The 125,010-nt window shown below is 43.1% G+C and overlaps 3 protein-coding genes across 3 annotated transcripts; 2 read left to right on the top strand and 1 right to left on the bottom strand.

Moving 5' to 3' along the window:
* Positions 1–5,435: 5,435 nt before the first annotated feature.
* On the top strand, positions 5,436–61,811 carry LOC308080541 (cholecystokinin receptor-like; the record flags this gene model as incomplete). Its single annotated transcript, XM_080422437.1, has 5 exons — positions 5,436–5,598; positions 21,495–21,743; positions 47,909–48,173; positions 54,115–54,242; positions 54,624–61,811. The coding sequence occupies 5 exons, from the start codon at positions 5,436–5,438 to the stop codon at positions 55,205–55,207; spliced, it is 1,389 nt and encodes a 462-aa protein (XP_080278563.1). The 3' UTR covers positions 55,208–61,811.
* LOC308080941 (E3 ubiquitin-protein ligase TRIM35-like) lies at positions 39,424–41,193 on the top strand. The gene has a single exon (XM_080423056.1). The coding sequence runs from the start codon at positions 39,670–39,672 to the stop codon at positions 41,092–41,094; it is 1,425 nt and encodes a 474-aa protein (XP_080279182.1). The 5' UTR covers positions 39,424–39,669; the 3' UTR covers positions 41,095–41,193.
* A 57,163-nt stretch (positions 61,812–118,974) lies between the features above and the next one.
* Positions 118,975–120,783, bottom strand: LOC308080539 (CTP synthase 1-like; the record flags this gene model as incomplete). Its single annotated transcript, XM_080422435.1, has 1 exon — positions 118,975–120,783. The coding sequence occupies exon 1, from the start codon at positions 120,778–120,780 to the stop codon at positions 118,975–118,977; it is 1,806 nt and encodes a 601-aa protein (XP_080278561.1). The 5' UTR covers positions 120,781–120,783.
* Between the last annotated feature and the right edge of the window lie 4,227 nt (positions 120,784–125,010).

Here is a 125,010-nt window from a genome sequence, read left to right as displayed (position 1 = left end):
AAAAATGTATAAATACTAAGCCTTTACACAAACGCAAACCCAACAAATTAAAACTAATCTAAGGGTGCGGTCACACCAAACTTTAATTCTACCTATGCGGGGCGGATTCTGCCAATGCTTTTCAATGGGAACGGAGCAGTTTTTTCCCCCGGAAATCCTCGAATGGGAACAAATCGCTTCGTTCCCATTGAAAAGCATTGGCAGAATCCGCCTGCATAGGCAAAATCAAAGTTCGGTGTGATTGCACCCTGAAATTGAGAACACAAAATTAAATAAAAAAAATACTTTGGTGAAAAATATGCCCCTGGGGCATAAAGAAATTGAAAGTGGTTGATATAAGAAACGTGTTCCTAAAATACATAAATGAAAATTGTCAAGGCATTCTGTCAGGAAGGTGGCTCTGTAACGTTGATTTAATTTGTAGGTGAGCTTGGATTTTTGTCGTCTTTGGAATGGTTTCTTCTTTTTTGTTCAATGTTGTTCAATGTTAAGACCGTGTCAGTTTATCGTGTGGTAACCAAAAATGCCTTGACTCTTTTTTTTAGGACTTTTTTTTTTTAATTAGGCAATTTTTAATTGCATATAAAAATCAGTCTTCACTTGTGGTTCAACAAATAAGGCTTTTGAGTTACACATGCCGCTCACTTACTAAACATGGAACACAATATGTATTTATACAAATATTTTGAATTGTGAATAGTATGGCAACGATAAAATTGGTAAATTAAAGTGATTTTGTTTTATGGTACGAGGTTTTACAAGCCCCCAAATCACATTTATTTTATCAGAGTGGATCTAAATATATGAACATAAATCACATGAGTAACATGATTATTACGTTTTTGAAACAAACGTACAGTCTATGTACAGAAATGAGTAAAGCCTGCAACTTACACCTTAAATATATAATAACAGTTGTATCAGCAGTTAGTTCATGTTCTGCACAATGAAGCTGATATAGCATGTGACCCATAACCTTTAGCATAATAATAAGACAGATGTCCTACCTTCAGTGGTGTGACTTAAATCATCAAGCAAGATGAGAAAAACAAGAAACAGCTTAATTTTTAAACAGTTTCCCCTCATGATGACCAATAACTCTTAACTTTTTACAGTACTTCACCAGGTTGTTCTGTCAATTAAACAAAATGACACTAGGAAGTGGTGGTCTTTTATTGAACATGTGTAGGCCTACCTACTTGTGGGGAGCTGCAGAGGTGGACTTGCCCCCTGTACTTGAGTAAGAGTACAGATACTCCTGGTCAAATTGACTCCACTACAATAAAAGTAGCTCAGTAAAAATGTTACTCAAGTAAGAGTAAAAAAGTAATAGATTTTAGATTAAATTACTTAAGTATTCAAAAGTACATGCTTTGAAAAATACTTAAAGTACAATTAAAACATGGTTTTAAAAATGTAAAGTAAAAGTAGAAGTACATTTCTTAATTTTTATATGAATAAATTGCTGTAATGTTTTCACAATGAACTTGTAACTCTTGTTTCAGAGAAGTAACTCTGAAACCACCTGCACTGATGTGCTTGCTTGTAGAACCACTACGTTATACAAAGCCTGCAGAAACACCTATCAAAACATAAAAATTATGGCTAGTGTGAGAGTTTGGCCAATTGCATTTTAGGGAAGAAAAAAAAACAGCCAACCTAAAAATACTCAGTACTTTACAGCCTTCCTAGAAATGTACTTGAGTAAAAGTAAAATATTTGTCTTGGAAATGTACTCAAGTAAGAGTAATACGAATAAAAACAATCTAATACTGAAGTAAAGTGCAGATCCTCAGAATCTGTACTTAAGTAATGTACTCAAGTACATTTACTCCGTTACTGTCCACCACTGGTGAGCTGTGAATGTATTTCTTAATCTTTATTCACACCTGTGTATTTTGTTTTGTGTGCAGTTCATAGCCACAGAAAGGAAATAGGATATGAGTACGTACTTTCAGGTGAGGTGACACTAGTGAACAGGAAGTGTAGGCCTGAGGTATGCAGAGCAAAATATTTGATTAAGAGACATTTTTCTTTAAACCATGCACATCTGCTTTGGAATCCTTTTTCTCATTGGAGCCGCTTGATTTAATACAATATTAAATACTGGAATTTTATTTTTATGGTTTTCCTTTCATCTTTTAGATTCTTCAATAAATAAATACACACAGTGTATATTTTATTATTATTATTATTATTATTATTATTATTATTATTATTATTATTATTATTATTATTATTATTATTAAGGGTGAAGGACTTTTCCCCCCCTATAGGATTGAATTCAACACATTTCAACAACTTCCTTGTTAAGTCAATATTTTAGTCACAGGGTGTGGTGAAACCCATGTTGATGATGGTGATTAACCATGAGATTCAAAGCAATGCTCATTGCTCACTCAATATTTTTGTCCACGTGATATCAGAAAGTTCTACAAAGTTTAAGTGGGACTCAAACAGGATACTATTCATCCACATGACAGGATCTCTGTTGTTTTACAAAGGTTTATCCAGTGCTTTGCAACTCAGTACTATGATGCCAATGATTTTGACAGGAGACGCCTGTCCTGTTACTGAACAAACACTATAGCAATGATTATAGAGCTTTAACTTTTCAACAATACACTTTTTGTTTTAAGAAAAAAATATAATATACACTACAGTACCTTAAATACTATGTACTTAATCCATTGACCAAACACATTAAAGAGTTTACAGAGGTTATACATTATTATAAGTTTGAACTTATTGTTGCATTATGTCTTTATCGCACGCACGCACGCACGCACGCACGCACGCACGCACGCACGCACGCACGCACACACACACACACACACACACACACACACACACACACACACACACACACACACACACACACACACACACACACACACACACACACACACACACACACACACACACACACACACACACACACACACACACACACACACAAACGCAAGAGGGTCCCCCCCATGTAGTTTCAATTTTTGGATGCCATTTGATCCATGTTCAAACCCTGTCATACATCTATCCACCAGAGGTCAGTACAAAGCAGAGTTTAGAGAAAACCCAGAGATCAAGGGTGTTTTTGAGGCAGTAGGGATTAGGCTACCTCCTCTGCATTCCCTCCACGATTACTGCGATGTCTCTAATTATGTTGATGATATGATATTCAAGGAAGTCTTTATCCACTTTTTAAAAATGGCCACGAATGATCTCAGTACATTGAGAGTTTGTAGATCGACTATTTATTTTGCAACGCGACACCATTGTACGATAAAATATAAAATATGGCTTAAGTAGTTAAGCAATATCTCTTCATGTTTTGTCCTAATCACAGTTGTACACAGTTCATTTGGAGCAGGTGAGCTCCTCAGCATTTTGGGGCGCCACGATGATGTAATCACACTTGGCCCCCAGTAGCCTATAAAGCAAACAATAATATCAAATTCTGTTATCATTCTTTCATTTTTCTTCCTGAAACTTCTCAGGGTCTTTCTAGTCCATTGTCATTCCATTGTCATTCTCATGTCTTTGTGATCTCTGAGCCACCAGGCCTTTGTTCTTTTTGCTGACATGTGCATTATGCATACTCACGAGCTTCATGCTTTTAAGATATTACAGAGACGAGACCTGTCTCATCCATGACATGTTTGCAAGAGATACTGTGTGTGTGTGTGCGCGTGTGTGTGTGTGTGTGTGTGTGTGTGTGTGACAGAGAACACGCACGTTTGTGTGTGTGTGTGTGTGTGTGTGTGTGTGTGTGTGAATAATGGTTGATCACTGAGACCGGTGTGTGTGTGTGTGTGCGCGCGTGTGTGTAGATTGAGGATCAAAGCTTACAGGATGTTCCTTCAAAATGAGAGATGAAAGTACTAATGGTTTCAGATGAGAGAGACAGAGCACTTTGCTGCGCTTAGGCTGTGTGTGTGTGTGTGTGTGTGTGTGTGTGTGTGTGTGTGTGTGTGTGTGTGTGTGTGTGTGTGTGTGTGTGTGTGTGTGTGTGTGTGTGTGTGTGTGTGTGTGTGTGTGTGTGTGTGTGTGTGTGTGTGTGTGTGTGCGCGCGTTGCCTTGAGCCATATGATCCATGATCAGAAATCAGTATTACCCTCATTAGCCTTTAATCAGTAGAGTAGTAACCTTACAGCATTAACTGATTACCTATCTACACCCCTACAAAGACAGCTACTGTGTGTGTGTATATACTTTATGTGTGTGTGTATATATATACATATGTATATATATAAATATATATATAATATATACCACCCTGGCTTTTGTCTACTTTCTGTTCCATTGCATTCGCTGTCACTTATATTGGCTATGCGGCACAAACGTGATGTGAGTTTGGGTTGGCCAATCACGGGAGCCTATGCATACAATTTCCCGAATACACAATTTGTGCTTCTCCTCAGACCCACGGGCTGAAAAATGCAGATATTCATGATATTCGTGTTTTATCTTCCCCCGGTTCTCGGAAGCCGATGGTCCGTCTGAATTGAGTTCGGTCTCAAACTTGCCGTGTGCTGAATAGCCATTCAGCACACGGCAAGTTTGAGACCGAACGGTCGGACGCTTTCTGAGCTACGCACAGAGAGTTGGTAAATTACCTAGTATAGATAACACACATCATTTAGTGCTTTAGCGCGCATAATTTCTAATATCTGTTTAATCCTTTTCCAAAACAGAACCGAATAAGCTCAGTTAAAGACCGCATGGCGGCTAAAGCCAATTATAATGCAGTGTTGTGTCCTATAGGCTGCAGAATTAAGTTGTGCGCCATGACTATTAGCCTAGGCCTTCGTACTAAGTGATCGATAGCTGATCAACTGGCTGCAGGTTACATGCACATTAGATGCGTATCTCTCTCTCTATCTCTCTCTCTCTCTCATTTTCTCTCTAATCCTCTCAGTGAGTGAGTCTGTGGTGTTGCATGAGTGATTGTGACACACACACACACACGCGCGCACACGCACACGCACACGCACACGCACACGCACACAGACAGACAGAGGGATGGAGAGCATGAGAGAGAGAGAGAGGGAGGGAGGGAGGGAGAGAAAATGAGAGAGAGCGAGAGAGCGAGACTTGCCAAGTCCTGTCTCTCTCTCTTCTCACTTCAGTTCAGTTATCTCGTCAGCCTCAGCAGCCCACACTGCTTCCAGCTGGGGTGGGGTGGGGGGAGCCGGGCAAACACACTCCCTCTCTCTCTCTCTCTCTCCTTCTCTTTCATTCTCCCTGCATTCCTCCAGAGAAGGATTTTAACTGCAGAGCTATTTTGAAATGTGGGACTTTGGAATGGCATTAATCATTTATTACCCTTAATTGAACGTTTTTTCTTTTCCTTTAAAAGAAGGTTTTGCAGTAAGATGAGTATAGGCTAACAAGTTGTTTATTGTTGGTGTAAGTTGTATGATTTCTTGGGAGCTATGGCTTTGCAAACATCCAATTCCAGCGTGGTGGTGGGCGCATTCCTGGACTGTGTTCTGGACAAGGCGAACATCTCCTCTAATGCCAGCCTGGGAGAAGTCAATTCCACCACCTGTAGCAATGGATCTGGCAACCACAGATCTCCATCTGCACGGCAGAAAGGTAGTTACATTTCGCCTAACTCTAGGGCTGACTTGATTGATTGATTGATTGATTTATTGATTGATTGATTGAATACTTTATTAACAGTTTGCAAAAAATCACAGAAAGTACAGTTCCATACAAGGTCTGCTAAAAGGATTGAACCCAAGAAAGCACTATGGCTTGTTTCCATTGGGGTCCATGTGTATTCAATTAATCGATTATGACATTTTACCTGATGATTAATTATTTGTCACTCAAATAATTGCGATCACGATTTAATTGTGTTTCTGTCTTTGAACACTGGAATATATGAGTGAAAATTACATTTCTGTTCGGCTTTTAGGATTTGAGGTTGCACAGGGAGGATATGACAAATAATCTAAACATACAAAGAAATGATTGACATATTTTATAACTAAAAAAAAATAGCTGTTGTGAGCTTGTAGATCTGCTATTTCCACACATTTTTTTCAACATGGAAACGATTATGACGATTATGCAAAATAATTACGATTATCTCAAATTAATTGTGACAGGCCTAACTGAACTCCAACATTCTCTCCTAAACTATTCCTTATCAAGTGGCCTTACACAGCCGCTGACACAGCTGTCTTAATTAGTTAATTAGACCAGTTTAAAACAGAGTGGTTTTGGCCGGCTTAAAAAAGAACATATTTTCTATCGATTACTCACACCATGGAGACTTGAATTCATGGATATTTTTTGTTTTTTGACGCATTCCTAAGCCAATAATTTGACGACCGGCAGCGGTTCCGGTAGGAGACACAAGAGTCTCCTTTAACGAAATCCTAGATAATGCTGTCTATTGGCCAGTGGTGGAAAAAGTATTCAATATTTTTTACTTAAAGGGATATTTCTCAGGCTTTTGTCAGCCCCCCAGACAGTTTTTAAGTTGCTTGATTCAGTATTTAGATATTTGATATTCATTTTATCAGACACGCCCCCTTCCTATACAAACCCATTGTAACTTCAAACTCCATTTTAACCATGATAGATTCATCAGAAACATCCGTCCTTGGTTATGGTGACTGATATTTTCCTTCTAATACGTGAGGAGACCGTGTCTTTTTCAATTACTTTTTTCATATATTTTTAATATTTTTTGGGGAAAATGAAAACAATTGTAATACAATAAAATAAATGAAAAAACACGGCCCCCTCACGTATTAGGAGGGCAGGATGAGTCACCAGAACCAAGGACGGGTGTTTTTGAAGAATCTAACATGTTAAAAATGGAGTTTGAAGTTATAATGGGTTTGTATAGGAAGGGGGCGTGTTTGATAAAATGAATATCAAATATCTAAATACTGAATCAAGCAACTTAAAAACTGTCTGGGGGGCTCACAAAAGCCTGAGTAGACGATAAAATGACCAAATCTTTTTTTTGAAAGTGAAATATCCCTTTAATCTTAAAATGTTAATATATATATTTGATTGCTTTCATTAGGGCTATTATGATGTTATACACATAGGTCAACCACCCACTTCTTCCTTTAAATTATGCAGCATGGAGCTGACAGGTCCATGCATACAGGTTCTTCTGTGATCTATGATACCTATAGGCTATTGATTTGCATCGTGAATATGTTTGAACTATGTGAACTTTTGCCTTGTTAAAAAAAGATGATCTACATCTCTTGAGGCTATGCTGATTTCAATATTGATCTATTGGCTGATAGTCGTGTGTGTGTGTGTGTGTGTGTGTGTGTGTGTGTGTGTGTGTGTGTGTGTGTGTGTGTCTTACATTCATTTCACTGTTTAACATTCAACTTTAATGTCCAAAATAACATCAGTGCAATGAGACAGTATAACTTCATTGGGAATTTTATTATAATACAAATAGAACAATTTCTAAATGACCTCAAGTATCTTTTTCGGCATTATGTTCTGTAAAAAAAAGGTTAATGCCATATATGTCGATCTGTGATACTGTAAGTTGAAATTGCCTTATGGAATTCGCCTCATGGTCCGTTGCACTAAGTCTAGATTAGATGGTTTAAGTGGTTAAAAATGCTGCAGCTGTTCGAATATATACATTTTTCTTATTCTGGTTGTTGGACTTGATGTCAAAAGAGGCCCAGAAATGGACTCCATTCCACTGTGTGTCAAAACAATGGGATTGAAAGGAAAGGTTGCATACATACTGTATGCAGTCAGTGCTATGGCAACTAGCGGCTTAGACTCTTGACTGTTGCCTTCCATCAGTGGATTAGGAAATGAGGTCTACATGTGGGTGATGGTCCAGCTATTGCTCACTGCTGCTGCTGCTGCTGCGGTATAGAGGAATTCTCAAATCTTCCCTCACTAAATAATTCACAGGCATTCCCCCTTCACTCGTGCATTTCCTTTATTGACCTTATATGTGATACGTGTAGGTCTTCCACTGCACAGCATTGGCAGTGGACTCCGTGCTTCTTAGCAGTACCTTGAGGGCAATGAAATCATGCAGAGGAGAAATCAACCGGAGACCACAAACTATTACTGGTTCAACCTCTTTATTTGGCCTTTTCAGACATGTGTGGAATACACAGTACAATCCTTAACTTGAGAGTTTACAAATGTAATCAAATGGACCCATTTGCTTACATTTGTAAACTCAGAGTTACAAATGGACTAAATTAACTCTGGGGATTGTACTGCGTATGTGCATACTTATTTCCAAGTGCACACAAACAGATTCATCATTGTGCGCTTGCACACATGTCTCTCTCTCTCTCACACACACACACACACACACACACACACACACACACACACACACACACACACACACACACACACACACACACACACACACACACACACACACACACACACACACACACACACACACACACACACACACACACACTGCTTGGCAGCAGAATAATTCATTTTGTAGTTCTCTTTCTCACTTGAATCCCCAGTGGACCCATATGCTTATTTTTATTAGCTGATGTAGCCATGTTCCTTCAGGCCAGATAGTGTAAGTAAGCAAGTCCAGTGCTGCTGTGTTGCCATTACTGTATATGTCACTCATTATTCACTGGTGCCAAACAAGGGTGAGAAATGACTGTAGCACAGCACCAAGGTCCTTCAGTTGGTAGGGGACTGTTAAAAAGCTTTCGCACACCTGAATAGAACATCTCTGTGACAGCGGTGCTGCAGACTCCCAATTTTAAGCCGTTGTCTGAAGACTCACCTCTTCAGACTCCACCTCTCCCCCGGCCCCTAGCACTTCACTCTCCGTGTACCCCTTCCTGCTGCCTCGATTGACGATAGTGGCTGACCAAGATATGGCTACCATGCAGACATATCTTGGTCATTCGTTCTAATGTTTTTGTTACTCAGGCTTGTTTTTCTTCACCACAATGTAATTTAGATAGCATATTATTTAAACAGATGCTAGGCTCCACCTGGTATCCTATATAGTTTAAATGCACAGATAAGTATTTTGATAGTACAGTATATTGTTTAGACTGCATGCAACATTCTTGGTTTACCTGTGATCCTAGTTTCCTGAGGCACTACACTGTCTCTTTGCATACAATTTGCATTTTATGTATGTGATTACGTTGCTTATTGTAAGTCACTCTGGATAAGAGCATCTGCTAAATGCCAAAATTGTAATTGAAGGTGTGTGGCAAGGCACGAAATGAACAAAGAACAGTACAATACCCACACTGCCCGACTTGCATTGTACAATAGCAAAGTTTAATGAGAGAGACGCAACGTTTTGGTCACAAAAGACCTTCATCAGGCATGAATAATGGGCAATTTAAGTTTGTAGGGGACAAAACGTCAAATAAAAAGAAATATGGAGCTGGAGTGTCCTCTCCTCGGGGGACCTCAGTGCCACTGCTGCCATGGTTTATAGATGTTATAGTCTAATAATTATTGTAGCAATATGCTGCCGAGACTTTCTCATTAGTCCCACGCCTCTATAGTCCACGGATGGGAGATGAAGTCTTCAGTCCTTGATTGGCTGCCATGCAGCAGCACTCATCAGACTGATAGCTTTGTGTTGATCCGCTGAATTTAAGAGAATTGTTTTAGTTAACTTTAACACACTAATCTACCGTGGAACCATTTATTTCTATTTTAATGGAGATGTAATCATGTTCCATGTCTTCCACGCATCATTCCAAGTTCTATGTAATGTTCCATGTACCATTCTACAGTATATATTAAATGCTGATCATGCACTATTCCATGTTCCATGCACCATTCTATATTCAATGCATCATTCCATGTTGCATGTATCATTCCATGTTCCATGCGTCATTCCATGTTCCATGCATCCATGTTCCATTCATTGCCATGCGCTGATCTATAATAAACTAATGATAAAGTTTATCATAAATCATTAGCTTCATGCCACATTCCATATTTCATGTTTCATGTCACAGTCCATATGCTCCATCCCTACATGTTCCTCTCTATTATTGTACCTTCGGATAGGAATAGCTGTTGAGTTTATTGTCTGAGTGCTACAGTATGTGTGTGATTTGTTTCCTCCCCCTTGTACTGCTGTGCTCGCTACTGATTTTTGTTTATTTTACTGGTGGTCTAGGAGGACAGTGGTTTGGACCCCAGGGGTTAAGGGGTTTCCAGGGGGTCCCCAGCTAAATCAGCAGTAGTTTAATTTCAGTATAATTCACTTCAAATTATTACAATACAATAAATGTATGAGTGACTTAATAATGACAACAACTAATATTAGTTGTTATTTAACATGTTTCAAATATACAAATATATTTATCATGTAGCTATGACATTTAGAATTGATACATTTAAACTCTGTGCCACTCTTCACTCCAAGTTGCTCTGTGTGAGAGCATCAACACAGTGACTGAAATGTGAAAAAACATTGTCATCACTAACACTCATAATACTTAATCTAATGTGATATGTGACCGTCAGCAGAATCCTCACCATCTTTCATATACTGTACATCACATTACTATAATCACATTTGTCCTTAAAGTAGGAGTCAGCGAATTGAGGTAGCATTTGAACTACTGTATTAGCTGAAGCATTTATTGTTGGTCCACCACGCGAGCCCAAGCTGTTGCATACATGCTGATGCAGAGTGGCACTTCGCTGAGCTCACACTGTCAGGATAATCCAGAGCATTCATTTAACTTGGATTTTTTTTTACTGAGTGTGCGCCTGAGATGAGTTGTCCTGAAGCAGACCTCATAACCATTAAATGAAGCAGCTCGGTTCGCTCCTCAGAGACAAGCCACTGGCCTATAGGGCTCTGATGGAGACAGAGAGAGACAGAGAGAGTGAGAGACAGACAGACAGACAGAGAGAGAGACTTTCTACTGCAGTGAAGCTACAGTATGCAGCACACCATTATGATACTAGGACATGGCTTTATAATATTGAACCAATTTCTACCGTGAGGGGTTTTGTAGATGAAATTAGCGTGTTGTTTTCCCATGTGTGCGTGCATTTAACGACGCTGCTGTCACGGCACGATCAGAGTAATCAATCAGAGGTGGATTTATTACAAATTGGGGGACAAACACAAAGTGTACAGTGCATGCACATACAGTAACGCACGTTGTTGTCTATATTTGAGCAGACACACGTAAACGCATGCATTGATATATTCACATACAAACACGTTACAAATGGACTAAATTAACTCTGGGGATTGTACTGCGTATGTGTATGCTGATTTCCGGGTGCACTCACAGATTCATCCATGTGCACATGCACACACGTCACACTACAACACACACACACACACACACACACACACACACACACACACACACACACACACACACACACACACGCGCAGAATTAATTTTGTAGTTCTCTTTCTCACTTGAATCCCCAGTGGACTAGGCCTGTCCCCGACTAAGGATTTCTATAGTCGAATCTGATTGGCCAATAGTTGCCTATATAGTCGACTAATAGTCGACTAATCCAAAAAATATATATAGATTTAGATAATAAATAGATTTGTTTAATGATTTTTTTTGTGGTATGATTCGACTGCGATTGGCAGTCGAATCAGTCTGATTCGACTGCCAATCTCTCAGTCGAAGTCAGTCGACTTCAGGTCTCGTCTCTGTAATATCTTAAAAGCATGAAGCTCGTGACCCCCCCCCCCCTCCCCCCCCCTCATGGCGCACTCTGAGAGTTTGACGCCGCTAAACGAAACCGCTTGAGCCGTTTGCAATGCTCATTCAGCCATGCAAGGGCTCTATTGATCTGAAATGTCCTTCATAAGAGTCTGGGGAGAGGTGGCGTGTAGTGTATCCACAGCTGAGGAGGTGAAACTCATATTATTATTCTAATGTCGATGAAGAGGAAAAACTCTTTTGCTCAACATTTGATAAATATTGTGTTGGTTATGTTTTTTTTGTGGTGGGACGAACGAAACCACTGTACCTTGAGACTTTGTATCTGAATCCAGACCGGTGTGAGCTGGCTTAGATCTCTCACACAGTGTCTTTTGTTGAAACTTGCAGTGTCCTTTACCCTCCTCCTCCTTTCTTTATCTGCAATGACAGTGCTGTCTGGAATATCTGGGGTGAGTAGAGAGGATTCTTGGGCACCCATGGTGTACGAATGGTGTCCTGCCCATGAGGAGTTGAGCAATGAGCAGGACTGTAGGCATTAGCGAGTGGTGTAGCTCTATAGGACAACAGAGCCAGGTACGGAATGGATCCTTTAGCTTTCTTTAGCAGTGTTTTCCCTGTCTGGACGTGGCATTCCGCCAATCCGCCTCTCCATTACTTTGAGCCTCGAGCGAACCTAGGGCTGCTAGTGACGTGGCTGAACCCGTAGGCTGCTGCAAAGTCATTAAACTTGTTGACTGGAATAATTGGGACCATTGTGGCTGAGAATATTGATTTGAGATCACGTCCTCGGATCGTGTGGGAGTTGCAATCTCCACAAACCTTGAATAATAGTCCACTACTAGTCGGTAGTTGTCATGGTTGAGTGTGAATAAATCAGCACCTACTTTTTGCCATGGTCTCTCTGGGAGCTCACTGGACATCAATGGCTCCACAGGATTGGCACGTTGTTTGATGCCTGTTTTGAAAATTTTCACCAGCTCGTTTAATTGGCTGCTCAAGCCAGGCCACAGTCTCTCTGGCCCGCTCTCTGCACCTGGCATCCCCTGATGTCCCTCGTGTAGTGCATCTAGGACAGAGTCTGGAGCCCATGAGCAGCAGTCCATCTTGAGCAGTAAGTATGGCTCTATCTGGCCAGTATGCTTTCACTGGGCCTGTGATCTGGCTGCGTTCAGGTACCTACTTTATTATACAGATGTTTCGACCTAAGTAGGTCTTCTTAAGGGCATGTCATAACGAGAAATTAACCTCACAGTTCTCTCGCACGCACGCACACATGCACACAAGCACGCTCTTCCATTAAAAATCAATCAGTCGTATTTAAACATAACAGGAAAAAAAGAGATGGCAATGAAACTTTGAACTTGCTGTCAGCTGTAATCAATAATTAACTTGGAGTGACAGAGCCACAGAGGCCACGTGTGCTCTATTAGCCAATGGCAACCGATGTGGCCGATGTTTGGGCTCCAGGGGCGGTTCCAGGGACGGGCTCAGCCTAGCGTCGATCATATTTGTACAATGTCTCACAACTCAAGCAGGTAAAGTCTGTAATGGTGTTACTTTTTTCGCTCACTTTATGTGTAACTATTTGTTTACCTTTCTCTGATTAATTTGGCTATAACATCAGTGGTAGGCAGCTGCTGGCAGTGTAAAAACTACTGTCTGGATACACGTGATTGTTGACCCACTAGAACCCATGATATTTTCTAGTAAAGCTTACCAGAAGATCACTGCTACTTTGCATTCTCCCGACAAGTTTACATTTCTTGAAAGCACAACACAACAACACCCATTGCCATACCGGCTAACAGCCTGTAGATAACATCCGCATCCACCTGAAATGTCAGACATGTAAAATATGTTATCTGGTTCTTCAGTTCAAGGCACAAAACATCACACCAGGTGTGCTGTTTCTTATCTTCCACTCAACTGTGACACCTTGTATGGCATGTGGTTATTATGTTACTGTCAGAATTCCAAGCTTTCAGAAGCACCACAGCACAAGAGCGGTCTTCAATAATTACAGTACAGCCTTTAACTCCGCTTGCAGGTGTGGGCCCATTGTTTGCACATGAATGTAATTGTAGATAGCAGGTTGGACAGATTTTTCTTTTTCATTTATTTTGTAAATAATTGAGTCTACTTTCCTCTTTGTTTTGTTTTCAGACTTGATAGAGCAGTGGTTCTCAATATGGGGTCCAGGGACCTTATACCACGGGACCATGGGACCCATATGGTTCCATTTGATTCCATTTGTACACTCTCAGAGTTATGGGGGTCCTTGAAATTATAACGTTTGGGAACCACGATAGAAGACTGGAAGGGAAGATGTCTTTTTCTCTTGACTGCTTCAAACGGTCATCTCACTGCTGAAATTAGGATCAATCTCCTCCTCCTCTGCCCCTTCCTTGTGATTATGAATCATAATTAGTTCTATGCAGTTGGTTCGAATGATTACAACACCAATGCCCTACAAGTTTTCTAACTTAAGGATTGATGAAGCAAAGTATTTTTTTTACTGCTTCGAAGTAACACAATTTAACTTGCGTGCTTTGACAGGGTCTCAAGGGTAATTGAATATGCACTGGGCTTGTTTATATGCTGGAAACGGGCTCTTTCCAACTTTTATATTTAAAAAGGAAAGTGGAATCAATATTGGCATCTTGGGATTCCATTGCGGGAAGGACTAATTGAGTTGAATTGTGCTGACTGTAAGTGTACGTCCCCTCATTAAACTGATCAAATGCGATACGCGGTCTGCGTGTGCACACTGGACACTATGTTAAATAACTGTATGATTTTTTTTTAGCCACACTTTGGTACTATATATCACAGACTACACTTGTGTAGTCTACAAGCTCACAATGCACCACGATGCAACGCGTTGTGAGTTTGTAGATCAACTATTTTTGCCGCTCAACAGTATCGTAGATTGTACGACAAATTAGGAAACGGGCTCAACCACATGAACCCAAACGTCCCTATTCTGGGCATGTCATAAATGGTGTATATTCAGTGCAAATAGGTGAACATTCTGCAAAACAGCAGATCTACAAGTTCACAATGCATTGCAACTCAACATGATGTGCTTGTTGTAGATCAGCTATTTTCGCTATTTGACGTACAACGAAGTATAACGTTTTTAAGTGGTTAGGTAGTTAATTCAATAAAAGGAAACAACAAAAATATTATACATATCAAATTGTCATCGATATGTTTTACACAACTTTCCAATCTGTCAAATCTACAGTATATCTAAACTGTGTTGGTCACGTTAAAATCTATAATGTACAGTATGTGTTGATATGATGTGTATCACAACCAGTTATCCTACAAGTTAATGCTGAACAAGTCTCGAAAACAGTCACTGTCGTATCAGTCATTCAACAGAGAGTGTATTCCTCGTTCCTTGACAAAAATGCGTTCAAATGGACGAGGCTTTTCCGAGCACTATTGATTGGCTCGTTGCAGGCTACAAGACTTGTCATCACAGCCCCTAAACTATGTGGATGGATCTGGGGAATTAGTGAATTCAGCCACCGTTTGATTAGCTCTGACAATATGGAGGAAGTTGGCTGAAATCTTCTGTCCTGCTCCATGATCAGACACGGAGGGAATGGCAGTATTATGTGACTGGCAGCAGAACACCTTATCGTGTTGCAGAAATTCAAGACGCGAAGCAGAATTGACATGTTGTCTTGAGTATGTGCCCGCAGGGACATAGCAGCCCTCTATTAGTCTTTTAAATTAGAGTGCCAAGTTTACATAAACATGTCCCCAGTAAACAAATCAACAGAGATCATAATTTAGATAGTAGAGTCTCGTAATGAAAATAAGCTGTCAATCGCTTTAATTAAGCACGTTCAACCTGGCTTCCCTATTTTGGGCATGTCTTTATAGGTGATCTTTTGTAGACGCGTGGCACAATGTGTGCGGCATCACAATTCGTTGTGAGCTTGTAGATCTGCTACTTTCACTATTCGTAGTATGATAGTATACAGTATATAGGGCTTAAAGCTACACTATGTAACTTTTAGTTTGACCTGTCTTTCTGGTAGTGTATGTTTGCAGCACAATATTACTATAACTTCTGCAGTGGTTGCAGTTGGTCTCCCTGCTCTTCTATTGAGACATTTAGATCCTGTGGTCAGGTAGACCCACTACTGGTTGACAAGTGGTACTGCCTTGAGGTCAAATTGCAATGTATCCCCTGACCAAGCAGGTGTGCTCTGTTAGCTCTATTGTGTGTTAATTTAATTAAATAGCTAATATTAGTTGGGTATTAGGTCAGAATGTCAGCAATTGTGCAGGGGACCTGTGTTCAAGTGTTAGAGATATGAAAGTTACAGAGTGCAGTGTCACCAGAAACACCTTTATTTCAATACAATTACCACTTTTTTTCAAAGCAAAAGCTAATTTCTACCATTCGGTAATGTGTAAATGACAATAAAATATGCAGGAAAGAGTAAAAATCTATCAAGCTGTTTGTGTTGGGAGAAATTATATATATTTTTCCAGACTCATAGATTGTTTGTTTGTTTGCTTTGCTTTGGGGCTGACTGTTCTGAACTAGATAAATGGTCCTGTAGGATGACCTCGAGTTTGTATTGCCACTGTGCCATAGCCGGTTTCCTGTGTCCCCAGATGACATCGTTGAGTCAAGTGTGACCGTTCAACTAAAGAATATGACATGAGTGATGTGTAGTGAAGTATAAATTAGCCATTCTAAAAGTTCTCCCTAGTTTCCTATCTATTGGTTGAGCAGTTACACATTAACCTACAGGGTAAAGTGCTTCTGCTAAATTTCAGAAAATTTGTTTCTGACGTGAGTAAACTTTTCAGGGAGTGCTTATTTCAAGTGTCAGTGCTCTTCAGCTATCAGTGTCATAACGGAATATCCGGAGAATAATTCCAAGACACTTTGACTCTGAGGAAAAATATGATTGCCTCAACATTTATTGAGGCAAATGGCTAAATAACCTGACATTTAAATTAAGTTTCAAGATGTATTTATTTATTTTATTTTATTTCATTTCTTTAAGTAAAACAGTGAAATGAAGTGAACCAGGTCGCTAAGCTCTGATTAAAAACATAAATCAAATGCTGGCTCCCTTTGCTTTGAATTCAAATAACCTTCAATGGGGTTTTTTCCACCACCTACTATTTAATGACCCTTTTAACAATTTATGATTTTTTCAGGATATGAATTAACTATATAAGTCACACTGTTTTAGCTGGCCCAAAGGCGAGGTTCGTTGTTGGCCCCATGTCGTTTGTGGGAACTGGGTTTCAGCTGCCTGGATAGGGACAGGTTGCAACCAAGATCACTTGACTATAACCACAAGTTCCTTGTTAAAGACCACAATGGAAATAAGCTGTCTTGCTTTATTGTGTTTTATCCTTTTGACAGATATACAAATACATGTTTAAGTAAGCAATTAATCAAATCAATAAATCAGTGCTAACCCCACAGCAAAATCCTGAGTGTTAACACATTGATTGCCAAGAACGAGTTAACTCGTTTTTACTCGTTTTTAAAATCCATCACTTGATTGCCAAGATCGAGTTAACTCGTTTTTAAGATTTTTTTTTTCTTCAAAAAATAAATAAATAAAATAAAATATTTTTATTTTATTTTTTGTTTTTTTATTTGACCCAAAGACCAAGGAGATATGATTTTCAGTACTCAGTACAAAGGTGGTGGAGCACTAAAGTTCATGACTGTAATATAGCTCATATCTGATCTTACACACAGATTGTCACTTATTGAGCCAAGAAAGCAACAAGACAAGCTTGTTCTGAAGACACAATTAACCACTTAAACCATCTAGACGTAGTAAACTGGACCTGAGTTTGCTCTTTACTTGGACCGCTTTTTTACGTACTCTAGACCAGGGGTCTTCAACAGGGGGCATAAAAGTTTAATCTGCAACACATTTGTATACAATATGTAGTGGGGGTACCCTGCTTTCGTCCCTCTCTCAGCTAAGGGGTCCTTGGCCGTTGAAGACCCCTGCTCTAGACCAAATCTCTGAGTCAAAAATAGCCGATCTACAAGCAACACATTGCGACGCGTTGTGAGATTGTAGATCGGCTACTTTTGGCTAATGTTCCCCCCAGAATGTTGATGCTGGGGTTCATGTGGTTAAGAAACCTGGTTGCCAGTTGTGACACAATGTTTCAGCACCAAGGACAGCACTGTAAGTTGCGCTACATGCATCGATTGGCAAATGGTTCAGCGCTACCACTGATGGACAGCAACAGACCATGCACATTTTGACCATTCCTTTTTTTAAATACCCAAGAGAGCAAAGCAGAGCATCCGCCTGTCTCAGTCTCTATGTAGTCATTATGTTTGTAGTTAAGCCATTGTCAACGCCACAGATTCAGCAGTAAATGCCAAGAGATATAACGCACACACTGTACAGTGCAACGGTGGAATGACGAGCTACGTTGCAGTTGACAAATTAGTTGTGGTTTTGTAGAACAGTTTTTGTTACAGCCTAGTCAAAGAATACAATGATAAAACAGACACACAGTGTAAGCAATATAGACACATCAAGCAGGGTACAGCGACAGACGCAGCTGTGCATATCTTGATAAGATAAGCAACACAAGCTCGGATCGATTCCAGGATAAACTTAAATCCAATTATACATCCATTTTGCCATGTTTTATATTGTGTAAAATAAATGTTTTTCTTTTGGTTGGTATACCACCTTATGGGCCCCTATTGAGCCATGGGGCCTGGCGCTTTCACCCTTTGCCCTTGTGGTAGCCACTACTGAGCATATCGTATCTAACATAGTTTACCTCTAACATCGTGCATGCTCTATCTATCTGTGTATCTAACAGTGCAAGTAATCAAGTAATAATAAAAGGATTTTTATCTTGGCACCTACACCATGGACTTCCTTTACAAGTGAGCTGGACAGTCATTGGGCCTCATTCACTAAGATGTTTGTTCGTAAATGGTGTCTAAATAAAGTAAAGGTGTGTATTTTCTCTAAGCACAATCTGACGTGCGATTCACAAAACGGGGTGTAAATCTCTGATTATGTGCGGATCACAGGTGTTTCTCATTTTTGTCTGAAAGTCACGAGCGCGCTCCTGTGTAGATCATCCATGCCCCATTTAACACCAAAAGGCAACCGAAAAAATCTAACGTCAGACGGAAAACGTCATCACACTTCAAAATGGACAGATCTACAAGCTTATAACGTGGCGGTACGCACCCACTTGGCAAATTGTAGATCAGCGCAAGCGAGCTGCGAGTCCCTCATGCGACGGACCCACTGAATGTTAATGTAAATAGCCTACTCTCACGTGTAATGACAATAAGTAGTTAGTTTACAAAGTTTAACCTCACGCCCAAAGGCTAATAAAACTTGGAATGGATATTATATAAGCCCTTTCTACTTAACAATTGCTCACTCACCTTTGCGGAGGTAAAAAGATGATGCTGGAATCCGGCAATATTGATTTATTTTTATCAAAGCTTTATTGATTACTGAGTTGAATCTGTCCTTTGGACGAACCCTCCAATGTCCTCCATCGGAATTGGAAATGGAGTAATGGACACAGCTAGATTTCATCCATACTGTATCCTCTTCAGATGGTAAGACTGCGTTCGTGTGATGTGGTCAATATCATAAATTAATTGCATGACATTGGAGTTAGCGTGAAAAACCATTAAGCGAAACTGTGTCAACACTTGCACTGGCGTGTTTTGCAACGGCAAACACGCCGAGGGAACTAATAATTCAGCTCTAAATGCATCAACTGAAAAGAAATAAAAATCAGTTGAATTTGCTTGTCTATAATATGCATACAAGCATCGTTTGATATATTTTTCTTTTCTTTGTGTTTGACAAATATTGGGCACTTAAATATTTAATTTGAGGTTGGCACTTTTGTAATTGATTTTGTATGAAGAATAAGGAATTCTAATGACATACGCAAGCTTTGGTAAGTCTGCCTCCGAGCAGATGTGAGAAAGAGTGGACGTCCTTCAAAATTCACGGACAAAAAAAGATTGATGAATCAGACTCGTAACGTGAGAATTTGCGTAAATGCCGGTAAGTACAAAATATGGACGTAAATGAGCTTAGTGAATGAGGTCCATTGTCTTTTAATTATACGTATTGTAGCAAACACAGGGTACATCAAACAGTGCATACTTTATCAACACGGTTTATGAAATGATAGTTCCACTGCTGGCTGAGCCCGGTTGTAAAATCCTTCTATAAATGCATGAAATCTCTGTGTGCATGTGTATCTGTCCCTCGCGAAACTCGAGAGTTTACAGTGATTATAGAGCAGCTAAAGGGGTTGTAACAACGGCCCTTAGCTGTTATAAAATTACTGTAAACAACGTCCTCGTGGGGCTTACTGCTTTAGTACATCTAACACACTGCTGTTATGCAAAGTAAACTCATTACTTGAACTGTGTCTCTCATCTAAATGGACTTCTTCTGCATAGCACACACTTATGACCTTGGCCTCAAATTAGCATCACATTGCTCTTTGGCAATTCTTCTTTCCCATAATTGTCCGTTTTACATCCAAGTAACAATTAAATGGAAACCAATGAATTTAAATACCAGATGAAATCAGGGATGCACCTATCTTTGCACAGTCCATTGGATCAAAAGAAGTGAAAATCAAAGCACAATCGGAAGTTTAATCAAACAAAGGTTTGAGCTCAACATTGATCTCAACATTTCACATTTCACATTTAGCATTGAATATTCATTTAAAGTTGACTGGGGGTCCCACATGGCTCTATACTTAGTCTGATCCTTTTTTCCATCTACAACACAAATCTGTTTGCAGAGAATAGCTGATCTATAAGCTCCCAATGCATTGCAATTCGACATGTTGTGACTGAGCTTGTATATTGCCTATTTTCGCCCAATACTCGCCCCCAGAATAGGGACGGTGGGGTTCTGTGTGGATATGAAACAAATATAAATGTTGCATGTTGGTTGTAACCTGGTTAAATTTCCCCAGAAACGGGGTGCGAGTGTAAGGTGTTTTGGAGCCTCTCTTCTGCAGCCTGATGGTGCTGGAACCCATGCCGTTTTAGAGTTCACCTACATCACTCTTTTTAATCAGAGGGTATCAGTCTCAGCTCGATACTCGAGAGTATCTTGTCAGATACTCTCATCCTCAAACGCTGGAGCTCTGAAGGGTCAGTGTGAGAGAGCAGAGCATCCCTAAAGCCCTCGGGGTCTCCTGTCTCACATGCACCGTCTCCCTGTAATGTTTCTCATTTAATCTTTCTGTCTTGTAAGTAACAATTAGAAAGCAAAGTTATAGAAATCTGTAGTTTTGTTGGTCTTGTCAAGTGCAGATGCGATACTGTAATGTGAGAGCAGAATTATGATTCTCTGCGCATTCACTCAAGGTTGAGTCCAGTCTCCCAGGTCGATAACCATGCACGTTCTCTTCAGTTAATGTCCATATACAGTACAGTTCTCTTTCGTTCATATCCATACACTCATAGTACATTCTCTCGAGTTAATGTTCCTTTGATCTGTTCAGACTAATTCTTCTCTTCTTTACACACACACACACACACACACACACACACACACACACACACACACACACACACACACACACACACACACACACACACACACACACACACACACACACACACACACACTTCTCTCTCTCTCTCCATCTCTCTCCGTCTCTTTTTCTTTCAGAGTTGGACTCATTGTAGATCTTAAAGATCCACAATGAGCTAATGAAAAATGCATGAAAGCATGAATGAACATTAACCTCTATCTCCCTCTCTTGCAGATACGGGCTCAATTCGCATCCTGCTCTACTCTCTCATCTTCCTCCTCAGCGTGTTCGGAAACCTGCTGATCATCGTGGTGCTGATGCTGAACAAGCGCATGCGGACCGTCACCAACTCCTTCCTGCTCTCACTGGCCGTCAGTGACCTGATGATGGCTGTCTTCTGCATGCCATTCACCCTCATCCCCAGCATCCTGCAGGATTTCATCTTCGGAGCCGCCATGTGCAAGATCTTCACCTATTTCATGGGTAAGAAAAGAAGAACGTTTGGGGCTTCTCGATAGCCAAGTGGTTAGGGGGCGCAGGATGAACATGAGCAACACGAGCGCAAGATGGCCTGTTCAGCAAGTCCCTGGTTTGATTCCCTGCCGGCTGGAGCATTTGCTGTGTCATTCCCCTACTGTCTCTTCACGTTTCCTGTCTCTCTCCAGTGTCTCTATCAAAATATAGGCTAATAATAATTAATAAATACATTTCACAAGCCAAATAGGATTTTGTAGCTGTCGGCATCACAGTTACTTTTCAGGAAATGGAGAAGTTCTTGTTAATACTTTTCATTGGTTTATTATAAAACCCACAGACAGACTTAACAATTTTTCAACCTGACGTCCCTATTTTGGGCATGTTATTATGGGTGAAAACTTTCAAATATTTTCAAAATATTTCAAAACTTTTAGTAGTTTGGAAAAAAAAGCTTGTCTGTTTTCGCTTCTTTTGTGACACTGTCATGCGAGTACAAGTGTGTAACCCCTTTCCTCACTATAAAGGGCCAAAAGTCTCATATAATAAAAACAGGATCCTGTGTTCTCAGCTGTTGGTGTTGAACTGGCTGATTCACCTAGTTTACCAGTACTAATGCAGGCTTGAGTTGATAGCAACAGAATACTTATGGTGCAGTGCCTCCACTGGAGATTACTAACCCATAAACTATGAGCTTTCTTTGTATTCCCCAGAAAAATGTGAATAGTTAGTAACAGTACCAAAATTGACAACCTCAGAATAGTAACAATAAAGTGCTCAGGACCACCATATAAACGGAATAACAAACAAAGGGATTTATTCCGTTTCTGTTGTATGAGTGGATGTGTGTGGGTGTGTGTGTGTGTAATGTTTGACAGCAATAACTGTTTCAAAACAGTTGACAATAACCAAATTAAAGATTTAACAAACCTCTGCATATAAAGCCAATAACACTTATTAACCTTGAAATAACTTACCCTTCTTCAGGGATATACCAAACCAACACAAAAATAGTGTGTGTGTGTGTGTGTGTGTGTGTGTGTGTGTGTGTGTGTGTGTGTGTGTGTGTGTGTGTGTGTGGAGAGTTCACAATTCACAGCTCACTCAGAGCAAATGTTCAATAACACTAATACCAAGCGCTTGGATTTTGTAAAACGGTGGGGCCCATACGTTGGTGCACAAAATCAAAGAAGATAAGAGAATACAAAAACTCCTTAGCAACACGTTCAGTCAGTGTCAGATGACTCCTCCTCCTTTTACTCACGGCTCCCCGCGAGTCACGGCCAAGTTCACAAGGGCTCCAAGGGCTTGAATGAATGAGCAACACAGTATATTCCACAGGATATATTCCACCGCGGCAGCGTTGACGCGCGACCCGTCGGCGACTCCTCTTCTCCACCGGTTGTCCCGTTTAAGCCCCGGTTAACGTGAACGTCCCCGAAAAACAAACATGTAAACAAAACACCGGACCCGTCGATTCTTCCGAGACGAGACTGAACTGGAGAATAGTTTTTAGCGAGGCACTAGACTTACAAACAAAATAAGATAAGACAGAGAATAACTTGTGCCAATACTGTGAATGTCTTTCAGTTTACAAAACCCTCGTTTTCTTAAAGAAAGTGGCTCTTTCCCTCGCAAACCACAATCAGGATATTCACACTCTCCTTCTCTTTGGCGCGTTAGAAAACAAGGAAGTCTTTCCATATGCCAACCCCCTCGCACTGATGCCACATTGGCACAAAAACAGGCACCAGTAGGCAGGAAGTATTATTAGCAAAATAAAAGCTGAAGTTAACCAACGCTGCATTGCTGAGAGAAAATAAATAATAAACATATATGCCACATATTCATTTCCATTCATTTCCTATATTTAGCAGGGCTCTACATTCTCCCCCCACCAAATTTCAGCATGCCCCCATGCTGGCAACATGACATAGAACCAAAGTTAACCCCACGTAACTTAGATGACTGGTACATCAGTTTTTTTCTTTAATGCTTCCCTTGACATACACAACTTACATTTAGCAAAAGAGTTACACCACCAAGTATGACAACTAGTGTAGTGTTCAGGGAAATGTAGTGTGTGTGATGTGGGTAAGTGAACAATATGCGTCGTCACTACAGGCTCTATGCATGGCTCTCCTAGCTTTTCATACGTGAATCGTTCTGCTGGCTTCCTGTCTCTCTCTGATTTCCTTAATTTAGGTTCTGAGTTCACTATAGTAGGATCCGTTGCAGTGTTGGTACTTTCAATAGGGCATTCCTGTTCTACTTCCCTTTCTTCACCGGCATCTACTACCTCAGCACTATCTTCTATTAAAGCAGATAGATCTTCTGAACATTCTGAGACCCTGGGCACTTCTGGGGCAGATTTAGCAGCATCAGACTCTATCACCTCCGGGTCTGTCTGATCACATATTTCCAGAGTGTCAATGACCACGTCCTCTAAATAACACCCATACTCAGACTCTGAATCTGAAGAGTGCTCCAGGGGTACATTAATGGCGGAGTCAACTTTGTGATCATCCTGAGCTTGTCTCCTTTCCTTGGCCTTCCTGCGCCTGAACGTTCTTTTGGTGGGAGCAGGCTCTGGGTCAACTTCAGGACTTAATCTGACTCCTTGGCCCAAAGGCAGAATATGATTCCGGTGCATGACCTTGACAGGTCCTGACCCATCCACAGGCTTCAGACGATAGACCGGGAGATCAGATAATTGCCCCTCAACCACATACAGAGTTGGACTCCAACGATCAGCAAGCTTTTGTTTACCTTTCAGGCCGAGGTTTCGAAGGAGGACGTTATCCCCAGGATTCAAGCAATGGTACCGCACTCTCTGGTCATATCTCTCTTTGTTACCTTGGTTCATTTTAGCGGCAGTGGATTTAGCCAGCTGGTATGCTGCTTGGAGTTCTTTCTTCATCTTAGATATGTATTTCAGGTGAGAAGTCGTTGATGGTCCATCTGCTGACACTCCAAAACAAACATCCACAGGTAACCTGGCTTCCCTTCCGAACATGAGGAAGTATGGGGAATAGCCGGTAGCCTCATTTGGGGTGCAGTTATATGCATGTACAAGATGAGTGATATGCTGACTCCATTTGGACTTCTGACTGGGTTCAAGAGTTCCTAGCATGTTCAGAAGTGTTCTATTGAAACGTTCGGGTTGAGGATCACCTTGTGGGTGGTAGGGTGACGTCCTTGATTTCCTCACTCCTAACATGGTCAGCATCTCTTTCACCAACTTGCTTTCAAAATCACGACCTTGGTCGGAATGTATGCGAGTCGGAACCCCATAGTGAATGAAGTATTTTTCCCATAGGGTTCTTGCCACTGTTATGGCCGTTTGATCCTTTGTAGGGATTGCCTGTGCATACCTTGTGAAGTGGTCCGTTATTACCAGCACGTTGCACACATTGCGGGAGTCTGGTTCTATGGACAGGAAATCAATGCATACAAGATCCATGGGGCCTGAACTGTGGATATGTGAGAGTGGTGCAGCTCTTTGGGGCAGAGTCTTTCTCTTTATGCATCGTTCACATGTCTTACAGTACGCCTCTACATCAAGCTTCATGCGAGGCCAGAAAAATCTGTCACAAACTAGGGCATACGTCTTGTCGAACCCTAGATGTCCATTGCTATCATGCAGTGACTTGAGGACAATGCTGTGATATTGCTTGGGGAGCACCAACTGTCGCCGTATACGCTGGTCAGACTGCTTAACTGTTCTGTATAGCAGACCCTGATTAATCGACAATTTCCCCCAATCTCTTTTCAGCAGTGTAATATCTGGATGGTCTGTCGATATGTAACTGGCAGGTGCCTTCTGACTGACAGCTAGCCATACTTTGCCTAGGCAGGGGTCACCTTTCTGAGCAGCCTGAAGCTCAGCTGGGCTGAAAGTGGGCAGTTGATCAGCTGCTACTGCAGTAGTGTGACAAAAAACCTTTGGAATGGCAGACACACTAGCTCCCATCGGCTCAACCATGCAGGGATAGTGTCCAGTTCCGGTGTCAATGGACATGGTCTGGCAGAGAGCCCTTACCCCAGGAACTGGAATTTCCTGCCATTCGTCATCCGGTGACGCACTATCATGTGGACGTCGGGACAGAGAGTCGGCATCAATGTTCTGTCGACCTGGCCTGTATTTCAAACTGAAGGTGTAAGTAGACAAAGCCGAGAGCCAGCGGTGTCCAGTGGCATCCAGTTTAGCTGACGTCAGAATATAGGTCAGTGGGTTGTTGTCGGTTATGACTTGTACTGGAACTCCGTAGAGGTAGTCATGGAGTTTATCGACAACAGCCCACTTCAGTGCTAGAAACTCCAGTTTGTGTGCTGGATAGTTTTTCTCAGATGGCGACAGACTCCTGCTGATGAAAGCGACTGGGCGTAGACCATCACCATGTTCTTGGTATAAAACACCACCTAAGCCGTCCAAGCTGGCATCCACATGCAGAACATAAGGCTTCTGGGGATCTGCAAACAGCAACACAGGGGCCTTGGTAAGCCGAGTCTTGAGTTCTTGAAAAGCATGTTCACACTGCTCATTCCATCGGGAACCAAAAGGCTCAGAAGGTTTGAAGTAAGTCTTGTCGGGCGAATTCGCAGCCTTACTTCCCTTTGAGTGGGAGCTGGGAGGATACCCTTGAAGGAGTTCATTTAGTGGACGACAGAGCTTTGAGAAATCCTTCACGAAACGGCGATAGTAGCCGCAAAATCCAAGATACGATCTGAGCGCCGTCACAGTTTGAGGTCTTGGCCAGGTGGCAACAGCCTCAATCTTGGATGGATCTGTCGCTACTCCATTTTGCGACACAACATGTCCAACATAAGTGACAGAAGTCCTGCCAAACTGACACTTGTCAAGTGATAGCTTTAAGCCTTCTTCTTCCAACCGGTCAAGAACTTTGAGCAGCCGCTCCTCGTGTTCTTCGAGAGTTCGCCCAAACACAATTACGTCATCCAGATACACCAACACTTCCAGAAAGTTCATGTCACCGACTGTACGTTCCATGATTCTCTGGAATGTGGCAGGGGCTCCTGAAATTCCTTGGGGCATGCGCTCGAATTGGTAAAAGCCCAAAGGACAAATAAAAGCAGTCTTTTCCTTGTCTGACTCGCTCATGGGAATCTGATAGTACCCACTCCTCAGGTCAAGCACGGTAAACCATTTACTGCCGGACAGAGAATGGAGAGCATCTTCTATTCTGGGAACAGTGTACTGGTCTGGTATCGTTCGGAGGTTAAGAGTTCTGTAGTCAACGCACATTCGAACCTTCCCTGATTTCTTGCGTACAACCACGATTGGCGAGGCATAAGGACTTCGCGATTCAGAGATAATGCCATAGTTTTGGAGGTCATGCAAGTGCTTCCGCACATCCTCGAAGTCAGCAGGCGACAAGCGGCGTGACCTCTCTCTGAAAGGTCTGGCATCTTTCAGTCTTATCTCGTGCCTTGTGCTCTTAGAGCAGCCCACATCCCACTCATGGCAAGAGAAAACCTCTTTTCTCTCCATCATTCTTTCACAGAGACGTCTCTTTGCCTCCTTTGGCATAGTAGAGGTCCCAAAATCAAAGGACTCAGGGGTCAGCTCAACAGCATTTTCAGTGGTACTTTGCGCCATTGGCAGTGGAACAGAGGCTACCGGATAAATGTGGGCTAGGGGAGTTCCACGTTTCAGGAAAATTTCTCTTGATGACATGTTTTTAACAGTCACTGTAATGCGCCTACTGAACACGACCTCAGACGGGTGAACCTCAGGTCTCACCTGTAACTCTTCGGGAGAGGAAGTATCTTTAGGCTGATCAATAAGAGCAAGCTGGTCTGTGAACTCACCAGGGAACTTGGGGAGGCCAGTGACTTTAAACACCTGTCCCGGTTTTACTGTAATCGCCTTGCGTTGGGCAAACCACACCGTTCCATGCTTGTCTGTATCTTTTGGGGAAAGGTCAGTCTGTTTAATAGTCTTGTAGGCTTCTCGGAAAACAGGGTGTATGGCCAAAGTTTTTAGGAATTCTTCCCCTGCCTGTTTTCTGCAAGACTCGAACATTGTTCTCACCAGCTGAGTGTTGGTTCCCACCAATATGGCAATGTTTTCATTTGTCACTGGGTCAGGACAGACTAGAGCCAAGGTGTCAACTGTCTGTGGCACTCCGGTTACAGTTTCAGTAAATCTGAGTTGGACAGACAGGTAACCATCATAGGGGTACTTGTGAGTGCTTAAGCCCCATATTTCAAGTTGTTCGATCGGTTGGAGAGGTAAGTGTTTCAGGTAAGAGTCATAGAAACTACGATACAGGAGAGTCACTTGGGAACCACTGTCAATCAGGGCTCTTGTGTAAATTCCTTCTATCTGCACTGGTACATCAGATGAGGGGCCCACCAGACCTGAAGGTAACTGGTTTTGGCTTCCCCTCACTGGGGGCGAACATGTGGTGGAACGAACCTCATGTGGAGCCAAGGACCGTTCCTTTACCTGGCTCCGGGGAAGTTTCCCTGCTGCCGGGACCCTCTAATCAGCTTCTGAGTCACTTTCCGCAGATCCTCAGGTTGCTGACAGTTAGTTTTAGTGTGCCCATCTTCCCCACACTGGTAGCAAAAGATTCCTGGCTGTGGAGCTCTGGACGTTCTCACTCTGGATGGTGCATCCCGGGCAGCAACTTCTGGCATTTGAGTTACAGGCCCAGCCATCGCCATCGAACGCTCAGGGGTAGTAGGAGTTACTGGAGCGACGGTCAACAGTCGGGTTACTTGAGAAGATAATTCCTTCACTTCGTTTCTTAAACTGTTCAGCTCAGAGGTCACAGAAGTCTGGGTTACAGTGGCAGCAGCGACGGTAGCAGCAGTCTTCACACCTTCTCTGGCGCTGATCCAATTTTCTTCTTCTCGTACGTCACGCATCAGCTGTGAGAAGGAAGGGGGTTTCGCCAGAGTGTGGCTCAGCCTTATGCGCAGAGCGACCATGTCATGAGTTAGAGCACCCTTGACGAGCTGTTCTATCCGTGCTCGATTCATGTCTTCTGCCCTAATTCCTCCCTTTAGAAGAGTGCGGTGGAGAAGTTTGTCAAGTCGATACAGGAACGCAGAGAGTTTTTCCCCTTCATTCTGGTATGTGTGTCTGAAGGTGGCCAGAAGGTCTGCTCCACTTTCTGTAGTGCCATAGGCTGTGTCAAGAGCAGATAAATAATCAGTGGCTGTGGCATTGGGAATGCTGACCTTCAAGAATCGAACAATATCAGCAGCAGGCCCTTTTAAGCTCTCCACTATGCGCTGTCTCTTGGCAGCATCGTTGCACTGCCACTCACTGATCATTTGGGTAGCCTGCTCCATCCAGGCATCATATTCTTCCTCACCAGGGGATACAGGTTTCAATCCTGAAAACAATCTGAGCTTTCTGTAGCTAGGTCCGTCTGCAGAGACCTGGTTGCACTTGTCCACTAATTGGCCAATCGCATGTACTAAATCCATGTTCACATCTGCTTTTGGAGATTGGCTTTCTGATGCAATGGCCCGGAAATCTTCCATAGATTTACCTTCTGTTTGTAGTAGTGACAACAACTTTGCTCGGAAAGCGTCTTCCACAGGAGCAGTTTCTGTTGTTACAAGAGTTTCAACTACATGCACGGCCCAGGGTCCAGCTTCACCATCAATGCCTATTTCTGGAGGTACGGTAAGAGGGTCTAAATCTCTGCTAGCCTCCAGTAACAGGAACAGCTGGGTGCCAGTGGAGTCTCCGCGGCGGCCACAAATCTTAGGATTCCCAAAAATCTTTACTGTATCTAATACTTTAGTGATAGTCTCTTCCTTAACATCTATAGGTACCCTGCTCAGTAATAATGCACGAGAAGGGCTGACTTTTTCCTGTTGAATCCATTCAACAGCCTTAGAAAGATCCATTTTGTCTTTTTTTTTTTTTTTTTTTTTTTTTTTTTTTTAAATGGAAACAAAAAACATGTGCCTGTCTGGTAAATAGGTGAAGAAAATAATATATCTCAGCGGTGCCTCCAAAATGTAACCCCTTTCCTCACTATAAAGGGCCAAAAGTCTCATATAATAAAAACAGGATCCTGTGTTCTCAGCTGTTGGTGTTGAACTGGCTGATTCACCTAGTTTACCAGTACTAATGCAGGCTTGAGTTGATAGCAACAGAATACTTATGGTGCAGTGCCTCCACTGGAGATTACTAACCCATAAACTATGAGCTTTCTTTGTATTCCCCAGAAAAATGTGAATAGTTAGTAACAGTACCAAAATTGACAACCTCAGAATAGTAACAATAAAGTGCTCAGGACCACCATATAAACGGAATAACAAACAAAGGGATTTATTCCGTTTCTGTTGTATGAGTGGATGTGTGTGGGTGTGTGTGTGTGTAATGTTTGACAGCAATAACTGTTTCAAAACAGTTGACAATAACCAAATTAAAGATTTAACAAACCTCTGCATATAAAGCCAATAACACTTATTAACCTTGAAATAACTTACCCTTCTTCAGGGATATACCAAACCAACACAAAAATAGTGTGTGTGTGTGTGTGTGTGTGTGTGTGTGTGTGTGTGTGTGTGTGTGTGTGTGTGTGTGTGTGTGTGTGTGTGTGTGTGTGTGTGTGTGTGTGTGTGGAGAGTTCACAATTCACAGCTCACTCAGAGCAAATGTTCAATAACACTAATACCAAGCGCTTGGATTTTGTAAAACGGTGGGGCCCATACGTTGGTGCACAAAATCAAAGAAGATAAGAGAATACAAAAACTCCTTAGCAACACGTTCAGTCAGTGTCAGATGACTCCTCCTCCTTTTACTCACGGCTCCCCGCGAGTCACGGCCAAGTTCACAAGGGCTCCAAGGGCTTGAATGAATGAGCAACACAGTATATTCCACAGGATATATTCCACCGCGGCAGCGTTGACGCGCGACCCGTCGGCGACTCCTCTTCTCCACCGGTTGTCCCGTTTAAGCCCCGGTTAACGTGAACGTCCCCGAAAAACAAACATGTAAACAAAACACCGGACCCGTCGATTCTTCCGAGACGAGACTGAACTGGAGAATAGTTTTTAGCGAGGCACTAGACTTACAAACAAAATAAGATAAGACAGAGAATAACTTGTGCCAATACTGTGAATGTCTTTCAGTTTACAAAACCCTCGTTTTCTTAAAGAAAGTGGCTCTTTCCCTCGCAAACCACAATCAGGATATTCACACTCTCCTTCTCTTTGGCGCGTTAGAAAACAAGGAAGTCTTTCCATATGCCAACCCCCTCGCACTGATGCCACATTGGCACAAAAACAGGCACCAGTAGGCAGGAAGTATTATTAGCAAAATAAAAGCTGAAGTTAACCAACGCTGCATTGCTGAGAGAAAATAAATAATAAACATATATGCCACATATTCATTTCCATTCATTTCCTATATTTAGCAGGGCTCTACAAGTGTAATTGGGCATTCATTTATATTTGAACAACAAAAAACATACTGTAAGGGGCGGCAATGGCTCAGGAGATAGATCGGCCACTTGGGATGGTTCCCAGTTCGATCCCGGGGTCTCCCAGAGTTAGTGTCGAAGTGTCCTGGCTTGAGCAAGACGCTGAACCCCTAATTGCTCACTATGAGCAGGTTGGTGCCTTGCATGGTTGGTGTATGAATGGTGTGAATGGGTGAATGTAATGCACAATCATTGTAAAGTGCCTTGGATAAAGGCGCTATATAAATGCACCATTTACCATATAAATGCACCATATAAATGCACCATTTATAAAAAGATGGAATGTGGAGATTCAAGGTTTCTGCCAGACAGCGATGATTAAAAAATACAATCTCACAGTGATTGGATGGTAGCCTGGCAAAGTAGCCGACTGGGCCCCAGTCAAAACTGACATGTATTTTGGTTAGTGGCCAGTGTTTATTTCACACTCTGGGGATACATTTCTAGCAGGGGAGACCGGCAGCATATGGGGGACACAGGGAGAGCACTCTGGGGCAGGCAGGGTTACAGGAGCTTCTGGAGCCCATTATGTCATTGATGGGCACACATGAAATGTGCATTGCACGAAATAAACCGTGGCTCAAAAGCCCCACATCTATGCCGGCCAGGTTTTAATTATTGGTTTCTGCTGCAAAGTAACCTCAAGGGCTCTTTCTCCAGTGGCCACTGGCATCTGGGCCTGTCTGGCTTAAAGCCAGAAGTCTCCACTGTGTTTAGGATATTATGGACACATTCTGCCAGACCATGGCTTAGACCAGTGGGCTTATGGTTATTGATTACAAATGAAATGTGTCTTCTGCCCCCCAGAAAAAGCTTTGTCCAGTGTTTTGTTATCATTGATAAGATTTTTTTCTTTTTATGTATTTAGACAGTGAGCCAGAGTCTCCCTGTGTTTAGCATATTATGGACACATTCTGCCGGACCATGGCTGAGACCATTGCGCTGGCATAGTGGGCTTATGGATCACAAATTAAATATGTCTTCTACCTCCTAAAAAAAGCTTTGTCCAGTGTTCTGTTGTTATTTATTTATTTTTTAAATATTATTATTATATTTATTTTTAGACAGTGCAGGGAGACAGAAACCTGAGGGCAGAGAGGAGGGAATGGCATCTGGGACATTGCAATTTTCATGTTTGCTTCATTTCATCTACTGGTGCGTGTGCTTCTTGCTTTTGATTTTAACGGATGTTCACAGTATTAGACAGTGCCGTGACGAGAGACTGGAAAGACAGATAGTGGATGACCTTCAATGCAAGTCTTGAACTGAACTGAAACCCACAATGTCACAACGGGGTCTGTTTGTGACTGTGTGTAACATAGTAGTCCAGCCCGAAGACCAGAAGCCGAAAGCTTGATTTATATTTGGTTGTACACCAGTGCCACGTGCCGAAAATAGCAGATCTAGATCTACACGTTGCCGTGCAACTAAGTACAACAGGGCTTTATCGTCTCCCTTGGACAAGAGGAAGGGGGATTCGCCTCTAGATATTTGGTTTCCCATGTGTTTACGTTTATATTAAATGTAGGTAGAATGTCGAAGATAATGGATGAGAAAATAATGAAAAAGCAGTGCAGCTTAACAGACTGTGAAATCGAAACATTAGTTGAGGACGTAGCAAACGATGAACAATGTTATTTGGCAGCATAGTAGTGTCATATCAAACAAAAAGAAAAAAGGGAGTGGGAGAAATTGGCTCGTGTCTTGAATGTAATTACATTATGATGTTGGTTCAGTGCAATAAAAAAGCAGAACAGTGCCCATAAGGCAAGAGTCACAGACACTGTCTGGAGGAGGATAGGGGACTATCTCACATATCTCCACTGGACCAGCACAGCCTGTCAGTGGCATCGTCACCATCGTCCAGGGAGATGGCGATGCCGAGACGTTTAAAAAAAAAAAGTTTTGGCCCATTCATCCACACTGATTTGACACAAGCAGGGAAAGGGTGCTTTCTACCCAAGATAAATGTCTATTTCATGCTAATATATTGGGCAATAAAGTAGCAAATTCTTATCTGATCTAGAACAGAATACACCAATTTAAAACTTGATTAACATTTGTGTTGCTATGACATTATATTGGACTCAGAACACACACTATTAAAATTGTTACTGCATAATCTCTCCCTCTCTGTTGCCAAAACACACGTACTGCCTGAAAATGTGCATACACTACCTGCAGAGTATCTTTGCTCCTACATTATTTTATTGACTCTTGGTTCAATGAATAGTCCAACTATCATAATCAACATCACCATCATTACCATCACCGCCCTAGTATGTGTACAGCATGTGTGTGTAGGCCCTATGTGGGAGATCGACAGGGAAGTTGTGTGGTATGCTGCTTGACCTCCTTGCATTGTCTAATCCTTATCAAGTTGACTGTGGTGTTCCACAGGGTAGCATTTCAGGTCCTGTATAATTTTTTTTGTGTTAATGTCATGATTGACGCTTGTTTGTTATTTATGCATGCAGTTGATTCTACTCTCCTGATGTCACACAAACTGCAGTCCACTCTGGAGTGCTCTCTGAGTGCAGAATTGTCTATGGTTAAAACCTGTCTCACTGACAACATATGCGCAACATTTTAGCTATAACCTTCAGGTTATGAGATAGTAAACAATGTCAGTGTTGGCCAATTCTTGAGTGACTTTGACTTTGCCTGCTTGGTTTGAGAGTTTAACTACTCGTCAAAGTCAAGGAGCCAATTCAACAAACTCAAATGGCTTCCAGTGGAAAGTCACTTTGTCAACAGGTTGAAATTATCAACAAGTGCTTCTCAATGGAATAGCTTGGGCGCAGACATTTTATGTTTAAATATCTAACACAAACTTGGCTGTTGGAAAAGGTACCTGTGTGATTCCAGCCGTTTGTATTTATTTTAATGTATTATCTTATTTTATAAATCGTCATGTTTTGTTTTGGAAATTGGTTTTATTTGTATTTTAAAATATTTTTTTGGGGGGCTTTTCTTTCTTTTTTAATAGTACATTATACATAGTGGATATTGACATGAAACAGGGAGAGACAGGTGGGGAGTGACACGCAGAAAAGGTCATCGGGATCGGGATTTGAACCCGCAACACGCTGTCAGGCTGCATTAATGCCTAGAGTGGAATGTGCCTGGACCGCTAGGCCAGCAGGCACCCGGCTTTATTTATTTTCAATATGACTCCCAGACATGGTGGTTCATCATCGTTTTAGTTTATCAGTGAAAGGATTGAAAATAAGTCTCACCCCAAATAAATGGGTTATTTGCAATTCAATCAATCGCATTTGATACATGGCCCCTGAAGTCTAATGTCTTGGCCAACCAATAAGCCTGTGGCTGAGTGGTTTGACATTTTTACATCAAACCACTCAGCCACATGGGTATTGGTTGAAATAAAGGCTGAGTGGTAGATGCTTGGTTTCTGGGTTTGAATTCAGGTGGTTACAGCTGGTCAGTGTGCTTGCAGTAATATATACTGTATAATTGACTTTTGTCTCTCTGTTCTGTGGTACGAAAATTAACTGCTGACTTAAAACATTGTGAGATTGGCTCGAATGCCGTCATACTAAACCACATACAGTAAAGCTAGCTATATATATATATATATATATATATATATATATATATATATATATATATATATATTTATATTATATATACACACACACACACACACACACACACACACACACACACACACACACACACACACACACACACACACACACACACACACACACACACACACACACACACACGTGTACCAATATTTCGCTGCTTATGAGTGAGTGACAGATACGTATATACCCCTCTTGATTCTTGTATATCCCACAAGAGGTTTTGATTGAATGATTGTCTCAAGGACAGCGGGGCATAAAAAAAAACATCAAAGCAAGGCTGGGAAAGGCTTCTACCAACTCTGTTCCATCTGGAGGTCCAAGCAATACAGCCTTAAAACAAAGATGCTCCTGTACAACAGCGTTGTCAAGTCTGTTCTGCTGTTCAGAGAGCTGGCCGAGTGGTCAAAACAGACATGAGTCGAATGGAAGTGTTTCACAATGGATGCCTCTGATGAATACGCCAGATCTTTTGGCCTAACAAGGTCTCCAACAATGTACTGTACAAGAAAACAGGGAGCCGGAGCATCACCAAGGAGATTACACACCTTCCAGTCAGCTTCCCCCCCAGTCCCTAGTCAACTGCATCACTGAAATAAAAACCTGGATGACCACTAACCTTCTCAAACTAAACAGTTCAAAAACAGAGCTCATGGTTGTGGCTCCCAAGGCACTGCTTAAGAAAATTGGAGATGTTCTACTCCATGTCGATGGCAGCTCCTTATCTCCATCTCTGGAAGTCCGCAACCTTGGCATTATTCTGGACTCAACCCTCTCCTACCAGTCACACATCAAATCCATAACCAAATCGGCCTTCTTCCACCTCAAGAACATCTCTAGACTCCGTCCCTCACTCTCTGATTCTGTGGCTGAGACCCTCATTCATTCATTTGTAACCTCCCGTCTGGACTACTGCAATGGAGTCCTGTTTGGGCTCCCAAACAAATACCTGGATAGGCTCCAGTATGTCCAAAATTCAGCTGCCAGAGTTCTCACCCGCACCAAGCCTTGGCAGCACATCACCCCTACACGTAAACAACTGCACTGGCTTCCTGTTCAATTCCGCATCCACTACAAACTCCTCCTTCTCACCTACAAATGTCAAAATGCCCTTGCTCCACAGTACCTCTCAAGCCTACTCCATAAACCAAGCCGGTCACGGACCCTGCGGTCCACAGACTTGGACCTCCTTGCTGTCCCCAACGCAAACATGCGAACTTTCGGGGACAGAGCCTTCAGTGTGGCAGCCCCCACCCTGTGGAACTCCATCCCAATAGGGATTCGCCATGCTCCAACACTGGACTCTTTTAAAGCTGCCTTGAAAAGACACCTATTCTCTCAGGCTTATGGCATATAGTTGTTTTTTGTTTGTTTGTTCAGTTGTCAGTTGTCTGGATTTGTTCATTGTTCTTATGTAAAGCGTCCTTGGGTTTATGAAAGGCGCTATATAAATTCAAGCTATTATTATTATTATTATTACACACAGACATCTGAGATGGCAGGACTGCACCACAAAGGTTTCCTTGGCTTACGATGTGTACACCATCAGGCAAAAGAAAACCTGCGAGGCACAAAACCACCTGCCGCAGAACTGTGACACAAGATGACAGATGAACCTTCATGGGGAAATGGCGCAACATGCCGCCAGGGACCGAATGCAATGAGAGCGCTCATTGAAACCTTATGTCCCATAGGGCAGTGGTTCCCAAACTGGGGGTCGGGGTCCCCACATGATTTTGATGGGGTCCCCAGATGACAGTAAAGTGACAATGTAAGGACTTTTAATAAGAAACAAAAGAAAATAAATGAAATGAAAAGACCATTACGGCATCAAAAGTAATCAACCAACTGGTCAAACATTGGCCAAATTGTCAAATAATAGGCTATAAGAAAGAGGTAATAAAAAAATTAATAGCTGACAACGCTGTGAGCTTGTAGATCAGCTATCTTCACAATATTTATCTGTGGAACCGAGTCGAACTAAATGTAATGCCTCAACTCCAGTATTACATTTCCCACTTGCTACAATAAGACCTTTAAGACCTTTTTCCCCCCTACTGTCAGAACAGAAGTATCACGTTGGAACTCCTGGAACAATCACACACCTTCAGGAGTGTTACCCAACCATGCTGTCTCCAATCAAGCTGGGAGTCAAGGTGCCCATTGATCCCTGACGCCTATGTCTGCAGTATAAATTGGGCTTTAGTCAGTCTTTCTCCATTGTTCCATTGCTCATCTTTGTCTCGACTGTTTTCAGTCGACTGAAATTCACCTTCGACTCTGAATGGGCTGTACGTTGAATAGCCTGGATCCGCCGTCTCGTTAGGTCTCTCCAAAATAAAATATATTGGGCCGTATGGAGAAGATTGTATTTTCGCCTGCTGACTCTCCCCATTCCAATTCTCTTCTTCAATTACCAAGCTTTCTAAGCTGCAAGTGACACAGTTGGTAAGACCGTCTATAATGAGCTCTTCATGACAGATTTTTTATCATGTCACTTTGCTGTTATCTCACTCTTTTCAGCTGTGGGGAGTGTTTTGCCCGGCATGCCTGATGTGAAGCGATGCATCATCTACCTGCTTTCTGCTTTTGTGTTTTTTTCTCTCTTCGCCTTCTCGCCGGCTACAGGTCTGCGATATCAATACGGCCCAGACAGGACATGGCTACGAGCAACACCCTTCATCAAACAAAGCCAGTCGATAAAACAGAATCATTTAGGCTTTTCTTTCCCATTGATTTTGTGCCTGCCCTCAGCGAACTCATCGGTTAACACACGCACGCTTGTGAGCGCACACACACACACACACACACACACACACACACACACACCGCACACACACGCACATGCCCGCGCACGCGCACTTACACTTTGCCATTCATATCTTAAATCCTTCCTTCCATCTAAACACCCATCCATCTACCGCTTTCCATCCTTCTTCCCTTCCATCGGCCGATAAATCTCTCATTCATCCCTTCCTCCCACTCTCTATCCATGCATTCATTCATCCATCCTTATTCTCTCAATCCATCCATCCATCCATCCACCTCCCCTCTCTCCCTCAATTTACATACTTGTTTTCTTCTTCTGCAAAAACCTGGCCATGGAGGGCATCTGGCACTTATTTTTTCATAACACTGTAATTGCATTTGTAAGGGTTTGTATGCCTTCAGGCTACTTCCAGCCTCTGGCGGCATGCACGTCTCCGGAAGTGAATTATGTGGAAAGAGAACGTGGAAAGTAGTAAATCCTATCTGACTCCCAGGAGCCACAGCATAGATGAGTTTTCTCCTCTTTAAAAAAGCCCTCAACTCTAAAGCTCAGACCTCCGCCACTGCCTCATACCGGAGGTTGACTTTTGAGAATTGTCCTTCCTGGAAAGTCGGTTATTAACCGACATATTGTAGACGTTCATATTATGTTCATGTTTTAATGAAGAAGGAAAGGGATTAGTGGTACTCCTCCAAAGATGGAAGAAAACATGGCAGAAAACATAAGACGAGGACTTCGCTTAGTTGCCAGGTAATTGCCTTGACAGCTCCTTGTCCATACTCAAAACCTCTTTTACTATGAATCAAACCCTTGGATTTAAGTTTAAAGTCATGTTTACCTTGGCACAGTTGCAAAACTTTTCTGAAGGTTGCTGTAGAGTCAGTTATATAGTTGTTATATACATACGTTATACTTTCAAATACAACATTTATTATTATTATTATTTTTATTATTATTGTCTCCGCCGGAGGCGGAGAGTATGTTTTCGCTTCGTCCCGCCGTTTGTTCACCTCCCTCCTAGCCAAGTTAACATTGGTCAAGCTCCACGTGACACGTGTCAATATGTTGACACCAATGCCTTTGATTGGCTAGAGGGACGCATGACAAAATAAAATCCTATAAATAGGTGTGTCACTTCAAAAAGCCATTTATGTTTTTGAAGTGAGGTAAGACAGGCTCAATCAGTCTTGATTGGAACAGTACCTTCCAGTACAAATCACCCGTCCGTGCGTGTGTGTGTCCCTCTGAGAACACCTAACATTGGTCAAGCAAAGGCGCAGAAGGCCAAAGCTAAGAAAGCATACTCATCTACAACAGTAACACAGAAGAGGATTATAGAGTTGAATTGATCCCACAACAAGGCCGAAGTCAGAGAGGCAGGTGTTGTTTGCAAGGCATGTGGTTCTTTGTGACCACATCCTCTGCTCTCATGAGAGCAGAGGATGTTTCATACCTACCCACACGCACGAGAGCAGAGGATGTTTCATATCTACCCACACGCACAGCCGTTAACTTCACCTTGTCAAAACAAGATGGCGCCGACATGCACAGCGGTGAACTTCACCCTTCACCCCAAGAGAAAAGGTGAGGTGACACGTTTTAGTAGAGAAAGAGGAGAAACAAGAACATGACATGAGTGTGTGTGTGTGTGTGTGTGTGTGTGTGTGTGTGTGTGTATGTGGGCGTGTTAACTTTGCAACAGTTTTATGGTCTGTCAATGCTCCTCCTCTTGCCTGAGTCATCTGACATAAACCATGAAACAGGGAGGTTCTTATTCTTACATTCCTCACTGCCAACACGCTCTCTCACACATAGAGAGACGGATGATACGATAAACTTTCAGATCAAACCTACAACTTCCAGTAAGGAGGACAGACTGTCTTTCCACAGATACAGGAGGGAATACTGACCCAGACCACTAGAACCTGCTGCTGACTCTGTCAGCTGAATGGACTTTAACAACAACCACGATTCACAGTGAAAGTAAACTTCAGGGAACATTCTAGAGGAGAAAGTGTTACCACCACTGACTGATTTCCTGTATTGTGTGAGTGTTTGTAGCTTCACTCAGAGACTAAATGGCTTCCACGTCGTCTCTTCCAGAAGAGGATTTTTCCTGTCCTGTGTGTCATGACATCTTTAAAGATCCTGTTATCCTGCCATGTAGCCACAGCTTCTGTAAGGCTTGTCTGCAGGAATGGTGGAGACAGAAGGGAAAAAAGGAATGTCCAGTTTGTAAGGAAATACATTCAACAGATCGTCTACCCCGTAACCTGGCTCTGAAGAACCTGTGTGAGGCCTTCATACAGGAGAGACGGAGAGCTTCAAAACTTAAGAGAGCTTCATCAGGGTCTGAGGATCTCTGCAGTCTGCATGCTGAGAAACTCAAACTGTTCTGTCTGGAATGTCAACAGCCAGTGTGTGTTGTGTGTCGAGATTCTAAAAAACACACCAACCGCAGTTTCAGACCCATCGATGAAGCTGCTCTGGATCACAAGGAGGAAGTCCAGAAATTACTGAAACCTTTACAGGAGAAACTGATGGTCTTTAATCAAGTTCAAAAGAAAATTGACCGAACAGCGAAACACATTAAGGCCCAGGCCCGGTACACAGAGAGGCAGATTAAAGAAACGTTTAAGAAGCTTCATCGGTTTCTACATGAGGAAGAGGAGGCCAGCATCACTCCACTGAGGGAGGAAGAGCAGGAGAAGAGTCAGATGATAAAGGAGAAGATGGAGGGTCTGAACAGAGACATATTAACCCTTTCAAACAACATCAGAGCCATAGAGGAGGAACTGAGAGCTGAACACATCTCATTCCTGCAGAACTACAAGACCACAATGGAAAGAGTCCAGTTCACACTGCAGGACCCACAGCCGGTCTCTGGATCACTGATAGACGTGACCAAACACCTGGGCAACCTGACCTTCAGAGTCTGGAACAAGATGAAGGACATTGTCTCCTACACTCCTGTCATTCTGGACCCCAACACTGCTAGTCCAGAATACATCCTGTCTGATGATCTGACCAGTGTGAGACCTGGAGAAAGACAGAAGCTTCCTCACAACCCAGAGAGGTTTGACGAAGTTGGCTATGTCCTGGGTTCTGAGGGCTTTAACTCAGGGACTCGCAGCTGGGATGTTAAGGTTGGAGACAATGCAGACTGGATGCTGGGTGTGTTAGCAGAGTCTCACCAGAGGAGGGGAAACAGAGGGGGTCAATACTGGGGAATATGGTTAGAGGAAGGTAAATACGCAGCAGAGTCCTCATCAGGGTCAGACACTGATCTCTCATTGAAGCAGAAACCTCAGAGGATCAGAGTCCAGCTGGACTGGAATGAAGGAAAGCTGTCATTCTCTGATCCTGATACTAACACACACATACACACCTTCACACACACTTTCACTGACACACTCTTTCCATTCATTTGCACTGGTGATGATACTGTCCCTCCGAAGATATTACCAGGGAAGATCAGTGTAAATGTGGAACCACATAGTTAGACATGATGATGATGATGATGATGATGATGATAAGCCATTTAGAATGTTTATGGGGTAATATTACTCTGTTTAGAATATATATGATTGTGTTGTGGTCAATTACAGTCACATTAACAGGTGTTTCCTAAAGCAGTGGTTCTCAAACTTGTTATGATATTATATATATATATATATATATATATATTTTTTTTTTACATCACATTAAAACTGTGTTCATAAATAAGACTTGTTTAAATGATCATCTGACTCCTGAAGCACCCACCACCACGTACAGTATAAACAGTGAGGAGCCTATTGTGAGCGTGAACTGGAGGATGGGGGGCCCGTCCTGAATAGCCTGCATCAGGGCCCGCTGTTACTACATTTGATCTCCTGCTTCTTATCCTTGACTGTAATCTGGATTAAACCTTGATGTGAACTTCCTGCCTGATGGTTTCTGTGTTGTACTGTCACTATTTACGACAGTCCAGGTTATAGACTCTAGGCTATAAAATATATCATGAGTCAAACTAATTCACTTGATGTTATCCCTTTATAATGACTGATAATGACGTTATTTTAATTTTCATCAAACCAAGACATTATGGCAGGGCATTTAACTTTGATAAATAGCCTACATTTTGGTATTATTTATAATTCCAGTATATTCTGTATTCAGTTATGACTTATTCATTATCATGTTCTGATCTGCCTAGTGACAGTCAAGACTTTGGTGTCAACTTGGCCACAGTCATAACTTCATAATGTCACCCTTCAAAATAATGTATTAGCTGTTGAAAGAGAAAAGGATGATTCAACAACATTCAGTCAAAGGCCAAGTGACTAAAACAACTAACTGACTTACCAGAAAACACAGCAGAAATATATGAATATATCCTGTTGCTACTGTTAAAGTTCACTTTAAAAGAGTTGACATTATTTGTCTCTATATTGTACAGATCAGTTTTAATTGTCTTAAGATGAAAGGCAGAGTGACAAGACTAGTGATGATGTCACCAAGAGACACATACTGGAGCTGCTCCATAGATGGTTAATGGAACATTAGAACATAATAACAAATAATGGAACATTATTATGATATAATAATGAAACGTTAGAACACTATGACATCCATTCATGGTGATTTGTAACTAGCGGTAAGGCTAAGTAAATACATTCAAGCTAAACTCATGTGGATGTAATATTAACAATTCTATGAGTCACACAGTTCAGTGTCAAATGGACATCAGCTCATATAAAGTGTTATTGATTGATTGATTGATTGATTGACATTTTTATTAGGCAAAAGAATGTTAAACAACACAGTTACATTTATAATGCTTTTGTCTAAAAGGTCCGGCCAAAAAAGTCCTTGCGGACTTGTTTCCGTTGGGGTCCTTGAGTTAATTTCATAGACATATATAGTAGCAACCAAACAGTTCAAAAATCAACATGAAAATACAGATAATACAGAAAAAATACCACTATGTACAAAAAAAAAAAAAAAGCATTTAAAAAATATATGTACAAAAAAAGGGGGGGGGGTTATTGTTCTGATATCCAGTTTAGGGAGACTGTTTTGAGACACGATTCAATATCATTTGAATAGAACAATATAAATGTTTTAGTGTGTATTTTGCATGTAATCACGGCCCCCATATCAATATAACTGTGAGTGTAACATAGATTCAGATTCACTTTATTCTCACTTAGATGCACTGGTTAGGTACATACATGGACATGCAGGTTTACCTGCATGTCACTATTGACTCTATTATCAACCTAGAAAGCTGTACAAGAACAATGTGAGAGTTAAACAGTGTGAATGGTCATGTTTTTTTGTTTTTGTTTTTGTCTCCGCCGGAGGCGGAGAGTATGTTTTCGCTTCGTCCCGCCGTGTGTTCACCTCCCTCCTAGCCAAGCTAACATTGGTCAAGCTCCACGTGACACGTGTCAATATGTTGACACCAATGCCTTTGATTGGCTAGAGGGACGCATGACGAAATAAAATCCTATAAATAGGTGTGTCACTTCAAAAAGCTTTATGTTTTTGAAGTGAGGTAAGACAGGATCAATCAGTCTTGATTGGAACAGTACCTTCCAGTACAAATCACCCGACCGTGCGTGTGTGTGTCCCTCTGAGAACACCTAACATTGGTCAAGCAAAGGCGCAGAAGGCCAAAGCTAAGAAAGCATACTCATCTACAACAGTAACACAGAAGAGGACTATAGAGTTGAATTGATCCCACAACAAGGCCGAAGTCTTTATTTTTTATTTTTTATCCCGCGATTTTTGTAACCCATATTTTTCACCCGGTGAAATTGTTGTTTAACAAAACTTATTTTTTTCTTTTTTTCCCCCAAAATGTCAAATTGTCTTTAAACATAACATGAATCCATATCAAACAGATAAATGGAGGCACAATGCACAATAACATGGTGTGTTTATACATATTTTGTAGAGAATTTTTATTTTGCACCCCTACTGGGGCAGGTGCGTAGGAGCAGGCAATATAAAACACAATTTTATACATAAATATACAATATATGTGGTAGCCCCCCCCCTACCCTACGAGGTAGGGGGTCCCTGCTCCATCTACCCATCAGTTTGGGGGTCCCTGGCCTGAAAAGGTTGAAGACCCCTGCACTAGAGAAAACTGACATAGATCAAACACACCAATCAACTGCTGAAACTGTTCAAGACAATGAAGATGAAGAAGACAGACAAGCATTTGAACAAACCAGTCAATTACGACGACTCCCATATGACACATTGCTTCAAGAAGAACATTTTTTAGATGCAGACACTACATATTCAGTCGCCCCTGCAGAACACCAAAAACCACGCGCATTCTACCAAGACGACCCGTTCTACCAAGACGACCCGTGCTATTAAAATAGCACGGGTCTGCTGGCGGAGACTTGTGCTCCGAGGAGCACATTTTCTAGTTATTATTATTATTGTTTATCCGCTGGCAGGCGGACCACGGCCACGTCACTCTGACATAACCATAAACAAACCATGGCCACATCACTATGACAACATAACCATAAACAAACCACAGGGACCGGCGGTGCCTGCCGTCGAGTAGTTTGATATTCAGTTGTCCAGAACCACCGATCCAACCAATAAGCCCAAATATGGGCTTAAATGGGCATAAAAGGAACAAGGACTGACAGATAAAGAGATCTCCATATATGGGCACAAAAGAGACACAGACAGACAGGTACAATCAGAATCAGAATCAGAATCAGTTTTATTGTCACATCACAGGTTTACAAGGTAAAAAAGTGGGTGAAATTCTTTTTTGTACATCGTTCCCATCGCAACGTTAGTTTCCATAGAAAGAAGAGGGGGGGGGGGGAGAAGAAGAGGGTGGGGGGCAGGTGGGAAGGAGATCAAAACAAGAGAGCAACAGAAGGCCAGACAAGTTATCTACATATTTACAAATTACCTGAGATAATAAAAAAAACTAAAAAAAACTAAACTAAGGTGCCTGAGCATAGCAGCAATGTATTGTATACTGTGCATGTTATACTTATACTGTGCATGATAGACAATGGACGTTAAGGTGCTTAGAGGAAAAGGAGCACAATAAAAAAGACCCAAAAAAAGTCAGTGCGTTATACAAGGGATTAAGGTGCAAAAGGTCAGTGCGTGTCCACCTAGAGTGGACTGACCCTAGTATAATCCGCAAGTAGCTCCATGAGGGAGTGCAACAAAAAGTCATTTGTACCTGGTGTAGTCCACAGGTGTGTCCGAGGGGGGGCTAAAGTCCAAGTCATTGTCCCTGGTATAATCCACAGGTGTGTTCAGGAAGAGTACTCTGACAAAATGTCAGAGTATTCTATGACTCAGACATATTGGTCGGATTGGTGGTGCGACGTAGGTGTGAGGGCCGAACCTCTTGTTAAATAAAGTGTCTCACTTTAATGCAGAAAACTGCTCAGTGGGCTAAATAAGTAGTCCATAACTCTTTGGTCTTATGTGAAGACTTTCTGTTAACAGTTAACACCGTTGTATTGAGCAGACAGTCTTATCCAGATCAAATTACAAAGTGCAAAGTCGAAGTAAACACCATTATCTGGCAACTCCACAGCAATTAATTGAACTCTGAGACTCCTGTGTCCAGTCCAAAACTAATTAAATACATTTTAGGAAGAAAGTTTATAAAGCAAAGATGTGTGTGTGTGTGTGTGTGTGTGTGTGTGTGTGTGTGTGTGTGTGTGTGTGTGTGTGTGTGTGTGTGTGTGTGTGTGTGTGTGTGTGTGTGTGTGTGTGTGTGTGTGAGAGAATAGAATGGAGGTTTTTGGACTCTCTGGCCATCATACATTTTAGCCGCTCTTGAGAAATCATTACTGACAAGATATGTGCACTTCAACCTTGTCTTGATAATGGGCCCTTAATGGAAGTATATAGTGAAGTAATGCTACATACTGTTGCACACACAAATGCAATCCAGTGCATTAGCAGCAACACAGAGTTGCCCTTTCCCGTAAAGTAGCTTAAGGTTGTTTGTACTGAAGTAATGATTTAGTTGGAGCATGTTCAAATGTATAATAAATCTCATGATACTTTTTCATAGATTGTATATGTATGTTATGCTGTAGATTCTCTTATTTTTTTGGGTCCCTTTTAATGAAGGAGTCTTGGTGTGTGTTGAATGAGAATGAGAACGTTACATCACCTGAGCAAGTACACTATGTACTTGCACTATGCTATGCAGCAAACAGCCTTCATAGTGACTTGTGAAAAAAACATTAGTCTTATAATATTTCAAAAGGACTCAAGCGGTTATTTGTCTGAGAAACTCCACTGACCTTGTACTGTCTCACTGGCAAATTCTTATCTCAACACTGTGGCACAAAAGGGACATTTCTGAAGAACAACAAGGTTTTCTGATCAAAAAGAGCTGAAAGTCCCTGAGAGCTCACTGTGGATACATATAAAAATATGTACATATAAACTTAGGATTTAGACATTTTTCTTATCTTTTAACTAGCAGGAGACACCAGCCCGATCTGCACAGCGGCAATGATGATGAAGCCGTACCTTTCGCTTGGTATCACATATTGTAGTAGATTTGATATCGAAGAGTGTGACCATGCACGCTAAATCATAATGATTTCGCTCTGGTCACGTATAGCCTCTAACCGAGTGGATATGAAAGGAACAGAGATTTCATGTCTTAAATCCTCCAGAGCATGCACCGTGCGCTGCTGATTACGCTAGAAGATACACAGTGGAAATCTCCCTGCAGATGTTTATTTAATAGAGCTTCTGGAAATTGAGTTGCAGCATGTTCATCGTAGTATGCATGCATAAAACTGATTGCCTCAGTGGAGCCAGGAGGCACCTCCATGGTTTGGCTAGAAGATGCTTCTCCATCTCTGAGGAGCTGTTTTGTTTCTGTGAAGCAATGTGCTTTTGATAGTGAAATCGTGGGATTTACGTCGTTGATTCCCTGAGGGGAATGTGGGTCGGGGAGTGGGGTGATTATTGAGGAGAATCCCAGAGCGCGTCTGTTGCATATAGTATGCCCGTGGTGCACATGTAGCCTATATGTTTATTAATGCTATCGTCTCACCCTGGCTAACCCCCTTGCATTGTGTGCCTTTCTTTTACATATTCATGCATGCAAATACAGCCATATCCACCAAGGGATTTGAGTCAAAGGGAGCCCTGATGAAAGAGTGTGACCTTGGAAGAGATGGTTGAGGACATTTTTGACAGAAGTGTTAGAATGCCAATCAGTGGAGACAGTTTGTCAATGTGAAGAGACACTTAACTATAGATCTCCATTTATAGTCCTATATCTGCTCTCCGCTGTTCTCTTTTGGAGGGTTTCATAAAATGCGGAAGTTTACAGATACAGGTAGTATTACATTATCTATTTGAAGACATTGAGTCTGAGGGAGCTGAAGAACGCCCCCCTCACAAGTGAAAAACAGACATGTATATTGTATATTGTTGATGATTAACAAAACATGCTAATACATGAAGTTTATTTGGGTTATGTGGTATTGTCATTGTGGGCATCCTACTAATCGTCTTGTTAAGGCTGTGTGTACCAAAGGGCCACGGAAGAGAGAGGGGTGTATTTGGGAGGGTTTTGTTAGTTTGGGTTTTTGTTTAGTATTTCTTTAGTTGATTAGACATTTGTGTTGTCCTTGCTTACTGTCTGCTAAATGCCTAAATCGTTAATTGTATGGTTGGTGCTTAGTATAAGGGCTATCAACCCCATTCTGTCAAATACAATAATCAATCAATCAATCAATCCAAAAGGTTAAATAAGAGAAGGAGTGAATTTTTTAAAATGCATATTTTTCGTTTTCGTTTTAAATACATGTGGACGGGGCCTAAAGTGTTGAGGTACTACACACAACACAGGAGTGTGGAGCCAGATATAATGACAAACCCTGTACGTATGTGCTATTTGCACAGACTGGGTTGAGTCCATGGGTGCACACATTAAAGGAGTGGTTCACCCAAAAAATGACTTATTTTCTATCAATTGCACACCCCATGAAGCCTTGAATTCATGGATTTGTTTTTGTTTTTGTTGCATTCCTAAGCTAATAATTTGATTCCCGTCTCCTACCGACTAATGTATCCGGTAGGAGACACAAAGTAGATTCTTTGTGTCTCCTACCGGAAATACACACGGTCATCAAATTGTTGGCTTAGGAATGCGTCAAAAACACAAATAAATCCATGAATTCAAGGCTTCATGGGGCGTGCAATTGATATAAAATAAGTAATTTTTTGGGTGAACTCCTCCTTTAAGCTCTGTAACAATATTAGCTCTTCACCCGTCTTTTCTCTGCTCTGCAGGGATCTCTGTTAGCATATCCACCTTCAGCCTGGTGGCCATCGCCATCGAGAGGTACAGCGCCATCTGCAACCCGCTCAAGTCCCGCTCCTGGCAGACCCGCTCGCATGCCTACCGTGTGATCGCCGCCACCTGGGTGCTGTCACTGCTCATCATGGTCCCCTACCCGGTGTTCTACGTGATCAAGACCTCAGTCCGCAAGTCGGACAACACCACAATACACATGTGCCGCCCGGAATGGCCCAGTGTATGGGTAGAGCAGACCTGGTAGGACAAACCAATGTTCAGTGTTTGGGTTGTTGTTCTTTTCAAGCACACATGAATCATGAACCTCTCATTACAGAATGCTCGGGCCCTTGTCACAGCAGACATTTTGATGGGTAAACACAGTTGAAGGTATTGTGGGTGTGTTTGGCACACAGAAACACCAGAGAGAGAGAGAGAGAGAGAGAGAGAGAGAGAGAGAGAGAGAGAGAGAGAGAGAGAGAGAGAGAGAGAGAGAGAGAGAGAGAGAGAGAGAGAGAGAGAGAGAGAGAGAGAGAGAGAGAGAGAGAGAGAGAGAGAGAGAGAGAGAGAGAGAGAGAGAGAGAGAGAGAGAGAGAGAGACTACAGTCTTTGCAGTATAAATATCCCAGCTCTCATGGGTGTACCTCAGCCATCGTTTGCAATTTGTTCATGCAAAAACAACGATAACGGCTAACTGACATCTGTGGGACTTGTTTTCATTATATTTTTTCTCCTGGTCCCCCACATCTTCACAACAAGTCGGCGAATTTGCAAGCACATGCACCTCTGCTGAACTACAGGACTGAATCCCACCAGGAGCGCTCACTATCTCCAATGTTGCCTCTTTCGTTCATTCCCTAATGAAGTAACAGTAATGAGGGCAGTCAACTGTCTTATTTGAAAATATTGCCTCAGTTAAGCCAATAGTAAAATTGAGACAGATACAGAGAAAGGCACACATTCCTTTTTTAGGTATCCAGTTCAATATCAATCTCTCCTCTGTTGAGGCTTAATTGGACAGGAGAAAGAAGAAGAAGAGAAACAGACATAGCAGAGGTCACTGCATAGGATGATGGGGGCATTACCACTCTGAACCCATGAAGCTTAGCTGACACATTGAAACTTTGAAGACTTGAACTTTGAAAGAACTTGAGTTTGAAAGAACTCCTGATAAAGTCATTTTCATTATTCATTAATTAATATATCCATTTAATGCTAGGATGTAATTACTATTTTACTTTAACCTGAATGACAATGGAAATGACTTGAAAAAGGCCATAACAAACTCGGCAAAGCATAAAGCATGTATTTGCTAGTACTATAGCAGTTGTTGCACAAGTGATTGTCGGTATACAATAAGAGCTGCTTTGGTGTCAAATAAAATAAACACATCATGCAAACCAACCAGTCTGTAGCTCCCCTATACAGTGGCATGCTTGGGTGCTTCTGAAGATTAACATGCATGCACTGAGGCTCTCGTACTGTAAATCTGCACATAAACAATTTTTGAGGAGGGAAGCAATTAAAAAGAAGGTGGCGATCCAGAAGAACCGCGTTCGTGTTTCCCCGTGACAGCACTTTGTGGCTGAACACCCCTCTGAAGAATTCTCCCTTTGCACGGTGTCCATCAAAGTGACTGCGTGCGCAAGGGGAGGCCAGGAGGTGAAAGACTGCTTAATTAGTGCAGCCTTCACAGAGAGGAGATAAAGTTGGAGCTCAGATGTCTAAAAGTCAAGCCGTGTCACCGGGCACAGGTTCCCCTAGGTTTAATCCGTAGCTTTATTTTCAACCAGGATGATCCATACTTCACTGTGGGAGGTTGGAGGCGTATTACCGTATCTTGGATCTCTGCCAGATAAAAATCCTTCTCATCTGCCTCTCGCTGTAGTCATATGAATAATGCCACTAGATAGAGTAATCCCTATGAAGCAGCGCACACATTTAAAAGTGCAGTATAAGTGATCTGTCAAAACCTGGGTATGCAGTGGTAATTCTAATAGCTATAAGTATTCACTAGTAAAGCCTTCAAACAATACATCACTTTGGGTTGTTGTTTATTGCATACCACTTTATATGCATATATGCTATGTGCTTTGTTATATATAACAAAGCAAAAATAACAAGCAGATACACCTCACTGATTGACAAGAGGGGAGGAGAAAAGGCAGCAGATATTGAAGGTGATTGGAGTCAGGTGAGCAAGGGAGGAGTTATGAGATGGATTGGCGACAGGGGAGAGAGAAGGCCATATATTATCAGATGCTTTGGTACAAGGCGTTGACTTCCCTCCTGAACTAACATTCTTCCAACTCAGTTAAAGCACTGAATGGGTCACAACCTGGGTATGCAGTGTGAATTCTAATGGCCAATTTAATGATCTTTGGTGAGAATTGTAGAACTGTGCCTACGCATGATGCATGTTGCCATGGTCATGGTCACGTCGCCGTGAGTAACTGCTCCACAACACTTTTGATGTCAGCAAAAACTAAATATATATATAAATCAGGTGGAGATGTAGAAAGGGCCATTTCCGGTTGCTTTTGCATTTCACTTTGTGGAGCGGAAGTGCAGAGCAGTGAGCATGTTTGTGTTAAGTGTTTTTCTTTGATGGGGATTGGCCCAGTATTACTTCACCCCGATTCATGCAGACAGGCGCCGCATTCAGACAACAGCATGAATATTAATTGTAGCTATTCGTTGTCTGTCTCATGTATCCCACCCTGTTGGCCTATGAAAGGGAACCGACGAACCTGAGCGAAGCACCAGCATGTGTCCCTTTGTGGTCTGCTCGTACACCTTCCAATGGCCTTTTGTCGTTCACATTTGACACACTATCAAGCGGTTAACCGATAAAAAGATCAGACAGACTATCCAGAGACCGTCCCGAGGCTTGAAAGACGGTTGATAGATGGGGATTGGGACTTCAGAGGCGTGCCCGGCCGTGAAGGCATTAGAATATCACAGAATTAGTCAAAGCCGGCCTCGTTCCACTGGGCACTTACGTGCACTGACTGATGTTCAGCACAGATAGTGGTTAAGAGAGTTCTGTGATGAAGCCAAATGAAAAGCTACTTCTTCTAGCTGGGGGCATACAGAAGGTTTAATACCATCAAAGTCACACCTGGACAGTTCCTCTGCCACTCATGTCATTCAACAGAATTATAATCTCCCTCCATAGTTCTCTCTTTCTCTCTCTCTCTCCCTCTGTCCTTTTCACATGTGAATTCTGTTCAGTTCCGTTTCCTTTGTTGCTTTTGAAGTTTGAAAAAGTACAGACATTCATTCCCAGACCTTTCCCAAGGAATACTGTACATTTTTAGCAGAGGCGTTGTTCTAGGAAAAAGTAGAGCGTGGTTAAAAAGTGACCGCTTAAACCTTATTTAACAATAGTGAATGGCAAGTTGTGAGCTTGTAGATGCACTATTTGGGGGGGGGGGGAATTGGGGCATGTCATTCTTTAAGTTTTTAAGCCATTAAGACCTGAGGCCGATTCTACAAATGTCTTCTAAATTCTTACAGTTTTCTGAAAAACTTATGTTACTGTATCTGTGGTGCTCAAACATGTCAAGGACCCCCAAAATTATATGTATTTGGCCACCGACCCCCATCTCAAAATATTTTGCTCCAAGGACCCCCAGAAGCAAAGATTTGAGTTAAAAATGTTCGCTTTAAAAGAATATATATATTAAAAGATTTGCACAAATTGTCACTATTTTTCAAAAATAGCAGATCTACAAGCTCGTAGTGCGGCTCATAGTGTGGCACGAAGTGACACGCTATGAGCTTGTAGATCTGCTATTTTTGAATAGCCAAAGTATAAAATAATGCTTTTTATTTTATGACAGACACTTTCCCGGTTTAATGGGTTAATTAACTCAACAGAGTGAATACTTAATAGAGTAAATACATAAATAAACTCACCCACTGCCAGCGATTTTCGTGTTTTATAACCTTTTCAACTGGTCACAGAAAATTTAGATCCATTATGATCGATCGTCGGACCATGTGTAAACACAAACAGTATTAGTGGCCGTCCCCCAGAGGAAAAAACATTCACCCGTGAGGTGCCTTCTCTTGTTGCAGCACCACGAAAACAGCATCTCCCGTCAATAATGCACTTTCCCACCTCCCCAACTGGCCACAGAACATTAATATACATTATGATCGCTTGTCAGACCGTTGGTAAACACAAAGGGGATCACTGTTCGTCGTGCAGAGAAAAAATATATAACCGGCACTATGCCTTCCTTTGTTAGACCACGTTGAAACTACTGTCTCTCGCCGAATCCAGGGCAAAACAAGTCAACTCAAGATACAACTGTTTCCAGGGAACCAATAAACAGGAAGTGGACCTAGGCGGAAATCTTCGGATGACATTATTTCCGTATCCGTGTGAGTTAAAAGCGAAAGTGATCACTTGGGTGATAGAGAACAGCGCAATATTTTATAAACAATTAAAAAATAATCGTACAGGAATTCCCGTCCGTGGCAAAGAAAGCCTTGGCAATGAAAGAGTAAATGAATGTATGGTTGCAGACAAGAAAACACATGTGTATAACATGTGTTACATGTCACATGTTGATGGATGGGCATGGATAGAGATGTACTCAGTGCCAATCTAAATCTAAATCAGTTTAATCTGTAAAAACATTCAGCCAGGTGGAGAAAATATGCATGAAATAACTGAATTTTAGGTTAAATGTAGGGCGTGGCAATTGCTATCCCCTGGGACCCTGACCCCAAATGACGGCCCTGACTTATAGCCACGGGCACAATGTTCTCCAAATGCTCACCAGCAGTTATGTTCTGCATCTGATCACTTCTTTATTTAAAATAATGTTGACTGTGTTTGTAGTTTATTGAGTAGACACGATAATGAAGGGTGCAGTCAAAGACAGGGTAAAGATAAATGGTGACAAAGGTCATGAACCGGATTCAAACCTGGGGTATTCTCCTGTACCAACCTGGCAACCATCTATCAACCCCCAGTAGTAACCATGTTACCACCATATGGTACCAACTTGCAAACCACCCACTAGCAACCACTAGCTTGGCAACTGCCTTTAAGTTGCTTACCCATTTTCAAAAGTAACAGTTTTTATTTATTATCTATACATATTTTTTTCACCTCTTTTATTATTTCGTTCAAAAATATGAATCCAATATTTGAGTATTAAGAGAACAATGGTGGAGGACAGCGATAAAGAAAACCAATTTAATAAACTATGGAGCTCAATTTATGAGGCTCTGTAGATTAAGTGAAACCTTAAGGAACCTAGTTTTTGTGTGAGGAACTAAGTGTGTGATGAGAATCCAAATCTTTGCTGGACATTGACTTTTTGTTATTGAAGAAATTGTACCACTCTGCTCTCATTCTGTCATGGGATTTTTGTATATTTGTCATTATTTATACAGTAGTTTACACAGTCTGTAAACTTCACACATAGTAGTTCAATTATATGGTAGTCTAATTGCCCACTCTAGTGGGGTACGACTTTGAAAAATAAATATCAAACCGCTTCTCCATTTTGATTTGACTATGGTTGTAGAATGCTCATACTGTAGGTGAAAACATAAATGCAAATTGGATAACTGCATTTTCCTTTAAACTCAAATAACACATACAATATGTGGAAAATTATATTTCTGTCATGGAATCATACGTTCATTTTAAATGTTACATTATCATTTTAATATAGTCCCCTATCTTTAGCTTTTAGCTGCTAAATGTTTATTCCCTATCTATTCCTGACTGCTGTAATGGCCCAATCTCCCTCTTTGGGGAGGTTTTTATTTGATCTGCTAAATGAAAGTCTCCCTGGTCCCATCGCTCAGCACCCGCTTTAATAAATACAAGAAATGGGCTGCAGACACTTTGCCTCGCTCCAGCCACTGAATCGCTAGTCACACATTAAAACAGATCCCATGTTGAATGATGAAGTGAAACGAAATGGCTGTTCAGGCTGAGTGACAGGCTAGCTGACACTTAACATTCAGTATGCGGAAAAAGACCGTAGTGCCATGCTGAAGAACTTCATTCATGTTTGTGATTGGCATTCAGAGTTTTTTTTTGCGGAATTAGATTTTGCTATTCAACGATTCATTGGGCTCTGGCTGATGTCGTGTATATGTTATTGTCATGAAGGCTTTTCAGATGGATTTCACACACTTGTCTCCCTCCTGTATTTTGTGCGTCTCTCAGGTACATGTTGCTGTTGTTCACGCTGTTCTTCGTGCCTGGCGTGGTGATGATGGTAGCTTACGGCCTGATCTCCAGGGAGCTCTACAGAGGCATTCAGTTTGAACAAAGTCTCAACACGGCGACCACTGGTGAGATCCATCAGAAATTCCTTACAAATGGGACACCATTTAAAAGGGAAATGTGAACAGGCTTTCCAATGGTATAAAAGTTGTTACCAAGAAGCATTATTACAAGACATAATGTACCAAACACAAATTCCTGAACTTTTTGTTCGATGTTTATATATCTACAATAGCAGCAATAGCAATAACATTGTGTTCGTATAGACGCCCTGACAAAGCCGGATGCACCACGGTGGATTCGAACCCACAACCTCCGTGGTGGCGGGCTCTGTTTTCACCCGTCCTCTAATACTTTCCATTTTGTTTGTGTGTTTCATGCAACCAAACCCTACTCCCTTATCATAAACCACCACACATGCACACGCGCATCCTCTACGATCACAAAAGGGCTGAAGAACGGCGCCAGCAACAGTGTCGCCGGAGGCAACGACGACAGCGACGGCTGCTACGTCCAGGTGTCCAAGAGGACCCCGTCAGCCACGGAGCTCCGCACCCTCTCAGCCTCCACCTCCGCCTCGTCCTCCGCCCAGGCCAAGACGGAGCGCGCCCGCATCAACACGTCAGAGGCCAAGCTGCGGGCCAAGAAGCGCGTCGTACGCATGCTGATGGTGATCGTGGCGCTGTTCTTCGTCTGCTGGATGCCGCTGTACACGGCCAACACTTGGAAGGCCTTCGACCTCCACTCGGCACACCGCGCCCTCGGCGGTGCCCCCATCTCCTTCATCCAGCTGCTGGCCTACACCTCAGCCTGCGTCAACCCCATCATTTACTGCTTCATGAACACGCGCTTCCGCATGGCGCTGCTGACCACGTTCGCCTGCTGCTGCGGGGCGCGCCTCTGCCGCGGGGGTTTCTGCCGTGGCAGGAGGCAGGGGGAGGGAGGCGACGACTGCCTCACCGCCGCCTCCTCCATGGCCACGTCCATGTCCAAGTTCAGCTACACCACCGTCAGCACAGCCGGCCCCTGCTGACTCCGCTCTCGCGACCCGCTCTGACAGGCGTTATGCTCCTCCCCCCTTAACCGAAGCTGTTGGCTTTTTTTATCCATTTTCCATTCTTCATCTTGAAATGAGTCATGTACAGAGGAAGGTATTTAATGAAAGCCCTTTGTTTCAATTTAGCATAGTTTTAAATCCGCAGGGGGGATGGGATGTCGAAAGTTAAAATCAGACGACGTTCTCTTCTCCTGTTTGATTAGCAGCCTTTGTTTTGTCACAATAGGACATCAAGTGCCTGTGTTCTTTGTGTGACTTTGTTCAGTCGTGGCTCTTCACGCATTTGTAAGGCAGATTTGTGTAAACAGATAGTTGTGTGTGTGTGTGTGTGTGTGTGTGTGTGTGTGTGTGTGTGTAAATACCGTGTTTATGTACCTCTCACTGTCTGGAAGGAAACGTTCACCCATGAGGACATGTTATTGAACTGAAAGCTCTTAAGTACATGCCAGGAACGGTTGTCAAAAACTGAATGTATGCACTTTACCGTTTATTTAAACCTTCTTCTGGTGGTGACATTATATGGAATTTTTCTTAACCTGTCAAGCCTGATTTATACTTTGTTGTACGGCAGTGTCACATCCCAAAAATTACAAGCTTGTAAATGTGCTATTTTCAGCTCATGACACTGTCGTATGACCCATACATTAGGCTTTAGGTTTCTTATGCAACACTGAATAGGAAACCATGCCTTTTGGTCAAGATTTTGAATCCATGAAAACTGTGTCACCATTGTAATCCCTGAAAACGCAACGAGAAATTGAAAGTAATCATTCATTAATCATTTTATCCAATGCCTGCACAGAAACATGCTCTGAGTTGTGTAGCTCGCTGTGTACATAAGTGCCCTCTTAATTCTACAGCAAAGACTACAACCAAAGTAGTGATGACATGGAGCCTGCCTGAGACACAGATGCAAACGCTGTCACAAATCTTGCACGGTTTAATTGGAACCAGTCCAGTGCTCAGCCTTGCCCTTGAAGCCGCAGGCAGGCGGGGGGGATGACCTCTCTCTTCTTCTCTCTCTCTGTAACACTCCCTATGCTATGGGTGCAACAGTTAATTGAACTAATCAATTAAATTGATTATTTAAAATAATTCTAAGATGCGATACATTTTGAGCTTGTAGAGCGGTTAGTTTCACTGTTTTTGTGCAACACCGTTGTACGACAAAGTATAATAGTGTCAGACTAATCGATTTATTAATATATAATTATTTTTAAAGAAGATAATCGATCTTACTCCATACTCCACACAGGCGGGATGGATGCAACACAAATGTGTCTGTTATCATAACATGGAACAATATTGGAACAATATTATTGTTCCAGGAGGCTTTCCCTGTCTGGTCTGCATGGTCACAGTTAATCCAGCATTCAACAGTTAATCCAGTGTTTATTTGAGTCACGACTGTGGCAGTGTGCAGAGACCCCTGTGTGTCACCAGGTGTTTTGGTTTATCTCTGTCACCTGCTGCAGTGTATCCAATTACAGTGAGCATTAGACAATTATTTTTTCGCTTTTGCCTTACACTGCTCATGGCTTTGCCCTTGTACATAAAACTGATGACAAACAGCCCGAAGATTTTAATCCTCTCTGGGGAATTCAAAATGTAAAAGGGGCAGCTCACTAAAACAACTGTCCACAAATATCCTTTGATTTACGGTAAGGCTTTTGAGTGGATACATTATATGCTCCAGTAGTCTGCTGTACATAGAGCCTAAATCATACATATTGTTGTAGGCTACATAATGTCCTGACAGCAAAGCGCTGCTATGGCTTATCTATCGTTTTACATACACTGTCTGGTTTTGATTGAACATCACCGAACAGGCCCCCACCCTACCCCTTTGCTCCCCCCCCCCTCTCTCTCTCTCTCTTCCCTGGATGGTGGTTCAAAGCACATAAATTACATTGTCTGGGTGAGATATGCAGACATGAGCGTCCTCCCAGAACACTTAACAGGCAGCGATAGAGGTGTCAGACCATTTGGCACACGCACTGTACATACAAATAAAACAAATAGCGTAGCTTTTCTTGTTAACAGTGCACTGGTCTTGGCTGTTTACCACACTCTGTCGTATGATGGAGAAGATCAACTCTAGTGTGACTGTGCATTCTCTCTAGGTGTGCCTTTCATGTCAATCATGTTGATGACAAGGGAATGACCGTTTACCATTGTCTGTCTATCCCACTGGTTCTCAAAGTGGGGTCTGGTTGGTTACCCCCATGGGTCCATGAGGGGGTTCCAGGGGGTCCTCTATAGCATCAAAATCAGTTTAAACACTTCAACCCTATTTCATACTTAGACTATTCGAAAATAGTTCACAATATGTTGCATTACAACTTAAGATGTATTGTGAGCTTGTACATCTTCTATTTTCAAAAAGCATAAAAATAAGTCTTTGAAGGAAAAAAACATTAGGAAGAGAGAGATGTGAGAAAATGTGCTCCTCGGAGCACAAGTCTCCGCCAGTAGACCTGTGCTATTTTAATAGCACGGGTCGTCTTGGTAGAACGGGTCGTCTTGGTAGAATGCGCATGGTTTTTGGTGTTCTGCAGGGGCGTCTGAATATGTAGTGTCTGCATCTAAAAAAAAATCTTCTTGAAGCAATGTGTCATATGGGAGTCGTCGTAATTGACTGGTTTGTTCAAATGCTTGTCTGTCTTCTTCATCTTCATTGTCTTGAACAGTTTCAGCAGTTGATTGGTGTGTTTGATCTATGTCAGTTTTCTCTAGTGCTACATAATGTATTTGATCAAGGTGGCCAATTGTTACAGTATTAAGACTTCGGCCTTGTTGTGGGATCAATTCAACTCTATAGTCCTCTTCTGTGTTACTGTTGTAGATGAGTATGCTTTCTTAGCTTTGGCCTTTTGCGCCTTTGCTTGACCAATGTTAGGTGTTCTCAGAGGGACACACACACTGGAAGATACTGAAGGTACTGTTCCAATCAAGACTGATTGATCCTGTCTTACCTCACTTCAAAAGGCATAAATGGCCTTTTGAAGTGACACACCTATTTATAGGATTTTATTTCGTCATGCGTCCCTCTAGCCAATCAAAGGCATTGGTGTCAACATATTGACACGTGTCACGTGGAGCTTGACCAATGTTAGCTTGGCTAGGGGCCATGCTAACACACGGCGGGACGAAGCGAAAACATACTCTCCACCTCCGGCGGAGACAATAATGTTAAAATTGGCTTCAGGGAGGACCGGCCAGCCGGCCGGCCGGCAGGTGGGTGGGCAGACCACGTCGTCACACTCATGTCACTATGACTCAGCCATAATCATGAAAGGAGCTCCTAATGCAGCTAGCACCAAATATGGAGTGTGTTGTCTAACCTCAATGTATCCCCATGGCATCAGGCGCAAACTAATTAGTCAGCTCCATATATGGGCACAAAAGGGGGCATGCCCATATATGGGCATATACTGATGACATCAGCGATCGCCATATATGGGCATGAAAGGGACATGAACTGATAGATACAGAGATCTCCACATATGGGCATATTGGTCGGATCGGCGGTGTGATGTAGGTGTGAGGGCCGCGTAGCAGCCCGAACTCTAGATGTGAGGGGCGCCTAGCGGCCTGAACCTCTTAAGGCGGTTACACACCGGCGAATGTGCGAATATACGCAAAATTCGGACTCGTTCCGAATAATTAAAAGACGCTTTTTCGCTTCGCTTTTCCGCTTTTTCGCGCCATGTACGCTTGCATTGACTTTATAAGGTTTTAAAAAAAAGCGTATTATTCGCACGAAAAAATCACCCCGGTGTGTAAGGACCTTTAGTGTTGAAAATCTTAACAACACAAATCCAATGGGGGTCCTTGGCAGTACATCTTTTCAGATGGGGGCCCATGGTCAAATACACATCCATACATCAACTTATGAGTCCTTGACATGAAAATGTTTGAGAACCACTGGCAACCCGAACGGCGCTGTGTCACACCGCTGGGCATGGGCACTCGTATGTTTGTCACCTCACCGTTCAGAAACAGGGTTGTGCTCTGTGAGGTGCGCCTGCGTTTTTGTCAATGTTTTTAACATGTTTTCAATGTTTTAAATGCCATTTTCAATGTTAAATGGTCCACACTGTGCCCGAGGTATCACATTTCAATTGCCCCCACCAACTCCTCAAATATTGCAGTTTGGTCATGTGACACCTCAGGGTCTGAGAATGTGTTGGATTGTGTTGCTGATGCAGGATAGCTAGGCGTCGTTTCCATAACTTGGACTCATGTTGTGGACTCACTTAGTTAGGATTGATTTGCAATCTACTCACACCAACAGATCAGTTTACATCCGGACGTTTTGTGAACGCTCCAAAGCCCATACTCTTGGTCGACAGATGTACAGTGTACAGTACTGTATGTTGTCTGTTTGTGTGTACCCCAGGAAGACTAGAGGCTCATTCATGTGACTCTAATGGGGATCCTTTAATAAACATAAACAACAAAGGCTAAATGTTTGGAATAGGAATACATGTTTGTGTCATGAAGCTTTCAAACGCGTCCACATCCTCTGCCCAGTAAGTAGGAACCTCAGTTTAAAATAAGCAGGGTGACACATGAGCTATTTTCAATATAGCACAGAGAATTCACATTGTAATTCCAATCCCTCTGGTTGTGCGAAATCAAATTCGGAGCGTGACCCAAAACCAATGCCTGATGGAACTTCGGAGCCGGAGAAACGGTACCATTTATGCCGTCTGTCTGTCTCTTATCTCGGTAACCTTGAGCGTGATTCCCACTTGTGACCAAAACGAATCAACTAATATTGCATTTTAGTTCCGCTTTATGTATGGATTCAGTTTGAACTTATATGGGGATTGGGGAGTCACAGCACACAACATAAAAACCTTTTGCGCTAGTTAACCTTGTGTTAAGACCCATTGCCTCAGGCAGGTGTAGTGTCAAATCTGTATCTACCTGTACATGTACTCAACTCAAGCTTAACCAAAACAGACAAAAACGTTATTATGACATGTACTGATTTGTCTCTTTAGGAGGGCAAATCGTTTCCTCCTGGCTGTTAAAACCTTGTTGTACCCAGCAATCGACCACAAGGAATCTAACGTCCCTATTTTGTGGGAGAACATTCAGCAAAAAATAGCAGATCTACAAGCTCTGATCCAACGCGTTGTGACCATTATTAGATCGGCTATTTTTGCCATTTTATTGTATAGGGAAAAAGGATGGAATCAAATATAAAGGACCCTGGTCACTGAAGTATACAGTGTAGGATTTAAGCGGTTCAGTTTTTATGTGTTTACACGTGCGTAGGTCAAGTTAAGCTCTGGCCCCAATGCCCCATGTGTCCAGAGAGTTTCTGGGGTCATGTGGAGTAACGGTTTTCAAACTCATTCATGTCACATGCTCCCAAATTGACTTTTATTAAGTCATAGACCATCATTTCAAATTATTATCAAAATGTCATGACTGTACAAGTATACATGAGAAATAGATTCATAGTAGTGAAATATTGTTAGAACAGTAGTTCCATCACTTTTTGTATTGTAATAATTTAAAGTGAATTGAACTAGTTACATTAAACTACTCTCATATGGCTGGGGAACCCCCTCAAGGACCCCTCGGTGTCCCCACTTTGAAAACCACTAATATAGAGGCGAGACACTGTCATGCTGAAATTGTTCCTTCAGCAGTTATTAGCTTTGAAAACCCTTCGGAGATGGTGCGTTTGTGTCTGTGTGTACAGTATGTTTATTGTGTTTACCAAGACGGTGTCTAAGGCTGCTGAATTACTGATCGTGCTGCATTCAGGTGCCTGCTTGTGCTACATTGTAGTAATGTACAGTAACTAGTGAGTCTGTTATGCTGCTTATGCATAGTCTCGCCTTCCACAATTTTCAAACGCTTCCGTCATACAGTCTGGAGCACGGAAGCTATAAGGCGGATGTGAAGCCTCCTCTCCGTTTCGTCTTTATAGTTGAGCAAATGTATCCTAATATAAATCTAAATCATCAAAGCATAATATAGCTTGCTGCTTAGCAGAAATGGAAATTAAAAAATAAAATGTAAATAATATATTTCAAAATATATTTCCGTGAACGGAAATGACAAACATATGCCAGCTTCCTGCCTCGGATTTTGGGAGGCGTAGTTCCAGACTCTATATAACATTCGGAGATTGTGGAATAGTTGTCTGGCTACGCGAGACTATAGCTTATGCAGGACCATATTGTCACTGTCGGGCGGAAACCTTGTACGTATGTCCAAAGCCGTTACAGGAGATGGAAACAAGAACTGTGTTCCAGTGGATCAATAGTTATTTGTCACAAGCTCTTTTCAATACTTTATATTGGTTAAATATTTATAAAACCCACAGATCCTTTCAATCTGGCATCCCTATTTTGGGCATGTCGTTATAGGCAACATGTGTCTAAAACAATTTCAGAAATTGTGAAAATAGCAGATCTACAAGCACAACTACTTTTACGCAACATTGCCATACAACGAAGTATAAAAGGTCATTCATTACATAAAAGAAATGTGAAGATACAAGGTTTCTGCCGGACAGCTGTTTTAATGTCAGTGGGAGTTTTTAAATGTGAAACGTGTAATGCTCTGCTTTATCTACAACATTGCATTTATTATGTTGTTGTCTTGTGACTATTAAAGAAATAAAATGTTTACTAAGCAGAAGATATCAAGATGCTTGTGTGTTAGTGAGTGAGAGAGTGAGAGAGAGTGTGTCTTGAATGACTATGCTAAACTACTTCAAGTAATTAATACTTCACAATTATGAATTTTCCTGCATTCAAGGTAATGCACGTGCATAATGCACAACTCAACAAGCACAAATAAGGGAAAGAGTGTATGACAACAACACAACACTAAAACAATAGTTGAGCAACCTACCTTTCGTTTTGGAGTGTTTGATACTGAGTTTCAGCCTAATGTTTGTAATGATACATTTGCATAAAGTGTGATATACATAATTAGGGGGGCGGCGCTTGTGTTGTTGTGGAGGCTTGGCATTGCAGTTTTTGGGGGTGTGGCTTTTATGTGGGCGTGACCAGGGTTTTGATTTTGCCCTTTCTGCCGATCTACAAGCTCTCAACTTGTCGATCGGCTAGTTGAACTATTTTCAAATGTTTTTCAAAATAGAAAAATATGGCTAATAAGTTTAGGGATAAGGGGTAAGGCAAGATGGGGCCCTAGGCTCTAATGTAGCCTGCATCGCGGGTTCGAGTCCCGCTCCCGACGATCTTTACTGCATGTCTCTCCCCATCTCTCTCTCCGTTTCCTGTCCATCTCCACTTTCCCCTATAAATAAAAGCAGAAAAGCCCCAAACAATATCTAAAAAAATATTTAAAAAAGACACACACAGACACGGACGCAGACAATTTAAACTTTATCATAGATATATACACCCACAAACATCCTCATCACAATAGTTTTGCGCTCGCTTTCACTCAGCCATAATAATGCAGCAAGTTGTCAAGTCTCTCTTTCATTTGCTATCTCTCTGTGTACAATGTCTGTCAATGTGCTTTTAGTCAGGGGATATTAAAAAAAATAATAATAAATAATAATAAATTCCTTACCAAAAAAAATCTTCACCAATGTGTTTGTAAAGGTGTCTAGTAACACATCTCACAAAGACCGAAATGCAGTTTCCCTAGGAGAATTTGTGACAGCTCCTGAAAGTTGGGGTACCCACCATAACCTTATGCGGGAAAAAAAAAATCTAAATTTAATTCTGTTTTAAGTAGCATGTGAGGGGTCAAACTAGGGTGTTTTTATGATTCTGAATCCATTGCAAGCATTTGTTTTGCACCAAAACCACTCCTTGGGCTAAAAACGGCCATAGCCATCCTTTTCCAGGTATACTTTTTGTGTAAAAAGCCCATTGAGATTGGGCTGTTTTTAGCCCAAGGAGTGGTTTTGGTGCAAAACAAATGCTTGCAATGGATTCAGAATCATAAAAGCACCCTACTTTGCCCCCTCACATGCTACTTAAAACAGAATAAAATTTTGATTTTTTTCCCTGCATAAGGTTATGGTGGGTACCCCACCCAACTTTCAGCAGCTGTCAAAAATTCCCCTAGGGAAACTGCATTTCAGCCTTTGTGAGATGTGTTACTAGACACTTTTACAAAGACATTGGTGAAGATTTTTTTTGGTAAGGAATTTATTCCAAGATTGGAAAATGTTCTGCTAATATCCCCTGACTATTTGTGGGAAAGTTTTGTGAAAGCCTGCCCCTTCTCAAAAATAGTGAGGGAGCGGAGGGGAATATCACCAGGGGAATATCCCCATGAAACTTGAGAGATGAAAAGCCCCTCAGTACTTCAAACATAGTTTGAGTTTGAGGAGTCAAGCATGGAGGAGGCTACAGTGAACACTTGGAGCGTTGCAAGTGCAACAAGGGACCTGTGTAATGAGTAAATCTATTTGATGACCCCTTATTATTATATTGACTGGGCCAGTGGGGAGATATTAAGGTGACTCCACCAAACAGACTACTTCAGTCTACAACAGACTGCAACAGGTAATCTGTTGGCAAAAGTTGGCATTTAGTTCAGCACAAACTGTCGACCGATGTGCCCTGTAGCTTGTTTCCCTGTAAAGTCGCTTGTAAATATTCATAGTTGCTGGTTGCTTTTGTTTGGGCTTGTTTCTGAAGTGTTGTTGCTTATTTGGGCTAGCTTTCAAGATTCTTTTTGAAAATAGCTGATATAATAGGGCTCAAGTGGTGAAACCGATCGCTTCTTTTGGGCTTGTTTTCATAGACCTGGTCGCTTGTTTCACTCACAGAATCTGGCAACACCGAAGCCAGCTCGGACCAAACCTTTACCCCGCTCTCTCCCCCCTCTTCACTGCCCCACGGTTCTACCAGTCGGCCCAAGGACTGAACATGCTCGGTTTCTCTGAGTCGGGTCGAAAGAGGTCCGACCCGACGGAACGACGCCATCCGACAACAATATGTCGGCAGCAGATGCTTTCCAACGCTTCCTGGCAAAATCGTTGCGGTGGAGAGCTGCCTTTAGGCTTTTGGTCATCAGGCAGAAGCTCTGAGCCACAACTATGTCCATATAATCCACTGAATTCAAACACTGTTGGTTAATAGCTTGCTCAAAGTCTTAATCCTTTTCTACATGCTGTATCCTTTATTTGTTTTAAACTAAATTTCAGTTGAACAAAGCTGCACAATAGAACAAACACCATTCAAACACATACAACAGATTGAGGAGTCGAGCATGGAAGGCGGCTGAGTGAACACAGGGGGATTCATTACCATAGCAACAGGCCCTGCCACAAAGTTTAATCTGTTGTCTCTGAGCTGAGGACTGCGGAAATGCATTTTTTATTTACAAAAACAACCCCCTCCTTTTACCATTGCAGTGTAACCGGAAAGGGGCTTGTGAATATTTTACAAATTCGCAGTGGATACTGAACTTAACTGCTTTTCTTGCATATTAATGAGGGAGCATTAATATGCTGCTTATTGCAATATGTGTTTAATGTAATGCTCCCTCAGGGCAGCTACTGCATGCTTTCTCGACAACACATTTTTGGTTTGAAGCCACAGGTAAGCTTTATCCCAGAAATGTCTCAGGTGCTCCTTAGAACTTACAGTATGCATTTCACACGACTCGTAGAAATTTTGGGAAACCCTGCAATATATTACTATTGAAACAGAAACACATGTGACACCTTCACACGTGTTTAATGTTCAAACCTGCAGCCAAGCAAATCAAACGAATAATTAACAAAAACGCATCATACTGTGGGAAAGAAGACTTGAAACTAGCGATCAAAAACGTAAAGTCTTAATGAAAAGGTAAGGTAATAAAACAAAGTGTAAAGTCGGTTTGACTAAAGTAAAGTTGACTTCAATGGAATGACATTTATTTTGCAGCCGGAGGAGGGGAATCAACACCAGCTGCTGGGCCATTGATGAGAACAGCAGCATTTTCATTACTTCTGTATTGGCTTCGAAAGATTGCCACCTGGTTTAAAGGGTAACCGGAACACGCTCGCCCCCAGTGGTCCTTGTATTGTTGTATTTGTTTTTTTTACTGAGGTTAAGGTTAGGAATAAGTTCAGGATTAGGCATAGTTTTACTGAGGTTAAGTTTAGGTTTAGGCATAGTTTTACTGAGGTTACGTTTAGGAATAAGGTTAGTTTTAGGCATAGTTTTACTGAGGTTATGTTTAGGAATACGTGGTGGCAACCGTTCCGAGGTTTGCCGGATTAGCCCCGGGGCGAGCGTGTTTTGGGGCGAGCGTTCTTGTATTCGTTTGAAGTAGGGTAGCAACAGGATTCAAATTAATCCAGGTTTACTGTGAAAATGTAAACCCAAGTTTAAATGGTTTAAATGTAAACCTGCTTAATTTTAACCATTAAACCCTATACTTAGTTGACCATAATCCCCCAGGGCTCTATAGGCCTACTAGGCCCCCTCCTGTTTTCGCTCGACACTACTGTAAATATCTTTCCCGAATATATTTACAAGCTCACAACATGGCGTGCTGCAACGTTTAGTGAGGTTGTGAAGTATCGTTTCAAACATAAGTACGTCATTCCATATAAGATTTGATTTAATATTGTGTCACAGTATTAGGTGATTCTGAGTTCTGCAGTTAGCAGTGTTTGAAATTGAAAACCACTGGTGTCCTCCCCCATTCGTTGGGATGCGATCATCCATTTGCATTCCCACAGTACCCCAAGAGTTAAGCCTAGGTGTGGTGAGAAAATGGAATACATAAGTGGGGGTCCGTGAAAGTACAGAGACAACACCTCTTGATTTGATTGACAAAAGAAACTTGTGTTTACCGCTACAAGAGAAGTGTTTGTTCTATTGTAGGCATACTGTTTGAGGCTTGCTCCCCTGGAGTCCGGTGATGCTACCCCTGTCTTGAACTAATTATAATCCCTTTGTTCCTTCCTGGGTGTTGGCCGTAGACAGTGAATGCATATTGACAGAGGACAGAATGGCTACAGAAGAACTTTGAGTTTGGCGTTAACTCTGTCAAGTTGAGTAAGACTAGGTACACAATACTAAAAGCCTTTTAAATGAGTAGTTGAAATGATTAAAGTCTTGATAACTATGACCTGTGTTGTTAACAAAGAGAAACATCAGTTAAGGGAAGTGGTCAGTTTTAGAGGGACGGCTGGGTTCTATTTGACTCATTGTATTCTTAAACTGCTGTTTGCAGCTTAAGAGATGTTGAACAAGAATGACTAAACCAGCCTTTGTGTAATAGTAAAGTTTGACAATTGGAAATAAGACAAGTTGGCACACTGTAAGGACAATGCTAATGTGTTTAACAGGATGTTTGTGGGGGTCCGGCCACGACTCCTCAATATTCATGTATTCGATGTGTGATAGGCCCACTGGGATTAGGGGCTGGGCTTAGACACCTAGCCTCCTCCTCTTGTGGCCAAAGGTATACAGTATAAAATAATGTGTTTCACTTGTGATGCGGTGCTCTGCTAATCTGACCTGTACCTGGCAGCTTGCCTGTTGGGTGGAATAAAAATATGCCTGACTTCAAATCCTTGGACTGGACTTCCCTTCTTGTACCTTCTCCAGGAGACTGAATACAGCCACTCTCTCGACCAAGAATATACTTCAGTTGTAAATCGGCCAAATTTTGCCACATTTTCTAGAGGATGCTAGGGCTCAAGTGGCTAAAGCTTAATCCTTGGTGCAACAAACATTTTAAACTTGTGCACTCTTTGAGTTAGTTAACACTGAGAATTGTACAGCAGGGTCTGCATTTCTCCTGAATTATTAAAAAGTCTCTAGGATGCTCAGTTCTATCATCCAGCGATATAAACACGCCAAAAGTAATAACACACATACATAATGCACTTGTGATGCGGGTCAGGTATCGTGATCTTAACTATTCAACAGCCGAGGGACAGCGGGCCCTGCCTGCTTGTGATGCTGGCACTGCACTGTACTGCGGATGCCATTAGCCTTGTCTGTCATGGTCCGTTGTACACAGTGGTGGAAGAAGTACTTAGATTTAAATTGTTTTACTTTAGTAAAAGCTCACAGCATTTTGCACATTGTGAGCTTATACAGTAGATCAGCTATTTTGCCAGGTTTTAAAGCAGTGGTTCCCAAACTTTTTAGCTCGAGACCCAAAAGACAAAAAAAAAAAACATTCTCCCCGGGACCCTAACTAGTGAAACTAGCAGATCAACAAGCTCACAACACATTGCATCACAACGTGTCGTGAGCTTGTAGATCTGCTATTTTCACTACTTAAAAGTATTTTTTCCCTCTAATTAATGCTTCTTTTTTTTTAAACAAATTCGTATGGAATTATTTTGAAAAACGTTTGAATTAGTTTTTGAAAATCTTTTGAAATAATAATAATTAAAAACTAAATCTAGGAAACAAAAAATAAAGGGTTATTTACTCGCGATGCAACATCGCACCAAGTCACTTCTTTGCATTGACTTTGTATATACTCGTGCTACTTGAACAAAATATTCTTGCGATGGGAACGCACCTTTAGATGTAATGGAGTAGAGGTATAAATGATAGAAAAATGGAAATGTTCAAGTAAAGTAAAAATACCTCAAAATTGTACTTGTACTACAGTATGTGAGTAAATGTACTTAGTCACTTTCCACCAGTGGTTGTAGATGGCTGCAGGCCTCAGTGTTAGGGGGTGTGTGGTATACTCTCTGTCGCTGTGTCCATTTACTGCTGTTTCCACCAAACTGCAGTAAATGGACACAGCGACAGCGAGTATACCACAGGCAGGCCATTTGTCTTCCCCCTACATCTTAACAGGTGTTCCTAACCTATCCCTGCAGCCCCCTTCATCCCCTCAACCCCCACGTATGCAATTCTCTCTCTCCATGCCTCGTTGGTTCGCACTGAGCATACAAAATAGTGGGCCATTCTGGTAGCCCATGTGTTGGACACTGCATTGTGGGTTTGATTCTGGTACAGTATGTCATCTGTGTCAGCTCACTCCCTCTCCAGGCATTCATCATTGTCCTCTATAGGGTTGGGTTCCACTTCGGAACGGGTTACAGTAATGCAGACTATTCAGATTCAAATCTTTTCACCCCAAATCTGCTCTGCAAGCCTGCTCCATGCGTTTTAATCTTGAAATGTAATACGTTTCTAGAAGGCTGACAATGCACATTATCCTTACCAAGTGCACTAAATGTTGGACAGGTTCATGCAAAGAGAAATGTCTTTCACTCAACTTTAGAATTTATCCAAAATATTTGATTAACACATTCAGATTCAGATTCTATAAACTGATTCGCATTTAGATTCAGAACCCCTAACCCTACTGCCCTGTGCGGTAAAATACCCTAAAAATTCTCTTTAAAAAAAAGGTATATCCTACAGGAGAACACAATGGTGCCTCAATGATTTCACCTATTAGGCCCACTGCATATAATGGACTGCATGTGCCGCATACACAATGGCCCCCACTCTTTGAATAAGACAGATAAATGGATGATATGTGTCACACTTTTAATTAATGTCACCAATTTGCAAGGACTGCAGCACAACAACAGCCACATTATGGCTATTGTCAGCGTGACACATTGGTGAGGGGAACTTAGCATTGACGAGCAGTCAAGCAGCAATGAATACCCCCAAGCCAATGCACACATACCTGTCAGTGTGAGGTGTGGGGCTTAGACCAATCCACATACCTTTCAGTATAAGACCAAAGCATACTATACAGTACCTTTCAGTGCGAGATATGAGGCTATGAACAAGGCATATACTTTTCAGTGTGAGGTATCTATAGGGCTTTGACTAAATGGCCGCAGTGCTAATGGTGCAACATTATCTAAGATTAAATCAGTACTGTTTGGTATGATATGTATGGGTGCTGTCAGGTGTTTGGTATAATGTATGGGTATTACTGTAAGGTGAAGGCGCTTTCACAAAAGGTCATCTGTTGCCAGAAGACTTTTAATCTGCAATAGATCCCATTGGAGAGAGAGAGATAGAGAGAGAGAGAGAGAGGGAGAGAGAGAGAGAGAGAGAGAGAGAAAGCGCGAGCATGTGAGCGTACAGTCTTTGCAGTATAAATGTTTTCTCATGCCAATAAAGCTCATTTGAATTGAAATTGAAGAGAGAGAGAGACAGACAGACAGACAGACAGACAGACAGACAGACAGACAGACAGACAGACAGACAGACAATTATCAGCCTTGTCGGCAAACATGGTTGATGCCGTTGGTTTGGTCAAATTCCAGGGTGAGGAGACACTGGAGTTTATCTGGGTACAAATTAACCAAAACACAGCACAGAAAACATTGACCGTAGACTGCAATCAGCTGCGTAATGGTGAAGCCGGCAGCCAGCAGCACCTGCCAAGTTTTCATCCAACTCCCTTCCCAGTCCCACACTGTTGGTAAATCCCAGGAGGGCCTCTATTTATTTATTCAATTCAATGGCACAAGAACACACTTTGACTGTCGGTTTAAATTATTTATTGGGAATGAGAACGTGCGTCATTGTTGCTCCTTTCTGTACCGTACAAAGATAGATATGAATCCACTTGTACAAGCGCTTATCGATCCTTTGCATTACATTTTAAACTAGTCTACGTATTGGAGCGTTGCACTTACAAAAGGGTCATGTATAACAAGTGTCTTGCAAAAACACTACTGCTCAATAAATCTATTTGATATCTACTGTCCGCCCGTGTGTCAGTGTGTGTGTGTGTGTGTGTCTTTCTTTGCTTTGGCAATGTAAACGTATGTTTTCTCATGCCAATAAAGCCCATTGAATTGAATTGAATTGAATTGTGTGTGTCTTTCCGACTGTGACTAGCTAATCTCTGGCACCATTGGACCGATTGGCATGAAACTGTGCAGATTCTCATATTCCATCCTGATTGGCTAAGATTGGCTTCCAAAGTTTGCAGGAGTGGCTCGTTTTGAACAAAATGTCTGATTGCCGTGAAACATTGCTGGCCCACAATAACCTCCCCGCCTTGGCGGAGACCTGTGCTCCGAGGAGCACATTTTTCTAGTTTATGAACTGATTGTGCTTAAGCGTGTCCATATGTTCCATTGAATTAAAATACTTTTAATTCAATATTCAATTCAATAATTTTCTACATATCTCCCATACAGTATATATTAAATATACCTTCTATTGAGCACAGTGCACAGTAACACAAACAAGTGTGGTATTATGAAGTCAAATATTAACACAGTGGGTAAGAAGAACAGTAAATAGTTATGCTGGGTTTCCATACAGACAAAGACTTAACTGTGTTGTGTGTGTGATGTATTAGCATACGTTTATCCTGACAAGCAACTTTTTCCTCAGCTGAGCGTTGTCAGATAGTGTAGAAAGAGAAATAGATGCCGTTTGCTGTTTTGTCGTCTGCTTCTGGGTCCTCACCTGACACACCGTGAAAGAGGGATTTACAGATACAGTAGATGGATGGGATAGATAGCATAAATAATAGATGGACAGACAGACGATAGATTAAAGATGGTGCATTGCACCTTGTGAATAGCTCTGCCAGTGTTTCCGGCTTGGGTTTTGGCGTTGGCGTTGGTGGTGTCTGGACAGGAAATCTCTGAGACAGAATTGACAGCTTGCAGACCTTGGCAGGCGCTTTACATTGGTTTCCTGTACGTGTACAAGGTTGGAAGTGTGAAGAGGTGTCAGTATTATGCGTCAACATGCTCTGCTGTGGCACATCGCACCCCACCCACTACCATGTCGGTTCAAGACGTTAAGATGTTCACTGTGTATTGGAAGTACACTGAGGCCAAGCAGCAGAAGGCAGATGTAGACATAAGCCTGATTTTTACTTTGACGTACAATGATGCTGCAAAGCGAAAATAGCTGATCCACGAGCTCGCAACACATTGCATCCGTGACGTGTTGTGAGCCCGCACATCGGCTATTAACTGTATACGTGAGGCTGCTGTCTTGTGTGTGGCTTCTTTTAGAATAACACTCGAACCTCCCATGGTCATGCAGGTGGAGTGGGATACCCTCAGGCCATTTCCTATTTTAAGTAAGTAAGTCAGTCAGTGTGGCTTATTGTCGGTATCGGCCAAGAGCGAGTGTGTCTATCCCCTTTTGGTTGTGCTGGCTAGATTCCTGGGAGATTGCTGAGGTGGGGCACAACACCTACCATCAGCACCCAGTACTTCCCACTCGTCTTGCCGCACCCAAGCCGTGCTACTCATACGTTGAGTTGGCAGTGGCCAGGATCGAACCCAGAAAGTGCTCTACTGGGCTACCCTATTCTAATGTTTATCATCATTTTCAAACTGTCTTACCTTGTTGCAAAGAGTGAGAGACGTAAGAGCTCACATAAAGCTCTGATGAATTATAGAGAAGAAAATTATAATGTAACAAAAACTGGCATCTGTTGCTATGAAGGGCAAATAATCGAGACAGAGAGAGAGAGAGTGCTTGAAGTGAGGTAAGATAAAGGGAATGAAGTAATAAAGAAGGGAATGTGAGGGAAAGAAACACGTTTTTAATTTACTTTTTAATTATAGTTTTGCCCGCATAGGCAATTATTTCGTAAATTAAGGGTCACTCTCAAAAGCAAGATAGCTTGTATGTGAGTCTTTCACAATGCATGAAAAACTAACAACCAAAAAAAAAAATGAAAATATCAATCAATCAATCAATTAATCAATCAATAGGACACCCTTGTGGTTGAGCTCCTGGTGTCTATGGCAGTGACCGGCCATCCTCATTCCCCATTGGTATAGCTCCCCATACGATAAATGGGGGTTGGCATTGGCAATATGGTTGATTGTTACATCTCTGACAGTTAAACTGACACTCTGGATTTTTACAGAAGCATCTCTTCTCTGCCTCTCTCCTATTGTAAAAGCAGGATGTGTAGTAAGTGCCTTAAAGAACAGGACTGATATATCGCCAAATATCCTCCTGACTTAACGATCTCTTCATTTCTCTTGGTCCAACTTGCCAAGTCCCCATCTCTGGTTTCTCAAGCTAGAAGAGGGAAGACATTCGTCATACTTAGTAGTGACTTTTAATGACACTGGCAGCGTCCTGGCTTTTTACCGTATGGCTGCTGTTGTAGGTGAAGGAGAGCTCTTGTTTGATCTTGGGAATATGAAAACTGTGTGTGTGTGTGTGTGTGTGTGTGTGTGTGTGTGTGTGTGTGTGTGTGTGTGTGTGTGTGTGTGTGTGTGTGTGTGTGTGTGTGTGTGTGTGTGTGTCTCCTATATCTGAACAACATTTCATTTTATTTCCCACTTTCGGGTTCACATTTGGAGGCCCCGCTGGCATTGGCCTTAAGTCTGCACATTGTTTGGGTGCACCCATGGGCATGGACTAGTTTAAATGAAACAATAGAGAGCTTGAAGTCAGACTGTGAAATGGTAGCCCAATTGTTGAGAGGAATAACAATGTGAAAATATCCAACGAGAAATGAAGGCCTTGCAGCTTCAACTACAGGAAAGCAAAAAGAAATTGAGACTATAGTTCACAAAAATATAGCAACCAAGTATGACTTGCATGCTATTCTCCACAATACTGCACCAACACAAACTACTCTTGGCATGGTGCAAAGAAATCAACATAGAGGGTCAAATCCTCAGGTCACACTATGGACACAGCATAACTCTATAAAAATATATGTAAAAAAAACCAGACAGCTGTAGACAAGTACAGTACAAGAATGTCCATATCCAATGGCTTTAAGGCACATAGAAGCAAGTTATTTTCTTTCAGAAATTCAGTCTGCTGTAAAAAGAAAAATGAAAAGGAGCCGCCAGTTCATGTGGTTCATATTTGCTCCTCGGGTTTGCTTTCTTTCTGTTCTTTATTTGTCGCAGAGAGTTCACAGACATCGCTCAGCCCTGACCTCCATGACCCCTCCCTATTACAGTTAACTACAGACTGGAGCTGTGAGCGGGTAAAATGGAAAATGACCACTACAGCATGGTTCCTATGCTGTAGCTTCAACGTTTTAATGTACAAAACAATTCTCCCCACCCTAACCCTATAAGCACTGACAATACATCCACAAACAGTGGCAGGATTATCATCACCCTGTACTTGCCTGTATATTTATGTAACAGGTTCAATATTTCACTTAGCAAATAAAAAATAAATATAAAAAATAATAATAACATAGCTTATAAATGACAAAGTAAAATACTGGAGGAAAAGCATATCTGGAATGGGATGGGACTATAAGCTTGGACAAAATTAGCCAGCAGACAAACACTTTATACTGAACAGTAAAAGGACATTTTAAAACAACCAAAATTTTTATTAAAAGAATAGAAATAAAACAGAAAAATAAAATTACAATGCAGAAGATGACAAAAGATTCTCAATAAAGCAGAGGCAAACAGAAAGGATTCATATTCTGTGTGCGACCATGGCTGCGTTTTGGGGAGTGCAACGAGCACGCTGCATTTCAATTAGCACAACCTTGACTCATACTGGAAGAAATAGATCACAACCAAATTAGTAAGCCAGCGGGCAAACACTTTGTTCTGAACAGTAGGACATTTGAAAACAATAAAAATGTAAATTAAGAGAAGTAGAAATAAAATAAAATCTTCATAAACAAACAGCAAGGTTTTTTAGAACTAAGAGTTGTAGCACACTTGCAGTGTTCCAGAAGTTTGTTCCAGAAGTGAATGTCAGCTATTCAGAAACTATGAAAGCTTAAATGTTCACTTTCCACAAGCCTCCTTAATCTCTGCAGCACAGCTGTTAATGAGGGTGCAGAGCTTAATGTCGGACACCATACAGTACCTCCTCAGTCATCTTCAGCCTGTCACTGGCCCAGTCAGGTTTGGACTTCACAGCTTCCTCTGCCTTTTCATACACTTGTTCAGGGCCAGCCATCAGATCAGGGGTCAGATCTATCACCGTTTACACTGCAGATTTCCTCCAGATGACCTGGGTTTCATATCCTGGGCGGGGAAAGGGATTAGTAAAGTTATGGATTGGTATTATGATAAGGGTTTATTTTACAGTTTGATTAATTTGTAAAGAAACAAATGTTCCGTCAACAAATATTCCGTCAAAATGCTTTTTTGAAATAGTTTCAAGATAGAAGCTACACATCAACAGCAGTTAAACAGTTCCTATGTAAAATCTTCTTTGTCTAGCCTTGAGATGGCATTATTACATCATCTCCAGGGTCTTGAATGGCCATGTCTCAGCTTTATGCATTCATGTAGTTCATTCTAAAGAATCGTCGAACAACACAAAAGTGGCTTGGTCCAATGACTTTGATGGTGAAATCTCTGAAACTGACTGGAAGAGCGTTTGTTATACTCCTCAAACCCAGTCTATTAGCACCAGACTTAAATTGATTTAATTTAAATGGATCATTCGTACAAATATTACTCCCTCCCTGTTGCACCGCTTGGATAATAATAATCCTGATTCATGTATTAAATGCCTGCTTGACAAAAATCTGCCTGTTTGTCCTAGGATGTTTATTCATGGGTTACTTTCACCAGAGTTAAGACCATCAGATGCCGATAAAAAGATTGCATGGAATTGCATGGAAAAGTTCAGAGGTTCCTACAGTTGAACATTGGATTAAAACACTTTCCAACTGTATGGCCATGGAAAAAATATATAATTATGCAACGGGTAAAATACAGAGCTTTGTTGATAGGGAATATTTTGTTGAATTTCTCAAAGGTTGCCATGTAAGTCTGTAAGATGAGCACTTGAAAATATTTGTTTATATTTATGATTATTCAAAAGAGGTTTTGTCTTAGAATCGCAGGGTTACATATATTTTTTAATTATTTATCTTTACGCTTTCTTCAGCACATTAGCTCATTGCACACTCATTGTAACATACTAATGCATTCATGTGGTTCATTCATGGCTTCTTGGCCAACCATGTCTTGACAAAGTTTGACATATTGTAACAGTATTTATCCAATGGCGGCAAGATTAGGGTTGATTAAATAAGACCAGAAAAGATTTCCACTGGTTGTTCATTTAACTGTCTATGGATAAAACAAACATAGGCCTGATATAAAACAGAATATAAACACATTGTAAAAAGGAGGCTTAGCAGTCCAAAGCTTTGAGTTGTTTTTTTAACACATAAAACACAATTTCTTAGTTACACAAGAACATTTCGGTATGAGGCATACAAAACCGATGCAGGCTTTTGTGAAAATAGGGGAACAAACAGATACCAGCCAAAATAAACTTTCACTCTCTCGACAAGCCCTCTCAAATTGTATTCTCTCCACCAAATCAACACATTTGTCGATCACGGTGTGGAGCTCAATGCTGTCTGATCACCTTTTGAGTGGCCTTCAGTTGACTTTGGCCCAGTACATTTTGGACAGGATCCCTTCCTCTACAACAGCATTATACTTCCAGGAGAAATGTATCAGGAGGGACAGGTTGAGCTGAGTGGAGAAGATGAAAACAGAGGGAGACAAGAGTAGAAGAATGGGAAATGGACAAGAAACAGCCTAGGGCAAGAGATCAGAAGGCGTTAGTCCAAATTCACTCACTTACTGATTCTGTCTGTCTCTGTGTTTGTCTACCTGCTTTGTCCTTAGGGACATGATATAGCTTTATGCCATCCTTCAAGGCTCAACACTAACTTGCTCTGTTGTGGTACTGAATATAAATACTTAGGAGCAGAGGAAAATAATCCAGGTGCATGATTTACAAAATAATTACTATTTACGTATTCGGCAAGTGAACATAAAAAAAGAAAATGAAGTTTAAACTATATGGCTAGCATAAATCTAAAGTATTATTCTGCTACAGTGACATCACGCACTACGTACAAATAGGTGAAGGGAATCAACTTCACGTGCTTTTGTTGGAGGAGCAAAAGAAAAAACTTCTTGCATGCATTTATTATGCATTGGACTTGTCCAGCACCCCCAGCAAATGTTCTTCTTGATAAGGGCCACAGAGGCAGTGGACAGGGCTTATAAATAATACAAAATGCCTTTAGTCATCAGGGGGAAAATGGCAGGTGCTCGAATTAAATTGACACAGGATTTTTACAGTGGCAGAGTCTCTTTTCTGCCTCTCTCCACTGTTAAAAGCAGGATGTGTGGTTAATTAAGATCCTTAAAGACAAGGACTGATATCTACCTGACCTTACGCTATCTTCATTTCTCTTGGTCCATGCTTGCTAAGTCCCCAGCTGTGGATTCAGCGTCTTGGCGTTTCACTATATGGCACAAACACAACCTGCTGTTGGAGGTGAATGAGAGCTCTTGTTTGATCTTAGGAATATGAATATGAATGTGTGTGTGCGTGTGTGCGTGTGCGTGTGCGTGTGCGCGTGTGCGTGTGGGTGTGCGTGTGTGTGTGTGTTGTGGAGTCTCGCTATCGAACCGCCGGTCAGGTGAGGCAGGTGAACATTTCTACAGGGTTCAGCACCTCGGACAGCGTCGTCTCCTATAGGCCAGGGGCCTGTTCCTCGAAAGGTGAATTAAATAAGCCTGGCCTTAAGTCAAATCCAGGCTTGACAAAGTCGGGTCCGTATAGCCTGGTTTATTCGGTTCCTGGAAAGCCAAGCCAGGCTGAAAAGGAGCGACTTTGTCAAGCTAGACCTTGTCAAGCCAGGCTGTGTCGAGCCAGGATAATGAAGCCAGGCTTCACATATTTCTATAAAAGACCATGAAAGTCGATAGCAGAATCCTTGAACTTGACCAATCACGGAGTCCAAAACCAGAGCGGCGTTCTTCTCTGGCTGAACAGCAGCACTGCAGCAGCTCATGAAATCATACAAGGAAGTAAAATTTATAATAAGCAAGAAAGGAAACACGGCCGCAATAAATATAGATCCAGGGAGAAAGCGTGGCAAAGTATTGCCGACAAATTAAATGCACAAGTTGTCCAAAAATATGCAATTAATCTATATACAAATCCATAAATATATAATTCAGTTAGGCTTAAACATAAGGAGTTTAAGTGAATGTTGGAATTATAATTATAAACACTTAGAATAATTTTCTAATTTCTAATTTCTAAAATCGAAGATCTACAAGTGAAAAGCTTGCCTTTTGGCGGCCGGGGGTCCCCGGTCCACGGGGGTCAACGGACCCGGACCCCCGTTGACCCTCAACAGAGGTCTGGGGTATACGGGGTCCGGGGGTCCACGGGGGTCCGTAGGTCCATGGGGGTCCAGAGGTCCATGGGGGTCCGGAGGTACACAGGGGGCCGGGGGTACACGGGGTCCGGGGGTACACGGGGGTCCGGGGGTCCACGGGGGTCCAGAGGTACACAGGGGGCCGGGGGTACACGGGGGTCCGGGGGTCCACGGGGGTCCAGAGGTACACAGGGGGCCGGGGGTACACAGGGGTCCGGGGGTCCACAGGGGCGGGGGTCAACGGGGGCGGGGGTCCATGGGGGGCCGGGGACCCCCGGCCGCCATAAGACAAAAACATTTCGGGCTTGTAGATCTTCGATTTTCGCATAAGAATTGAATAAGTGTGGAAAAACTTGTTGGTTTATGATTGGAGTCATTGGACTAACAGCTATTTCACAAAACTTGAAGAACAAGGCACTGGGTTAAGTAAGCTTGGCTGTTAGCCTGCTCCTGACCAGGCTAACTTCACAGCTAAATTGCCATGGTAACTAAGCTAGGCTTGCTTCAATTCTCTTTTGAGGAATCGGATAAGGCTAAACTTAGCCAGGGTGAACTGGCTAAACTAATCTTCAAGATAATTCACCTTTTGAGGAACCGACTCAGCTCTAATCCTGGCTAAATTAAGCCAGGATAGGTGGTAAAGCCAGGCTTTAGCTCTAATTCACCTTTTGAGGAACAGGCCCCAGGTCATTGAGGGGAGGTATATTCCAAAGCTTGATGTGATGACATCTGTGCTCTTGACTAACCAGCTCAACAGCTGTGCTGAGTTGGTGTTCATCAGGCTTTAACTGTGAAAAGTACTCATTCTTTACTGGCTCTTCTTGGTGGAAGGACCTGCTTCGGGTGGTAAGCAATACACTCCTCATTCTACAACATGTTGCTGTTGTTATTAGATTCAAACCTAATGTTGTTTTCTCTTTTCTATTGTAGCCCCCAGTCCCGTTGAAGTGTAGAGGGAGTCTACATCCACTGGGGGAAAAGAATGCATCTCTATCTGATGGATCTTGGACAAACTTGAATGTTTTTGATGTAACGTGTGTGTGTGTGTGTGTGTGTGTGTGTGTGTGTGTGTGTGTGTGTGTGTGTGTGTGTGTGTGTGTGTGTGTGTGTGTGTGTGTGTGTGTGTGTGTGTGTGTTTGACAACAGATTCATATAGTGGTAGTCAGCTATGAGCGGTACTCAGCTATTTAGGTGTCTGAACCACAGTTGCTGACGATTGGACGATTGGTTCCCCCCATATGAGGGACAGTCCACCTCTCCAGGACTGTATTTTGGGGAATAAATAGAACACCCTAGCACATGGCGAGTCTGGACCTCAAAACAACTCTTTCTGTTAGGCAGTTATGAAAAGCCGTTCTGCCAATTCGGTGATTCATAGTCTCACTAATTGCTGTGTATCTTGCTGCATAGGGGCCTCTATAAGGGCCTATAACAGGGTCCTTCAGCTGTCCGAGTCCCTCCAAGATGTAATTAACTCCCTGTATATGACAAATTGTCCGCCTTTATCTAAACGTGGTGAAGCTTTCAGTTTTGCTACATTGCTCTCTCGGTGTTCACATATGGGAAACAGCGCCCTCTGGCGATGTACAGAAGCTTCACATTCACTCCCTCAGGGCCAAACCCTTTTTGGCCCAATGGGTCTTCCGTCGCTTTCCGGTAGCCCCCTTACCCGAGGGCATAAAAGGAGACCGGAACGCGGAAGTCATTCTCTTGGCTTCCTTCTGCCTACGATGAAGGAGCTTCTCACCTTTCTACAAGATCGAGGTCTGCGGGTTCTACTAACTCTGAAGCGACGGGTAGGATTCTCAGTCCATTGAGAGTTCCCCGGACCTCCTTCTCTCCCTCCTATCCCCGCCGTGCTTTTCCGGACGAGGAAAACACTGCTTTCTACGGACGTTAAACTAACCAGACTAGTTACCTTGGCCTAGCTAAAACAGCCTTAGCCTGGCCTCTAGCTAGCTCAGTGGCCTTGGCCTAGTCTAGCCTAGCCTAGCCACCTACGTCCTCTACGATGACTCGACGAGAGCTTAACACTACCGCCGATCGCCGCGACCGGCGAGCCAGCTTGGATATCCCCTCCCCCCCGGTGAGGACGCGACACCCGTTCCTGCTCACAGCCCCTGGATGAGTGGGACACACAGTCTACCATGACGCACGTGCCATCGTGGACCACCAGGCTCGGTTCTCGCCACCTTCCCTTGGGCTCCCCAGCCCTGGAAGAAGCCGCGACACACACATCAGCATACAGATCTGGCCGAATGTGCTTGCCTATGTGTTCCCTTTGTTTGTGTGACTCGAAATGTTTTTCCATGACAAAGTAAGTGTCTGTGTAAATTTAAAAAAGCAACTCGAGACCGGAGACGCCGCTATACCAGCGCTAGCTGAGATGCGACGCCTCACACAGGAGATCTTTCTCGACAAATACTCCACAGAATGGGCTGGTAGAGTACTCGGTTTGTGCGTCACCCACGGAAGGGCACGGTGGTTCACCACAGACCCGGCAGGTAGGTCCAGCTTGCTTTTCCCAGTCTTCCTCCGCCCCACCCGCTACCGACCAGAGGCGAGCAGCTTGACCAGAGGGACAGCGACGCCTCCCCGCTTTCCAAACCCCACCAAACCGGAGCTAGCGGCGACAGAAAACTGCGCCACTAGCCCCGAGTTACAAGACACACACACACAATTCATAGTACAGGATTACGTGAATGTGCATGCACTGGTGTCCCCTGCTTCTGTTGCAAATGTTTCTTATATGACAATACAGTGCTTGTGTAATAAAAAACAAAAAAGAATTGCAACCAAAAGCCCTGCCGTCGCAATCACATGTCATTGTAGAGAATTACGTGAATATGCATGCACAGTTGAATACACATGTCTTTGTAGAGAATTACGTGAATGTGTATGCACTGTTGAATGTGATTGTGTCCCCTGCTTATGTTGCGAATGTTGCTTATATGACAAAAAATGCTTGTAAACAACCAAAAAGATTGCAACCAAAAGTACCCAAAATGAGCCAGCGACCACTACAGACCCCCTGCGGGGGGTCCATGGTGGTCGCTGGACAGAACAAAGGCTTTATGGCGGGCCAAAATCGTCATTTTCTAAAGGGGTCACGCCAAAATTTTCCTTGGTCCATAAAAGAAAGTCACAAGGTAAAAATAAGCCAAATTGTCGTAAGGAAGGTGGGGGTAGCCAAAATGGCCGCCCCCCCTGCACAACACGTGTTGCCAATAAAGATGGCTGCCGCTGCTTGCAGACACGTGTTGCCGGCAACAATGGCGGCGCCCACGTGCGTGGCCAGTATTTCCAAAATGGCCGTGTACATGGGCCCGGAAGTAACACCAAGCACGGTTGTCAGGCCAACGAGTGCAGCCAAGATGGCGGCTCATGTACGCTCGACTAAAATAACAACCCCCCCAAATCCGTTGTCAATGCACATTGACACTGCAATTTTCCACCAGACCACCCATGTCCAACGAAGTACTGTTGTCACAAGCGAGTGGTCAAGCGGCGGTGACGTTACGAGAGGAGATCTCCTCTCTATTACGCAAGAATGCCGTAAGGGAAGTGTTACCAGGAAAAAAAAAAAAGAAAAGCCAAACATGGTTGCCGGGCCAACGAGTACAGCCAGGATGGCGGCTCGCGTACGCCCGACTTTAATAACAACCCCTCCAAATCCTTTGTCACTCCGCATCGAGCGATGCAAAGAATGCAACGCCGACCCCTGGGTGCTTCATATGAGAGCACAGGGGTACAGGCCGCAGTTTCCACAAAACCACCCATGTCCAACAGGGCCTTGTTGTCACACACGAGTGGACAGTATAATGATGTGTCGGTTATGATCGATCCTTTCACAAGAACTAGTGCTTGACGTGAACGAACGGACACTCTTCACTCTTTGGAACCGTTACGTTCACGATTTCGTTCATGCCCCCCCAGCACACCGCACACACGACAGGCGGACTGGTTAACTCCTCCTGCGACTGTGCATTGTGCAGTCATGTTAGTGGGATCAGGTGCACACGGTTGCATGCACATAGTAGCCCCTTACGCCCCACCGGGACCGGAAGCGCTACCGAACTTGAACGAATCATTTGAACGAATCGTTTGAACGAATCCTTGAACGAATCTTTGAACGAATCTTTGGTCATTGCCGTGAACGTGAATTAAATCGTTCGTTCACTGAAATGAACTGTTTGGCGGTTTGAACGATTCTTTGAACGAATCTTTTGAACAAATCATTGCCGTGAACGTGAATTAAATCGTTCGTTCACTGAAATGAACTGTTTGGCGGTACATACTGCTTTTTCCACCAGACCACCCATGGCCAACAGAGCACTGTTGTTACACGCTAGTGGTCAAGCGGCGGTGACGTTGCGAGAGGAGACTGCCTCCCTTTACGCAAGAACGCCGTAAGGACAGTGTCACCAGGAGAAAGCCGGCTCGTTTTCTACTCGAGATACTTCCTGGTCAAGAAGAAAGGGGGGGGGGGCTACGTCCTATCTTGGATCTAAGAGCTCACTAGATCTCAAGGACGCCCTTCTCCACATCCCTATCTACCCGCCGCACAGGAAAATCCTGCGCTTCGAGTTCGAGGGTCGTGTGTACAGGTACCTGGTCCTCTCGTTTGAAATGTCTTGAGTCCCAGGATGTTCATGAAATGCACTCAAGCGATAGCTCCTCTGAGACAGAGGGGAGTCCGCATCGCAACCTACATAGAACATTTGGTTGCTGAGTGCGGACTCGCGTTCTGGATGCATGTCATCACCATAGACTGGTGGTGTCGCACCTGACCTCCCCGGGATTCACACTGAACTTAGAGAAGTGCACGAAGTGTGTGCTCACCCAGTCCCATCACGCTACCTTATAGGTATCGCACTGGATGCGGTCTCTCTGGTTGGGCTCCCTCAGGTTTTTTGCCGTGTGACAGTGTCCGCGGCATGCATGCAGTCCCTCCAACAAGGGAAAGTAGCTTCTTTCCTGTCGGAGGGCGTCCCGGTAGGGAGGATCATCTCAAGAATGATGATCGCCACCGATGACAGCCTCACAGGGTGGGTCACCACCTTCGGGGGCCGGACGGCCATGGGTCTGTGGAACCGCAGCATGAGGACAGCATACATTAACTGCTTGGAGTTGATGGCAGTCCTTTTGGCGGTAAAACACTTTGAGCCCCACATCGGTGGACGTCACGTTCAGGTCAGGACGGACAATACCACGACCATGGCCTGTACCAACAAGCAAGGAGGTCCGAGATATCCTACCTTGAACAGTCTGGCACGGAGGTTTGATTTTGTGGTGCGACGCACACTTGGAATCAATCAGCGCCTCTCATGTACTTGGCCTTCTGAACAGGGGAACCGATCCTCTGTCCAGAGGCGAGACTTTTATTCAGATTGGTTTCCGCACCGGGGTCGCGGACCAGATCTGGACCTAGTTGCCGCGGAGGAGAACGCAGATTGCTCGCTGTTCCTCTCAATGAGAGAGCGGGCTCCGCTGGACCTGGACGCCCCGGCGCACGAATGGTCGTGGGGGCTGCCTTATGCGTGCCCTCCGCTGGAACTGATCCACCCCACTCCGGAACGGATCAGACTCCAAGGCTTGGTGGCGTTGCTGGTGGCTCCGGTACGGGGCTCCCGGAGGTCGGGGATAGCTCCCCTCCTCTAAAAAGCAACCTTGGAGGGAAAACTTGACTGCGACTGGTTTTCCACCTAGAATGGTGGCTACCAGTGGGGTATCGTTCAGGTTCGACTCGCTCAAATTAACTAGTTCCTTGCCGTGAATGTGAACGAGTTTGTTCTTTTTCTGGGACGGTTACGTTCACACTATAGTGCATGCCCCCATCCCCTCCCCCCGCGTATATGACGGGAGGTTGGGCTGTACGTGCGACGTAGAAAACAAAGACGCTCCCACGAGGGCGTTTTCACACTAGAGAGTGGAGCTGCTGAACGAGAACGTGAACGAGTCAATTGAACTATTCATTGCCGTGAACGTGGACAAAGTCGTTCGTTCGCTGAAATGACTGTTTTTCCACTACTAGCGGATACTATTTAGGCCGCTAGGGCACACTCCACTAGGTCTCTCTACGGGACAAAGTAGGGCGTGTGCGAGGAATGGTATCTGGGACGATCCCCGGCTGTGCATGGTTCCGCTCCAGGTTTCGGTAGCAGACGTCCTGATCTTCCTACAGGATAGGTATGATCTGGGAAACGTTTTCTCCACAATCGAAGGGTACCTGGCGGCTATCTCAGTGAGCCACGGTTGGCTTCGAGGGGAAAACCGCGTAAAACAGCCCCTTGTGGGCCAGTTCATGAAGTGCGCTGCGTGCACATCCTGTCTCAAGGTCCCTGTTCGCCGCGTTGGGACTTGGTCCTGGTGCTCGACTCACTCTCTCGTCCTCCTTTTGAGCCGTTGGAGACGGAGGAACCAAAGTTCCTCACGTTCAAGACGGTACTCCTGGTTGCGCTGTTGACAGCGGAACGGGTGAGCGATATTCGTGCCCTCTCGGTGACTCCAGAGTGCATGAGGTTCGCTGGAGGTGACGGTAGGGTTGTCTTCAAACCCAACCCGGCGTTTGTCCCCAAGACTACCTAGCAGTGGTTAAAGCCTACTGAGGTGGTGGCTTTTCACCTGCCTCCGGTTGCCCGGAGGTGGATCGGAGGCTGCACTGTCTCTGAACGTGAATTAAATCGTTCGTTCACTGAAATGAACTGTTTGGCGGTACATACTGCTTTTTCCACCAGACCACCCATGGCCAACAGAGCACTGTTGTTACACGCTAGTGGTCAAGCGGCGGTGACGTTGCGAGAGGAGACTGCCTCCCTTTACGCAAGAACGCCGTAAGGACAGTGTCACCAGGAGAAAGCCGGCTCGTTTTCTACTCGAGATACTTCCTGGTCAAGAAGAAAGGGGGGGGGGCTACGTCCTATCTTGGATCTAAGAGCTCACTAGATCTCAAGGACGCCCTTCTCCACATCCCTATCTACCCGCCGCACAGGAAAATCCTGCGCTTCGAGTTCGAGGGTCGTGTGTACAGGTACCTGGTCCTCTCGTTTGAAATGTCTTGAGTCCCAGGATGTTCATGAAATGCACTCAAGCGATAGCTCCTCTGAGACAGAGGGGAGTCCGCATCGCAACCTACATAGAACATTTGGTTGCTGAGTGCGGACTCGCGTTCTGGATGCATGTCATCACCATAGACTGGTGGTGTCGCACCTGACCTCCCCGGGATTCACACTGAACTTAGAGAAGTGCACGAAGTGTGTGCTCACCCAGTCCCATCACGCTACCTTATAGGTATCGCACTGGATGCGGTCTCTCTGGTTGGGCTCCCTCAGGTTTTTTGCCGTGTGACAGTGTCCGCGGCATGCATGCAGTCCCTCCAACAAGGGAAAGTAGCTTCTTTCCTGTCGGAGGGCGTCCCGGTAGGGAGGATCATCTCAAGAATGATGATCGCCACCGATGACAGCCTCACAGGGTGGGTCACCACCTTCGGGGGCCGGACGGCCATGGGTCTGTGGAACCGCAGCATGAGGACAGCATACATTAACTGCTTGGAGTTGATGGCAGTCCTTTTGGCGGTAAAACACTTTGAGCCCCACATCGGTGGACGTCACGTTCAGGTCAGGACGGACAATACCACGACCATGGCCTGTACCAACAAGCAAGGAGGTCCGAGATATCCTACCTTGAACAGTCTGGCACGGAGGTTTGATTTTGTGGTGCGACGCACACTTGGAATCAATCAGCGCCTCTCATGTACTTGGCCTTCTGAACAGGGGAACCGATCCTCTGTCCAGAGGCGAGACTTTTATTCAGATTGGTTTCCGCACCGGGGTCGCGGACCAGATCTGGACCTAGTTGCCGCGGAGGAGAACGCAGATTGCTCGCTGTTCCTCTCAATGAGAGAGCGGGCTCCGCTGGACCTGGACGCCCCGGCGCACGAATGGTCGTGGGGGCTGCCTTATGCGTGCCCTCCGCTGGAACTGATCCACCCCACTCCGGAACGGATCAGACTCCAAGGCTTGGTGGCGTTGCTGGTGGCTCCGGTACGGGGCTCCCGGAGGTCGGGGATAGCTCCCCTCCTCTAAAAAGCAACCTTGGCCCCTCCCGCTACGCAGGGATCTGCGACAGCAGGCGAAGGGCGAAACCTTTCATCCCAGACCCGCAGAAATGGAATTGTGGGTCTGGCCCGTGGAGGGAAAACTTGACTGCGACTGGTTTTCCACCTAGAATGGTGGCTACCAGTGGGGTATCGTTCAGGTTCGACTCGCTCAAATTAACTAGTTCCTTGCCGTGAATGTGAACGAGTTTGTTCTTTTTCTGGGACGGTTACGTTCACACTATAGTGCATGCCCCCATCCCCTCCCCCCGCGTATATGACGGGAGGTTGGGCTGTACGTGCGACGTAGAAAACAAAGACGCTCCCACGAGGGCGTTTTCACACTAGAGAGTGGAGCTGCTGAACGAGAACGTGAACGAGTCAATTGAACTATTCATTGCCGTGAACGTGGACAAAGTCGTTCGTTCGCTGAAATGACTGTTTTTCCACTACTAGCGGATACTATTTAGGCCGCTAGGGCACACTCCACTAGGTCTCTCTACGGGACAAAGTAGGGCGTGTGCGAGGAATGGTATCTGGGACGATCCCCGGCTGTGCATGGTTCCGCTCCAGGTTTCGGTAGCAGACGTCCTGATCTTCCTACAGGATAGGTATGATCTGGGAAACGTTTTCTCCACAATCGAAGGGTACCTGGCGGCTATCTCAGTGAGCCACGGTTGGCTTCGAGGGGAAAACCGCGTAAAACAGCCCCTTGTGGGCCAGTTCATGAAGTGCGCTGCGTGCACATCCTGTCTCAAGGTCCCTGTTCGCCGCGTTGGGACTTGGTCCTGGTGCTCGACTCACTCTCTCGTCCTCCTTTTGAGCCGTTGGAGACGGAGGAACCAAAGTTCCTCACGTTCAAGACGGTACTCCTGGTTGCGCTGTTGACAGCGGAACGGGTGAGCGATATTCGTGCCCTCTCGGTGACTCCAGAGTGCATGAGGTTCGCTGGAGGTGACGGTAGGGTTGTCTTCAAACCCAACCCGGCGTTTGTCCCCAAGACTACCTAGCAGTGGTTAAAGCCTACTGAGGTGGTGGCTTTTCACCTGCCTCCGGTTGCCCGGAGGTGGATCGGAGGCTGCACTGTCTCTGGCCAGTGAAGGCCCTGGGGGTGTATGTCCGAAGGACTGTGGCCCAGAACCGACCCAGCCGGTTGTTCGTTTCTCTGGGGCCCGGGTCACGGGGAAGGCGGTGGCTTAGTCAACGCCTTCCCGGTGGATTTTGGATGCTATTCGCCTGGCGTACACTAGTAGCGGAGCCCCAGTGCCTGACGGCCTGAGAGCGCACTCTACTAGGGGTGTGTCGACGTCCTGGGCCCTCTGCAGAGGTGTGTTTTTCAGGACGCCTACACGGCAGCAAGTTAGTCGTCTACCTCGACTTTCGCTGCTCTCTTTGGCCTGGACGTGGCAGCGCCCTCCATGGTGCACGCAGTCCTGGGCGTGGTTTCCACCTGACGGTGGGGTAGATGCATGGAACAGACGTAAGGTCGGTTCATGCCCTTGTGCCTCCTAGGGGGTGTTGACGTCCTGGGCCCTCTGCAGAGGCGGGTTTTTCAGGACGTCTACATGACAGCGTGTTGGTAGTCTCCTTGACTTTCGCTGTCTTTCTAGCCTGGACGTGACGGCGTCTTCCTTGGCGCTCGCAGTCCGGGGTGTGGCTTCCACCTGAAGGTGGGTAGGGGCATAGAACGGATGTAGGATCTGTTCATGCCCTTGTGCCTAGTATGTCATAGGCCGACGTCCGGGCCTTAGGTCAGTAAGGCGGACTTCGGTCTGTCAGGGCCCTCCACGAAGATGGACAGGCTGTGCCTGTCTTTTAGTTCTTAGGGCTGACAATGGTGTGTCAGGGCCCTACTTTCCTGATCCTTGCCTCAGACCCGGTGGGTCTGATGGCGCCTGGGTGCTGAGGGCCACGCCCCTGGCGCCCGGTACTGGGGCAGATATTGTGGTATCTCGATTTGTAGATACATTCCGGGGGTTTATATCTCCCATATTTGAACACCGAGAGAGCAATGTAGCAAAACTAAGGGTTACTTCCGTAACCCCGGTTTTGTAAATTGCGAACGAGGTGTTCACAAAAACACCCTTCTTTTTGCTTCACCGTAGGCAGAAGGAAGCTGGTGTATCAAGAGAATGACTTCCGCGTTCCGGTCTCCTTTTATGCCCTCGGGTAAGGGGGCTACCGGAAAGCGACGGAAGACCCATCGGGCCAAAAAGGGTTTGGCCCTGAGGGAGTGAATGTGAAGCTTCTGTACATCGCCAGAGGGCGCTGTTTCCCATATGTGAACACCTCGTTCGCAATTTACAAAACCGGGGTTACGGAAGTAACCCTTAGTTTTTGTGCAACACATATCTGGAACAAGTTCCCAGAAAACTGCCGGTCTTCTACAACAAAATTGTTTTTAAAACCAAAGACTTCTGAAACCCTCTCTCTCTCTCTCTCTCGCTCGCTCTCTCTCTCTCTCTCTCTCTCTCTCTCTCTCTCTCTCTCTCTCTCTCTCTCTCTCTCTCTCTCTCTCTCTCTCTCAATGTAATGAGTTTGCAATCTTCTTCAATCCTCGTGTTAATAGATCTGATCTGCTCTGTCTCTGCCCCCACATCAATGTACCTTCATGGGCACAATGAGAAATTTCTCACTTATTAACTCCAGTTATCTTGAGGGGGTGATACAGCAGCTTGGGTCTTCCTCTTGTTCATTTGGCCCGAGTCCCACAAAATTGTTCCAGCGTGTCTTCCACTGCCAATCAAATGATGTACTGAATACGCACTGTTAATGGTTCTCTACAGTCTTGTGTTTTCCCATTTCTCTCTCAAGTGTAGCTACTGTATTGTCACTTTATTGAAGAAGAGCAACCTCGATCCATTTGTGACCGGTAACTATGAGTTGAGATCTGTAACAACATTCACCTTTTAGCAACGCATTCTCACTCTCAAGCTGTCAAATGGCCGACGGGATGGAACCGGATGTGCCCATACGGCACTATTTGACCTTTTAAATGCAGGCTTAAGACAATGATCTTATCTCAGGTTTCTCTCTCCCCTCCTCTCTGCCTGCGTGCGTGCGTGCGTGTGTGTGTATGTGTGTGTGAGAGAGAGAGACACCTGTTAACCTGTGAAATGACAATAAAGCTGATTCTGATATACTATAAATAACATTTACCTGATTTAACTTGACTTAACCATGACAACGCATGCATGGTTTTCTTCAAGGTGTTAGTTTATTGACAGATTAATAGATAAACTATCTAATCAACATGTGCAAATATTAGCACTTGCCCATTTGTTCAGTCACAGGTTTGCGCTCATTTTCCTGTGCAAATGTTTATGTGGCTTCAGCTGCAGGGCGGAATGTTTTGCTGAAGGTGAAATATTATGCCTGAGTAAACAGCAGACATTTAAAGGTCATAATTTAAACGGATGATTTTCTTCTTCAACTTTTGTTCCACTCCACAGGTTGTGTCGTCGAAGCAGAACTTTAGGAACACAGTTATTTATCACTTAATCTGTCACCTCCATCAAGACTATTTTAAATAGTAAAAACCTTTGAAAGCACCATCCTCCAGACGGAGGACAGTTTATAATTAAACAACTTGTCACCCAATTCCAAGAGCCACTTGAGGCGATGCCAAGTGTGCATGCTGACTGCAATTAAATACGCATTGACTTTTGGGGCCAGCACTGCACTCTGTGAGAATTAATTCTCAACACTCAAGAAACTTTCTCACTGATCATCCAGTGCAGCTTACTGTAAATGAGAATAATAATAAGAGAGAATAACCTAAATTCAGGGATGAGTGGAAGGACCATACAGTAGGAGAGTTAATTCCAGTGAAAAACATCACTCTCTTTCTGGAAAACTTGCTGGATAAGTTATAGGATAATATTATTTTTGTTTGTTTTCAGACTCATAGCTTTGATGTGTAACCTTTTTAGCATATAGATGGCTGTTTTGATTTATAGTGTGATATTGTTTGCATAATCATAGGCTGGAGATGCAGCTGTGTTTAAGACTGTCTTGCCAAAATTAACGACAAATGGGCCTATTTTATCATTGATGTGGCCTCACTGGGTAAATATTTTCTTTCTTCGTTATAGTTTGCTCTATATATTCAAACTTTAGGCATGCTGTGGTTTGTGATATAATAACAATATTCTGTGTAATGCTATCCACAAGTTTCCTAGGGCATTATGGGCATCACTTCCTGTCGATTTGATCCCTGATACCTGATCAAATCGACAGGAAGTGATGCCCATAATGCCCTAGGTGCCTAGGAAACTTATGGATATGAGTTGGTATTTTACAGTACACACAGAGGCGATCAGATTGTTAAGTAACATTAGTTCCTGGTGGGTTATAAGCATGTTCTCTTAAATTGTATACTGGTAGCTTAGAACAGGGTTTTTCGACTGATTGTGAGCTTTCACTTTTTTACATTACTGAATGCATGGTCAGGGAGAACATGTAATCTTCACAGACCAGAAAACCCCTGCCTTAGAAGATATGTCTTTGTTCTGTAGTCATCTCCACCCCTACTTAGAATGGCCTTCGAATTCTGTACACAGACAATACTGTTTTCAGGCACACTGTCTTTTAACATTTGTTCTTTTACAAATATAGACACCCCTTACTGCATCTTTTCGAAGCTGGAATGTACATGAAAACTTGATGAAGAAGGCGGCAGTGGCTCAAGAGGTATACTGTAGCCTATAGGAGCGGAAGCTTGTGAAACGAAAGGTTCCCAGTTCTCTCCCTCAGAGTTAGAGTCGAAGTGTCCTTGAGCAAGAAACTTTGGATAAAGGCGAGATGACTGTGGCCAATATCAAAGAGCTTTATTACCAAACATCTGCAGATTTGTTCCTGTGTTGGTGTTAAGTTACGGTTTCCCAATTGTTTCGTTCTGTAGCTCTATGTTTAGTATTTAGTGTTAGGTCTTGTATTTCTGTTAGTCTGCTCCTCCCTGGGTGTTGTGCATCTTATTTTGTAGTAATGTTCTTGTGCCTTCCTGTCAACACTTCCTTCACCCCCTGATTGTCAACCAGTCACCTGTGTCCTGTTTGCCCCAGCCAGTCCTTGTGTTGATTGTACTTTGAGTTCACCTGTGTCTAGTTAGGTCCCTGTCTATATACCATCTGCTTCCTTATGTTCTTGTTAGTCTGTAAACTCTGTTAGGTGTTGTAGTCACTGTGTGTGACATGTTTTTGTCTGTTGCAGCAGTGTTGCATGCAGAGCCACACTGTTCTACTACTGATTCTTAATTTGCTTATGTAGCTGTGAGGGTTTTGTTTTATTTATTTTACCTTCTAATTGAACATCTCGTTGTATGCAATGTATTCATTGCCTACATTTATTTCCATTTTTTAAACGGAATTGAAGCATTTGTGCCAGCTCAACTTGGGCTCACTTTTTGGGTGTCACTTCACACATTGTATAACATCGGTCAACTGTCATTGAGTTGAGTAGCACTTAATTTATACCCTATTGTGTGAGGATGTTGCTTGCCAGAATTAAATGGGTCTACTGTATAAGCCAACAATGCATTTGCATCATTAAATGGCTAGTTTGTAGTTCTGTTTTTTTTTGGCAAGCAACATTGTGACTATAAAATGGAGCCGCTGGAGTCTGGCATTGATTCTCCGATACAATGACAAGGCCTTCTTTGTACCTGGGTTTGTTTTAAGTTAATATATTGTATTGTTAAATTATATCTTTTCTCCTTAAACAGAAAGTGCTGCATCCTAAAGGTGTGTTTACCACAATGAGTAGATTTTCATGAATGCCTTTTCATCCCTCAGCTCCAAAGAATGTCTTTTCACCTAGACACGAGACAGAGGCTCTGCTCTGAGAGACGCCTGGAAATGAATTAAACATTTCCAGGGGAAAACATTTTGAATTCAGACTTTCTAAAGCCCCCTGAATATATATCGGCTTTTCAATCCCTCTTTCTGTCTGTCTCCTTGTGCGTTTTCCTGTCTGTCTGCCTGCCTGTCTGTGAATGTCTAAATGTTTTACTCCTTTTCAGATCATCACAAGACAGCATCCCCAGATGGTAAGCACGCTAATCAGAATCAATATAAGTTGTTATTCTCCCGTCCAATTCCAAATAGTTGTAGATCTGGACTAGAACGATCATAAAAAACTGTTTTTGTGGTCTCTGAATATTATGGGCTTAGCTCAAGGCACAAAGGCATACTCTCCTCAGAGCTTGTAAGTGATTTACACCACAAAACACACCATTCAATCTCAACCTCCTGAGGGCTCAACTGATGCTTTGAAACTACCACGTCTCTGCCCTGCATGGACACAATTACAGTACATATCAGAGAAGTGGTCCTCGACTTTATTTTATCCTGGGGCATGAATTAAGCAATATTACACGAGAGGGTGTGCTTTACCGTCATTATTGGCACGCCAGTGATGCGGTCAGGAACGAGGCGGAGCAGAGTTCCGCAAGGATCACTGAAGTGCCAATAATGTCAATGTCAATATTACACCCTCGAGTGTAATATTGCGATTATACAACCGTTACCAACAAAACACATCCAAATGTATTCATATTGTGGGGCAATTCATAATAAAAATGTTTCGCTATTATCCGTTTCCCTGTAAAGAGAATAGTTTATTTGACTGAGACATTAAATAGTCCCTGTAGCAGCGCTCTGAGGCACAGTCTCATCAACACAGCTGATTCCAGTAGGCTATATGCTCCGTCGTACGACCGTGTCATGTGGCCAAAATAACTGATCTACAAGCTGACAACGCGTCGCGATGGTGACGCGTTGTGAACTTGTAGATCAGCTATTTTCGCCGTGCGATACCTTCGTACGATAAAGTAACATACACTGGACTGTTAACGAAATGGGAGTAATTTTACTTTAACACAGGAGGATATTTATACAGTATGGATGTTACCATTGAAATAAAGCACACTTTTTTCCAGTTATTCCTTTTATTATAGGATTTTAGGCGATTTGTGGCGGCGGTGGGTCAGGCTACTGTCTGTTTGTTTTCCTACCGTGGGACAGCGTGACGACATAGCACAGCTGTGCCATATATGGTCTAATCAGGTGCGGACTGCAGTGCGGAGTGATCTATTAATGTGATTAGGCCCGTGCTATCATGCTGGTTTGAAGCACGGCTAGATAGCTATTTCATCCAATCAGATTGCTTGGTCGGAACTACCTGTTGTATAATTTTGCATTGACAAGCCAAGCCAAGGATCAACACATTAAAGAGACCAGTAGTATCTTATTTCTATCGCAGATGGATTTTATCCGTGAGCACCTATCAGACTTACAGTACATCTTGCCAGCCACTGTGGAATCCTGACACCTGCTGTGGATGTCAAATGTCTGGCATGATAGAAAATATTAATCCCTTTGATCAGACTCGGGTTCTGCACCTTTAACGCCGACATCTTCCCACAGCCCCGAGACACCACCAGTGATGTGAACATCCTCTCCAATGTGTGTGCATGCATGCACGCGTGCGTGCGTGAGTGCATGTGTGCGTGGAGGATTTGTTGAGCAAACGTGTCAAGGAGGCCTTCGACCTGGCCCTCCTCTACTTTCTCTGTAAACTATGGAAAATCCACAGGAACCAGGGTCCTCCAAACTAACCTGACTGTGAAACAAACATCCTCAAGCACCAGATTTCACACTATAACAAGCCATGCTAAGAATGTTTTTCAAGGGCACTTCTGCTGCAGGAGTAGTATATCTTCTACAGTGGAGAGGAGGAACAGAAAATATACTGCAGTGTCACAAGGTCAAAACAGTGTTAATTTTGACAGCAAATTTTGATTTAGTTTAGTCATAGTCTTTTGAATAAAATGTCATTTTGTTTTAGTCATATTTTAGTCATCTGAAAAGTTTTAGTTTTAGTCTAGTTTTAGTCGACTAAATATAAGATTTTAGTCGACTAAATCTACAGTTGATTTTGACGTTTTTTATTTATTTTGGCCGGCCTTGATGGCGTCGTAACTCGTAATGGCAGATTTTACACTTGGTTGTTCTTTTAGTTCTAATGGATCTCTTCTCCACTAGTCCCTCCCTAACATTTTATTCTAGTTTTTATTTGTTGAAAAAATTGTCAATATATTTAGTCTTAGATTAAGTCATCATAGCTTAGTTTTTATTTTTATATATAACAGGAGTTTTTGTTGGCGCAGCAGCCATACCAGCAAAGGTCTAGATAGCCTTGGACTAATACGGAGGAATAAAAGACGCCACACACTTGCATGTAGTTCACATGACACTGACTGAATCTCACGAGTGAGCAAGCCGTGATCTCTTTATTAGCACCAGCTGTGTTAGTACAACCCCTACTGATTGTGATTGACAGATGACAATGATATGACGTCAGCATAAGAGCATTCAAGATAGTCATGGTTCACAACAGTTCAACACCCCCACTTGATCTTATTCTGACAAAACCTTTTGACATACATTTACAACTCTTTTTTTTTTTTCTTCTTTTCAATTTCATTTTAACCTTCAACACCAAAAATAAAACACATAAACTTTTCAATCATGACCTTTGTTACAGGTTTGGTTAACATATCAGCAACCATTTCTGTTGTTGGACAGTATTCGATAATAATGTTTCCATCACTAACTGCAGATCGAACAAAATGATATTTGATGTCAACATGTTTACACCTTTGACGACATACAGGATTCTTTGATAAAGCAATTGCCCCTTGGTTGTCCTCAAAGATTGTTACTGGTGCATAATCATTTCCATTGTCCATTCCTTTTAATAACTGCACAAGATAAAAACTTTCCTGTGTAGCAGCTGCCAATGCCATATATTCTGCTTCACATGTGGATAAAGCAACTGTAGGCTGTTTCTTAGACTTCCAGGAAATAACAGGTCCTGTCTGACATAGACTAAAACAGTACCCAGTTGTGCTCCGTCTGTCATTTTGATCTGCTGCCCAATCAGCATCACAATATGCAACAAGTTTTAGTTTTGAATCACTTCTCTTGTAACACAACTCCTGGTCTACAGTTCCCTTCAAGTATCTTAACACATGTTTTGCTGTTACCATATGCTGTTCTTTTGGTTCGGATAAGTGTTGAGACAACTTACTGACAATAAAACTTAGATCAGGTCTAGTACATGTCATTACATAGATCAAGCTGCCTACCACTTCACGATACCTCTTTTGATCAACAGATTCACCTTCATTGTCAAATTTTAGTTTATACTCACATGGAGTCGATCTTGCCTTGCAGTCAAACATGTCAAACCGTTGCAAAATTTTCATGATGTACCTTTTCTGGTTCATCTTTATTTCACCATCTGTCTGTGTGAAATCAATGCCTAGAAAGTTCTTAAGTTTGCCAAGATCTTTCATCTTAAATTTGGCTCCCAAAATTTCTTTTACATTTTTGATTGTTTGACTGTTGCTTCCTGCAATGATAAGATCATCAACCCAGATTATCAAAATAATCTGTTCACCTTTAGATGTTAGTTTATTGTAAACACAATGGTCAGCCGGATTTTGAATAAAACCATTTTCACTTAGAAAATCATGGAGCATTTTATTCCAATTCCGTCCTGATTGTTTCAGACCATACAGTGATTTGTTAAGTTTACAGACCAGTTTCTCCCCCTTCTCTGACTTAACCTCAAATCCTTCAGGTTGTTCCATATACAACTCGCAATCTATCGGAGCATGTAAATATGCTGTTTTAACATCCATTTGATGCAACTCTAAATCATGTTGTACTGCGATTTGCATTAAACTACGTACAGATGTCATATTTGCAGTTGGAGAAAAGGTTTCCTTATAATCAATACCAGAAATTTGACTATAGCCTTTTGCTACATACCTGGCTTTGCATGTTTTTACTGGGTTTTCTTTTACTGTGTAAACCCATCTGCCCCCCACTGCATGTTTACCTTCTGGCAGTGTGGTCAGAGTAAATGTGTCATTTTCTCTCAGTGAATCAATTTCCTCCTCCATAGCTTTAGCCCATAATTGAGAATTTGGTGATGCCATAGCCTCCTGCACTGTTTGGGGCACATCACAAATAACTCTGTAACAATAATCAAGGGTTAGCTCTTCTTGGTGATCAGATTTTACTTTACACTCATAATCCTTTAAATATTGAGGAGTTTTCCTTTCCCTTTGTGGATAAGATGTACTCTGGCTACTTTGGCCTTCACCTGTCTGAATGTTATCACAAATCTCAGTCTCATTTTCCTGTGACTCTTTTGGGATTACATTTGCCTTTACAATTTTTGGTAGGTGGTTTACAGCTCTCCTTATACTGAAATCTTCATCACATGTTTCCTGCTCTGTTTGAGTCTGACTCTCAATTACACTCTTGGTGATGAATTTGACCAACCTATTTTTGAGTACTTTTCCTGTGTCAGGATAAAAGACCAAATAAGCAGGGCTGTTCTTATCATACCCTACAAAAATACCCTTTTCACATCTTGAATCCAACTTTTTCTTGTCTTGCTTGTAAGCATAGCATGGGGACCCAAATGTTCTCATTTTTGAAAGATTAGGCTTCTTTCCTGTCAAAATATAGTATGGAGTCTGTCCTACACGTCTGTTGAAACACCTATTTCGAATGACAGCAGCAGTCATAACTGCATATGTCCACAACTCTTTTGGTAGGTTACTCTCAATTAGCATGCATCTTGCCATTTCAAATAATGTTCTCCAATTTCTCTCAGCTGTCCCATTCTGATGGGGTGAATAAGGAGCTGAGGTCTCATGTCTGATGGCATTCTTACTTAGCAATGATTGAAATTGACCAGAAGTATATTCTGTACCATTATCCGATCTAATGCATTTGATTTTGCCATAAGGTGAAACGTCAGCAATGTACTTCTCAGTAGCCTTGACTGTGTCACTCTTAGATTTCAAAAAATAAACAAAAACTGCTCCTGAATAGTCATCAGTAAAAGCTAATGTGTATCTGAACCCATCTTTAGCAGTAGGATCTATAGGTCCAGACAAATCTGTGTGTACAAGCTGCAGTGCAGCCTTTGCCCTTTCATCTGGCTCTCTGCTCCTGCTCTGAGCAAATTTACCTTTTGTGCACACTTCACATGTCAAATTAGATGTATCAGTTTTGCCTTTAATTGCCATACCCTCAGTGACATTTTGCAATTTTAACACATCTTCGTAGTTACAGTGACCTAGAATTTCGTGCCATGTTTTGATATCAAAACACCCATGACATTCATCAACATTCTCATCATTAACTGTGTTTAAATAAAACAATCTATCGTACACCTTAATGTCAAATGTCGTACCGTTCTCGTGAATGAGCTTGTTCTGTCCTTCTTTGAATATGACTGTGGCTCCCTTGGTTGTCGCTGCTTTGACCGAGAAAATGTCTTGGGGAAAGGATGGGACGTACAGCGCCCCCGTCAGCATCGTCTCCACCTCTCGACCCGTATTGTCTTTCAGCCAAACTTTTGCAGCACCTCTCTTCAGCGCTATGCCAGAGGCCCTCACTCCATCAGCCAACTCCAGGACATGTTTTCGTGGCTCGAAACTCTCGTCAAAGTCCTTGAATTTGTTCATATCGGTCACTATGTGCGATGTAGCACCGGTGTCGACCATAAGCCCCCTCTGCTTCAGTCCACCGCCCGGGTCGCTGTCCACCTGGCGTACCTTGAAGGCGAATGTGTGGTGGTGGTCGTCGTGGTCCTCTTCATCCATGGCCTGTTTCACGTTGTCTCGTCGTCCTCTCCGCCTGCAGTTTGCATCACTGTGCGTGGAACTCCTGCAAAAACTGCACCACTGTCTCTGTTGTTCCCTGTGACCAGCAGCCTGAGCCTTGCACTCACGGGCCTTATGGCCCTTCTGGCCGCAGCTATAACAGGACAGCAGCTTCACATTAAAGTCTTTGCCTCTTACTTTCATCACGCTGTCGTCAACTGAGCTTCCACTGAACTTCTCAGTGCTCTCGTAGCTCCTCAGCTTCGTCTTGAACTCGGCGAAGGTGATCTTCTCGTCACTTTGTGTAGTGTGGATGGAAAATGGCTTAAATGACTCTGGCAGCCCCTTCAGAATCATAGCTATCAATAAACCGTCACTCAAAATCTCTTCTGCATTTCTCAGTGCTGTGATGGCAGTCTCTGCTCGAATAATATAGTCTGTGATGCTCTCATTAGCAGATTTCTGGAGAGACGTAAGCTCTGTATACAAGCTGATCACACGCGGTTTTCCTTTACCTGCGTAGTGATCCCTCAGAATCTTCAACGCCTTTCTCCCATCATCCGCTGCATCTCTCATGATCAGAGACAGACTTTTATCGTCCAACAATTGAATAAGTTCAGCGTAGACTTCTTCATTTTTATCAACGTCTTCTGCGGCTCTTACCGCGGCCTCTTCTGCATCCTCTTCGTCCCCGCCGTTGTCAGGCTCGGGCGCTTTCAATATGGTGCTCTTCAGGCCTTGTAGACGCAGGTGGCCAAGAAACTTTGTTTCCCACAACTCGTAGTTTTTCTCATCCCCGTCAAAGCACAAACGATTCCATCGGCTTCCAAAATCCTTTCTGGGCCCATAACCTGTTGGCGCAGCAGCCATACCAGCAAAGGTCTAGATAGCCTTGGACTAATACGGAGGAATAAAAGACGCCACACACTTGCATGTAGTTCACATGACACTGACTGAATCTCACGAGTGAGCAAGCCGTGATCTCTTTATTAGCACCAGCTGTGTTAGTACAACCCCTACTGATTGTGATTGACAGATGACAATGATATGACGTCAGCATAAGAGCATTCAAGATAGTCATGGTTCACAACAGTTCAACAGTTTTCATGTACCGCAGGGTAAGACTGCAGCAGCAGTTAATAAATAGACGAACAAATGAATTAATATACTTTAACGTGCGGAATCCGAAACAGGCAGCGCTGTGATTCTGAATTTTGTTACGATTACGGTGATTAGTAGCCTATTAATATTGACACCACCTGGTCGTGTCGTGTAACTTTCCTGACGTTAAGCTGTGTATGTGTTCAACACACCCGGACCCGGTCTAAGTGCAGATTTCAGCTTGGGAAAAGCAGCCACCAACGGGTTTGGGTACGTGGTTCATAGTCACCATTGCGTTATCGTGGTATTCCTATTCTTGCTATTATGTTGCAAATGATTGTGTGTGTGCGCCTGTGCGGGCGAAATAACATTGACAGCTATGGCAGGTGACGAAAGTTTGCCAGACCTATGCCAGGCTAACAACGGTTGCTAAGCTGGCATTGGACAATCGCTTTTGGGGTGGGGTTTAGCGAAGGGTCCATTGTCATTTGCAACACTACAGAAAAGAATTAACATTATTACTGTACATCCTATTCTAGTGTGACGACCGGAGCGTCCGCTCGTCGGCACCCGACGTCTCCACGTGGTGTCCTTGATCAGCGTTTACCGTGCGCAGCGCCGAGCGCCCACCCGGCGTAGCGTTGGTGGGACGGGCAGACGCGCCAGCGGCCGAGTAGTGTGGCGCTGTCGTATAGAGCGTCGCAGTTCCCGCCCACTTCCTGTTTTTTTTGGTGCCGGAAGAAAAAACTCAATGCATTTTTCCATTGACATTTCCAAAAATATTTATATCTATTAATTTAAGCCTCGAATCAAGCCATCACGAGATGACATGAATCATGACCATAAAACGTTTTTTTCTGTGATTTTATTTTATTTTATATTTAATTATATGATATACTATATTTAATAAATACCCTTTGTTTTGCCGTTTTCAACAAAAAAAAAATCACAGAATCAAACGTTTATGGTCATGATTCATGTCATGTCATGATGGCTTGATTCGAGGCTTAAATTAATAGATATAAATATTTTTGGAAATGTCAATGGAAAAATGCATTGAGTTTTTTCTTCCGGCACCAAAAAAAACAGGAAGTGGGCGGGAACTGCGACGCTCTATATGACCCCCCCCCCCCATATATATTGCGAACCCCCCCTCGTATATGACCCCCTCCCCCCATTTATTGTAAACCCCCCTCCCTCCCACATATTTATATATAAACACATTGAATGAAGGAGCACAGATGTGAACTTATTTTGTGTCCTTTTTATTAAAATAGTAAAAGAAAGTTACAAATGCATAAAGCAATCACAATTGTACAAGGCAGGATGATGTACACAGTAACAAATCTGAGCTCAATCACTTTCCAAAAATTAGCTGCAGAGGATAAATCCTGTGCTGCAGGACAGATTATAATGATAATAGTGATGATGATGATGATGAATACTTTAATGTCAGACTGGTCTGACAGACTGTAGCAATATTTGCAACAAAAATTGAACAAGATCTATTATGGATTACCATAGGAGCTTTACAAGAGTCAGGTGGTGAACCCATCTGTTTTAGTCAAACCCAGGCTAAGCAGGAATAATGTATACTGTCATAATACAGAATATAGTTGCACATACGCAGGGTGTTGAATGAATCAAATTGAGCGCTCCCCTCTCCCTGACATGACCAGATTCATTCCTCACAAATCAACGCTATAAAATGGATTATTTACTCAAATACAAATGCAGAACATTGTATGAATCTGTAAGACTACCTACCGCTAACATAATTGGAAATATTGATTTAAATATTATGATTCAGAGCCAGTGTTGGGCAAGATACTCGGGAAGCCTAATAAGTTACTATTTACTTACTGTATTACTCCTTTAACCCCAGCATCCATATTCTGAGGGTAAGTCTAGAGGGGTTAAGTGGTTGAAAAGTAATAATATAATAATGCAACTTTCATTATTACTCAGTATCAAAAGTACTTCATGAAGTTACTCATTACATTACAGTACAGTACAACCTGTTTAGCCAGCTCATTGTAGAATTGAATTCACTGTATTGGAACAATAATAACATTCACATGGAGGAGTTACCAATAAGCCAAAGTGCAAACCTGATACGTATACAGTCTATATCTGAACTAATTACCGTTTTGGACATTACTGTGCACTACTCGTTATAGGGAAAGTAGTAATATTACGGTAATATGTTACTTAGTAATAGTTGTTCAGAACAAGAGACCTGTTTTACGAGAAGTTTGATACTTCTCTTGTCGGCAAAAGTGAAATTACAGTGGCACTTAATGGTGAGACCTACTGTACAGTGGGATCGCAGCATCCCATGTCATGTCAGTGTGTCAGCATGCTTATTTGCTTTTTATCCACATTTCCCAGGCTGCTGGGAAGATTTAAAATTGACCAGGACCCTAGATTTTCCAACAGACTTTATTACCAGCCCCTATGTACACAGTATGTTTCACCAAGTCTCATTACAAATCTAAAGGCACAAGGCTGACTATTGACTCAGAGATTATTATACCCTGATGTCTGTACTGTACAGACAGCTCATTAACCGCTTTACTTCCCCAGACACTGGTGCCGATGATTAGTAAATAGGCTTAACGTTGTTTTATACTTCTGTTTAGATATCTAGGAGCTCTCTGGCAATGCTGAACACCAATACTAATATGGACTAAAGATGATTTAGTGTTTCAATTCTCCAGGCTCCTATAAGACAGAAGGCACACATAGCAACTCTAAATATTGACTAGTGGTGTTGAACTAATCTTCACGCTAACGAACATATAAATCCTTGTGTGTGGCGTGGGAGTGTGTAGTTTATTCTTTAGCTGTTTTCTGGAGGGTGTTTGGAACGTGGAGAAGGTGTGAGTCTAGAATATCATATAGAAGTGTGCACACACACACACACACACACACACACACACACACACACACACACACACACACACACACACACACACACACACACACACACACACACACACACACACACACACACACACACACACACACACACAGCAACGATCCATCTTGTGACCACCATAGACGCAGCTGAGAGGATATGATTCACAAAAACTGCATCAGTCGTCTTGGAACAGACACATTCTGTTCTTCTACATGCAGCCCCAAGCCTCTTCCTCTCCCCCAGTTTCTCCCTATGCACATTTAACGCTGACCATTTTTCTTCTCTTCAGATTTAGTCAATAATGTGGCTGCCTTGTTTTGGCTGGCTGTTTTTGTTTTTTTCCCTTGTCACTACCCCTTTTTCCCATCCTCCCATGGCGAGGTAATCGGTCATCTGCACAGTCTTGGCAGATAGCATTGATTTGAAAAGACCAGTGGGCGTGTCTGAGTCTTTTTAAGACTAACTTAAGCGAACTTAAGCCAAAACCTGTATTTCCTCCACACGTGTATGTTTTTTTTTTTTTTGACCCAAAATAATTTCGCGACCCCACTGTCAGTCTCCCACGACCCCAAGTGGGGTCGCGACCCCAACTTTGGGAACCCCTGCAGTACAGAGCGTCTAATGCCGACCCAACTACTACTACTACTACTACTACTACTACAGTACTATTACTAAGACTAATTACTCGATTTCACTGGGGTAGCGTCGGCTCAATGTTAACCATGAGGTAGTTCTGCGTAGAGGTCAAATTCGTTCATGAGTTCCCTCCATGAGACATCCTCTGCAATATGGTGCAGCCTGGTGTAACACCCATCCAATGACTTCTCCTGGGCGTGAGCGTTTCTGCTCCATATACAGGAAGGATCCAACAGTGGAGATGAAGAGGTTGCATTCGATTTCCCCGATGAGCCCAGACTTCCACAAAGCACCTTCCAGGCGATTGCCCTTCTGGTCTTGAGGTCCTTCAAGGAGGATGAGGATGACTTTCAGGGTCTTCTTCACAGCTGTGTTGTCTGTGTTGAAGGCCAAGACCTTACTGCTCAGAGATGTTTGACATGAGGTTATCATCCACTACACTGTCTGTGTAGTGGAGGTCAAGTCAGTAACAGTGACAGCTGGTATACAGCTGACTCCTCCTGGGTGTCTGGGTGTAGCTGAGCTCCTCTTCATGTCGCGTGATGGCCTTCCTCAGTGCCTGGTCGGGTACAATAATGAAGAGCGAGTGAGGGTGTCACCCTGCACTACGTTGCCAGGGATATTGAAGGTGTCAGTCTCACCGTCAGGCTAGTTGACCTTGGCTCGAGTGTGCTCGTACTATCTGCTGATACCGTAGCAGGTCTAGCTTTTCAGAAATGCCACATACCATCAAAATGCTGAGCCAAAATATGAGAGGTTCCATTGCTGGATCATTAGTTGCAATTTTATTATGCCGCATTCAGCCCACAGTAATGCACAAACCTGCCGTCATTAATTTTTTATAAAGCAAGAGTGAAATTGCCTGTAATTGCTTGCTGAAATCTCATTTTCAATGTCAACTGTTACTCTGGCACACTCATTGTACAGATCAGGTCCATTCGTCAAATGCCTGCCAAGAACCTGCAAAGATATAACAAATTAGCAACTGTATTTTCTACTGAAATACGAGACAACTATAAGGCGTAATTTTGGAAATAATCGAATCCAATATGAGTTGTTTTTTTAATCATTTTACAAAGTATGAAACAATTAGATACAGTAAATCAAATCAAATGAACATTGTTAACCTTATACCTGATGTTAGGTCGTCTGTGCTCGTCTATGGCTGTTCACACAATGCATCGTGGGTATGGTACTGCCAGTTCAGGAGCCATTTTTCATGCGTGCTTCTGTAGAAGACAAGCCGTCTAGAAATGGGTCTGTCTGTGAGTCATTCCGGTGCTAATCTCGCAAACTGCTGGGCCGTTTACCGCCAAATGTCTGTATACACACTGCCAGTAGGCCAAGGAAGTGCCTCTACAGTAGATAGGCCTACCATCAGTGACTGGGATGTCGCAAGCTGGCCACATGATGTCCTGGATCGACATGGAAGTCACACCTTTATTAGCACAGTCTTCTTAAAAAAAATAAGAATTTTGAATGAGAAAAGAAGGGGGGTAAGGTCATGCAGTATAGTTCAATATCATTTCAGTAGTGAGAGAAGATGACACAGTGTCATCATTGTGTACATGTGTGCACACACATGAAGCCTGTAGCTGTTGTGGAGTATAACAGGCTGGACAAGCATGGTCAGAGACACTCACATACAGCCCCGGGCAGGAGAAAAATGCATCACAGCAAAATGCTCTGGGTCTGGACATTGTGCCTAACCATAATGTGATCATAGACCTGTTCATTTGTTCTTATTGACTGTTGTTTGTTCTTATTTAATCAAACAAGATGTAATTACACAAGATGTGCAATACATGTGTGTCACATGCATGCAGGGTACATGCAGGCACAATGAACTGTATATAGCATTGTGTATGTATAAGTTCTAAATGCTGCTGAGTATCAGCTACTGTTCGAGGTCCCTTCTAGCAGATTAGATGTGAAAATAAATGTATTCCTTCTGTATCAATAAGACGTTTAAACACTGGAGGATCTTAGTTTTTATTGAAGGGATTGGTGCAGATCTTTGCTTTTATTGATGTTTGTTTTTTCTGTTTGTCTAGGGGCTTTTAGGAACGGTGCTGTATGTTTATGTATTTATTTTTAATCTTTGAATGTTTTCTGTATGTCGAATGTTCGTCTTTTACTGCTGCAGCATGGGTGAAACCCCAAGCCAACTGTTTATTTTTAATCTTGAATCTTTGTACATTATGTATAGACATCATCATGTTTTAGAATGAAAATATGAAAGCAGGCAATAGTTTGTATCTACTGTGGACAGTGCTTGTGAAGGCATCCTTGTGTCTGTCCCTGCTACAATGCAATCCTTTTTTGTATAACTTTGGTACAGGGTCTCTCCCCTGGCCTGTAATGCCAGCTTTTCGATTTGCATTTGAATGCTTCTGTTTTCAAACTGCACAAGACCCCTGATCGCAGAAATTCATGAAAGCATAAAAGTTTCATGTGGTGCGGCGCTATGTCACCATCATTTCAGCCCGGATGAAAAATAGGATGGCTAGATGTGAACACAGGAGATTGTTTGAAAAAAAAAAAACTAAAATAAACACACACTCAAGACTGATGGAAGACGCCTGTGTCCACAGGGGAAAATGGGAGACTCCACAGTCATTGGCTATTCGACTAGTGTGTGTGTTTGTGAGCAAACCTTTGCTATGTGTGGGCATCTCTGTGTGTGTACACAGACATGCAATGGACTGGATAGACACCTTGGTGCATTGGTTCTCAAAGTGGGGTCCGTGGGGGGGTTCCAGGGGGTCCCCAGCAATATGTGTTAATATAGCATCACAATACAATAATTTCAACCACTTTAACCTTTCATACTTTGGCTATTCAAAAATAGCAGATATACAAGGTGCCGCGCTATGAACTTGTAGATCTGCTATTTTTTTTAAATTGTGTAACATTTGTGCAAATCTTTTGAATATATATATTTTCAAGCGAACATTTTTAACTCAAATCTTTGCTAGTGAGGGTCCCTGGAACAACATATTTGAGATGGGGGTCCGCGGCCAAATACATATAATTTTGGGGGTCCTTGACATGAAAAGGTTTGAGAACCACTGCCTTGGTGTATGGATGTATATAGCGCATGCATGCACACACACACACACACACACACACACACACAGTGCACAGGCATACTGTACAGATGCATATCAGGATGTGGAGAGCAGGTATACTTTACGCTTCCACTGACTGCCTCGACCGTGGGTGCTCAACTACAGTCAATATAAGTATTCAAAAAACACCAGAGAGAGTGGAAATAGCGGCACTTAAAGTAAGAAAGAATATATGCATTTATGCTATGTCTGGCTATTGCATTTCAGTTATGCCTTACAATCAACCTCACTGTGCAAAGGGTAAGCGCTTACCGCATAAGAACATTCACCAATACAACAAGACCTATACATTCACCGATACAAAAGACAACATTTAGCCACTAGATGTCACAATTTTACAAAACCTATAAGTCACCTAAATGTAGCCAGTTGCGCAAGGATAACGGCTATTAGTATAGAATGGATAAATTGACTGCTTTAGATACTAGGTTCAGTGGAGAGCTCAATGTGTAAAACCCAAAGAATCAGAAACAGACACAAAGGTTCACATTAAATATGTATTAGAACAGAACAATAGTTCAACATACAGAACGTTAAATGCATCTATAGAAAATAAAAAATGGGGGCCCTTTAAAGTCTGAAGTTCAGAGTGTCAGTGGATATTTCAGGGGGGGGTTTTCTCCTTTGGGGAGAGAATACAAGGGGAATGGAACCTTTCCTTTGTTCCTACCACACTGAGTGGAGGTGGGGAATTGGGCTCCAGAATCCAGGTCCAGTTGGGTCAGTTTGGGAGGCTCGCCATCAACATTGGATCGGATCTCCAGCCGGAAAAAACCTGACCTAAAGGCCAGGTGAAATAAAGTAATCAGTAATCTATAGTTGTACAACAGGGTTCAAGTTTCAACAAATTTCATGACTTTCATTAAATAATAAATTAGTGTCATTAAATAAGTCATTTTATCATGATTTATTAAATAATAAATTCACATGGAAAATAAAATACAAAATATACTTCAAAACATGAAGTCATAACACACTTAATCAAAATTAAACTCAAAATATTCTCAAGACAAGGCAAGTTCAGCCTTGTCGATCTGCCATTTTTGTAACTGCTAGCTCACTAGCATGTTTATCATGAGAATTCCAAGGCAGATGCAGTTCAAATGGCAGACAACATTTTAACACAACATTGTATCATAACCAAGCAACCAAACCATTGACACTGAACCAAGGTACTTTAACTCACTGTTGAGTATGAAACATAGGAGCATAAAGCAGCTACACAGCAGCACACCATGCTGCAAACAAACACTCAGGAGTGGAGGGAGTGGCAGGAAATGACACCAGGTGACCGGGACATTTATAGTGATCTGACTGATTGAATGATTGACAGGCTGATTGTCTGGTCACCTTGGTTGTCTGGTTAGTTACCTGGGTTACACTTCCCCCCCCCCCCCTGTTCTCATGTACGTCCCGTGACATGTAACTGGTTTGGTGTCAACTGGTTTTGAGCGATTGGTTACTTTGGCATGGTACAATGAGGAACACCTGGGCCTGCCAGGGCATACGTAAATGCAGTAGTTAAACCATGAAACAATGATTGAACTGCATCTAATACTGGTTGCCCAGGTTTTGAAACCAAATCGGTCGGGTGGTCTCCGGGTCCTAGTTGAACGCCTTACGGGAGCAAGGTTGTCACTATTTTCTGAGCCGGAGGAATCCGAGGTAAGTGGTAAATTGGGGGAATCGGTTACATCCATGGGTTCATCAACTGGGTTCTGCACTTCCAGGTAAGTTTGAACCTCCAGGGCTGTCTGCATTATCAGGTAAGTATAAATTTTCCGGGTCGTCAGTGACATCAGGTAAGTATGAACTTTCAGGGTCAGTGACATCAGGTAAGTTAGATAGGTTCAGAGGAAGATCCTCTGATACTACATCAGAGGTCCTCTGATACTACATCAGAGGATGTGTTCTGTGTGGTCTCCGTGGGTGTTGGATCCATAGCAGAAGGGTTTGGTATATCAAGCACTTTTGTGAATCTAGAAAGTTCAGAGATGGAAGATCCAGTGTACCAGTGAGATGGAATGATTTCATCATCTGATGGATCATCCGTATCGATATGATTGTCTGAATTTGGGAGAGGTTTTGGTTTGAGTAGCTGACAGAAGATATCACTAAGATTTTCAATTTGAAAAGAACACTCAACCCTGTAAATACTATTTTGGGGAAATTACCGTTAGAACTAACCCAAGAAATTGACAAATACATATACAGAATCCTTCGAACCGCAGCCCTTAAACAGGTAACAAGGAACTGGCTAACGCCTTCAAGTCCAAGGCCTAAAAAATGGAAAGAAACAGTACAGGAAATATGTGAAATGGAGAGAATAACGTTTCGAATTAGAAACAATGAGCCCGAGTTTAATAGAAGATGGAGTAAATGGACAAATTATGGGGCCGCTTGACTAAGTTGGGACAATGAGTGAGACCCAGCACCGACTCCACATCGGAAGTTCGGGCTGTGATATTTTACAAATTATATATATATAATATATCAATCAGTCACTCCTCACCAGTGCCTGCTACTCACTATTCATTCACAAACAGGTGAACGGTCGCATAGTTTGAACGGCACCAAACAACTCAGTCAGTAGTCAGTTAGATACGTAGCGTGTGTTATAGACTAGTTTTGTGCGTTTTTTAAACATTGTTCGTTTTTCCGTATATATATATATATATATATATATATATATATATATGGAAAAACAATGGAAAAACAATAAAAAATAAACCTATGAAAAAGGCAGTCAGATCGTTGAGAACTGACATAATAAAGACAGAGACAGCAAAATGTGTTGGCAACATAGAGGACACCCCCCCTGTTTTTGTTTTGATTTGTTAAGTTAGCATTATTAAATATCACTATCATTATTATTATTATTATTATAATTTAACTATCATTATTAAATATCACTAGTATTATTATTATAATTTAAAGTTGTACAATGCAAATTCACAACTAACGATTTTTAGCAACCTCTGCTGGTCACTACCGTCACTGCATACAATTTCCTTAGTCCTCGATTACCCAGAATTCCATTCGTTTTCACCGGAAGCCGGAAGCGTTTCAAAAAGCGATCTTTTAATTGTTTTATACTATCTACGGATCGTTTCTCTTAGCCAGTGGAGCATTAGTTACCATGAGCTGTGCTTTCTTTTTCTGTTCTTTTTCGATCTTCTAATCCTACATTCTCTTAAAATCAGCGTGAGGTTCATTTTTGTTATTAGCGCGATAGTTCCTGGCCAAACAGGAAACCGTTGCAGTAGTTCCTGGCCAAACAGGAAACCAGTGCATTTCCACCTCCGTTTTCCGGCCAGATGACGTCATTTCCCCGGGAAAGTCCCCCCAGTCCACGTTCAATATAAAATATATAAATAAAAGGCTTCCGGGGGTGAAATTCATGGAGTGGGTGTTGTGAAACCTTTGCCACTCACAAAAGATATACAATTTAACTTTAGTTTTGTTGAAAACGTTACCTAGTATGCCTTTAACTATCACTAGTATTATCATTATTATAATTTAACAGGTATTAATATTAGGATAACTTACATTGACTGATGTGTAATTACCTATTTATAGTTACTCTGATTATTGTATTTTTTGTTTTTTAACACTGGGTGTATAGATAGGGGAAAAAAAGAAAAAGAAAATGTTGCAAGAAAATAAGAAATGAAATGCAAACATCAAATGTAAACTTGAAAAAGATCCTGCAATAAAAGTATTTAAAAAAAAAAAGAATCCATCCATTCTAGACTAATAGCCGCTATCCTTGCGCCGTTACACAGACGAAACCTACTGCATTGACGATGGATTGGCTGCACTACTGCAAGGTGACGATATATGACCATCCTCTCCACAATTGAAACAGTACCAAGGCTTTGGTCCATTTGAAGATTGTGACACAGCAGTGGCAGCTCTAAACTTTGATGTGGGTTGCATCTTCTTTTGAGAAAGCAAGGTTGTTAACTGGCTTTGTAGCTTGTTCATTTGCTTCTGGAGATCGGCAATTGCACTGGAGGCATGTTCCGATGTCGCTCCACATGCACTGTGTTAACTCAAATTCACACGTTGCTTGGATGTACTGATATGTTTTCTAATACGATTTTCTTTTGCCAGCTGTCTGTCTTCCTCTGTGCGCAGCAAGAGCAATAGCTCTGAAAAGGGTGGAGGATTGTCTTTCTGCTGATCAAGCAGATTAGTGATTACCGCGTTCTCCAGGGATCCACGACAGAATTGTCGGATAAGATGTTTCTCTGATTCACTGGATTGAATTCCATCCCTTTTCACAACAGAGTTTAAGGTAATCGCTGTAGATAAGCAGAGAATTTTTCATGTCGATCCTGGTAGGTAGTTAAGAACTGAGCGAAAAGCTCCTCTCCATCCTGGACAGTGGCAAAGGCTGCATCAAGGATTTGTAAGTAGGTGACAGGACGAGCTTCAGATCCTAGCCCTTTAACCACATCAGCTGCAGGAGACAGCAAGCTCTCAAGGATTCGTCTGGTAACATGTAAGGCAGACATGCTAGGATCAGCAAGCCAATCTGTGAGCGCCATGTTTCATAGTCTGCTTCATTACTGGGTTTGGGACATTTCCCAGAGAAGGCACGGAGTCTCAGTGGGGACAATGAATGAGAACTGAAGTCCCCCTTCTTCAATATATGTTCCACCACAACTTTTAGTATGTCAGGGGGGTTTAAGTCATCTCCTGCTAGAGACACTGTTCTCCTTACACGTCTGGTGCCTCCAGTTTCTGTTTGTGGCTCATGCCGGTCAGGCACAGAGCTTTCCTGTTCAACTTTTCCCCTCCTCTTCTCCACCGGGTTCTCTCAGTTTTTTACTCATCTGCGTGAGCATATCTTTTAACACAACCTCAAAGCTTCTGCCACTAGAGGTGGCTACTTCTGCAATCTGTTTGAGGTAGTTCTCAGTGTGTGTGCCACCTACTGTAGCTGCGTACTCTTTTGCCAAGGAACTTATTAGATACACGACCCCTTCATCATCCATGCGATGTACCATTGGCAACAGGGGCTCTTAACGCTTCTAAAGTATCTTCATCTTTGAATTCAATCCGTACTGGTAGGGTCATCCACTGGAGTGACTTGTTCAATCGGCCCAGACTGTTTCAAACATTTAAAGAGGGTTTCATCTGTTTCTGCTGTGTTTTTGTCACCTCTGACAATCACAGATTTGGCTAACTTCACACCTGATTGTCTGATGAAATCCATCTCAACTTGAAAAAACAAACAAAAAAACAATTCAAACAATTCAATGGGTTTCACACTTATTGAGCTCCTAGCTGCCTCGCCATGCTGTAGCCAGTTGCGCAAGGATAACGGCTATTAGTATAGAATGGATAAATTGACTGCTTTAGATACTAGGTTCAGTGGAGAGCTCAATGTGTAAAACCCAAAGAATCAGACACAAAGGTTCAACTTAAATATGTATTAGAACAGAACAATAGTTCAACATACAGAACGTTAAATGCATCTATAAGGGAAAAAAAAATGGGGGCCCTTTAAAGTCTGAAGTTCAGAGTGTCAGTGGATCTTTCAGGGGGGGGGGGGGGGGGGGTTCTCCTTCGGGGAGAGAATACAAGGGGAATGGAACCTTTCCTTTGTTCCTACCACACTGAGTGGAGGTGGGGAATTGGGCTCCAGAATCCAGGTCCAGTTGGGTCAGTTTGGGAGGCTCGCCATCAACATTGGATCGGATCTCCAGCCGAATCAAAAAAACCTGACCTAAAAGGCAAGGTGAAATAAAGTAATCAGTAATCTATAGTTGTACAACAGGGTTCAAGTTTCAACAAATTATTATTTCATGACTTTCATTAAATAATAAATTAGTGTCATTATTTCATGATTCATTAAATAATTATAGTCATTTTATCATGATTTTCATTAAATAATAAATTCACATAAAATACAAAATATACTTCAAAAAGTCATAACACACCATTTTTGTAACTGCTAGCTCACTAGCATGTTTATCATGAGAATTCCAAGGCAGATGCAGTTCAAATGGCAGACAACATTTTAACACAACATTGTATCATAACCAAGCAACCAAACCATTGACACTGAACCAAGGTACTTTAACTCACCGTTGAGTAGGAAGCATAGGAGTATAAGGCAGCTACACAGCAGCACACCATGCTGCAAACAAACACTCAGGAGGGAGTGGCAGGAAATGACACGAGGTGACCGGGACATTTATAGTGATCTGACTGATTGAATGATTGACAGGCTGATTGTCTGGTCACCTGGTTACCTGGTTACCTTGGTTACCTGGGTTAGTTACTTGGGTTACATAAAGTATAAGGCAGCATAGGTCACAATGATGTTGTGTAAACAACATGATTGCTGCCTTGAAACATGAAGGCTGCCTTATGAGAATAATTTAGGGTAAAAACAATACCCAATTAAAACACAAGGGCAGGGATGCTGAATCACAGCTGATGGCCTAGCCCTATTGGTTAAGGCACATACCACATATAGGCCCTAATGCAGCCTGATAGCAGGCCGTGGGTTCGATTCCCGAGCCCGACGGCCTTTGCTGCGGGCCCTGTCTCTTTCTCGCTGTTTCCTGTCACTCTAGTCTACGCTGTACTATCCAAAAGAAAATATCTTAATAAAAAGGGTAAGGCCAAGGTTCATCGTCGACGAAGGGGAGCGCTTGTTTTCACTGCCCCCCAGGCAATTCTGTAGACCCAACGCTAGAGGGTAATGCAAGCCAGACATGAGCCCCACACCACACACGCACGCATGCACACGCGCACAAACGAGCACGCACACACGCACGCCCGCGCGCGCACACACACACACACACACACACACCCGCGAACAGCCTTATTCCATGCAGTTGAAGCACAAAGGGGCGAGGGGGCGGGGCTGGCGGGCTATGTTAGTGCAGTGAGTGGCAGTTGGGGCAAACCATAGAGGGGCAAACGCAGTCCCCACAACATCATTTACGATTCTGTGCCTATCGGTACATAACTCGGACGGCGCTTAGTCGACTAGCAGACCATCGGCCGGTCGTCGCGGGCACTCGCGCCTGGAGGCGCTCGGGCGCGACTCCTCGGCCTCAAGGTCTGCTGAGTCGGCGCGCCTCCGTCATGGACAATAACTATACTTTACTGGCGAAAAAAAGTCTGCGGTTGTTTGAAAAAGTAATGTCTCAAGCGGGAGTCAAACCCAGATTTACAGTAGTAGTGGATGGGGGAGTCCAATGATTATCGAAGTGCGCCACTGAAGCTTCCTGGTTGCTATGTTGTTGTTGTCGTTCTCGTCCTCGCATCAAAGCCCCGCCCGTAGCCCCGCGTCTAAAAACCCCAGGCAATTCTGTAGAATCAACGCTAGAGGGCAATGCAAGCCAGACATGAGCCCCACACCCAGGCACGGACTGGCACAGAAAATCGGCCCTGGCATTGTGTGTGTGTGTGTGTGTGTGTGTGTGTGTGTGTGTGTGTGTGTGTGTGTGTGTGTGTGTGTGTGTGTGTGTGTATACCCATTGTGTATATCTGTCTGTATCTTATGTCATCATGATTTGTGTGCATGGGGATCTCATCTTAAACAAGCTCAGTGCTTAATGAGTCTCCAAGTTTAGTAGACCTTGTCTTGTGAATTTGTACTTCCATGTACTGATGTTCTCATGTCTTACTAAATAAAGTACATCAATCAATCAATGTGTGTGTGTGTGTGTGTGTGTGTGTGTGTGTGTGTGTGTGTGTGTGTGTGTGTGTGTGTGTGTGTGTGCGCGCACACACACACACACACACACACGTGTGTAGGTACGTGTGTAGGTACACATGAGCGTAGGTACGTGTGTGCATGTGTGTACCACCTGGTGTGCACCACACTTTTACGCCAGCAGACATCATGTAAGCACATTTTTTCCCATTAGTGTGACAGCCACACTGCCTGTCTCACTCTGCAACCTCCCCTCTCTCATGGTACAACAACAAACCCCCTCCAGCCCAGCAACAACGTTGGGTAGAGGGGAAACCCCGTCCAGCAGCATTCGCTCTCGTACACACGTCGTTCTTGGAAGCTTAGAGACCATGCCATACGGGTGGGCTGTTGCGATAATGAAGCCCCTGGCATCAGGCCACGGATGCATTTAGGTGGAGTTGGAAGACAACTGCCAGTTTATTGAGCACTTTAACCCTGGCAACCCCAAAATAGCCGATCTACAAGCTCACAAAGCGTCGTATCAACTTGTACATTGGAGAACATCTACAACCTCTGGTTTAATTGAGGATTTTGTGTTGTACTATCATTGTACAACACAAAATCCTCAATTAAACAATGCAGTACATTAATCACAATAGATTACATTTGCTCTTTATGATGGTATTGGCCTGATGTCTGCATTGTGATGTTTTCTGTTTGTATATATTAAAAAAATAATCTTGTGTTTGGTGTTTCCTGTCTTAGTTGTGTCTTTTGTTTTTTGGCACAGGTGTGATACAGTACAATGATCAAACAAGTGATGACACCTTGAACCTTCATTATACTGTCACATTCACTGATTGCTTTATGCCTAAAGAAGGTCTATGCTTGCTATAAAAAAATCTGATTTTTGCACAGCACTCAAAGAGAGTGTGAGGAGGCTCCCTTTTATTGTTCATTTGGGTTCCGTACCTTTTGGCTCCGGCACCTAACCCAAGTTTACTGCCAGGTGAGCAGTGTGTTTTTTTCACTATTCTGACTGATCTGCCCCTTTTAAAATAATAAAGAATTGTTTTGTGGTTAAATGATAAATTAGTGAAACCAAGGCATGCAGCAGATGAGCGAAGGCTGCTGGTATCCACATGCAAAATGGCCCAAAAGAGAGTGTGTGTGTGTGTGTGTGTGTGTGTGTGTGTGTGTGTGTGTGTGTGTGTGTGTGTGTGTGTGTGTGTGTGTGTGTGTGCGCGTGTGCGTGTCAGATGGTGGTCATCCGGTCTGGCTTATGAGGAACGCCTAGCAGAGAATGATGCCGATGATCAGTCGGTACATTTAATTTCACTTAGGGATCCAAGCAGAAAAGCTGCAGTAACCCTATTGTCAGTTATTCATTTCATCTTTCTTTCTTGACAGACAGACAGACAGACAGACAGACAGACAGCAGTAAAAGTTACAGATACAGGGCAAAGAAGTACAATACAGAATAATAACATAACAATAAGACACCCTCAAGCAAATATGAAAGTATACAGATGTCTATACTACACCCTATACAATCATCCTGCCTTGTGCAGAACACTGTCAATAAATATAAAAGTATTCTTCTTCGTCTGACAGAATGAAAAGAATATATTCTTTTCCCCTCCCACTTAAATCATTGCAAGAATCTTTTTTTTAACATGTGGGGTTTTCTTCTTTTTTTTTTAAGGCAGCATCCCGCTGTCTCTCAAAAAAGGTCCTAGAGAGCTGAATGTTTTCAGATGTTTCTGGACATCCGAATTAATATTTGGTCCCTGGAGGTGAATTTGTCTGATATATTGGTTGTTTAATGATCAGTTCGAGTACAATATAAAAGGTCCTAGAGAGCTGAATGTTTTCAGATGTTTCTGGACATCCGAAATTTTCCCACCAATGTTTTGTCCCTGGAGGTGAATTTGTCTGATATATCGGTTGTTTAATGATCAGTTCGAGTACAATCTCATAACTCAACAGGGTCAAAAGGACCCCCAATTTATGATACAAAGTTTGTGAGAACATAAATTCTTTTTCTTGTCAGCCACAACTTGCTAGCAGCTTTTTAGCATGGATTGCAAAGGTCTCTGCCACTAGTAGGGGGAAAACTATAGTAGCATCAGCATGAACCTATAGAGAGAATAAGGAGGAGAGTGTGATAACCATCAGTCTCAGAACCTGTGTTTCAATAGATCCAATGCAGTTATTAGTTAGCTTGTAGATCGGCTGAAAATAATATAATACGATTTTGCACAATTGTCTATTCTGATAAAACAAAGCACTTCAACACTTCGACACTTCAACACTTCCTTGACCGGTTTGGCACTGATTGAGATCTTGCCCCAGGCCAGGACACAGCCTCATCAGGTCTGGCCCCAGAGTCGGAGCCATCGAACTCCTGAGCTGTGTTCACACACACGGAATAGTCGGCTCCGTTTCTCTGGAAGGACAAAACAAATGTGTGTTAAAACAGGAATATGAACGAGACACAGAATTTTAAAAGAGAGAACAAGCCCGAGGGTAGCATTGAAGGTTTAATATATTGCATATGATTATTACTGTAATTTACATGGCAATTAGCATTGAGTATGTCATGTTTGGCCACCCCTCCTCCCAGGATGATCATCCCTGTCTTCTAAGACACAGACACCACCGCCGTGTAATTAATCTGAAAGACATCTGGAAGGAAACACACATTTGTGTAATGGCCACAATGACAGACAGATAACCATGGTAAACTGCTTTTACTGATTTCTTACCCTCCACTAAGCCCAGCACCAAGCCAGGCTTCTTTATTGAGTAATGAAAGAGTAAGTCTCCCACTGCACCATCTGTTAAAGCACACAAGAACATTTGGATGTTATTCTGAAACAAACAAAGTCACAATACATTATGTAAGCTTTGCTTAAAACCCTGGATTCTGCTGTGTGTATGTGTGTGTGTGTGTGTGTGTGTGTGTGTGTGTGTGTGTGTGTGTGTGTGTGTGTGTGTGTGTGTGTGTGTGTGTGTGTGTGTGTGTGTGTGTGTGTGTAAAACGCAGTATGGGTTAATAACACTGAGGATCAAGAGAAGATGATGAAGAATGTAGTATGATTAGTGACAGTTATCTCTTTGGATATACAATTTAAGCTAACTTCCCCCTCAGGGCTTGCCTTGGAGAGGTCCACGGAAGATGCAGCATTTCCCCTCTGGACCGCTCCAGGCAACCCCAGCATGTCAGTCATTCACCAGCCACGCGAGGTGTTCCCTCTAATCATGTCAGGGCTCACCTTGTAGGCTCAGTAGCAGACAGAGGCAGGATTGTTGATCTCCTTGCCCAACCGGTGGATCATCTTGGACCAACGGATACCCTGAAAAATAAAATAAATGAATGTAATTATTGTCGGGGTATTTGTCACTGTAGGCTATACATACATTTACACATGTGAATTTCATCCTCTGCATTTACCCATCCTATAACTATTATACTGAAAGTGCATTATTACTGCAGTGCCGGGGAGCAGTATTCAGAGTGTTTTGCTCAGGGACACTTCGACACAGCCTACGGGGGGAAGTGATTGGCAGAGTGGGGCGCGTTGTGCGTGATATCGTTCTACAGCGAAATTCGTACTGAGCCCCGCCCTGCCGCCTTGCGATTGGCTTAATGCAAAAACAAGAAAACAAGGACTCCGCCCCCAGAGGGGACGGTGGGGGCGTTGTCACATTCTAATACAGCCCAAAACCCTAATTCTTTAACTGGTCTGGTGACGTGTCTCGCTGAGCATTGGACTGCCGATCCCACCCCCCCGTGATGGGATCCCGCTGCCGGCACTCTTTTTCCGACCAATAAAGTATAGTTTTGGACCGCGACGGAGGCGCGCAGTCTCAAGGAATCTTGAGCCACGAGAGGCACCACAGAGCGAGTTGCCGTGCCGAACGTTGCGAAGTTCGCTTGAGCCTACTCAGCACCGTCCGAGTTATGTACCGTAAATTATGTTTTGGGGTGAGCATTTGCCCCAACTGCCACTCAAAGTGCCTACTGGCCAATCACAGCGCGTCTTTTCCGGGTCTTGGCTGAGGTGCCCTGCATTTCACTATCACGCTCAGGGCGTCAGGCACTGGCCTCACCTGGGGGTGATTGAGGAACTTATAAGGCTGAGGGAACTACACCCTCTCTCTTCTCCGCCAGTGAGCAGCATATTGGTTTGGGTTTAAACTAAAGTTACATGCACACACACACACACACACACACACACACACACACACACACACACACACACACACACACACACACACACACACACACACACACACACACACACACACACACACACACACACACACACACACACACACAGGGATATTAGCGGTGGAGGAAGAACATTGTTACTTGTACATGACAGTTCTGCCAAGCTTGTACTGTAGGTAATGATACGGACAAATTAAACAGTTTAGGACTTTTCTTTATAGTATCGCTGGGTTTGGCTCATTGACTTTGCAACAATGACAGAATAAATAATGATAGTAGACATGACAAAAATCATGTCATTTCTGGTGTCAAGCTTAGAAGACTTCAAAGACTGTGTGTCCACAGCTAAGGCTAACAAAGCAACACGTATATCAGATATCACTCCAAATGATGTGGAAAACAATACAAGACACTATAGAAGACAAGGGGAGAAAGATTTAATAACATCGGGAAACCATATCCATTTCAAAATTACCATATTATGGTAATGTTTCCGGAGCAAACTATCCCTTTTCACAAGAGAAAATCAAGAGGGCTTTATTTGTCACTCACACATACAGGTACAAGCAACAAAACGTTGGTGTGGCATGTTCCACAAGACTGTGCTAAGAGCAATAAATATACAAGATAATAAATAAGGATAACTAATTAAAGAAAAGAGAAAATAAAATAAAAAAAACAACTAGAAAATGTGCTCCTCGGAGCACAAGTCTCCGCCTGCAGACCCGTGCTATTTTAATAGCACGGGTCGTCTTGGTAGAATGCGCGTGGTTTTTGGTGTTCTGCAGGGGCGACTGAATATGTAGTGTCTGCATCTAAAAAAAAATCTTCTTCAAATGCTTTTCTGTCTTCTTCATCTTCATTGTCTTGAACAGTTTCAGCAGTTGATTGGTGTGTTTGATCTATGTCAGTTTTCTCTAGTGCTACATAATGTATTTGATCAAGGTGGCCAATTGTTACAGTATTAAGACTTCGGCCTTGTTGTGGGATCAATTCAACTCTATAGTCCTCTTCTGTGTTACTGTTGTAGATGAGTATGCTTTCTTAGCTTTGGCCTTCTGCGCCTTTGCTTGACCAATGTTAGGTGTTTTCAGAGGGACACACACACGCACGGACGGGTGATTTGTACTGGAAGGTACTGTTCCAATCAAGACTGATTGATCCTGTCTTACCTCACTTCAAAAAACGTAAACGGCTTTTTGAAGTGACACACCTATTTATAGGATTTTATTTCGTCATGCGTCTCGCTAGCCAATCAAAGGCATTGGTGTCAACATATTGACACGTGTCACGTGGAGCTTGACCAATGTTAGCTTGGCTAGGGGCCATGCTAACACACGGCGGGACAAAGCGAAAACATACTCTCCACCTCCGGCGGAGACAATAAGGAATATAAGATGAGATAAAAAACAATTATAATTGGTTAAAAGGTACAGGTAAGACACACACTCTAACTCTCTTTAAAAAAAAACTCTTTGCAGCATTGGGGAATGGGCAGAATTAGGGGGATTATAGTAGAATGCAGTGAGGTATGTGTTATGGATACATACATCAAGTCAACCTATCAGTACGGTGTGTAATGAAATATGTAATCTACATTAGGCTACATTATTAACAGAATATGGATGTTTATTTAATGCTTAGTTTTCTATCCTTACTCAAAATGCCAACATCGCTACCAAGCGATTTAAAACCATTACATTGATAATGTACATATTTGGAAAAATGTCAAATATTTTTTGTTTTTTTTTCTCCAGAATTGTAGACTCTTCAATGTATCGGTGCTTTCCAGAAACGTACAATGCCAAAATGTTATTCTGGCGAGATTAGCTGAAAAATGATTTAAAAAATAATCCATGTGGTTCATGTGGCAAGTCTATAACATGTCATGTATGACATCAGTACTATGGCATCTCCATACTTCTGCCAAGTTTCAGCCCAATCCGCCTGCTCCATTGACTTCCAGTATTATTATTCTTATTAGTAGTAGTAGTAGTATTGTTGTTATTATTATTGTTAATATTATTATAATTATTATTCTTTTTACCAATGAGGCCCCAGAATAACTGGTAACGGTTTATCGAGAGCTGCCTTTATTAGCAGGAGCCCTTAAAGTAAATTGGTTATTGATATTGATATAAAACAGGAGTGTGCATTACAAGCACATTCATTCAGTGTGTCCCATTCCATTAGATCTTTCCCCCTGCGAGATCGAAAGCAATTTGAGCTCTGATATTTCGTCAGGGCCAGGGGTGCTGCTACCGCTATGATCACTGTAGGTGTCCTGTGCCGACAAGCAGCCCTTCTGCAAGTACTTCTGGAGTTTCCCGGCGGCAGCCAGTAGGAGACCGAAGTAGGGAGGCGATGGTTTGATGGGACGAGAGGTGAACTCGGGGTGGTACTGAACCCCCACGAAATATGGATGATCATCCAACTCTATCACCTCCATTCTTTCCCCCTCGACATCTTGACCTACGAAGCGAAGGCCCTTCTCTTCGAAGTGACCCTTCAGCTCCGGGTTGACCTCGAAGCGATGTCTGTGCCTTTCATCGACATATTCCGCATCGCCGTAGAGCTTACGTAATACGCTGTTTTTGGTCTTAAAGACCGTGCGTCTCTTTCCGAGCCTCATGGTCCCACCCATCTGTCCAGAGTTGTGCTCTGGCATATCAATCACCACTGGATGTTTCGATTCTGGGTCAAACTCGGTGGAATTGGCATCTTGCCAATTCAACACGTTGCGGGCAAATTCACAGACAGCTAATTGCATTCCAAGGCACACCCCTAGGAAGGGCTTCTTCTGTTTCCTGGCCCAGTGGATGGCTTGGATCTTCCCTTCAGTCCCACGTACACCGAACCCTCCGGGAACCAGGATACCGTCGGCACTGCACAGTTTCTGCCAGGCCTCGTGGTACTTCACTGGTTCTTCCTGCTGCATGGCTGGCTCCAGATCAGCAGAGTCTATGCACCTTACATCCAATTTGTGGCTGATGGCTAGCGCTGAGTGCTTCAAAGCCTTGATCACAGAAGCATAGGAGTCCGAGAACTTTGTATACTTTCCAACCAGTGCTATAGAGCAGTGTTCTAGGAGTCCCTCTGACCTGTCAGACATCTCTTTCCATTGGGTCAGCATCTTCCTCGGTTGTGTCTCAGTGGGCATGCTCAGACGCCGGCCTAAATATCCCACAACGCCCTGGTCCTCCAGGAGGAGAGGAACTCTGTAAATGGAGGAGACGTCGTGCACACAGATGACCTGTTCAGGTTCTACGTGACAAAACATGGAGATCTTCTCCTTGACATAATTCTCCAGTGCAGTGGTACAGCGACACATGATCAAATCAGGAGACAACCCGAGTCCTCTCAGTTCTCTGACACTGTTCTGTGTGGGTTTGGTCTTCTGTTCTCCTGTTGCACTGGGCTGTGGTACGAGGCTGACATGGATGTTACAGAAGTTCTCCCTCCTCACCTTAAACTGGAACTGTCGGAACGCCTCAATGAAAGGCATGCTCTCAATGTCTCCGACAGTGCCCCCCAGCTCTATGACACACACTTGTGGTTCGACATTGTCATCGTCAACAGGTACTCTGGCCTGTTTCATCACCCACTCCTGAATGGCGTCTGTAATATGTGGCACCACCTGTACGGTCTTGCCCAGGTAGTCTCCCCTCCTCTCCTTGTTGATGACAGATTGGTAGATCTTTCCAGTGGTCAGGTTGCTGTCTCTGGTCAGTCGGATGTCCAGGAAGCGCTCATAGTTCCCCAGGTCCAGGTCGACCTCGCCCCCATCATCTAACACAAACACCTCGCCATGCTCATAGGGAGAGAACGTTCCCGCGTCTATGTTGATATAAGGATCGATCTTGACGGCGGTCACATGCAAACCACATGACTTGAGGATGGTCCCCACGCTGCTTGCGATGATGCCTTTACCGATGCCCGATATGACCCCTCCAGTGACCAGGATGTACTTCATGATCGCACACTGCAATCCCAATCCTTAAACGTTTACTCCGATACTTTTCCCAAAGTTGCACTGGTTATACTGTGTGATTGGATGTGATGTCATATGACATCAGCTATATGACGTCAACAAAAGACCCCTACGGGTAAATATGGTGGGATTGAGGGATCCTTTTGTACAGCCCTCCCCAGAGTTAGGGTGTAAATTTGCCTTCTGATGGATCTGCGGTTTCAGTACCGTCTAGGGGTAGTGCCAGGAGTTTGACTGGCGAGCATCTTTGTGTGCCTCTAAACATGGCTTTGGAGTGCATACAGGTGCAGGTGTAGGTGGCACAACACGGACTACATGTAGTCCCAAATGAAAGCACCTACTTGTGTAATTATAGCGGCCAAGACTATGTTTTCGCCCCTGTCCGTTTGTGTGTGTGTGTGTGTGTGTGTGTGTGTGTGTGTGCGCGGCGCGCATGTGTGTCCGTCTGTGAGCAGCAGCTTATTTAAGTATATTTATTATGCATTATAGACATGAGCGTCATGGAAAGTGTTGACTTTTCTTGCTTCCAGAGAGGATGTATACTGGTCATCTGCAGCCAGGCACATCAACTCTTTGCCATGGGGCAAATTTCTTTGCAGAATTTAATTTAAGTGAAAAAAACTTGCAACAGACAGGGGAAAAGTACGTCCTCTCGCCTCTGATGTCATAGATGCTCATCCTTTTGCCAAGTGAACCAGACAGCAGCATGTCTGTGAGGAGTGCAGCATCCTGGCCTGTAATGAGTTCCATTCCTGGTCCACCTGCCTCCAGGTCCAACAGGCCCGTCTTGTTGATTAGCATTCCAAAAATCACAGTCCTGACTATTGTTTTGACAGGTGGAACATATGCAGAGTATTTCCTTGAAATTGCAATGCCATTGGAAACAATATGATTGATTCTGTCAGACAAAGACAATAATACATTATCTAATTTAACAACTAGTAATTTGGACTCCATATATGGGCATACGACAGACAGACAGTCAGACAGACAGACAGACAGACAGACAGACAGACAGACAAGACAGACAGTCAGACAGACAGACAGACAGACAGACAGACAGACAGACAGACAGACAGACAGACAGACAGACAGACAGACAGACAGACAGACAGACAGATGTCAGAATTTGTGTGTGTGTGTGTGTGTGTGTTGTGTGTGTGTGTGTGTGTGTGTGTGTGTGTGTGTGTGTGTGTGTGTGTGTGTGTGTGTGTGTGTGTGTCTTGTTTATGTGTCTCGGGAATGATGCAAAGTCGAGAACGAGTTAGATAGTTTGCCCCACCCACACCCAGTTATTTGTTATTTGTTTTATTTTGTTTACCTCAGTCAGTACAATCAGTACTTTGTGCGCACACATATCCCAATACAGAGGCAAATTCTATACCATAAAATAAATGATATATTTTAACCATTTGCCCTATTTTGGGCAAATGTCATAGTATGTGAAATTGCGATGAGCTTGTAGATCTGATATTTTCCTTTTGAATACAGGTGTGCCTTACAATTTTAACTTCCCCAGATTTTTAAAACCACTGGTCTAGCGCATTGGTGAGGAGATTATGAGCTTGGAAGCACTTCATGGTGACTGAGATAAGTGTGACAGGGCAGTAGTAGCTCAGGCAGAGAGCTGCCTCAGACATTTCAGTGGGCATGGGCCCAGGTCTATTATCATTATTATGATCATGATTATTCACACACTAATTAACAGAGATTGCACCTGTCATACTTAATTATGAGTAAAACACATGGCAAATCTGGGTTATATCAAGGTGAATTTCCTCATAGCTACAATTAGGTCATGAAAGAATGTCACAGCCAGTTGATGTAAGCATGCCGTGTCAAATTTGAGCCTATTATGACATACCTAGAATAGGGACACTAGGGTTCATGTGGTTTAATGGACAGGTTATAAACACGTTCATTCTCTGGTTTTCTGGTGTTTGACAGTTGTGAAAGGGGCTGTTAAATTACAGTCTAAACACACTTCCTCTTCTTTGTTATGTCACTGCCCTAAACTTGGTGTCTTTATTTTAGCCTCTGCTGGCCGAGACAAATTTAATATGGGTATGTATTGTTTACTGCTACGAGGAGAGTTAAAAGCAATGTGTAGCAGGATGGGCATTGGTTCCCACGCTACCCACGGCGCATCCTCTGCCCACGCATCAGTGGGTTGATTGGTACCAGTATTAAGGCAGCGCACCTCCTGCCCGCGTTGTCTCTGTCTCGTTTGTGGCATTGTGGTTGCACGTCGCCACGCTCTTCCTCGGCGGGTGCGTGTCCACACTAACTTGTGTCCTCCAAACACAAAGCTGGCCTGTTGGGCTTCAGTTTGTGTTCCGTTACGCATCAGCTCAGGTATGTCTCTCCATCTTGCTGTTTGAGCAATCGCCTGCATATATTATATTGTGGTCATGAACTTGACCTGAAACTTGACCGTTTGTTGTCATTATAGCCCCTGTGTGCTACAAACAGTCCTTCTGGCGTGCGGTGTCACTTCACCACGCACAGAAGGTACGTTGGCGGTCCTCCTTCTCCGCAGTAGAACACGTTCATTTGGTGTCTCGTTGGCACCACAGGAATGTAAACATTGGGCTTTTGTTATTTCATTTCACTTCTACTACCCCGTCTCCACCACTGTGGGCATTGCGACTGTACGCTCTGCCCTTGGAAATGTGGTAGGTTTACTGTCCGTCTCTCTGCTCTTTGAATTGCAGTATTATTAAACAGTAGGTTAACACGGCCGCCTGTAATTTCAGGGCCGGTGACACGACTGCTGCTTTGCCGGGTGTATAGTTACACCCATAGATATAGATACCTCATTGGCCGCTGCAGTGCATTGGAGCGACCTGTATCGTGGCCGCCATATTAGAGGGGGCGCGCTTCCTGACTCCTGGCCAATCACAGCGCGTCTTTTCTAGACAACTAGATTCTGACAAGTCCTGGAAAAGATGTGCTGTGATTGGCCAGTAGTCAACGTGCTGTGATTGGCCAGTAGTCACTTTGAGTGGCAGCGTGCCCCCTCTAATATGGCGGCCGCGATACAGGTCGCTCCAACGAACTGCAGCGGCCAATGAGGTATCTAAGTTTCTATATCTATGATTACACCATTGAGAACGTCAGCCCTCGTTGGGCGTAATTCTACACACCCTCCTCCCATTCATAAAACGGCCTACCATGACGTGGGTCGGGGACAACTGTAACCACACGGCAACCGTGCTGCTTGATCTCTCTCTCTCTCTCTCTCTCTCTCTCTCTCTCTCTCTCTCTCTCTCTCTCTCTCTCTCTCTCTCTCTCTCTCTCTTACAGTAGAGAGTAATCTGAGAGAATGACAAGGTCTTAAGCTTGCCTTTATAAGATGAATGTTGTTACAGATGTCAGCTCATCGTTACCGGTCACAAATGGGTTGAGGTTCCTCTTCTTCAGTAAAGTGTGATAATAGCTGCTACACTTCAGATAAATTGGAAAACACAAGACTGTAGGCTGTAGGGAACCATTAACAATAGAGTATTCATTCAATACATCACATAGGCAGTGAAAGACACGCTTGAACAATCTTGTGGGACTCGGGTCAAAAGGACAAGAGGAAGACCCAAGCTGCTTTATCACCCCCTCAAGATAACTGGAGTTAATAAGTGAGAAATTACTCATTGTGCCCATGGAGGACGTACATTATTGATGTGGGGGCAGAGACAGAGCAGATCCATCAACATGAGGATAGAAGGGGGGAGAGAGAGAGAGAGAGAGAGAGAGAGAGAGAGAGAGAGAGAGAGAGAGAGAGAGAGAGACAGAGAGAGAGAGAGAGAGAGAGAGAAAACTTTTCATGTGTGTTAGTTAACCACTCAAACCCACTTGTTGAACGGAGTCCCCAGGCTATTACTTGGCCCCTTCCTTTTTCCCTCTACACCAAATCTCTTCACCAAAAATGGCCGAAAATCTGCAAGATCACAATGCGTTGCAATGCAACATGTTTTGAGCCTATTATGATATGCCTAGAATAGGGGCGCTATAGGGTACATGTGGTTTACTGGACAGGGTATAAACATTTTGACATTTGTGAAGTGGTTGTTAAATTACAGTCTAAACACACTTCCACTTGTTTGCTGTCACTGTCTAAACTTGGTGGCTTAATCTAGCCTCTTCATTCTGTCCAGAGACAAAGTAGGCTACACTTAATATGGGTATTTCTTGTAACTTCTAAGGGAAAGACCATTT

Source organism: Gymnoscopelus braueri, assembly GCF_963280865.1.
Source record: "Gymnoscopelus braueri genome assembly, chromosome: 24".
Classification (NCBI taxonomy): Eukaryota; Metazoa; Chordata; class Actinopteri; order Myctophiformes; family Myctophidae; genus Gymnoscopelus; species Gymnoscopelus braueri.
The sequence above is the reverse complement of the archived record's forward strand: the minus strand, read 5'-3'. Positions and strand labels throughout refer to the sequence as shown.

What these genes read in the sequence shown, in the direction of transcription:
- LOC308080941 (XM_080423056.1), top strand. Translation starts at nt 39,670, where the DNA reads ATGGCTTCCACGTCGTCTCTTCCAGAAGAGGATTTTTCCTGTCCTGTG.